Source organism: Myotis daubentonii, chromosome 8 (assembly GCF_963259705.1).
Source record: "Myotis daubentonii chromosome 8, mMyoDau2.1, whole genome shotgun sequence".
Taxonomy (NCBI): Eukaryota; Metazoa; Chordata; class Mammalia; order Chiroptera; family Vespertilionidae; genus Myotis; species Myotis daubentonii.
In genome coordinates this window covers 40,919,244-41,063,422 of record NC_081847.1, presented here as the reverse complement: position 1 = coordinate 41,063,422, position 144,179 = coordinate 40,919,244, and positions in this window count along the sequence as shown.

The following is a 144,179-nucleotide window of genomic DNA, read 5'->3' as shown; positions in this document are numbered from 1 at the left end:
TTTTCAGTTCAATTCACGCTATCAACTAGTGCCAGATACACATCTGAGTGTACCATGCTCCTGCTCTGAAATCTGCAGTTACTCCCTTTGCCTAAGAAATGAGACGGCTAACTCCCCATTAGTGCTTTCACGGGTCTGTACACTACAGCTCCAGCTTACTTTGGAACCTCCCTCTACTCTAGACTCCCCAGTTCAATAATATTTTACACAGTTCCCTGGACCTAAAGTTTAATGCTTATAATTGTTCAATTTTATTCACTATCAAGATCCATTTCAAATATTCTTTCTGTCTTATACAATTCTTCCTATTCATCAGTTAGATGCATATCCCTTCTTTATTCTATTTTCTTTGTGGCAATTATGTTATGTTACTGGTCCTTAAAGCTATTTGACACTTACCTCATTGAACCTAAGTTTAAGCTCCTGGAGGGCAGGGAATCTCATGCATTTTTGGAATTCCCTCCGGCACTCTGAATAGTGACTTAGACACAATAGCTACTCTATAAAATGTACTGTTTTGCATAGAAAAAAATATAGAATTCAATAAGGAGAAAAATGAAATTTTATGTCATTTCAATTAAAAAAACAGGTAGATTTTGAAAGGCATTATATTTCACAATAGCTTATACAATTTATAGAATATGCAGTACAAAAAAGTAGGTAGAAAAACTCATTTTCAGGAAAATATACATCATTCACATTCTACAATGAGTAGCTCACCCTTCAGAAATGGAAAGTATTACCATTATTCCCAAACACAAATTCATAGACATTGTTCTTCACCCTGTCAACTCAAGATCTCTATTTACTTCATCTCAATCTTCACCATGGCTGGAAGGAAAACTCAATTTTAGTCTATTCTCCAGTTTTCTCACAAATGGATATTAATTGATTTTTCCAAAGGATGCTAGTTTCATCAACAAGTAATACTTGACTCTGCTTGTGAATAAAATCTTCCCGATATCTTAGAAGTCACTAGTTGCACAATGGAGGTTGTCACTTTAACTGTGCTTCCCTTCAATGAATTGGTCTGGTTTTCACCCTATCCTTTCTTTTCTAGAACCTATAGAATAAGAAATCTTAAAAAAAAACAAAACACCTTGAGATGTTCATCTTTGAGTGGTGAGTTTTATTTACCTCAAGATGTCATCTAGAGAAAAATGTTAAAAACATATTGCTTCATACCTACTGGAATTTTGTGCCAGTGGCAACTGAGAAGTTTTGTGCCAGGGCATAAGAAATTGGATGCATCAAGGAACCTGATAGGATGACAGACTTCTCGTTTGCTCAGGACATTTTAGTTTTAGTACTGAAAGTCCCATGTCCCAGAAAACCCCTCAGTCTGGGACAAATCCTATGGCATTGATCTTATTGTTAGCAGTAGTGCTTGGGGACAGTTCTTTTCATAGCATACCCTTCTGTAACTCTGAATATTGTATTGTTCATTGAGTACTTATTCAAAAAAGACTTACATATGCCAGATAATAAAAAAAAAATGTTGGTCGATTCCATCTTTGTCCCAAGAGAAAAGGCCTCCCTAGACCGGCACTACTAACCTGGGGATTCCAGGCCCTTCTGGAACTACAGAGTAACCAGAAGGATCCTGCAGATCCATATGTACACCAGACAGTATCTGCAGACAGAATATGACTCACACATATATGTATCATTGCTCTTCAAATATTTGTAAGAACTACTCTCATAAATAAAATAGGAATTCATTTACAATATTTAAAAATTCAGTGCATGCGTCTTAGAATTACAGACTTTCAGATCTGGATGGGACCTTGGAGACTGACTCATCCAACCCCAGTCTTTTACAAAAGTGGAAGCTGAATTGCACAGCTAGTTAATGGAATGTGTGCTCCATGGATGAATCTACCTCATGGTGCTAAGCTAATTACAGTAGGGTTTATATAGCTTTTATAGAATTGTGATTAAGTCCTGTGGGGATATGTGATCACTGATTTGCTATCTATCTTCAAGGGCATTAAGCAGTGACTCCCCCACCCTTGAGTTATACAGTGGCAGCATGGACTAAAGTGCAAAGGGACAAAGACCTGAGCCTTAGGCCAAATTCTGTCACCAACTAGTCTAGCGACCTTGAGCAAGTCATTTACCAGCTCTAGGTTTCCAAAGCCTCATGTAGGGGGAAAAAAAAAAAAGAGGACTGGTCAAGATGACACCTTAGGTCCCTTTTCTCACTAACATTTTATGAGCCTGTAAACTATTAAGAGAACTTCCTTGGTCAAAGCTTAAAGAAAATTGGCTCCTGGAGGTTTAGTGGGAGCCAAGATTACACAATTAGTCAATGGCAGAGTTACAATTAGAATCTAATTCTCTGGACTCCCTGCCTTTTTATCTATTTTGGTCCCCCCCCATAGTATACATAATTAAGCTCACAATGACTTCCATCTGCCCCAAGGAAGTGTGGAATCACAGATCAACACAACTATGGAAAAGAGAAGAGTAGGAGATAATGATAAAGTCCAAGCTTAGTAAATTGAGACTTTCTACTTTGTGGGTTATGTCCAAGCAATGACCATTATTGGTATCATTCTTGCTGTTGTTATTATTGTTATAATTAATAACTTATACTTGATGGATGCCTTAGAGCTTATAAATCACTTTATAAGGATGATGCTATTTAAGTCCACAGCTATACTCTAAAACATTTAGAGGTCGTTTTTATCATCCTATCTAATAAAAGAGAAACATGGTAATTGGCGTACGACCGCTACCCTTCCCATTGGTTAATCAGGGCAATATGCAAATTAACTGCCAGCCAAGATGGCGGCCAGCAGCCAGGCAGCTTGAAACTAACATGAGGCTTGCTTGCTTCAGTGACGGAGGACTCCAACGTTCCCTGCCTGCTGCTGCAGGCCTCTGAGCTGCAACTCTAAGCCATTATGTAACAAATATAGAAGCTAAACAAAACCCCAGAAACCTGCTTTAGTCCGCCGGGCTTCAGCCAGCAGGATCGCAACACTGTAAGCAAAGGCCAGAAACCTACTTTCAGCAGCGGAGGCCTAAGAGCTGGAGCCAAGCCTCAAAGCTAAAGCTGGCCCAGAATAAAAAAGAAAAAAGAAAAAAAGGAGCAGTTGGGAGCTTCAGTCACCCGCCAGCCTGAAAACAGCCCTCAGCCCCTCACCCAGACTAGCCAGGCACCCCAGTGGGGATCCCCACCCTGAAGGGTGTGTGGCCAGCTGCAAACAGCCATCATCCCCTCACCCAGGCTGGCCAAGCACCCCAGTGGGGACCCCCACCCTGATCCAGGACACCCTTCAGGGCAAACCAGCCGGCACCCACCCGTGCACCAGGCCTCTACCCTATATAGTAAAAGGGTAGTATGCCTCCCAGCACCAGGATCAGTGTGACAGGGGGCAGCGCCCAAACCCCCTGATTGCCCTGCGGCTCTGTGTGTGACAGGGGGCGGGGCCACAACCTCCCTATTGGCCCTGCTCTGTTCGTGACAGGGGAAGGTGCCCCAACCCCCTGATCAGCCCTGCTCTGTGCCTGATAGGGGGGAGCTCCCCAAACCCCTGATCACCCTGCGGCTCTGTGTGTGACAGGGTGTGGCGCCCCAACCCCCTGATTGGCCCTGCTCTGTGTGTGACGGGGTAGAGCCATAACCTCCCCATCAGCCCTGCCCTGAGTGTGAGAGTGGTGGTGCCCCAACCCCCTGATCGGCCCTGCTCTGTGCGTGACAGGGGGTAGCGCCCCAACCCCCTGATTGGCCCTGCTCTGTGCGTGACAGGGTACGGAGCTCCAACCCCCCTGATGGGCCCTGCTCTGTGAGTGACAGGGGGCAGTGCCCCAACCCCAATTGGCCCTGCTCTGTGCGTGACAGGGGGTGGCGCCGCAACCTCCCCATCAACCCTGCCTTGAGTGTGACAGGGGACGGTGCCCCAACCCCCCATTCGGCCCTACCCTGAGCGTGACTGAGGGTGGCATCACAACCTCCTGAACGCCCTGCTCTGTGCATGACAGGGGGCAGCGCCCCAACTCCCCAATTGGCCCTGCTCTGAGCCCGACCAGGGGCTGCACCTAGGGATTGGGCCTGCCCTCTGCCACCCGGGAGCAGGCCTAAGCCAGCAGGTCGTTATCTCCCGAGGGGTCCCAGAGTGCGAGAGGGCACAGGCCGGGCTGAGGGACCCCTCTCCCCCCCCCCGAGTGCACAAATTTTTGTGCACCGGGCCTCTAGTTATTTTATAAGCATGATGGTTGATGGTCTAAGACTGACTCTCTAAAAGTTAGCTATTAGCCACATGTGGCTATTTAAATTTAAATGTATTAAAATTAATGAAATTTAAAATTTTGGTATTTGATAGCACAGATATGTAGCATTTCTATTATTGCAGAGCATTCCAGTGAACCCTAAGAAGTTGTGACTTGCCTGATTCCACATAGCTAGTAAGTGGCAGAGCCAGGGCCTTAGTTTCCTGGCCTCAGGTCTAGTGGCCTCATCTGATTACAGCTTCTTCTTGCCTTCTAGTCTACATATGGTTCATTTGCCCTTTAATTAGTTGTGTCCACTAAAAAAGTCCAACCCTTATGGGATGCATAACGAGGAAGAAACATTCTAGTTTACAGAATGCACTGCACTCTCAGGTAAAAGAACAGACAAACAAAGTCTGAGCAGAGAGCTAACAAGCACGTCCATTAATATTTATTGCTCTGTGCCTTTTAAACACCAAAGAATTTACAAATATTATCAGTGTTAAGCCTCTGCTTTTCAAAGACCAATTCTGATTCTTGAATCAGCCAAAAAGAGACAAAAGCAGGACTGAAATTCATATTACTTGGAATTCCAGACAGAGTGATTTTACCCACTTTTTCTTAAAAAAAAGAAAAGAAAAATCTATTAATAAACATATATTAAGGAAGAAATCTGAACATTACCATACTTTTGCTTATGTTGGTTCTCACATTTGTCATAGAAAGACTAATAATTACCTAGTTCCACATCTAAACTTAATTCAAAACTGGGAGAATATATTGGAGCTATTACCAAAAGGGCAATGAAACCTAGGGCCTTGTTTTCAAACCCACTTTTTAATAGATCAAAGGTGTATAGCCTACAAAGGAAACAGCACGGTATCTGCAAAGTCTGAGTGCTGAGGCCACGCTAGGACTTGGTTATATTCTTTGCTGACTCTTTCCTAATTTGTGGCCTCTAGTGAATCCCTGAAGTGCTCTGAGATTCAGTTATCCATCTGGAAATGGATAAAATATTGCCCTCCTTGCTCTGAGGACTGATAATAATGCATGCATAATATCTGGCATAGCTCCTGGTGAAATGCGGGTATTTAATAAGGAAGAGGTATTATTAATTTCCCTCAGGAAGACACATGAACATACTGCTTGGTATAGCCACTTTCATCATTACTTCAGTTGAAAACAAAAGATCAAACTATTAATAAGTGAAAATTTTCACCTAAGAAAATTCTAGGTTACCAATCTAAATTGTTACCTAATTGCTATCACTATCCCATCTCACCCTAACTATATTTATTTATAATAAACCTCTCATTGAATGGTTAACAAAGCAGTGAATCTAGAAAAGCATGGTTTGGGATATCTATTACATATGTACATGTTCATAGATTTCACTCCGGGGGAAAAAATACAAATACTCATCTTGTACCTATGTTTTATAAGAACAAGTTCTATGGTAACTTCTAAATTCATTATTAGCAAAGGTTGTATTTAAGATTCCTATGTCTACTGCTTAGTAACACCCAAATTAGTCTCGATGGAATTAGCTGTAATTAAGGACATTGTGAAATATGGTGGGGCAAACAGAATTACACTGTATTACTTTATTAATAATATTCTTTAACTACACTGTAAATTGCTATTAGGCCTGCATATTACTGCCTGGATATGGAAATAGTCTTTTGCTATGCTAATCTAACACAATTTTCTTTTAAATGTAAACAAATTATACTCTATTAATATGCTGTTCTACTTGCATAGATAATTATTGTAACAGTAAGGAATAAAATTGTTCTGCTTTCTCTGTTTCTGATGGAAAAGGGGCTACATAAATAGTTTAATAGGGAACTAATTATGCAAAAAATTTAGATGCCTAAAATGTGTTTGTAATTACATTAAAATGGTCTTCTGTTCAAATATTGGAAAGCCTGCTAATTGGAGGCTAGCTGAAAATTTAAATATTGTGAATCAATGATTTAATACAGTACATGTTTAGTTGTGTTTCTGTTCATATTTGTCTTGAAAATGAAGAGAATGTTTAACAGTGTTTAATAAGAAGGGGTCTGAATTTCATACCAATGAAGTTAGTCTGCGGCAGACTGGAATTTTAAACATGTACTTTACAGCATTATCTTTAATTTACTCAAGGGTATGGGCAACTTTTGGCTCAGTAACAAGAACAACAAAAGTTTACTGCTTGGAGGATAAGTTGATATGAAAAGAAAATCTGATATAGACCAAATCAAAGAGTTCTGGAAAATGCCCCACGACAGGCGAACCAGAATTGATACGGTGTAAATTGCTAAATTGTTTTAGATAAATAAACACATGTAGCAGATCACCTGCCTACTCTCCAAGGATTTCCAAGTGCGTCCCCTTATCCAGTGGTAATTAAGGAGTGTTAAAGACGGAGCACCTTGTTCTAAATGATTCTTCCTGGCATCCAAGCTTTTATTTTGATGTGGAACGGAGGTTCTAAATCTGAGACAAATGCAATGCTAAAATAAGCCCACTCTTTTGGAGAGAATTTCAACAACCTGTCCTGAATTTTAAACTATTTTGGAAAAAAATTAAAAGAAGGGCAAACTGTTCATTATAATTTTTAAGACAATACAAATGAGAGTACTGCATATGTAACCAGGATTAATTGCACAGATAATTGGGAGCCTTGAAATAATCTTATAATTTAAAATTCTTGCTTACTTAACAGAGCAGTTGTAAGGATCAAGAGAAATAATGTATTTGAAAGCGTGTTGAAGGGTTTCAAACTAGAAAGCCCATAAGGAAGGTAGCAAGACAATCGCCATGGTTATTAATAATGATGAAAATAGAATGTAACTTGTCCTATAATATAATCCCCCCTGGATAGTTCCTTCCACTCAGACTCTTTGTGGTACAAGGCGGTGGTCAAGATCCGGCAATGGAAGTAAGAGACCACAGTGCGGCTCCTTGGCTCCACCTACTAGGGCCTGATGAACTGAGAGATGATGTTTCGTGGACCTGTTTCAAACTCTACTCTAGGAAACAGTCACAACCAGTCAACTCATTTCTCATAAACCACTGCCATGTTCTTTGACCTAAGTGATATCTTTACTGCTTTTGAAAGATTTTTTTCAAAAAAGACTCCAAAATCAGTTGTAAACACTTTTGAAGACACTCACTGTTTATGAGGCAAAGTCCAAAATCTTAGCCTGGTTCAAGACCGTCTGCCCTTTCAGCACTACCTACCTATCACCTCTGTGAGCTCTCTACTCGGCCCTGGGGACCCTTCCCCTCCCCAATGCCATGCCCCTTTCCACATCTGGGCACCTATGCCTGCCACTCTCCTTTCTGGAAAGCTTCCTCCTCTTTCCCATTAGTCTTCCTTTCAGGCCAAACTCAAATTCTCTCTCTTCCTCTAACAACCTTTGTTGAACACTCTAGTACTCAGTGACATCTCCTTCCTTTACAATTCCACTAGCACATGATGTCTGTGCCTTTCCCTCGGTACTTGGCTTGTTACTTATTTTTCTTAGTATTTTCCTCTAATTTGATAATATGTTCTTCCAAGTAGTTTATACACCTGCATGTTTCTAAGAGTACACATATTAGGCTTTGTACAGAACCTTGCATTTACATGAGGGCAGAAGCAAAAGGCACTCAAAGAATTTGTGGGAATGTTCTCCAATCAGCTTGGCCAGTTCATCACAAGTCATCCATTCGAAAGTACAAGGTGAGGCTGGTAGTCTGAACATATTGACAGTTCTATCTGCCACATGATCGGCTGCTGGGTTTGCCTGAAAAGGCTTCTTGGATTATGGTAAAACAGAAGAGTTCACAACAAGTACTTTAGTGAGAGGCTACCTGGTCTAATTCTAGCCTACCATTAACCACAGTTACCCACCCCTGTCTATGCATAGTACTGACACTGGCGCTAGACAGATGACATACCTGAAAGCTCTCAATTCTGTTTCTGCTCTACTAAAACTATTTTGCATGTCTATTTTCAAAATAAAAATGTCAAAGATATAAGATTTCTATTTTCTATAAATGTTTAGTTGGGGTATTAATTATGCCTCATAAAAACCACATGACCATCACATTCTCTGCTAATGGGCAAGAATAATCACAAACACAGTCCCCATCTCCCGTTGGTAGTTCTGCCATCAGTATCTACCTTTTAAAAAATAACACCAGGACTTTTATACTAGTGGAAAATCATATATTGATTGAGGCAGTCATCGAGTAATGTATTCCCTTTTTCTTCCCATAATTATTAATGAGCAGTGAAATGCCAACATGGTAGAGACAGAAGGGAGAAGAAAGAACAGCAAAGACACTGATCATTCAAAACTAAAGAAGCAGCTCATGAATAATGGAAAACTATGTGCATGCAAATTGCCAGGGGAAATAATTTCTAATTTTCAATGATATTGCCCTTAGTCTTCTCTACTTCATTCAGAAAGGTTCTATTCCAAAGGCCAAGAGGATACAATGTGTGTATTCTACACAAATACTCATGAGAATGAAAAATGGCTATATTCTCTTTGATAAGTGGAACAGTCAACCTAATAAAGTACTTTCCCTAAATTAAAATTCTCATTACAGAGAGGAGACCATTCTTGTCCACACTTAGCCTTTATTCTTTGCCATCTGCTATGTTCCTAGCTGCAGAAACCTGGAAGAACCTCATTCAATGTATTGCCACAGAGAGAACCCAAAGGTAGGTCCGATGGAAAGTGGGTCATTGGGAAAGCTGGGCTCACTAATTTCTCTTTCCTTTTTCAATCGAGATATATATTATGCTTCCTTGATTTTTGCAATTTTTTCCACTGGTTGTATTATACATACCATTAAAGATGACCAGTAAAAATATAATCTGTGCCAGACTAGTTCATTGTCACATCTTCTGATCTCCCAGGATATGATTTACAGCCAGAATATTAAAATCCAAGGATTTAGCTCATGCACGTGTTGTCACTGGTAACCCGCGATAATAAGGTAACCTTGTATATTCACAGTGCCATATGTCACATGCATAAATACTTATGTAGACAGAGAAACTGATTTTCAGAAAACCCATACCTTCCAATAAAAAAAAATGTATTCCCTGGAGTACTTTGCCAGAGCTTTAGGTTATTGATTCAATTTACTGTCTAACTTTCAGAGCTTTATTTCTGGTTTTACAGGAATTACCGGAAAATCAGATTATAAAAGTTTTCAGGAAACAAAGAGTGAGTATTTACTAAAAAGTCCAAGTGAAATGAAATCTATCAGTAGAAGCCCAAATGTAAGCCACTTAAAGATTTAGATTCAAGACAGATAAAGGTGTGTGTTTTTTTAAAAAAGGACATTCATTTTCTAGTGTGTGTGTGTGTGTGTGTTTGTGTGTGTGTGTCTGCATGCGCACACAATCTCTAACATACATTTTTCTATAAAATAAGGTATTATAACCACTAAAAATGACTATGTAGTTCTGTATTTATTGCCTTGGAAACAATGTCCATGATATTTTGAGTTAAAAAAACATATTTACAAAGCTGTATGTAAACTATGATCCTCATTTTTTTATTAAAAATTTGCATATGTAAAGGAAATAAAAGGCATGAAAAATATTTGCCTACATGTGATTATCACTAGAGTGAGATTATGGCTAATTTTATGTTAATTTTTATATGTCTTTCATCCTTTCTCCATAAATGGGGAAGTAGACATTAAGGTCAATATTAACCATTGGATGAAATGCATAAAAATCAGAAACAACTTAACTACATGCCATGAGCATGGTAGGTGCCAAAACCTATCAATTAATTATTTGTTTGATTGATTGAAAAGGTGTCACTAAAAGGAAGTGAGAATAAAGCTTAAGGGATTACAGAGGAAGAGTGGTGTGGCTAAAGGCTACAGTTGGTTTTATTTTGTTGGCAGCTGTAGAATAATTCCTATTCTGCTTTCTATAATTTAAGTTGTGGAGCTCTAAGTGGCTGCCCTCAATTTGCTACAGAGATAGTAATAACAGCACCTTACAGTTTACAAAGCACCTTTTTTTTTCTACATCTCATTGGAGACCTGCATTTCTCCTGTAGGAATCCAGAAGCTATTATCCTCTTTTCAGATAAGGAAACTAAGCACTGAAGAGTGAACGATATATTAAAAGTCTCCGAGTTTGTACACTAGTTAGGGTTATACTAGCGACTATAACAAAGTCTACTTAGTACAATAAATCGTTTTTATTTTCTTTGACACCCATCCGGGTGTTCCTGATTGGTGGAGAGTCATCCATGAGATGCTATTTATTCACAGATCTAGTCACCTTGCATCTGTGACTTCACCTTCCTGTAGTCTTTGAATCGTCTATATCCAGTAAGCAGATGGGGAAGGAAGGAGTGGAATTAAACATGTGCATTTAAGCTCCTTGGTTGAGAAGTGACATCCATAATTTCTGCTGGTAATCTATAACTAGAACAAGAGACATGGACCCCACTAGGACACAAGAAGATGATGCTGAGAAATAATCCCAGCCTGGGCAGATGCTTTGCAGTGCAACTCTCTTCCATGGAAGATGAGGACACTACTACAAGCCTGTAAGTACAGCCTCTATGACTATAAAACAGATATGACTATAAAACAGATATATAACTTTGAATCCAGTGTTCTGGCTACCCCCACACATGGCGTCTGCATCCACAGTTGACTCAGCCTGCATCAGAGCTTCTGAGGGAGTCAGAGGCTGACACCAACACTAGGCAGCACTGGAGAAGGGATTGTCACCGATGGGAGAATGCTTGAACCATCCATAAGGAGAACCAGGCTGGAGCCCTGGCCCTGCCATATCTGACTGAATGGGCCTGAATAAATCATGAAATATCTCTACATTTCTTCATTCAGATGCAAACCTGTATTTCCCAAACTGTCCCACTCAAGCTTCTGGACTCTTCTATTCTTTTTCCCAAAGATGTTCAAACACTTCTATCAACACTAATAAAAGAGAAAAATGGTAATTGGCGTACGAGCTACCCTTTTCATTGGGTAATCAGGGCTATATGCAAATTAACTGCCAACTAAGATTGGCAGTTAACTGCCAACTAAGATTGGCAGTTAACTGCCAACAAGATGGCCGTTAATTTGCATATGTAGGCACAATGCAGGGAGGCGAAAGGGAAAGCAGGAAGAAGCCCCCTGCCACTGACAGTGATCGGAAACCCAGGGGGGAGCTAAGAGCTGGGGGGCAGGGCAAAGGCAGCCCTGGGGCCGCCTTTGCCCTGCCCCCCAGCCATGATCGGAGAATCAGGTGCCTTTTCCGCCCTGGCCAGTGATAGCAGGAAGTAGGGGTGGAGCCAGCGATGGGAGCTGGGCACGGTCGAAGCTGGCAGTCCCGGGAGCTAGGGGTCCCTTGCCTGGGCCTAAAGCGAAGCCCATGATCGCGGGGCCACTGCCACTGCGGGTCCCCGCTGCCCGGGCCGGACGCCTCAGCCAGAGGCGTCAGGCCTGGGCAAGGGGCCGATCCTGTGATTGGAGGGTGATGGGGGTCAATGCCTGAGGGCTCCCAGTATGTGAGAGGGGGCAGGCTGGGCTGAGGGACACTCCCCCCCCGCCCCACACCCAGTGCATGAATTTCGTGCACTGGGCCCCTAGTAATGTCATAAGAGTCCATGAGAACCCCTTAAGAATGAGAGGCAGCCAGGAAAACCACGTCATTGACATGTTCCAGGCAAATGTTTTAAAAAAGGCAACCTTACTTAGCCTTGGTAGGACTAGTTTGAATAACTGTTTCATTTCTATTAGGCTATTAGAAAAACATTTTTTTAATTGCCCACTCCTATTAACTACCTCTGTGGATCAATTGGGAAACGCAGAACTCCATCTCCTAAAGCCCCACACAGTTAATCTGAAAATGTCTTTTGTTTCTGTAATCTTGACAAATGAATTCCAGTCACACACACCTTTCCTATAAAGAGCGTGTGCCTGGAAAGACTGTTTTTTTCCTTCTTCACTTGTCTGGTTCCAGAAGTGTATATTGAGCTGGAAGTGGCTGGAGGTGATGGACAGGGAGCGACATTGAAAAGCACACTTGGTGAAGCAGAGCAACAAGTCAATCAGGAGCCTTGATGTCTGTCATACTGTTTCTCAACTCTATTGCTTTCTTCATCGTAAATAAATGCATAATCGGCACTCCATCTTGAACAGCTCACTCTTACCCTCTTCTCCATCATCTCCATGAAATATATCAGAGAGAAAAAATATAGAGAATTAACATAAGGAACTCCCATGTGCCCCTTCCTTCTACCAACTTTGTTAAATCTTAATACTTTTGTACACTTGTTTCTGGTTCTTTAGGAAATAATTTAAATAATCTTTTAAATGGTAAAACCTGACTAAATACTGTTTCTCTATTCCACTACCCTCTTTTCTTAGCCAAAGGTAACCATTATCTGAATGTCACTAACCTCAATATTCCCAATCTAGTGTTTATCATTTCCATGCATAAATTTTCAAAAACTATAGCACTTTCTTTGCATAATGGCAAACTTCATAAACTTTATATATAAATTAGGGGCCCAGTGCACGAATTCCTGCACCTTGAAAGGAACTGTGGGTCGCAAGGCTGCGGTGGGCACAAAAGTGGGTCTCAGCCCACCCTCCGCACCCCCGCCCGGCCCCTCTCTCAATGGCCCCTGGTCCCCTGTCTGCCAACAGCCCCGCTCCCACTGCTGCCACTCCCATGCACTGACAGTGCTGGCCCTGCTTTCACCCGCTGCTGGCGCCAGCCCCAATCGCTCCACTCCGTCAGTGCGTGCAAGCGGCAACTGCTGCCCTGATGGCCCCTCAGGAGCAGAGGGAGGTACAGAAGCCCTCAGGGGCAATTGGGGCTGGTAGCCGCTGCTCACACCCACTGACAGCGCCAAGTAATTGGCGCCAGCAGCAGATGCAAGTGCTGAGCAGGACTGTGGCACGTGGGAGCAAAGAATTTTCAGTAATTACCAGAGGCTCCTCCGATGACATGAACCAGCACCCTACCTTGGTCTGGCGCCCCTGCTCATCTGCTCTACCAAACCACCACAGCCGATGCCCACTATGTTCAGCACTCTACCAACTGCTGCTGATGCCCACCATGTTCCACACACACCCCCTGGTGGTCAGCGCACATCATAGCGACCAGTTGTTCCCTTGTTCCACCATTCAGTCTATTTGCATATTAGGGTTTTATATATATAGATGGTATCTTACAGTATATATTATTCTATACTTATTTCTTTTGTTGTTAAAAGTGTTTTTGAAATTTAATTATTAAGTGTACTGTACTCTAGGACATTCATTTTGAGAGCTAGAAAGCCACCTTTATGTATAAATACACCAAATTTTAAAGCCCATTCTCCCTGTTAAAGATGTAGGTGACAGATAATGTTACATTAACATTCTTGTATGTGTTTTATTGTGGAAAAGTATGAGTGTATTTGTGGTTATATATATGTAGAAATGGGTCAGCTATGGCATTCTGGTTTTAAAGAGTCATAAAAATACCTGTTATTTCACTTAACTTGCCAAGTGCCATTTTAGCTATCTGATTGGTTTTTATTTGTATATCAATAATTCTTGGTGTGATTAGTATGTTCCCATGGCCATTTGGGTTACTTATTCTGTTAATTTATCATTTATGTCTATTTTTATATTATATTGTATCATTTTAATGATTCATAGGACCTCATTATATGTCCTGAGTAATAATTCCTTATTAGTTTGGATTGCAAATATGTTCACCCAAGGCTTGCTTGGTTGTTTGTTGTTGTTGCTGTTTTTACTTTTGGGGGAGGGGGTTCTTTGTTTATAATAATTTTAATTTTTAGTATAGCGAAAGTCATAAATATTTTTCTTTATGATTTATGCTTGTTGCATTTTGTTTAATGATAATATCTGTACTCACAAAGATATTTTCCTATTTTTTTTTCTCAAAGTATTTCTTTTCCTTAATCCCCTGGAATATGCTCTTAAGCATTAGTATGATTAGGCATCTAATATCCTGGAAAACCAATTATTCCAGAATTATTTATTGAACTAGTAGAGCTAGTTCCACTCTTATTATTCTTCCGAGTTACGTTAATTTTCTTGTCTCCTTGTATTTTAGTAATAACTTTAGAATCACATGATGAGATTTTTTTATTGAATTTGCATTGAATTCATAGATTAATTGTGGAGATAGAGATTAATATCTTTATAATGATAACTTTTCTCACCCAGGATCTTGGTTTATCTTTTTAGTCTGGCATTCTTTTTGTCTTCCAGTAATGTTTGTAACGTTCTCCACAAAAATCTTGCTCATTTTTAGTTAAATTTGTTTCTAGTATCCATGTAAGAATGTCAAACCTGTAGAGAATTTTTATGAGTTATTTGAGCCAAACTGATGACATGCTGGGAAGTAAGATCTCTTCCAGAAAATGACAGCTTTGCACATCCTTTTATGTATTTGGAATTAAGGAGGGAACTAATGAAGGTGGAGGAAAGCAAGGCAGGTATATCTCTATGATTTGATTACAGGATCCTTAACAAAATTATGTGCTCACTTGAAGGTGCTGATGCCTCCAGGGGTCTGAAAAAGTGGATTACTCTTGACATTTCAAAGCTGTTTTATGCTAGATGCACAAGAACAAAGGGCTTGCTTTAGGCAGAGACAAACCTATAGGCCTGGGGCATTACTACCATGGCCTGCCCAGTTAGGGATTTAGGATGTGATCACCGTGTGAAGTCACTAAACTTGTTGGATTATGGAACCCCTTTTTTTGTTCACAATAGGTGTCTTACAGAATTTAATATTTGGAACATCTCACTTTTAATATTTTAATTGGTTATTTCATGTGAGGAAAAACACTATTTAATTTTGTATGTTGATGCTTTATCCAACAACCTTTCTTAATTTTCCTGTTAGTTCTAATGATTTGTCTATGGAGTTTCTTAATTTGTCTATGCAAACAATAATAATATCTAAAATAAAAACAGGTTTTTCTCTTTATTTCAAATGTGTTTACTTATATTTCTTTTTCTTGTCTTATTGCACTTGCTAGGACTACCAATAAAGAGTACAGAGGAATACACTGATAGTGGGCATCGACTCCTGTTTTTTTCCTAATCAAAATGGGATGTGTCTAATTAATGATGTTTGCTCCACGTTTTTCATGGTTCACTTTTCAGGTTTAGAAAATTTTTTCTATTTCTAACTTGCTCTGAGTTTAATATTTGTTCTTATTTTTTAATTATCAAGTTTTGCCCAAGTTTGTCTGCATATATTAAGATAATCATATTCTTTTCCTCTGTTCATCAGCTAATGCAAATCATATTAGCATATTTCCTGATGTTAAATTATTCTTACATTCCTGAAATAAACCCATATTTGTTCATGTTTTTAAAAATACACTGGTAGAGATAATTTGATATTTTATTTAGGCTGATGCAACTATGTTTGTAAGTATGAGTAATCTATATTTCTTTCTTTAACTATCTTTTAAAATTTTTACCTAGGTTACAGTTTTTCTTCCTTCTCTATGCTCTGAAATAGAGAAAGAAAGATATGATGCAACTGTTTTCTAAAGCTTTGGTTGGTACTAAGATATGGGATATTACTTAGTATTATAACCTAAAATATTTCTAAATATTATCACATTTTATTAAGCTCTTAATAGCTATATTTTTATTTCTAAGATCCCTATTTTTATAACTTTCTATCCCTGCTTCAAGTCTACCTGCCTGTTTCATAAACTTTTTCTTTTCAATTAATATAATATTTTCATTTATCTCTTTAAACATTCTAAATATTGTCACTTTAGTCTTTTCTGACTACACCATTTTGTTTAGAATTAGATTTTTTTCTCTTGTCTTAGATTTTTTCCTGCAAAATTTTTCTATTCTCTCTACTCCTATCTCCTTTTCTCTTTTTATCTATCCTCCTAGGTTTTCCTTTCTCAACCTGTGACATTCGGTCAACCGGCAGATCATATAAAAACATCAGTTTTCCTTCTCCATCATAATTTGAGAGATATCACAAATCCAATCATCAGATGGTTGGCTCAGTTCCTTGTTTTGAGGCAGTGTTTTTGTCTGCTTGTCTGCCTGGGCCCACAGAGTCCTATAAAGCTCTGACTTCAGGCAGTGAGTCAGCAATAACTTTTTTTCAAACTCATTTCAGGAGGTGGTGGGCCTACCTCAGTTCCTGGCTTCAAGCTGTAAACTTGGCTTGATCTGCCCTCTGTCTTGATAGAGCAGACTCCAAGCTGCCACTGCCTGCTTCCGGGGTTGGAATATGCACTTTCATCTCGGCTCACACTTTATGTTCCTGTTTTAATTGTGATCCACAGATAGTTTACTCATTTCTGTACCTAGCTACATCATTTTTGTTATCTCTTTTTAAAAAATCCCATCTGTAGCTGCCAAGTATTTAAAATAGAGGATTTTGTGAAAGCATAAATTCACTTTGCAATTTTACCAAAAATTGCTGAAAATTCACTTCAAATTTATTTTTTACCTTTCCTAATGTTTGGTAAAAATTTATGCACACTATTGACACTCATGTAATCATATTAGGTGAACAAATGAATAAGTAAATGAATGAGGAAGGAGGTCATAAAATAAATAGTGGAAATAATTAAAGGAAAATGAATACATGTAATGCTGATGCAAAGATCCTGAAATGATTAAAACAACTGATTCAAAGTTCACGGAGAGAGTGGGCTTTAGGCAAGGTCCTACCAGGACTGCAGTTTTATTTCTGTTTGTTTTCCTATTTCAACCTTTCTCTGACCCCAGAGTTCCAGGATACCTACTAACAGTAACCAAGACAGTTTACTTCTCCATTCATATTTAGTAAAATGGTTTTCCACAACTCTCTCAGGAGTAGAAAAACATTGCTGGAGGCTTCCAATAACTTTTAGTTAGGTCTCATTATATAAAACCACCTTACACATTCATTCCCAAAAGACTAACAAAAAAGATGGGATTATTTTATTCCAACCTGGCCCATTCTTTAAGCAGTGGTCAATTTCTCTAGCTACACTGCTGCCTCTTACTAAGAAGGTATAGAATGAGCCCTGAAGAATCAACAATATCCACTGTTAGATAATTAACTTGTCCCCTTTAATGCCAGTGGTAAATTACTTGATTGAGTACAGAAGAAAACAGAGGTTTAATTTCATTATCCAGAGTAGGATAAGGAAATGTGTTTCTCACAGTTTGGCCTCCTCATAAAGTAGTAAGTACAGATGTGGAATATTCCTTAAAATAATTAAAATCATTTTACCCATTTGGTATATTTTATTTTTTTTAAACAGCCCCCTTTTTTAAGATCTGATACAATCCTAAAGTAATCCTTTGAAGCAGGCATTATTGCCATTATTCTCATTTTACAAGGGAACATTGAGCATATCAAGTAGGAGATGACAACTATTGTGAGAAGATGGTTAATAGAGAGTGTGGCTAAACAATTATATGATTGTTTGGCAAACATTCACTCTTTCCTTGCACCTCCATGGGAGGAGCATAATATCCTATTCCAATGATGCTGGGTGTGGTCATGGGACTTGACTTACCCAGTGAAATATCAGCCGACATGAAATTAACAGAGGCTGGAAGGGTACTTGTGCAGATTGACTTGCTCCTTTGCACTTCTGCCATCACCATGAAAACAACATGCCCACGCTGGCCCACAGGGGCCAGCAGCATGAAAGGCACAAGGAGCAAATGTGGACTAACTTCCAGCTTGGTGCCAACGCCAGTTAAGCTCAGCCTTGATCTACTAAACACCTGCAATTTGGACAAAGTCAGGTGCGTGGACAAGAAGTAATGATATAGTGTCACTGAGTTTTGTGGAGGTTTTTATGCAGCACTCATGAGTTGGTAGCTAGCAAATACAGAGAGAAAGAGAAAACAAAAGGCAAGCTGGCAATATAAAAGAAGAAAATAACAAACTCAAACAATATTTTTAAATGTCCAAGGTCACTCAGTAAATGGTAGAGCCAAACGCGAATCTAAGTCCTCTGCCCCTAGATGCTTTGGTTCTCTGAGACATGCCTTGGCTCTATACAATAATAGAAATGTGGCAAAGGGGTTTTATGATTTGACTGCAGCCCTGTAGTTGCAATGAGTAATTCAGCCTTGTTATAACACATGGATCATTATTACTCACCTCATTACATAGATTTATTAATGAGGACATATCAGACAGTTATTAAATATAAGAAAAATGGGAAATAACTATCAACCATTTAGAAAGCTTTTGTTCCTATAACATTTCAAACACATATTTATCAGAAAGCTGCTCTGTCCAGTAAGGCAGTCACTAATCTCATGTGACTATTTAAATTAAATAAAATTTAAACTTCAGTTCCTCAGTCACACTAGCTACATTTCAAGTGCTCGATAGCCACAGGTTGCTAATGGTTACCATATTGGACAGCACTAACATAGGATGCTCCCATCAGAAATTTCTATTGGAAAACACTGTTACAGAGAATATGCAAAGTAGCACCTCCTTTTCAATTAAGTCCCGTTGACTCATGGATGGAGCTTTGTGATACTTTCAACATGCTGCACTTCACCGGGAATCCCTGGTTAAATAAGTCTCTCTGGAATTAGGACATGTGGAGTCATACAATCCTGTCAGCAGGGCTGGCTGCAGAAGTTAAAGAAAATGTGTACAGGTAGTCCTGACCTCTGGCCCCTGATCCAGCTGGAGTTACAGGATAAAAGAGCTTCAGTCTCCATATGACAGCATCTGGTAGCCTGCTCAGCAGTCATGCAGCTGTGCTTACCTCCAACTTGCTGCCAAGCTCAGAAGGGAACAAAATCAATTAAAGGGATAGATCACAGTGTTTACCAAGGAGGAAACCCACCCCCCTCAAATCTATAATAGTGAGAAGAATGAGCTGGTAATAAAAAAAACTGGGCATTCAGAACATTATAGCTCTTGGCCCAAATGGGCCTCTGTCTAGAGAAGTTATTGTCATTCTCTGGATTTTGTATTCCTATCTGTAAGATAAACTGAGCATGAGTTCATACTGCCAAGTGCCATAATGCAGAATTTCCAGGACGGTAAGGCTAAAATAATCCTCCATTTTTACCTCCAATGTCATCAGAGAGCTCTTTTCCATTTACAGGCCAACCGACAATGTCCACCTGCCTTTTGTAGAAACCTGACATCAGACATGTGCTAGAATAACTCCTTGGGGCACTATAACATTTTACATACAGAGTGAGACTCTATATGTAAAGTGCTTGGGGCTTTTGCATCTTGGGATGGAGCCACCAGGCTATATTCAGAATCTCAGCCTTAGTCACACACACACACACACACACACACACACACACACACACACACACACACAAAATAAGTATTTAAAATATTATAGTTGCAATAGCAACTCTTAAAGTGCATGAAATATAAAAAAAATGAATAAATGCCTGGTGTGAACAGTGTTTTACAATTTCTCTTCCAAATGAAAGAGACCCCCTGTTTCTTTTCATTTGGTAGCTTGGCTTAAGCTTTCATTTTTACAGTCTAGACAACCAGCAAAGTTAAATTCAAGCCTAATTTTGTTCTTTACAAAAGGAGCTTGTTTCAAAATAAAAAGGTTAATAAAAAATAAAGAAAGAAACTTGTTTGACCTTTTCTGAAAAGTAGATTATTGCCATGGGGAATGAGGTCATCACTTATCTGCAGGTATTATACTCCACCTGAGTTCCCAAACTTAAATAAAAGCCCCAACACTAAAGGTATTATTATACTTACCCATACAGAGACTGTTCAATTCTAAACTGTCTTTGATTCCAAAAAAGAATCTAAAGTTTAAATATCAAACTTTTCCCCTCATTAGTCAATCTATTGTATGCAGAAAAAATTGACAGAGATAATTCATTCAAATCTGCCAACCATTCAATGCTTCATCAATTAAACACATTAACTTATGATTCCTAATCAGAATTTTCTGAAGTTATTTATTTATACTATGAATACAATTCTCATTAAAGTATATTATACATACAAAGGTGTGATTAAACTTATCATAAGGCAATTAACTGCTGTGTGAAAAGCAATATGAGAGGACACGATGCAAAGAGATATAAACATAATGGTGACATGGTTTCCATTTTCAAGAAGTACACAGGCAATCTGGTAGGACCAAAAATACAAGCTACTCATCATAGGTCTAGGCACAGTAAGTAAAGGGGTACCACAAAGATACAAAGAAATGCAATACATTCTAACTGAAAGGATCAGAGAAGGCTTAGTAGAGAACTGAACAAGGGAGCTGAGCCTAGAACAATAGAAAGAATTTGACAGGCAAAAAAGGGAGGAAGAATACCACTGTCTGTAGCCTTTTCCCGATGGGGTGAAATTTGTCATGAGACTAAGCACAGGGCATGCGGTGGGAGGTGAGAGAAAAGGGAGCTGAGCCAGTACATTGAGAACAGATGATTAAGAGCATTGAATGACAGACTAAGGCATTTGAATTTTATGTGTAAACCATCAGGGGTTCACTTTGTGAGTCATCAAAGATTTCTAAGCAGGCAGTTGACATACTCCTATCTACATATTAGGGAGATCAGAGGTCATTGTGACAGCCTATGAAATATGGGATAAAGTTGGAATCAAAGAGAACAGATACAAAAAATTTTTGCTGTTAAGAGATGGTGCAGGCCTAACATGGGGCAGAAAGGGCAGGGGCAGATATGTATGACATTTCAGATACATTCCTATGAAGGGGACAAGGTTGGCATTTCTAGCCTTGATGACTATGAAGCCTGACCCACTAAAGCAAATCAATTTTGCTTTCATTATACTTTTTCCCCCAAAATGTTATCTACTTTTGAATTGGCTAAAATTTCTAAGGATATAGTGTTAAATATATGTTATGTATCTACATTACCAGTTTTCTGTGGCATTGTTTGTTATCTCTTGCTGACCCAAATAGAAAGCATAAATCCCAGTACAGATGTCTTCAGTAGTAGATATTTCTTCATTCATATATTTCTGTGATCCATACACCTTCATTGAGTACCTTCTTAGTATACAGGGCATGGATAATAGAAAAAAAAATATTTTCAACGTTCATGGGAAATAACTTGTTTCTATAGGGAGGATCATTTTTTGGAGGTGGTGGTATTTGAACTGAGCTTGGGAAAATGGGAAGGATTTGTTTAAAGATAGTTTATGAGAAAACACAAGAGTGCAGGAAAGTCAGGTGTGTGTGAGAAATGGCTGGGAGTCTCAGTTTGCAGTAGAATTCATAAAGAGCAGCCGTGAAAGCTGCAGTAGGAGAGGTAAGCTGGGAACAGATTTTGGAGCACCTTGAAAATTAGGACTTTATCTAGAAGACAAAAGTCACGACTGAGGATTTTAATCAGGGATTTGACATCTTTAAAATATTATTTGAAATAATGCTGGAATCAAATTCTCACATATGCTAGAAAGTTTGTCTTCATTTTCTGTTTTAAAGCTATCATAAAATATAAGGAAATTTTTCTCTCTCTAATTTGAGTAACTAATTAGCATATGGAGGATTAAAATGTTTGGGGTGTCATCAATCCTAGCTTCCATGTCTGCCACAGAAACATCATCATGCTGTTATGGATAAAGGGCAAATGAAAATAGATTACCAAGGTATTAACTACAGTCTCTACTGCTTCTGTGAAATGGCCAAACTTTATTTAACAAAGGAAACTCTCACAATTATCACTATTAATTTGCTTTCATTCATCCAGAACATTTAAATTCTGTTTATTAATTTAAAAGAAGTAAATACAAATATCTGGTTTGGGAACCAGTCCTAGAATTTCATAAATGATCCTGTCTAAAAATTGTTATGGCTGAGCAATAAATCCCTGGAAAATGATGCTTATATTTGTAATAGAAATGTCACCAGAGCCTTAAATATAGCAGTGCAACCTGTCTCTATGACTGTGCAGCAAAGTCAAATTTGTAATGGATTTTGACTTGCACCTCCTACAATGTGTGTGTGCTGAGTTTTGTGGCACTGGACAGGACTGTTTTAAAAAGTAAAATCCTAATTATAGTCCAATTAGATTAATCTGCTTACCAGCTTCCCCCATTTATAATTTTTACATTCCCACCTTTCTCTTTTGAGAGCAGGTGAATGTCTTCTTAGCTCATTTTATTAGTAAATAATGGATGCAGTCGTTGTTACAATAGCTATTGGCACTCTTAAGATCTTCCAGCTACATTTCCATGATGAGAGGTAAAAATGAAGAAACCTCCAAGTCAAATTTTCATTTATACAGAACTGTATGTCTGCTTGTAAGGGCACTGATGGACATTGTACAGCTGTTGTGAAACCATGTGTCAACATTACTTCTCAAAGTGATGTGATGGTAATTGTGGTCTTCATGTTGGTATAGAAGCAAGCAAGCCAAACAGACACACATACTTGATGACTTTAGCATCCAGCATTTAAAATCTAGTTATTTGTTGATGGAGACATGTGGAAACAGCAGTGCAGACTGCCTGTGCAGAGTACCATAATAGCTGTCTTTGGCAGTATGGATTCAAAGTTTAAAAAATTAATTTATAAGTGGTTTCAGAGATTCTACCAGCAGAGAGAACAACAGAGCTATGCTTAACCCTTGATCTGGCAGACTATGGTAGGAACATTGCCAGCTATAAAAAATAATAATCAGAGGCCCATGAACTGCTCTTTTAAAATGGTTACATTAAAACCCAGACACCTGTAGTTTTACTGGTTGCTAAAATGGCTTGTAAGCGCACATGCGTGAAACAGATGTGTAACCAGAGCTGCAGTAACTGGTATCCATTTGACGAACACAGGTGAATGGTAGACGGAAGGAGGGATGGAAAACTAAGATGTGTACACATTAAACTCTAATATTTGTATACATTAAAATCTAACATTGGAGACTGCATGTAAACCACTGTCAGCATTTTTTATTAAATATATAGTGGGCTATCTCTTTGCCATTTTAAATCATGGATAATATATGTTTCCCAAAATGATCTGTTTAAATTTGGGGAAGATAATGACTGATATCCATTCCCTAAGACCTGTTCTTCAAAACATTAGTCTTACTGAAATGATTACCAATGCTATGAGGGAAACTTAACAGACTTGAAATTTTTAGAATTTTTTTCTGGGGTATATTTTTAAGCAACAATGCTTAAAGATCTTATAAAAATCAACATTAAGGTATGCTTTCAGAATTTTAGTGTCTCAACTCCCCCCCCCCGACCCCCCACCAAAAAACCCCCACAACAACAACAAAACCATGAAGCAGGGCTTCATTTCTCGCATCCTGATGTTTGGTTGTTATAAAATTTACAATATGGTGGGTCAGTGCATTGGGGACTGAGTCACACAGGCCAGGATGCAGTGCTCCGAAAAAGTCCTGTGAACCGTTGCACAAATACATTTTTGTCCGAGTTTGGTTTGAGAGCTGGGACTCAGCTAAACCATAGGGGATTGAATTTTAGTTCAAATGTTCCAAAATTCTGGTTTACAACAACATCTGGGATGTGGAGAGTGGATCACTCGCTTTGGAATTCCTTAGAAAGGAAAAATGAAATGCAGACAATAGTAACATTCAACAAGAACTGTCCTTCCAGAAATCCTCATCACACCTGGGATGGAAACTGTGAGCCAGTGTTTCCTCTCAGATGTCTTAGGGAAAGAAGAGCAAATGGAATGAACGAGTTGGAGCAAACAGGCATCTATGTAAAAACCTCTCTGAATTGAGAAGGAAAACAGGATATGTGTTCATGCTCCCATAACTCATCGGGAAAACTCATTCCAAGTCATTCCCAGGGATGATCTACTCCCCCAGAAGACCTTATCTTTCCACATTTTTTTTCCATTCTGAAAACATATTATAAAAAAAAAAAAAAGTCGTTCTTGGACTGGGAATGCAGCCTCTTGCAAAATGTGAATGAAAGACATTTTGACCTGAAGGTTGGTACAGTGTTTTTAAAGGGCTATATAGCTGTTCATTCTGCAGCCCCAGCACTTCCTGGGACTCAAATGTTTCTTCAGGGACTTAAGTGCCATTGATGGTGAGGAAAGTGAGGTGTAGAAAGCACCTGCTAAGTCTTCAAAGCAGAGAGTCAACGGGGCAAAGCTGTTTGGACAGATTGCAAGGTCATTTTGGATATTTACACTCTATCTGTTAAATATTCATTTATATTCTGACAACTATGTTCTTGTTTCAGGGGCTTGCAATTACTGGGCACTCCTAGGAGTGTTATTAATTCTTTGTGACAAATGGTATAGCATTTACTGCATGAGTCTTCCATGGTCGATTGGTGCATCAGAGCACCAAAACAGTTAGCCCTCCCATATTTCAAGGTTGCGCATATAGCTGGTTCTGGAAGCATAGAGGGGAGTAGTTCGGACGTCTGGCTGTGCATTGGAATGACCAGTAGGGCTTTATGAAAATGCAGACATATGGGCTTTATCCCCAGATCATTTTCATTCAGTTGGTTTGAGGCCTCTACATCTGAGTATTTTCTAAGATGTGAATTCACAGATAATTTTCAATATGTAACCAGGAATAAAACGTACTGATGAAGAAGACCTAAGTGTTTAACAAAAGTCAGTTCATGGACATTTGCAAAATTAAACTTATGGAGCCATGCAAATGCAAAATTACTGAGTTCACTGTAGCTCTGTAGGTCCTTACTGGCTGGTATGTTAAAAATGTGCAGGAATTGAGAGCAGAGGACATAGTAGGCAATGTAGGGGTGGCTTCCAAAATTCGTTGTACCGGTGACTCTCTTCCTGTCTCACAGATATTATGGTGATGGCTGGCAGTCACAAAGATATGATGGCAACCGGGCTCAGGAATGTTCCTGAGAAGGTTTTCCTTTGACTAACCCCGAAGCTATATTTCTCATAGCAATGACTGGGAGATAGCATTCAACAAAATCAGAGAACATGGGTGCATCCAAAATGGATATAACTATTGCCAAAATAGGTGAATAAGGCTTCAAAAATAATCACAAAGTCAAGGTCATCCTAGTTAAAATCATTATTTACTTCTGTCAACAAATGTCCATTTTTAAGTCTATACCAAAGGCCAAAAAAACCCATGAAGTATCCTACTGACTTCAAGAGTAAAGGTTTCACTTATCCTTATCATGCTCTTGCTGCATAAGGTATATGCACTAACTGTTTCATGGAGGATTTTGTTTTGCTTGTGTTACTAGTAATCGATCATGAAGCATTTGTCCCCCCTTTCACAGCTCCTTGGTAGAAATGAAAGAAATCCAGGTTAGATCTATACCAAGATCCAACTTTTCACAGAGTAAGGAAAGCATTCAGCCAGGCTTTGGATATCTGGTTTGCAGGCTTTTCTTTCTTTTTTCATTTATTCATCAGATACTCTGACAATTCATAAAAACGTCAATTTTATAACCAGCAAAATCACTTAATCAGGACTTTTTAACCCACATAAAAAGGATTAATGGATTAACAATTATTTATAGAAATAATAGAAAACATCTTGAAAATCAAAGATTCCAATGTTACCCAATTTCAAATTATTTTTTTTCCTTTTCGGCCATTAAAGGATGGAAAAGCCCCTCATTTCTACTTTATAATTTTTTATGAATACAAAATGTTTACATCAAAGTCAGATTGTCTCAAAATCTTTTGCTTGTGTGGAAAAAAAAAGTTCCATTTCAAAACTGGAGCTTAATAATATTTAATTATTGTTAATTTGGAGGCATAGACTATTAAATTGAAAGCTCTTGTTATAAATTTATTTGCTTATTTTTATGGTATTGAATACTTCTTTTATCTTCTGGTAAAAACAATCTTCTTTAAGCTCTTTCTTTGTTGAGGCGCTATGGTGAAGACCATCTTTCTATAAACTTTAGAAATGTAAGAGGAGAAAAAGAATCTCTGATCACAACCTTTGAGAGTTATCTGGCCTTGCAACTCAACCCATCCCCATTCCATACGCAGCAGCTCTCTCGTTATTGTCTCACCTTGAATTCATTTTAAAACACCAATTTCTATAATAATTTAAGGCAGCTGTTAAGACATCCTCTTTCCTTTGATCATTGTTATTAATGATGTGCCATAACATGTGCAAGGCTGGCAATCCTAACTACTCTTCCTCCTACAGCCCTCGAGCACCCTCTTTCCAGACCCTGCTCCTCTGCCCCATTCTCCGGGCCACTGCTGGCCTCAGCCCTCACAGCTGAGAGGGCTCATCTCCTGCAGGAAGTTCATTCCAGAGTTCTTCGTCCCGGACGTAGGAGCTCCGTGGGCAGTTCTGCTGTGGTGGACACAGTCGGAAAAGAACTTGTTCATCATTGTCCCCAGAGAAGCAGCTGGGCCTCACTGCAGCCTTCCATTTGCTGTTGAATGGTTTATGGCAGAATCTCAATGCTATTTTTTTTTTTTTTTGGTAACTGTTATTCTCCTCAATGTTTTGAAATCGCTACTCCATAAGTGGGTTTTCCTTCCCCAAATCTAAATATATCCCCAAATCTAAATGTGTCCAAATTGGTGAAATCCTTAAGGTTTTAAAAGGAAAAATACATTAACCATAAGTAATGTAAGATAATTAAGGGTCAGAGATAAATTGCTTGTTCTAAGCAACTTTGTAAGAACAAAAAAGTATATAATACCAGAAAATCAGACTTTTACCCTACGGCACAGCCTCCAATAGCTTATTCCTCCCCATATTTTTTGAGTAGATAAAAAGCTTTACAATTCATTATCACTTTTGTGTTATGAATACCTCCTCCAGCAGATAGACGCTCAATCCGGAGGACTTTATTACCTTTAAAATTTTAGGGATTTTTTTGCTCTTTTTGATTCCAAAAAAAAAATCTGTTATTTAAACAGATCAGATCATTAATAGGTTAGTGTAGAAAATATTTTATCTTTGGGAAGACAGCTGATGACATTGCAGTTAACACAAAAGTTCACAAACAGGTTTATATGGTTTTCATTTGAAGGCGTCTTCCTGACTTTTAGTAAATTATTTAGTTTAGTGCACACAAGTGATCGTTGGAAAGATTTACTATTTGGGAAGTCTTTTTCAATGAAGTGAAAGACTGTATGCTCCACAGTGAATTCTGGTGAGAAATATACTAAAAAATTTCAGGCTCTGAAATAAGAAAGTTCTTGGAATTGTTTTTTCCGGTTAAAGCCAGTCCAAAAATTATGTCATGTTTGAATCGAAAAGCATTTAGATAAACGACATAAGGTAAACGTCTCTGCAGCAGCCAAAACATTATCTTAGTTCTTGATTTACGAAATATTAATGTCATTTTTGTGGCAAGAAACCTTTTTTTTTTCTTTTTTTTTTTTTTTGCTTTAAGCATCTCTTTAGAAAAAGAATGTCAGAAAACAGAAGACGTTAACAGTGTTGTAAAAGTGTTTTTTAAAGGAGCATGCCAGCCATGTCTTTGAACTTCTGTTTCTGTAATAAGTCAGCCTGGGCCACGGAGGTGGGTTGGCGAGGTTTCAGAGTCTGTGCAGAAGGTCACTGCTGATCTTGCTACTCATTGGCATTCTTTATTGACAATGACATTAACAACAAACATGCTGCATGAAAATAAACAAGTCCAAGAAGGAAACTAGGGGGAAAGGAAAAGGAAGAAATGAAGCTCCGCTTTTCAGGAGACGGATCATTAGAGGGAGATGGTAATGGCATCGGAACAGAGACCTGCAGTCAGGAAACCTTCTCTTCATTCTTCTTGCTTTAATTGACCATTTCAACGGGACTCGTTTCCTCAACATGGAGGAGAGGTGTAATGATCAGAGAAAAGAGTGGATGGCATTGGAGGTGTTTTCTGGCCTTGACTTTCACATTTTTTTCTGGTAGGAAATAAGGAAAGGAAACCAATGGGTTGTCTCGGAGTACTTTTTGCCAAAGAATAACTTGCCTTATGAATTGCTGATATACACTTACTAGTGAATAAGAGTTATTCTAAAAGATTTTCCCGAATGGAAAATTATCCTCAGGTGAGAATTAACAAACAAACAAAAACAAAAGATTTTCCCACTAGCAATGAAACAGGAATGAGAAACTTTTCAATACCTTCTAATTCCTTAAAAAGAAGTCGCCGCGCTGCATATGCACGGGGCGGGCACCAACAATGCTTTTCTCTGGGACTGACAACCCAGATGAAGCCAATCGCCCATCCAACACTGAAGACGGGAAAGCATGAACAGGAGCGTTTTCCAGTTAGGTTTACGAGGGGCTTCCCAAAATAGAAATAAGCCGCCAGCCCCAAATACATGGCGGCAGGCCACGGCAGAACTCCAGGCCTGCGGTATCCAGATTAATTCTGATATTCCCCAACTTGCCATCCCACTCCTGAGGTTAAATCATGTTTCAAGTCTTGAAAAACACACACACACACACACACACACACACACACAGGTGTATGTGCATAGAAATCCGTAGGTATATGTGCATATATATGTCTATGAACACAAACACATGGTGTGCTTAAGGGAGTGTTTTAATGTTACATACACTTCATTTAAATAATAATGCCCCTGGCATAGGGAATTTCCTGGGGTTTGATGGCTGGCTAGTAGCAGATGATGGTTTTTGCACCATTAATTCCAAAATTTTGTTAATCTCTAGGACATGCCCTTCCCTGAGATTTTCCCTACCATTATGTTTTTGTAAAGTTTAAAATACAATATCTTCAAGCCCCAAGGGCACAGATTAGTTTTATGGGAGGTGCAGTTTCAAATGGGACCTCTCCACCCTCCTGATGGCTTTTCCCCCCATTGAAATGGCATGAATTCCCTCTCAGGAGATGAATCAATTTGTAATTATTGTTACTATATATTTCGCTTAAACTGCAATGAATCAATCTAGTCAGCAGGGCCTTATATACAAAAGTTTCCTCTTCGCCATTTTCTTCCCAGGTTTCAAAAGCAAAGGAATGGGACATGAATGAAAAAAAATTCCATGCTGCAATTTTTTTAAATTGCTATACAGGCAAAACAGGTGCTGAAATGCGAAACCCTTTGGAGGAATTTTCTTTGTATAACAAATCAGAGCTCACGCTAACCTAAAGTGGAGCTGGCTTTAGCGTGGAATGTTCTACAAAAGCAGTGCCTATTGACATAAGATTCATAGACAACTGTCCCAAAAAGACCAAAAAAAAAAAAAAAAGTATACTGTCACTTTAAGAAAAAATAAACTAAAATATGAACTACCCAAAACCCTGCCATTTCCAGCCTGGGCTTGATTAATGATTTTTCTATCTAATAAAAGGTTCACAAACCATCTGTTTTTCTCCCTAATGCCTTGCCCAAAGGTTTTTCGTTCCTATTTCAGGCTCGGGGCCAACTGACATTCCACTCTTTTTTTTTTCCCCAGCCTTGTAAACAAACCCTTCTCTCTTTTTAATCTTCCAGTGCTGTTTCCTACCCATCGTTATGCATATTCATTGCGAGTAAACATTTTTAGTGTCTACACTTAATCTCTTCCACTGGCAATTACTGTTCTATGCTGTTTTGTAATGCAGAAGGGCCAACGCTTTCCGTTCTAATAACAGCTGGGCCGCAGATGGGGCCTGCAGTCATTGTAGAAAATAAAAATTTACAAGATGCCAGTGGAATTTATTTCAGTTTTATGGAGTCACAGGAGGAACCTTTCTGTTATCCGCCTTCAGTGAAATCTGTAGGCACAAGGCAAGCTTTTGACATTTAATCAAAGGGGGGTTCAGGTAGGGTCTGGAACAACGCAAGGAAGAAAGCAGGTGGATCGTATTAGGCAGTGCCATGGTTAATTTATTTAGAAGTGATTGGCTTAGATGTGTGCAGCCAATATTTGACATCATGTATATATCTTGTTTAGCATCATGCCTCTAAATTGTTACCACTGGAGAGACAGTGAGCTGTCACCGTGGACCGAACCAGGTGTTCGGTCGGGTTGCTACTTAGAGGTGCTGATGGAGATGGCATGGTGCTCACCAAAGATGAAGCATTTGGTGTGGTTTCTAAAAATTGATTCATTTTTACTTTGTATCACCATTCTCTGAACTACTTCTTCCGCAGGACCCGGGAGTGTGCGAATGGGCTTTTGAGTACAGGGCTGTGACCTTTAATTTAACAATGTGGCTTACCTGGAATTTTCTGCGCTATGGCTCGAGTATGGGGGAGTGGATTTATTTGAAAGGCCTGAATGCCGCATGTGCGCTGAGAAGCTGATGCGGAGTGGGATTCAAAATGAGCCGGGACACACTGAGCAGCCAGTGCTGTGAGTGAGTGGTTAAGCGCTAACTGCGACTCCAGCAATGAAAAGTACACTGTCACACGCACACTAGAAAACTGCAGCCCAATTCAAACACAGTGCCTTCTCTGTCGTATGGACTACAGTTCTTGAACCCATCCTCCTCGGTCCCCCATTCTGTGTCCCTTCCTTACTCCCAGCTCTCCCCCCCAAAATGTGAAAAGGGAATCCATAAAAGTCACCCAAAGATATCCCGCATTTAATTAAATAAATGAACATGGGTTTCTACACTCAGTGAAACCTATGCCAAAGGTGCTTATGTTTTTACATTTGGGGCCCTCCTTTGCCACACACCTTCAGCTGGTTGCCTAGCAACCATGAGAGACCCACTGAGCATGCTCACTGAGAAGCCTAATTGCTATCACAATTTACTTTTGTTGTTTTTTTTTAAAGCACATTAACCAAAATAGGATGTTTTCTTTTTTGAAGGACAAGTAAGGCCCGCATGAATTTGAAAGGCAAGATAGTAGATTTCGATACCAAAACAATTCATTAAATGCTGATGCCAGGCGTATATGCAAGGACACATAACAAACATAAAAATTGGAGCAGATTGACATTAAATAAAGTATAAATTCCCATTTATTCAGATTTTATAGACTCATTTCTTTTATTCTCTTTATCTTTTTTGGTTGTGGCTTTTTTTTTTCTAAGAAAATCATTGCATCAGAGAGGAGGGAAGAGTGAAATTTTATGCCATATAATCAAGCATAATAAACTTTATTAAAGAATTTAAATTTATTTATATACGAGATAACATGTTTCTCCTCCATGCCCTTCCTTCCTTCCTCTCATCCTTTTTTAAAAATCTCCTAATGGTTTCAAGTCTACAGCCAAAATTTAGCTCCTGTAATATTTTCACAAAGGGCAAGAAATCATTTTGTGCACCTCAGAGAGAAAGGCAGTTTTTTCTAACTTCAAGACAAAAAACACATCTCATGTTAGGTTAACCTAATCTGCCCACTTATTGAAATCGCTCCACAGTTGCTTAATTTTTTTTCTAACATCTCGATTTGTAGATAAACTATGCTCAGAACTTTAAGTACCTATCGAACTAGTTTTATTACCCAACAGAATGCCTTCTTAAATAAAATTTTATAGTATATAGATTTCTAGGATTATTTTTTTTTCCTTCAAATTTTGTGACTCATTTTGAAAATTTAGCGCACCCTTTTTAACTTTACATCTTTTGTATAAACAACCTCCTACTTGCATGAAACTAGGGATTCTAATGAAGGCCATGCTTGACCTATGAGCCTGTCTCAGGCCCAGTTAGTCCTGTGGAGCCGCGTGTGACACATTTATTTGTATAACACTGCTTTCGAGCTGGGGAACACTTGCAGAATAAAGCTTTCCTGCTCCCCTTTAGGGATGGACATCATCAAGCAAAAAAAAAGATGAAATAAGCTCATGAGGTGGGAACTGTCTGCTTATGTAAGCCTTAGCTATACCACAACTGCCTTCTCCTCCTCACTTCCCACCCCGAGCCCCTACTCTGGGCTGTTTTCCTTCAGTGATCATGGAATGCTGGGTAGAAAGGGTTGCCCTGGTGATGCTTCTGTCAATCCTGGAAGAGTACAGAGCTAACACCCAAAGCAGTAGTACCGTTTCCTTACAGATAAACGTGTTTGTGTATTTTCCCAAACAATGAGTCCTTGTTTCTGCAAAAGCCAGGAGTTTCAGCATTTACCATTCCCTCAGAGACAGCCAGCAGAGGGAGCAACATTTAGCACAGCATTATTCTCTGATGTCCTAGCATTGGTAAGGATTCTGGAAGACATACAGTATAAGAAACTAATAAAGTCAAACGATTTCATTTTGTTATGATTAACCCCCTTACGCAGAGAAGCAGGTGGAGCAGTGTGGGTAATGAAGAGCTAAGCAAGCTAATTGGTGGAGTCAGGTGACTTGGGAGCCAGTGATTATGAATACAATGATATAAGTGGTAAAATGGCACTTATTTGGTTCCTTTTTCTTTCCAAAAAACTACCAACAAAAAAAACAACATAAAATATGTACACACATACACATGTATATGCAGCATGTGTGAGTGTTTAATTCTGTGGCTGGAAATACTTAGGTTCCATTTATATAGTTTCACATATGTTCTTTAATGCGAATATATATATATATGCTCCTTAGGGAAATCTTTCTTCAATTTCATTCATGTTGACAACTTCCTTCTCTCTCTTCTCTCTCCCAGTTTTCTGTTTCATTGATATCTCTCTCTTTCTCTCTCTCTCTCTCTCTCTCTCTCTCTCTCTCTCTCTCTCTCTCTCTCACACACACACACACACACACACACACACACACACATACACACACAAGGACATACATAGACACATACACACAAACTGAAACAGTTTTAATCCACACTGCTTTGGAGTTACTAAAATGTTGGGAGAAGAGAGTAATTTTTCAATTTCTCTTGTATCCCAAACATAACAGGTGACTGGCCCACAGAGAACCTGTCCCCATCCCCTGTTTCATGTGGCTGGCTTGCCACAGCTCTAGCTGCTCAGAATTTAAATTGAATATGAACATTTGGGTGTAAAGTAATGAGTGATGAGAGCTTCTATGAACGTAAAGATTTGGAGCAATTGTTTGGTCTTTTTCCCCCTCTCTCTCAAAGTAGAATCAGAATGGATTGTTTCCTCTCGCCTGTAGTCATTATTCTATTTTAGTGCATCAATGCTATCTGGACCCCATGTTGTTTTTTAAGTTTTCTCAACCTTAATCTCTAGAAATCCTGTAGAGTGTGTCAAATTAGGACTCCATTCCAGCAAATACATCTTCACATTTTTGTGCTGTTAATTCAATGTACTCTTTAGAATTTAAGGCTCTTAAGGATTTTTGCTGAAGTATATAGATTTTCTCCTTGCCCCCTGCTTTCACGTTTTGCTGTATTTTTTTCTTCCCACCCCACTCTCCTGACATACTTCAAAAACTTGTATTTTACATCCCCCCAAATATCCTATTGATTTCAACTTATAAAAATCTCTATAATATAGCTATCTCCTCTTTTTTATAAAACATGACATTTTAGCTTTGGATGCAGCAAAACTTGTACACCAAACTCATCTGTAGAAATCCCAAATGTAAGAAAACAGTTATTAGAACCTAATGTATAGTATACTCTTTCCTTGGTTAGGAAAGGAAACCCTTTTCTTTTCCAGTCCTATACAAAAATGGCACAAAGAGAGCAAATAACATTAAATTATCAAATTTCTATGTATGTCCATATGTATCTGACTGCATAACGGCCAACAAAAAAATGGAAATTTCCAACTAGATGCTTTCAAAGTCTTCAAGAATTGTAAAGTAGCTTTCTTTAGCAAAGTGCCTTTGAGCCAGTCCTAACACTGTCTAGAACCCGTATTCGGAGAAACCAAAAAACCTCCAAATAATTGGCAAACATTTTTTTTATTAAAAAGGGGGAAGTGCATGCATGCCTACTGGTTTATTACAATTGATACTCCTTTCGGATATGGAGTGCATGTAACTAATGTGCTTATACAATCGTCAAAAGCCCCAGATAGAAAAATCTCCTACTGACTTGGTAGATAACACAAATTTTCATAGATTTGGGTAAAAATTGTACATATTTTCCTTCTACAAGAGCAAACATTTATATGCAAATTTCATTAAAATAGACAAAAGAGTGCTTACACTGGGAGAGATGAAGTCAGATGTTTTTTATTATGGGTTTGCATGCTATAGAATTGGTTACTGGATAGGTTTTTATGGGGGGCGGTTAGTAGGGAAAAAATCAGGAAAATATTTTAATAATGCATACCTAATGTTTATTTTCTTATTAGCAATTGTTATGAAACCAGAGCGCTTTGCCAGCCTATCTGACTGCACCTGTTCCTAGATATTTCCAAGAGACTCACACACCAATTTTGCCCGCGTGCACTGGGTGTATTTCCCGTTGTTTTGACTATACAGTCAGGGCACAAGCAGTTTGCATTCAGAAAAGAAGGCACATTTTATTCAAAGAGAGGAAGTTTATGTCCTTGGAACTTCAACCTTAATGAAACACTTTTTAAAAGGACACACTGATTGGAATGGGAAGGGATCCAAAGAGAGGCATCCAGAGAGAAAAGGGTGAGTGCGTGTTAGAGAAGAAAGGAAAATGGATTAGATCAGCAAACCAAAACGATAGTTTCCCAAGAGACTTCTAAAAAATCTGTATGAAGTCATTACAGGCACACAGCATAATCTTGTGGGGTGGATGCAGGCTCCAGAGTGCCAAAAAAGTTTGCCCTCAAAACCGGGTTTCTGCAGAATTAATTCTAAATATTCCCCATGGTCGCAGGAGTTTTTAGACCCAAATTGCTTAAATGATGATTAGTTGAAGTTCCTCTGACTAATTCTGGCAGAAGCAACATTTCTAGCTGGTTGATTTGGGCATCCAAACAAACCTATGTCTTCGGACATCTGTACTATAGAGACACCCTTCTGCTAAAACCTGACTCCAGCACTCCCCTTACAAAAATAGCACGTTTCCGCTCATGCAGAACGGTGATTAGACTTTCCCACCACAACTCAGACTTTTTAAAAGGCACGTCAGAATTTTAAAGTGCATTAAATAAAGGGCATTGGCACATTATTGCAGCTCTCCTTGAGGAAAGATGCCGCATAATTTCCGCTGAACCGTTGCACAAACCTTCAATAAAGAAAGTTCTCAACAACAGAAAAGACATACACACATGCACACATTCTTGATGTGGAGGACAGTGTCCTTGGGAATTAAATAACTTGTATGTATATAAAACTAAGCCTTTAAGGTGCTTTGTTTCACATACTGAAGGCAGAGCGTGAGTCCTCAGGGGACTGTTGTTTTGCTAACTTATTTTAAATATCCTCGGTCCCCCACAGCTGTTGCCAGCATGGTAGGAGTACACAGGATATTTTGCTCGGTGATTTTTAGAATAGGGATGTTACTTTCTCCTACATCTAAACTTGCATTTATAAGAAACAAATGGGTCTCTGTATTAAGGGCTTCCAGGGTGATGGTGGTGTTGTAAATAGGCTGGAAGAGTTACAGGAACAGTGTGACAGGTGGATTAGCCCCTCTTAGCTTTGGCTCCTGCATTCTCCTCTCTGGCAGAGGTGAAGATGTCGTTCATGCCACAGACGATAAGAGCTCTGTGCCTACAGAGCGCTGGCATTTTGTGGAGGACCCCGTCTGCAATTTTATGTCATGATCTTCTTGTCTGTTGAAAGTGACATTGAAAATGCTAAGTGGGTGGCACCTGAAACCCAACCCCAAATTCCGCAGTTTTTCCAGGCTGGAAGAGACTCCACTGGAAGGCTGCAAAATCAGCCATAGCAGCCGGAGAGATGTGTTCAGTGCATTTTAATCCGTGGCCAAGCATATTTCAAAGTTTAAATTCTTAACAAAAGGAAATTGAGACAAGAGGGGGGTAATTTTTCTTCTGAGGAAAAATAGTGACAACCAAACACCTTAAGAGTTTTTATAGCCCATTTGGGTTAGAAAAAAAAATCTGTTTCAGTTCTACATCTTTTTTTCTACTTCCTAAGTAATGTCAGTTATCCTTATTGTCATTTTGGAACACGTAGAAAACAAACAAAAAAACTTTACTATGAGCAACGCTAATAACAGCTTTGGCCTTCTGGACTGTGGACCCGCTCCCAGCAAGAGGATCTGGTAGCTAAGCCTGCCCAGATGATTAAGCTGGAAAAGTTACTGAAGTTCATACTTTGAGTAATGGCTTTCACCTGTAGGCATCCAGCCACAATCAATAATTTTGCCAAGAAAAACCCACAAAGTGCTCAAGGGGATGCAAGGAAGCCCCCTTTCTAAATCACAGGTGGTACCGTCCTGCCCGGTCCTTCACTGACGTTCTTTTATGCCAGATAATTTCACTGGCTTCTTTCTCTTAAGAGCTGCCATCTCTTGATTCTTCTCTTCTTTTTTCCATGTCATTTGCCTACTTATAACTGATCCAGATTTCCTACTAAAATTGTAAACTGCCCAAACCTGAACCAACCAAGATAGGGTGAGAGCAGATGAGGTCACCAGAAATATTTACTGGGCACTAATGGTTTCCAGTCCTGGTTGAAGATTTAAAAAAAAAGAAAGCTCAAAAATTCTTTTCTAGTCCAAATTCAGGCATCAAAGACCAAAATGGTTATATCCGTAGGAGAACAGGTATCTTCCCCATCAGTGAGGCACATAACTAAGGCAACATGGAAGAGCTTTTCTTGTCATGAAAACATGGCAATTTATAAGTAAACTGAGGGCTTTCATTCCTCATGTGTTGAAGTGATGTATAGAATTTAGTCAACACTGAATTCACAACATTACAAAAGAAAGTGCTACGGGTATTTTTTTCAGCCTGTTCTAGTGAAATGGAGATATTTAAAAAATAAAACGAAACATAAGCCTCAAACACCACCAGAAAGAGATCCTTTTGAGCCAGCCCTTTGAGATGTCAGAGACCAAGGCTCAATTTCCCTTCCCTGAGAAAATGAATTGCACATTTATCTCAAGGGACAGATTACAGATTTTATAATTCTGATAGAACAACTGTAGCACAGCCTTAGCTTCCCACATGTGTATACGTTACCATGGGGGGAGGGAGGGAGGGATGCACCAATCCCATTAATAACAGCAGTTGCATGCTTAATTTCATGTGCACTGCACTGAAGAATTACTTCTTACCATCTGAAATAAGATTCAGGAAAAGCCTGAGAAATCAGGAGCTCTACCTTCTCAGTCCCTATGTGAACAAGGAGCTGGAGACTAAATCATTCAGCAGACAATGACTGAAGGCAAATTCCTAGGTCAGTGGATACTTTCAGGGTGACTTTGATAAGAACAACTCTGAGATCAAGGTTCTGCTCACAACAAAGGGAGAAGGGTATCAAAACATTATAAGTCTTTTCACTCCCAAACAAGAGGAACACTGGTTTTATCAAAACTTCTAATTGTGAAATACGCAAGGATGGGGCCTACCAATATGCTGATCTTCAAAATGAACTGTTTTGTTGTCCCTTTCACCATTCATTGACACTGCAAATAGGAATGGTTAAGGTCATCTTGGCTGTATTCATAGATTCATAGAATTTTAGAACTGAAAGGTATTTTTGAAATAATTGTCCTACTTTTAGGTGATTTAAATTTAATAATTAATCTAGGAGTATATTTAAATAAAATGAAAATTATTTCAATTTTATAAAAATAAAAGGCAAAACTTGTTTCTTCCCTGGAGTGAACAACTCACCCAGGATTTTCTGTTTGTTTGCTTATTGTTTGTTTTTGTTAATCCTCACCTGATGATATTTTTCCATTTATTTTTTTTTAGAGAGAGTGGAAGGGAGGAGGAGAGACAGAGAGAGAGCAACATCAATGTGAGAGAGACACATCGACTGGTTGCCTTCCGCACAGGCCCCAGCCAGGGCCAGGGATCCAGCCTGCAACTGAGGTATGTGCCTTGGACTGGAATCAAAGCCTTTAGTCCACAGGCTGACACTCTATCCACTGAGACAAACTGGCTAGGGTTCACCCAAGGACTTTTGACTGGGACCTTCCTGGTTTTAGCAGTGAAAGTCCTGCCTTCTAGGAAACCCCTGGTTTGTCCGAGGCAAACCAGGACGGTTGATTACCCTACATTGTCCCCTGGGTTCCCTATATCTACTCATGGCACTGCATTATTTCTGACTCCAAATCTCAAAGTCCTCTTGGCCTCTAGTCTTCCACATCCAAACACTCACAAGTTTCTATCCATTTTGTGTTTGAACTAGAGGCCCGGTGCACAAAAATTTGTGCACTCAGGTGGCAGAGGGGGGGGGGGGTGTGTCCCTCAGCCGGGCCTGTGCCCTCTCGCAGTCTGGGACCCCTCAGGGGTGACCACTTGCTGGCTTAGGCCTGCTCCCCAGGAAATTGGGCCTAAGATGGCAATCAGACATCCCTCTGGCAGCCCGGAAGCCCTCGGGGGATGTCCACTTGCCAGCGGGGAGCAGGCCTAAACTGCAGTCGGACATCCTTAGCGCTGCTGAGGAGGCAGGAGAGGCTCCCACCACCACCGCTGTACTGGCAGCCATCAGCCTGGCTTGTGGCTGAGCAGAGCTCCTCCCATGTGAGAGCGCCCTGACCACCAGAGGGCAGCTCCTGCATTGAGCATCTGCCCCCTGGTGGCCAGTGTGTGTCATAGTGACCAGTCATTCCCAGTCTTTCTGCTGTTAGGGTCAGTTTGCATATTACCCTTTTACTATATAGGATAGAGGCGTGGTACACAGGTGGGGGCCGGCTGGTTTGCCATGAAGGGTGTCCCAGATCAGGGTGGGGGTCCTGCTTGGGTGCCTGGCCAGCCTGGATGAGGAGCTGATGGCTGTTTGCATCTGGTCGCACCCCCTTCAGGGTGGGGGTCCTCACTGGGGTGCCTGGCCAGTCTGGGTGAGGGGCTGAGGGCCATTTTCAGGCTGGTGGCAACTGAAGCTCCCAACCTCTCCTTTTTTTCTTTTTTTTCTGGGATTTATTTACCTCCTATGTCTGTCACTGGAGCTGAGAGCTGGCTCCAGCTTGAGGTCTCGGCTGCTGAAAGCAGGTATCTGGGGTTTGTTTAGCTTCTATAATTGAAACACTGTTGCAACTCCAGCTCTGAGACCTCAGCTGGCTGAAAGTAGGTATCTGGGGTTTGTTTAGCTCCTATAATTAAAACATAGTTGCTTTCGGAGCTGTTGTTTTCAGGCTCAGAGCTGAGCCGCGGCAGGCAGGGAACCTTGGCTTCCTCCATCGCCGGGGCAACCAAGCCTCATGTTCCCTTCAGCTGCATGGCTGCCGGCAGCCATCTTGGTTGGCAGTTAATTTGCATATCGCCCTGATTAGCCAATGGGAAGCGTATTGGAGGTATGGTTAATTACCCTATTTGTCTTTTATTAAATAGGATATGCTCTTTTCTCCACCTTCTCCTTTTCAATCCCACTGTCTGATACCAGTTCAAGCCCCCTGATCTTCATCCAGAATTTCTGGGAGTCCCCTCCCTCTTCTTGCTGGTCCCCTTTGTCATTCAGCACCTGCTCTACCCACAAACATTTGGAGATGACTTCACTGTACTGAAATCTTGTCATTCTGGAACTCAGTTTAATGGCTCTTATCCTGGCACTCAACACCTCATGGGCCCTCCCCAATCTATTTTCTAGCTTTATTATATAGGAAAAATAGGTAGCTGCAGGCAGAAGATAGAAAAAGAGTGTCCCATTCATCACTCTTTATCACTAACTATGCTAACAAGGCCAAGCCACTCCACCTCTCTTGGCTCTAGTAACCCCAGTTGTTCAATAGTGTTACTTTCTTAAAGGAGACAGCTAGTCTAGTTGATTTCTTGAAGTTCTGATTTTGAAAACCTTTGATTTTATGACCCCCACTATCAGTGCTTGTAGATTATGTACTATTGGGTAGCTTTCTGTTCTAGGAATAAGCCCTGAGTGTTCTCAGCTACATGCATGTGGATTTGATGCCAAGTCCGAATGCTGGTTCTACTGCTTCTTGGATGTGTGACCTTGTGTAAGTTTACTTGGCTACTATCATGCTCAGTTCCTTCAACTTTAAAATGGGGGAATCCTAGAGATATAGTGAAGATCAAGTAAAAATGCCTAAGAAGCTTGACTTCCATAAATATTAGCTACTGCTACCTTTTCGTTTTTACTTATTTTAAAATATTTTCCTTTTAATCTTTTCCCAAGTTTTAAATCAATAATTATAAATGATTTGTATGTTTCAAACTTGCTCATAGAGCAGCACCAGAGAAATCTGACTCTAGCTCGCTGGGTCTCAAATTATTTTTTTTAATCTCTAAAATAGTGCTTTCAAATGGGAACAAATTTGTCCTCCCACCCCTCCCCAGGGGACATTTGGCAATGTCTTGAGATGCTTTTGATTGTCAGGATTGCCCTCTATCCTATGGATAGAGGCTGGGGTTGCTGCTAATTATCTTAGCATGCACAGGACAACCCCCCACCATGAAGAATTATCCAGCCCCAAATATCAATAGTGCCAAGACTGAGAAACTCAGCTCTAAAGTAAGGTGATTGGGCCAGGTGTAAGGACGAGGTGATTTTCCTCTTCCTTCCAGCTCCACATTTCATAAGTTTCTTATTTCCATCATGTATTGTAAATGCCATGCTCTCAGGCTATTCATTTAATTACTTTGACCACTTTCTGTTTTTTTAAGCTATGTGTTCTCCCCCCTGCATGTCAAGACAGTAATTATTTATGATCATCTAAGTTCTCTTAGACTTCAGCCCAGTTCTCACGGTTGTACCTCTGGATTGCTTGACCCAAATGTTCCTATGAAAGCTTTTGCTTCACTTTATTAGTTAGGTTACAGGCTTAGTGCATGTGATAGAGACCCAAAATACCAGTGGCTTGAGTAAAATAAATGATTGTTTTTATTTCACATTTCTTTGTCTCTGTTACCTCTGTGAAGAGGCAGCTACACTCTGGGAGGTCATCAGGACCAGCAGTTGCTCTGGGGCAACATGGAGTTAGAGTCCCAGCCTCCTTCTCTGCTGTGGTTTGGTCATCCTGAAAGCTTTGCCCTCATCTGCATCACTCAAGGTGGAGCATTCCTGGGTTGAGAGTTCAGCCTTCGGAATAGAGAGAAGGGAATGGGAGAGCATGCCTTGTCCCTAAGGGCATGACCCAAAAGGTACCCAGAGAGCAAAATTTAAAATGGTCACATCTAAGTTTCAAGAAGACTGGAAAATATAGTCTCTATTTTTGTATGACAAGCAAAAAACAAAAACTCCTACTGAGTAAAAAGAGTAGAATATAGCTTCTACTATAGTCTCCAAGGTTGAAATGTCAAAATATTGAGATCATGTTCTAGGATAGCAACCTACCATCATTTCAAAATGTAAGGAAGAATGGGATAGGGTATCGGGATGGTGACTGTCTAGAAAAAAAGCCACCTGATTTTCCCACTTCAATGGGTGAATCAAAGCATTTGAAGAAAATAAGATTATTTAGGACTCACATTCAATATGCAAAAATCAGGCTGCCAACCATATGTGCAGGTGCTAGAGAGATTATAATAATGCGTAGGTCAGCTTCTACCCTTTCAGTGGACCTCTTTTGACAAGGATGCCCAACACCCACCCCTCCTCATGGAAACAGGCACTTCCTTGCCACTTTCTTGCTCTGTATGATTTCTTGTGTCTTAAGGATAAGCTTGTGCTCTTTATAACAAGGACGTTGGAAATGACCCAGGAGTATGAGGGTATCTGTATTTAAAAAAATATGAGAGAGGGAGAAGGGCAAGGGGGTTAAGACTGTTGAAAAGGGAATGGTTTTAATGGTAGATCATGGAACCGAAGTTTGATGTCAGTCCTAGAATGAGCTCAGATAGGCTTTCTTGAGGCAAATCTCCCCCTCCCATCCCTGCCTCTGCCCTGGGCACCCAAACTGCATCCAGGTCTGATCATTTCTCCCCTTTTCCTCAGCCTGAGCATAGTAACTAAGCAGTAGGAGTGACAGAGGCCTGCAGCACCTGGAAGCCATCCTTGCCAAAATGTGAAGGGAAACCATCTAAGAAAAATCCAACACAGAATTGTCCAACAGGGGGTGGGGGAGGGAGGGAAAGAGAGAGAGAGAGAGAGAGAGAGAGAGAGAGAGAGAGAGAGAGAGAGAGAGAGAGAGAGAGAGAGAGAGACTAAGTCTGACAGCATTGTTTGCACCCCCTAACCCAGAAAAGCTCAGGGATTGCCAGTTCCCTCCTTTATTTGCTCAAGCTGGTTTAAAAATGTGTTTCTGTCACTTCCACCCAGAGCACACCTCACTAATATATCCTTCAAGAAACTCTCATTCTGATGGAGGCAGACAATGCCCAAATTATTAAACTTCAACCAGTTCCACATAGGCTAAGGCCCTCTTTTCCATTACTGAGCTAGAATAAGTAGGTTTTTAGTTGTTTGTATGGAAAATAACACAATAGTTAATAGATAATAACACAAGAATAAACTCTGTGTTTTGAGTACTCAACTGTAAACCTACTCTTGTCCCACCCTGTATACAATTCTAGGAAAACGGTAGAATTTATGTTCTTTTAGGAAAGCTAAGCATTCAACTTTGCTTCTCCCAGTTCAGATAGACACTAATATTGGTATAGTGAACACTAATATTGGAATTCATCAGTGCATATGCTAACCTAAATATTTTCAAAATGTCTTTATGAAATACCTATTTTTTAATGAAATGTTCAAGGTGACTTTCCTTTTGTTTAAAACACTGATTCAATTTTTACACTGATTCAATTTTTAAAAGAAAATATTTTTCTTGCAGCTAATATTCATGAGAGAAACTTGTCCATTGCAGTCTTGGGTGGCCTTGAATCAGAGGTGGCTACTGAGGGCAGAATTAATGCATCTACAGTTGTTCCGATGCCTCACTGAAGGCTTCTGCTCCAGTGCCAAGGGCAGAATTCCATAGCCTTGGGCCTTTGCTCAAGAATGTCTTCCTTTCAGCGGGAGCCAAGACTAGATTAGGTGTCTGAAGGAGAATCAACTAAAAACAGACAAGATACTTCAGGCTTAGGGTCTGGGACTACTCAAGGCCTAGTTCACACTTAAAAGTGCATTTGGTGCTAAGACTTCAGTTGGTTTGAAAGGGCTTATTAGAGCCAATGAGAGGAGTTTTGGAACTAGCACAAATGCTAAATTTTGGGTCCATGAGCATGGAAGATTGAGTTGGCTGGTGGAAGTCACCAGCCTGCTCTTGCCAATTTGAAAACACTCAAAGGGCGGCACCAGAACCTCTGGGCTGGCGGGAATGTCCCTGGCCGTTCCCTCCGGTTGGCCGCTCCAGAGAAGACAGTGCCATGATGGTAATGTTCAGCTGTAAACCTGCAGGCAGCCTGCTGGGCCGGGCACAAGCTGGAGCCTATGTAAACATTTGCCCTTTCTAAGCCTCCGTGTTGTCCTCCCCAGCAGTTGAATGCCCACGCCTCCAAGCTGGGGCCGTGGGGTCTTCTCCAGAGTTCCCCTCCCCTTTTCCCTCTCTGGCCAAGTTACCATCACGCACAGGACCCTCCCTGCCCTAGCAAAGCTCCTCAGGTTTCATCTCCTTCCCTCTTTCCTCTATCAATTCTCTAGCCACCTGCTGGGACCAAGTGGCAGGTTTCTTTTGTTGTGTTCATTGCCAGGACCAGTTTTATGCATAGATGAAATTGAGAGCTACTCATGAAGCCTGATTTCAAGGATGCACGAACATTTGCAGGAACCCAGTACACTGTCATTCCCGCTCAACCATGTCTGACATTTTTGCATCTCTATATAGATAAAAGGCTAATATGCTAAGTGTTTCTCCTACCATCTGACCGGTCGCTATGATGTACACGGACCACCTGGGGGCAGGCGCTCAATGTAGGAGCTGCCAAGCTGCAGTGACTTGGCAGCAGAGGTTCTTGGGTGACGTACCCCGAAACCAGAGAGGAGGGAGCCTGATTCCTCACTGGGCCGTGCGATTCCACCTTAGGCTGTGGGTTATGTTGTTGCTGGGGCACTGTCGGCCCCAAATCTGGTTTACTGCATACTTGCATTTGTGTTCCACACCCTGTACAACAGTAACTTTGCAGAGTGCCCTCTCGTACTCGGGGACCCCTTGGGGGATGTCAGAGAGCCGGTTTCAGCCCACTCCCCGCAGACCAGCCCCACCTGCCGGAGGGACCCTGCTCACTCCACAGACACCAGGGAGGGTCTGCCCTGTCTAGCCCAGTCCTGCTCCACCGGTCACCTTCTAATTAATTTCCTTTCAATGTGCGCGAATCCATGCACTGGGTCACTAGTAATAATAATAATGACTTGCATAGCCATTAGCGAAGTGCTTGGTGCTATGCTAAGAGCTTGTATGCATATTAATGAGATGAGGTTTAAAGTGTTGAAATGTTTGGCAGAGGTTATCCCATCTTAAGTTTATACTAAGGTGTCAATGGCTGACTGCAGAATAATTCCTGTTAGAATCTTCCCTACACGTGCAGAAGATATGAGTTGAGAAAGATGAATGCAAAAGTTTCTCAAGGAGAAGTTGTGTGGGTAAGCGGGGAGAAGAGGCTGAGAAGTGGGACACAGCACAGAAACAATAATAAATTGACAGTATCACCTATTTCATTCAAACCTTTTCTCCCTCATTTACCTCCACTCATTCAAATAAGCCAGACATACTGGTTTTCAGGGTTGTTAGCATTCTCTTTCCACATCCTCTTCTCATACTCCTAAAATGGCTCCCCCATGAACCTGAGAGATAAAGGAAACCTTCACAAACTCTCAGCAGCCTCTACTGAATCCCCCTTCACTCGCCAGGACATACCTTCCTGAATATTACAGTATATGTTGTTCATCCCTCCTGCTTGTCAGACCATTCGATACAATAATCAGAACATGGTTTTGGACAGCAAACTCCATACCTGATATAGAGTTCACAGAGCACAATATAAATATAATATGTAAGTATAAAATGTATAACCTTATATGCAAGACAGATACTAATGTAATATTATCCTGCTGTCTTCAGGATGCTTTAAAGGGATTAATTACATGATGTCTGCAAAGCAGTTTGAGAACCTCCGGAAAAGGTGCTATATAAATACAAGGTATGATTATTTTTAGGAGCTTCTACTGCTGACATTCAGCATAGCATGAAAGAATGAAAAATTATCTCTATGTTCCCCGTCGAGGTAACAACTTCAGCTTAGGGTTTAGAAAAACCCATTTATAGAAAGTGCTAAAATTAAAAAATGCACTCCTTACATGAGCTCATCTATGTAGCTTGATCTATGCAAGAAGAGATCTTTCTAAACAGAAATTTAAACTTTTTTTAAACATGAGACTCTCTCTAGGCCAAAGTAAGAACTTTAGAAATTAAAAATCTTTTCATTGAGCAACTCAGGCCCATGGCTGCAGTCCAACCCCCTGTCTCCAAGAGAGACTATATGTTTGGATGAGTGTTGACCACCCCATTCCTGGAGTTTCCCAGTGGGGAGAGAGTCCTCAATCAACTTCAACCACCTGTTTCTGCTTAACAACCACGCTACTGGGAAGTTCTTCCTGGTACCGTACTTAAATCGCTATCCTGGAAATGTACCAGCTTTCCTCCTATTTATCTTCAGTGAGTGACTCAGCACAGCCACTGAGTGACTTTTCTACGTAGTTCATATTTAGTTTCCCTGTTATAATCCTTCATGTTTGTTGAAAATGGCCACCTATTTCAACTTTGGACATAAATCATTCTGCCCCTGGAATCATTTTCTTTAATTCTATTTCCTCCACATGTATCACTGAGATCTATTGATCTCATAGAATAAAAACTTCATGAGGATAATTTTTTCTGTCTTGTTTACTGCTAGATGCCCCGTATATAGAACAGAGTGCATGCTCATCTATACTAATAAAAGGTTAATATGCTAATTAGACCGGATAGACCAGACGTCCTTCTGGACAAAGCCATGGTGGCAGGGGCCGAGGCAGAGGCAGTTAGGGGTGATCAGGCAGGCAGGAAGAGCAGTTAGGGGTAATAAGGCAGGCTGGCAGAGTGATTAGGGGCAGTAGGCAGGCAGGCAGAGGAGTTGCGGTGATCAGGCAGGCAGAGGCAGTTAGGGATGAGCAGGCAGGCAGGCAGAGGGGTTAGGGATGAGCAGGCAGGCAGGCAGAGGGGTTAGGGGCCATCAGGCAGGCATGCAGGTGAGTGGTTAGGAGCCAGTGGTCCCAGATTGCAAGAGGGATGTCTGACTGCCGGTTTAGGCCCAATCCTAAACCAGCAGTCAGACATCCACCAAGGCCTCCCAGATTGGAGAGAATGCAGGCCAGACTGAGGAACCCATCCACTCCCATGCATGAATTTTGTGCACCAAGCCTCTAGTTAGTATATATTAACCAAGTGAATTGAGTTGTTATCATGATTAAATGAAGTATTAGAGTGCTTAGCACATTGGCATGGAATAAAAGAAACCTGATGTTAGCCATTTCCATGTCCTTGAACTGTACCACTTATTTCTTGCTATCTGGACTTGGGGATAGTGTAGCAATGATCACACAATGGTGTCTCTTGATCTGGTCCATATACTTGGTTTGCTTTTAGCCCTCACAATTTAAAAAATTTTTAAATAGCTTGTAAAAATTTAAACATTGGAAAATATATCATTTTTTTATATATTGTATTGATTCTTTTACAGAGAGGAAGGGAGAGGAATAGAGAGTTAGAAACATTGATGAGATAGAAACATCAATGAGAGAGAAACATCAATCAACTGCCTCCTGCACACCCCCTACTGGGGATGTGCCCACAACCAAAGTATACATGCCCTTAACCAGAATTGAACCTGGGACCCTTCAGTCCACAGGCCGATGCTCTATCCACCAAGCCAAACGGGTTAGAGCGGAAAATATATCTTAAAATGTGCATTTCTATCTTCTCCTGAAAACTCAAAAGACCTGGCAATAAGATGACCAACCCCATTCCCACATAACAGAGGCCGGCGTGAGTAGCAGCTACTCCTTAAACAGGACGTTTTCTGTCTGGTAGCTCCCATCTCCACCAGGTCTGCTGCCACAGAGGCTCCATCCATCTGCCCTTGTGGGTGGATCAGGTGAGAGCACAGATGAAGATAAAACACTCAAGTGATCAACTGGGGTGTCTGTCCACTTCTCAGTCAGATATGGTACCATTCAGATGCACCCATAATCAGGTCATCTCATCCTCATAATGCCCCAGTAAGATAGGCATCATCATCATCAACAACAACAACTACAACATGTGACAGATAATGCCATGCAGAGGTAAACGGACGTTCACACAAGCCCAGTAGGGCATCATCTGGTCTTCTAGTTCCCTCTTCAGTGAACAGTTTCCTAGTTCAGGAGTCAGCAAACTAGACTTACCTATTGCCTAAGGTTGCTGCCACAGCTTTTGAACTACAATTATAGAGTTGAGCAGTTGTGCTATAAACCATATGACCTGCAAAGTCTAAAGTATTTACTATCTGGGTCCTTACAGAAACAGTTTGCTGATCCCTGGCTTCTGCCTTCATATAACTTGAATACTTGAAAGGGGCCTTAAGAAGCCATTTAGCATCTATCTCCTCCATCCTAGGCAGGATAAAATATAAAATACTCATCATTATCCAACTAATTCAGAAGCATACTGTCATCAGAAACTTTACCTTGGTGTCAGTGTGACCATGTTGTAATTCTAGTGATTTATAAAAAAAATACTTAGAATAGTTTCATGAACTTCATCTAAATTGGGATACAGAAAAATAGTGACATAAACATAAATATATATACATAAATATAGTATATAGAAATCCCATGTTCAAAGGCTGTTAAATCGCATTGTTTACCCATATCTTCAGAAAAAAAATCATTTCTACTGTCCTGGTAAACAACCTGCTTTCCTATTTATAATGGTCTGGCCCTTTAGCAACTTCAGCGCGAAATTATAGCTAATTTGCCTACAATCGTCAGGTGGTCATAATAATCTGGCCACTCAGTTTATACATACATAGATAGCATGTATGTGTACATTATATGAATACGCAAATTAAACTGAATAAATCTAAATGAGCAGAAAATGATTGGCAGAGAAAGACTAGAATTGAGCAAATCCTGCTAAAGGATGGGATGCCTTTTGGCTGTGAGTGAGTGTGTGTGTTGTGTGTGTTGTGTGTGTGTGTGTGTGTGTGTGTGTGTAAATAAGTCTTTCTTGGAATAGATGTGGGACAGCAAATACATGGTAGATGGGTTGCCACAGACAACTTCCTGTTCACTCCTTATGACAATAACAGGCATTGTGAAACCATTTACTGCCCTTTTACCTGCTGAGCCTTAACATGACTTCAGAATCCTACTTAACACAGTGCTCCAGAGAGCTAAGTTATATCAACTGAGCAGAGTTGACACTCCAGAGACAAACTTTGACATCTCTTGAGAAAAGAAACTAGTTAACAATGGGAGGCAAGAGAGTTTGTTCTTATCTCAATCTTATTTTTAGAACTAAGTCATTTACACTATTTTTATCCCTTGACAAGGTGTGGGTAAAATGAGAACAAAGGAGTTAATGAGCTCCTGCTAAGTTACACATGCTGAACAATTGTAAAGTATTATTTTTATGGTGTAGGCACTTAATGAACATAAAAATATGAGAAATAAAATAGCAGGAGCTACAAAAGGAAGGCTATTCTGAAATAAATAAAGAGTTTAGCAAGACATTTCCCAGAGTGAATGCTTTTTATGGATTTGAACCATTAACATTTTAACATTAACATTTTCTACTTGAAAAAAATAAAAGTGACCACTTGGGTTCAATAAAACGAGCTATGTAAGGCACTGAAGGAAGACAATGTTACTGATGTCGAATTTAACCTCTTTAGAGTTCATTTAACAGACATTTATAGAATACCTACCACCAGAGAAGACACAGTGCTTGAGGCTTTTGTAAATACAATGATGTATAAAGAGAAATTAGCAGTCTCCTCAAATCCTTTTTTGTGAGTTTGGAATTGAGGTCAGGTGCTAGTGCAGATTACAATACAGTGGATTAAACACCCAAAAGTATATTTTTGTCATGCAATTTAAAGTCTGAGCCAACAATTTTGATGTTGGTTCCGCAAATGATTCAGAATGACAGGGCCAGAGACCCTCCGATTTTCTTGGCCTTTCTGTTATGGTCCCAAAACAGCTGCTGAAGCTCCAGCCAATACAGTCATATCTTAAGCAAGGGTGAGGGGAGGGGGGAAGGAAAGTGGGAATAAAAAAATAGATGCCTGCCACCTGAGTTGGGCCTTTTTAAGGAAGTTTCCCAGAAGCTCTACCCAATGATTTCTACTTTCTATTTAATGACCTCGCCATCCGCAAGGCATGCTGGGAAATATGGTATGTGTTTTTTGCCTTTTTTTTTTAAAACTGGGCTCATTGTCCCAAGAGTTTTCTTTATTGAGGAGGAAGAAAAGAATGGATATTCAGCAATAATTAGCAATCTCAACCACTTGTATAAATTAACTTAAATAACATACATTGTTAATTGTTGTAGGAGATTAACTTCTCTTTCAAAGAGCTTCATTCTAGCAGGGAAAATAAGATACGCTCACACAACAAAATAAATCAAATAGAAAGCAATTTATCATTTAGAGAAACTACAAAGTATCCGAAGGATACAAAACTGTATGATATAGACAACAAAATGTCGCCAAAGCTTTTAATTAGGTAAAGGGACAGTGGTTAATTTTTATTTCCAAATGTCCCACAATGAATATTTACAGAGGTAGAGAGAGAAGGCGTCATAAAGGAGGGATGGCATGATTTTGTTTCCACATCTATTATTTCATTTTATCGTTATAACTGCAGCATTTAGAAAAATAAGAGGGCATAATTAGGCATAATGAACATTTAAATAATGAATCCATATGAACTCAGGTTTTTGGAAAAAAGGAGAAAGAACTGAATGCCGAAACTGGGTGCAGGACTCAACCATAATGATAACTCTCTGCACTCAAAATATATAGAATCATAGAATGTTATGTGAGCTGTGAAAGTAATGACAATCTGGACTGTCATTTATGCCTGTGAGTGCAATTCATTTCCCATTTTCTAAAGAAAGTCATTAGTGGAAGGATGCCAGAAAATGGTTATCAGCAAAATAAGGTGGTGCTCTGGCACAGTGTGCCACCTGAGCTTTGTGGTTCCAAGGATCTGGGCACCGGCACTTTCCCAACACCCCTGGACATGCGTACAAAATAGCCCTTTTTGTGTAACTTTTAATACCATAGTCTACCCTGTCCAAATTGCTAATTTGCACTAACTCACACATTAGTCAATTAAGTTTCTCCTGGGCCTACTGGCACTTTAAAAATACATGAGGAGCCGTAAGAGCAGAGTGGGGGACAGAAGGAGGCTGGGAACCGTGTCCTAACGCACCCTAGCTTTCTCCAATTCTTTGATTATGGCACCAAGTAGCCAAGAAGGATTACTTTTGTGTGGAGATGTAACCCAAAAAGCATGTTCTGAGGAAATGTTCAAACATGAGCCATTTCTGTTTCTTTTCATGGTGAGGTCATCTTTCTCTTTTGGCATAATAGCTTTGTCCTATCCAGCTAGCAAAGCATGACCAGTGATCTTACGAGAAGAGGGAATTTGAACACAGACATACACGGAGGGAAGACCATGTGAAGATACGGCAAGAAGGCAGCCATCTGCAAGCCAAAGAGAGAGGGCTCAGAATAAACCAACCCTGACAACACACTGATCTCATATTTCTAACCTCCAGAATTGTAGGAAGGTAAATTTCCATTGGTTAAGCCACCCCATCTATAGTACTTTGTTATTGCAGTCTCCACAAAGTAATACATACAGTATATGCTTTTTTTTTTTTTGGTCTAGTTACTTTCACTCAATATGTGTTGTGGTATGTGTCCATAGTTTAATCTTTTCTGTTGCTGAATTCCACCATATGAATATACAGCTTCTTTGCCCATTCACTACTGATGAATATTTGGATTATAATATATATGCTTTCGTTTATTTTTAGCTACTACATAGGAATGGAATGGCTGGATCATATGGTAAATGTATGTTTAACATTATAAGAAGCTACCAAACACTTTTCCAAGGTGGTTACGCCATTTTACCTTCTTATTAGCAGGGTATAAGAGTTTCATTTCCTCCGCATCCTTGCCAGCACTTGATAGGGTGAATCTTTTTAATTTTACATTCTGATGGTTGTGGTTTTAATTTGAATTTCACAATGACTAATAACGCTGAGCAGCTTTTCATGTGCTTATTTGCCATCCATATATCTTCTCCAATGGTGTCTGTTCAAATACGTTATAATGGACTTTTTAGATCATGCTAAAGAGTTGGGGTTTTATTCTATTTGTAGCAGGAAACCATGGATAGATTTGGAGCCGTGGAGTAACATGGTCTCTGATCTAGAAAGATCACCTTCATGGCTGAGGGTAGCAGAGTGAGAATGGAGCACAATTTCAGATAGGAGGCTGGGACAAAAGGGGAAGTAGGGAAGATGAGAACTAAGAAAAGTGGAGATAAGAGAGCCTGGGCAGCAGGAGGGGCCAATTCCAAAGATGTTTGCAGGCAAAGTCAGGACTTGGCGAAGAATTGACTCGCCAGTTGCTGTGGAGTGAAGGAAAGGAGGGTTCATATGTCTCTGCGGTTGCTGGCTTGGGTAGTCTTATGGGAGTGGGTCATGTCTAGTGAATTTGAAACAGGGATCAATCACATAGTCAGTGCCAACTCCAAGATTCTGACTGAGTCAAAACAGAGGTATGAGAAGGAGACTAAAACGTTGGCATTGGTGGAATGAAGAGTTAAGTCACTTCTTTTTAGCAACAGCTGAACCTACCATCCTCTTCTCATCACTTGCCAATTTCATGAGTCACTGCCTCCCCACTGGCCTGGCTGGGTGGGCTAAAGGCCCCTCCTTTGAGTTGAGGGCTCCCCTGGCAGGCCTCTATCCTTGCGGTTAATACTTTATATCAAAATTATTTATTCCTCACACTAGGCAGTAACCTTCTCAAGGTCAAGAATCAAGTGCTATTTGTGTACTGTCAGTGTCTGGCAGGGTCCTCAACAATGGGCAGGCACTCAATAGCGTATATCCATGTACGCTTATAGAAGGGAAGTGTGGTAAGAGAGCCATGGGACTGCAACAAACCTTCTGCTATAACTCATGCTGTGTGGTCAGTGGAGGGCAAAGCGCCTTCTCCTTTGCCCATTGTAGGGGGACAGCTTTGAGGAAATGGGGAAAGTTGAGAGGATAATACACTGCTTTAGCTTTCCTCCAGACAGCCCTCTGTGTTTCCTCCACCGCCAGGAGAAACCAGAGGCCCACCATCACCTCTAGATCTGAGTCACAACCCTGCTCTCTGAGGTCTGGTGTTCCCACAGCCTGCACCCAGCCCTAGGTGGCAGGAGAGGTGTCCTGTGCTTCCCAACACCAACTGCAACGTAGTTCTGGGCTCCTCTTATCTCTCAGCAGAGTTCTTGGTCTTTTAGCTGTTCATTGAGAGGCAAAGAGGAGATACTGTGGGCCCTTGTATTCCTCCTTAACACGACTGCTTCGTTGGGCTGGCATCCTGTTCTTCGGGAGGTGATCTTTTGTTGGAGAGCTCCCCAGTGTCTGTTGTTATGTTTGAGCCTGATTTTTGTTCCAGACTAGTGGGCTGGGGAGACAAGACTGCACTAAGTGACACAACATGAACAGAATGCTTGGAACATTTTCCAAGCTTCCTCCCCGCCCGCCCCCCTCTTCTTCACAGAGCTTCCAGAAAACTCCCTCCTTTGTGTCTTCCCCCTGTCTTCTCATCCATCTATGTAATCTCAAATTCTGCCTTGCTTTTGGAATTGTGTTGTGTAGGGAAGTTTCAACAAAGTGACCACAATCTCCAAAGTTCTCAGCCTTCTTCAGCTACCTCCCCCACCTTCCATAGACTCTCCATTTCCTTCCAACCTTTCCTTCTGGGCATGACTTAAAAATCATCTCATGTTTTAAAACACATGTTCTATTGTATTCACCCATGTCAGTTTCCTCCCATAGATGTATGGCAGGAATTTTTCAGTTCAGGACACAGGTCTGTTTTTCCTGGAAGAGAAAGTAAAAAACTTACCAGTTTAAATAACATGGATGTTGTTGGTGCATGATTTTCAGTAACTATGGCACCACAGTCCCTAATCCCTAATGAGGCCAACAACTAGTACTCTATTTGGGGCCCTAATTTCTCTCCTTTCTCATGTTGTAAAAAAAAAAGTCCAACAACAGCTCCTTTTGAACCGAAAATTATTGTGCTTTAGTCTCAAGCCAATGAAAATTTTATTTTGGAAAGTTTGAATCAAATTTTCTGAGTTACTCATGAAGGAAAGGTCATGAAAATGCAATATTTCTGACTTAGGTTTTAAAAAAATTCAACCTTTGGAATTCCCTTCATTCAAAAATCACTTTAAAAAGAACAACCCAAACTTTTTATGCCCTTGGATTCCCATAACAAACTAGTCATAAGCTGTACTTGAAAGAATGTTAAAGTACATGAATATAAACTTGTTGGTTGAATACTGGTGAGTTCATAATACTAATTAGTCATCTCTTAGGTCTGCATATTATTAGCTAGGGATACGGATAATATAAATAGTGGGAAATTCCATAGTAATGTTTATTTACTATCTGAGTATCTTACATTCTGGAAATCTATAATTCTTCAAATAAATAACAGAGCCAATTATAAAATTGAATTCCATGATGCATTTCATCTTTTTTCAAATTTTCTGTTGAGAATAACTTAATAAATTTTATTTAAAAGTTGACTCAGTGATGTTGTTAAAGTGTCCCTTTGCTCTCCTGTTACCTTTATTAAACTATCCCATTGCATGATGGAAATAAGCAGAAGAGACAAATTCTGAACCAAACATGTGCTTTAGTAATCTAGCCATATTTGTAATTTCACATTCCCTTAGGTTACAGGAACTAATTAAGTGCTTTTGCTTAAAAGGTCACCTGAGGGCTGCATGGAGTTCAGCAGGAAATTGTGAATAGAGCCATCAAATAATATTATTGGACTGTTTAATTCTATCAAAAATAATTTAAAATATGAACCACTGTAGGTAACTCACAATTAGAAAGATCCACTCACAGAACACCAGGACGAGTTTTACATAGCTCTGCATCTATATAAATCTCCATGTATTAGTCACTTGAGTTTGGCTTTAAGAGCTGTCTCAGACACCAGGCATGATGTAGCCCAGGTGAAAGCCTCCAAATCAGAACTGTTCGTTCCCAGATCGAACACTGCATGAGTGCAGCTCAGAGGCTGCGGAGGAGGAAGGATCTCCTTTGGGGAGATAAGTTCTCCCTCCCCTGTGCACTTCCTCTCAGGATTTCTCGGCATAAGTGAGCTCTGAGGCTTACTTATTTTCCAGACCCAGTCCTCCAGATCAGGCCAACTAGTGGACACCAGCTAAATAGGATATTTCTAGAATTGCTGCATCTGTCCTGAAAGTCTTGGCCAATCACAGCAAACCAAAGTCAATTTGATTGATCCTGAAGTCAGAGCAGACAACAGTCACCAAGTACACCAAAGCACAGCAGGACATGGAGGATCACACCCTGAACTATCCCAAGCCAGTTCCAGTGCTATACTAATCTCACACTCACAGCCCTACATTTACAGGAATGCATAATCACATTATGGCAGGTGAGTGGATATACTACTCTCAGCAGAGCTGCAAGCTCAGAAGACCAATGAGCTGGCCAAGTAACAAAAATTAGAGAAACAAGCCTGTCCTACGGCAATAGGGAGTGGTGGGGACTGGGTAAACTGTAGAACACATGCTCCATCTAAAGAAAGCAGCTGGTCTCAGTTCCTACCAGCAGATACTTTGCAGAAATACAGGCCCAATACTGCCTGAGTCTTTTTTTTCAAGAGAACTAAAAAGGCTGGAATTTTATGTGAGTGCTCCAAATTTTTAAGTGTTGGTAGGTAATAAATTTTTTTTAAATATTGGGTTAACCAAATAAAACACAACTGGGTACCAGATGTGGCTCAAGGACCAACAGATCACAATGTCCAATTTATGTAATTCGTTGTAATTATATATAGCCTATGTTCCCAAATACATCAAATATTATTTTTAATGTGTTTTTATAAGACAGGACAATTTTTTCTGCCTCAGCTAAATGTTATTTCTGGTTTTGTCCGTGTTGCACTCTCAAGTAGAATTCAATGTCTTAATTGTGAATTTTGATCTTCCGTTCTTGGTTACATTCTCTTAGCAGTTTGGAAGAGTGCTTCTTACTGTTTTACAACACAATCTTCCACTTTTACAACAAAAAAAATGTGTTCTTCTCCTTCCCTCCGACCCCCAGGATTGAAGGGGGGAAAAATTCCTTCTCATTTCCTTTCCTAACAATGATTAGCATCATCACTGATGTCAATAGAAACATGAGGGAGGAATAGGGGTTACATTAAATTTCTTTTTATGCTTAGTTTTTTCATAAAAAGAGAAGTGAATATTCTGGAAAATGGTTAAACTCATTTAAAAAAAAAAGAAAGAAAGAATGTTGTTGTTGGTTCAACACCAGGCGTTTTGGTGAAGTGATAAGATTTTTAAAAAGCAAAGCTTTTCACCAGGTGTATGACACCATTTCACATAGCCATTTGGGTTTAAATGGAATGAAACTGGGAAAAGAATGCATTTTGCATTTGTAATTCAGTTAAATAGCTGCAACACATGAATTGGTCTGCTGGTAGTTCCCCATATGTTCCTTTAGTCATTTCAACATTTTCTGCAAAACCAGTAAAAATGATCATTTTCCTATGAGACTTAACCTCTTAACAGTTAGGCTTTTTTGTTTTTTGGATCTAACATTACTATTACTGGAGCAATTATAAACAACACTATGAATATTATTCAAGTGATCATCATCAAATAATATTTATGTGCAACTGGGGATGATATATTACTTTTTCATGACAGTGCCTAAAATCTTAAATACCATGCAAATTCTCATTTAAGAAAGGGAAATACAACTTTCCCTTTCTGAGATAAACTCTGGACTCTAAAATGATAATGTAGTCCCTTACTCACATCATCAAACCATGAAGGAAAAATGAGTACATATTATTCTTAGGTAAAATCACTTTTATTCTTTTTACCTCAATTACTTATGGCTTTATTTGAAAAAATTCAACTTTTTATGTTATAGATAAGATGTACAAATTGTTACTTGAATATTATATTTTCAACCCATATATATATATATATATATATATATATATATATATATATATATATACACACACTAGGGGCCCGGTGCACGAAATTCGTGCACTGGGTGTGTGTGGGGGGGGAGTGTCCCTCAGCCCAGCCTGCCCCCTCTCACATACTGGGAGACCTCAGGCGTTGACCCCCATCACCCTCCAATCGCAGGATCGGCCCCTTGCCCAGGCCTGACGCCTCTGGCTGAGGCGTCCGGCCCGGGCAGCGGGGACCCACAGCTGCAGCGGCCCCACGATCGTGGGCTTCACTTTAGGCCCAGGCAAGGGCCCCTTAGCTCCTGGGACTGCCAGCTTCGACCGTGCCCAGCTCCCATCGCTGGCTCCACCCCTACTTCCTGCTATCACTGGCCAGGGCGGAAAAGGCACCTGATTCTCCAATCATGGCTGGGGGGCAGGGCAAAGGCGGCCGCAGGGCCGCCTTTGCCCTGCCCCCCAGCTCTTGGCTCCCCCCTGGGTTTCCGATCACTGTCAGTGGTAGGGGGCTTCTTCCTGCTTTCCCTTTCGCCTCCCTGCATTGTGCCTACATATGCAAATTAACCGCCATCTTGTTGGCAGTTAACTGCCAATCTTAGTTTGGCAGTTAACTGCCAATCTTAGTTTGGCAGTTAACTGCCAATCTTAGTTGGCAGTTAATTTGCATATAGCCCTGATTAGCCAATGAAAAGGGTAGCTTGTACGCCAATTACCATTTTTCTCTTTTATTAGTGTTAAGAGAGAGAGAGAGAGAGAGAGAGAGAGAGAGAGAGAGAGAGAGAGTCTCACAAATGTGAACATTACTTTTACACATGATTGCCCTCATACCTGCCTTCTCAACACCTACAAAACAAAGCACTCCGTCAGTACATCATCAGCAAGGGGATGTTGCACAGCAAGTATCTGGGCTCCATGCTTCAGGAGCAGACCCAAAGTTCTTCTCCTTTTCCAATCACCAAGTTCAACACCTTGAAGTCAGATTTGAATCTTCACTTCCCTGCCTCCCACATCTAATCAGTGGCCAAGCCTACTACCTCTACTTTCACAGTATTTGATGCATTTATCTCTTGCTCTTCTTCACTGACATTTCCACTACACTAATACAGAATCCTAGGGGCCAATTAAGAATGGAATCCATGGGCATAAGGTCATTTGCGATGTCTAAATAGACATCCCCAAAGCCAGGCTCCAACCTCAAGTCATGACTAAGTGATGGCTAGTCGAGTCATTCTTAAGAAATCTGACCCAAAGGCTCCTCAAGGCACTTTGGAATGGCTGTCAGTTTTTAAGGAATGTCTGAATGAGAAATCTCACTTTTTCTAAGACCTGCCCTAGATGACCTCATCCTTTAAAAGAATCCATATGGGCTGAGATCGATTGACAGGGTAGGGTGGGGATAATTTCCATCTGAAATCACTGGAGGAAGGGGATGGTACATTAGATAAATTGAAGAGAGTACCAAGGGCAGGGGTTTTTGCCCTCCTTGCTGTTTTAGGTCTACTTATAGTATAGCCACCTCAAAATCAACCTGTGGATCCAGCATGAATGGAGCCCAGAAATTCCTGAAGCCCTTCTAACGGGGGTTGAAAGCTTAGTGGAGAAGGATGGCATCTCATCTGGCATGATGAGATGGAGAGAGACCTTGCAGTGAACATTGGGAGTAACCACCCAAATGGAAGCCAAAAGGAAGGCATGACAGTGATGCAATAGGTCTGCAACACCAGTGAGAACCAAGGAAAGACCATGTCAACCAGTAAGGTCTGTAGATCCCTAGTCGAGCTCAGACCCACAAAGCCACAAATCAAATCAACCATTAATCCCATTCCCAGAAGCCAGCAGAGACACAAGAGGACATTACCCCAAAGACCAGAAGATCTGGAGGACACTGGAGATCTCCAGGGGGCCGAGTGAGCCAAACCCTCCCCTAGTGGACTCCAGGGAAGTTGAGGACAGGGCAGAAACAACAATAATAATGAGAGGTAATACCTTTTGAGACCTTACAATGCCAGGTCATATTCTGAGTATTTATGTTAACTCATTTGATTCTCACAACAACCTTTGAGGAATTTTATTATATTTTATTCTGATTTCACATATGTAGAAACTAAGACACAGAGAGAGTGAATAATTTGCCTAAGGTCACCCAGCTACTAAGTGGCAGAACTGGGATTCAAAGCAGGCTGTCTGGCTCTACAGCCCTCACTCATAGCCATTCTACAATGATGTCTCTATTTAAGAAATGAAGGGGGGAAAACCTCATATACACAGACAATAGCATGATGATTATCGGCGGGAAAGGGGGCATGGGGAAGTTGGAGAGGGTATAGGGAGGATAAATGGTGATAGAAGGAAACTTGACTTTGGGATGGGGGGAGGGGTGAACACACAACACAATATACAGATGGTGTATTCCAGCATTGTACAGCTGAAACCTATATAATTTTATTAACCAATGTCACCCCAATATAGTCAATAAAAAATAAATAAGAAGCAATCTTATCACATGGAATCTTACAAGATGGTACAGGAAATGAAGCATTTGTACGAAAGCCAGTAACCAGGAAATGAAGGAACCATCCCCTTCCCCAGTAGATCCAGCCACCATTTTGAAGAGCACTTGGAAAGGGAGAGAGGGAGAGAGGTGATGATAAATATACTCGAATTTTCTACATTCCAGGCATTGTTCTAAGCACTTTACATGCATTCACCCATTTACTCCTCAGTATCAGCCTGTGATGTAGACTAGTGCTGCCCGCAGAACCTAATGACAGACATTCTATTCAGGGCTCTCCAATGTGTAGCCACAAGCTGCACGTGACGACTGAACCCTGAAAATGTGGCTAGTGCAACCGAGGCAATGAACTGTTACCCTCATTTCACTTCAGTTACTTTACGTTTCAGTTTAAATAGGCATATGCGGGCCATGGCTATTGAATGGGACAGCTCAGAGGTGGACTTCTTCCCCAGTTAACCTATAAGGACACTGAAGCACAGAGTGGCTGAGTCATTTTGCCAGAGGGCAGAGAGCTAATCGCTGGCAAAATTGTGGTTTAAACCCAGACAGTCTCTGGAGCATACACTTTTCACGATAACGTTCTTTCTTCCCTTAGTAGTTGGGGCCAGATCAGTAACTGACAAAATAAATACATTAATTTTCCCTTTAGAGCAGCGGTTCTCAACCTGTGGGTCACGACTCTTTTGGGGGTCAAATGACCCTTTCACAGGGGTCGCCTAAGACCATTGGAAAACACATATATAATTACATATTGTTTTTGTGATCAATCACTATGCCTTAATTATGTTCAATTTGTAACAATGAAAATACATCCTGCATATCAGATATTTACATGACGATTCATAACAGTAGCAAAATTACAGTTATGAAGTAGCAACGAAAATAATTTTATGGTTGGGGGTCACCACAACATGAGGAACTGTATTAAAGGGTCGCGGCATTGGGAAGGCTGAGAACCACTGCTTTAGAGTGTCTCACCTGCAGTGTCCACTCTCCATTAAATGTGATGTGTTCTTAACACGGTGGGTGAGGCTGCCCTGTTTGGCCTGGCTACTCTTGCATGCCGTGAATGGAGGGGGATGACCAGTTACTGTTACCCCAAAAGGTCTAAACCGAGAAGCGTACAGCTAGTCCATTCAAGGATGCCAGGATGAGCTCATAGCTCACAGGGGCAAGGACCCTGCAGTTAAACTGAAGGAATGAGGTGGGGGGAGGTCACTACCAAAAATAATGTCTCAGAAAGTAGAGTGGCCCGAAACTACAAAGCACAGCTCAAAGCCCAGAGAAAGATACAAATGGGGGAGTCAAATTGGAAACATTTTCTTAAACCAGAGGCAAAGCCTGAAATTGGCAGAATGCTCAGAACAGATACACAGACCACAAAATTAAAGGCTGCCTGGCTCCCACTGACAGCTTGGATGACTAAGCAAAAGCTTACCTCTCCACGGTTTAATGTCACCTGTGACCCAGTGACAATAAATATCTGGCCCCTTGGTTCTCAAAGTTAAAGACTTGTTTGTAACCTGCTCTTAGCTAACCATGAAGGAAAAGAACCAAAATATTCCAAGGAGTGTTTTACTGGGATTAAGTATTCTTGTTATAGTTTCTGTGATTCTATTTCATGCATGAAACAGAATTTAATAGTGCCCAGTTTTTCTCTGATGTCAATTCCCTGTGTCTCACTCTGGGTTCTGGACAGTGAAGCTGAGAGGTCAGTTTCTATGGATCCCATCTTGAAAAATAGTTTTCCCTGAAAATTAAATCAGGGCTTTTTTTTTTTTTTTTTTTGAAATTTGGGTTGAAATAAAGCTGCTTTCTTTTTGGAATAAAAGATCGTATTACATTTTTGAGAAAGGGAATCCAATAAGAACACCCTGGAAAATAAGGACTTTTTAAGTGCAAGTTTTATCAAAGCAAAAGCAAGTCAGCCCACTACTAACGTGCTCCTGCAGGAATAAATAAAGATGGTTAAAGATTTATAATGAGGAACAAAAACCTGGGGAAAACTGTGTGCCAAGGGGGAGAAATTTGTGATTTAAAATGTGTGTGTGTGCGGGTGTGTGTGACATTTGTGAAATTTCAAAAAATGTTTCCGTTTTGCCAGGCAGTGCTCACAAAGCCAAACCTTGGAGCTCTGCACAGCACCTAGGCCAAAAGCAATCAACAGCCCGAGCCCACACAACAGCACATTAGCAAATATGCCAGCTTCCCTCACATCACGCAGTCAAAGAAATGAAAATTATAATGCTGAATTGCACAACTCCCAGAACACAGGAAAGAAACAAAAATGAAAGAAAAAATAATTTAAAGGGCAAGTTATTCTTAACAGTTGTGCATGATTGAGAGATAAGCTTCAATTTCTTTCAATATAAAATATAAGTGAACTGAGTTTCCAAATTTATATCAATATAGTCACCAGCTACCCTAAGGAAGCCAATATTTGCTCTTGTTACCTTCCTTTGCCTGTAGAATCACCGACGTGAACCCTGGTCTTCGTAGAGTAGCAGTCAGCAAACATTTTCTGTAAAGAGCCAGATAATAAATATTTTAGACTGTGTGAGCCATGAAGTCTCTGTTGTAACTACTCAACTCACTGCTGTAGCATGAAAGAAGCCATAGACAACCTGTAAATGAATGAGCAGAGCTGTTCCAATAAAACTTTATTTACAAAAACAGATGGCAGACTTTAGTCCTAGTAAATCTGATAAGGGAAAGAATACATATTTTAGATACTAGAGCAAGAATAAGATTGATTTATATTTGGGGGAAGATATATTTATTCCTAAATCTATGCACTGCTAATCTACTCTTGATTTCTCTGATCTAATTGTATCTAACATCTATAATAATAAAAGCATAATATGCTAATTAGACCAGGCAACTGAACATCCTTCTGGTTGTCCTTCCAAACAACCTTCCGGACAAAGCCGGGGCTGCAAGGGCTGAGCCCCTTGCACAAATTTTGTGCATCGGGCATCTAGTTTTAGTATAAGAACTAGAATATGGTGTAGATAAAATTGCAAAATTTCTAGCAAATTTCAGCTTTTGTTTCACTCTCCAGTTTAAATGTTTCCTCTTCAAAGGAGACTACCCTAAGCAAATTTAGTTACTCAATTCCTCTTCCTGCCACAAACATTAATTTGTAGATCAGTTACCTTTTCTGAATTCCTATAACATAATATTGTGCCTAAAATATAAGTAGACAACTAAATAAGTGACTGCACTGTCTTTCACTTGAAAAATAATCAAAATTGGAATCCTAAAATATAGTGGAGAAATACTATCAAAGTTTAGAAGGAAAAAGATTTGGGGTCTCAATTCCTAGGCCCAATTGCTCAATAAAGCAAATTACAGATATTCATGGACTCAGAAAATGTACTGCCTTTTAAAAAAAACATATCCAAGAGTTTGTACCAAAAAAATTAAAAATATATCCAACAAGGAGAAAGACATGAGCTTCAAGAAATGATAAGGATAGCACAAAACTTATGATGAGATCTAAATAATGACAGTGCTTTTAAACTTAATCCAATTATTGAGCAATAATTCTTTATAAAATAGGGACAAAACAAAATAAATCAAACACAAGGTTGAAATGAAATTTCTATCAACACAGAGGAGGAAGTAGAGTGCAAAGTGGGGAGAGGCGGCCTTTCACTGTCTTGTCTTCTTTGAGGAGGTGAGAGACACTATGTTAGAAATTGATAAATGGGAACATATTCAACTATGCTATTAAAAAATGAGCCCTAGATGAATAGTAAAAGTGTATATAACCTTCAAACAAGTAGACAAAATAAGTAACAGTAAAGAAAACTCAGTTACTCCAGGAAAGGGTAAAAGCTAATTTACATAAAAATAGGAAACCAACCAGGATGTCAGAGTGAGACCAAATGTTTCCATTTCCTAGGAAATGAAAACAGATAAATTTCCCAATTCAAAGACTGAGAATTTCAGATTAGGTTTTTTTGTTAAGCCAAATCTAGGTATATCTGTTTCCAAGAGATACGCCTAGAACAACATGTTTCAGAAAGATCAAATATAAAGAGATGGACAAAGATATAGTAGGCAAATGCTATACCATAAAGCAGAGTGGCAACATTACAGTTAGTCAGGGCAGGAAGCAATAAATAAGACAAAGACAGTATCATCCATAAAGAAGATATAAACTCAGTATATCTAACACTCAACTATAAAACTACATTTTTTAAAAAATGTTTGAAATCCAAAAGCAACTGACAAATTTAATATCATAATGGGAAATGTTAATACTTTTCTCTCAGAAATTGATAGAAGAAGCACAACAAAAAAAATAGAAGATTTGAATAGAACAATTAACATGCTTGATTTAATAAAATATGGAGAACTTTGTAACAAAAGAATAAACATCCTTTTTAAATACCCATGGAACATTTATAACGCTAATGATATAGTAGGCAACAAAAAGTATTCTCAAAAAAATTTTAATAGTGGAAATCTGCAAACCATACTCTACAACTAGAATGTACTAAAATAAACATTAACCAAAACATGGTCAAATTAAAATTTATCCACTAGAGAGTTAAAAACATTTTGTAATTAGTCCTAGATTAAAAAGAAATACATAATTTATATTACAGACTACTTATAAAGTAATAATGCTGGGAGCACTATGCATCAGAATTCAGGGGCACTTTAAATTTCGTGGAAAGCAGTAAAGATTGAAAATAAGTGAACTGAGCCCACATTCTAAAAGTTTGATAACAAACTAGTGTGTCTTCCCACACACCCCCCAAAAAAGACGAATAAAAGCCAGATGCGGGTATATAGAGATAAAGATACAGAAGAGAAAAGAAAATAGTTTACCTGGTCGGTAAATGCTAGATTGTTATTTGAAGAGCAGTACAGCAAATAAGATCAGGAAAAAAAAAATGAAAACAACTTTGGAAATGAAGAGGGGCTTAGCTATATGTGTAATAAATTTTAAAGCCTTAAGAGAAAACTATGTAAGATTTACATAAATATGCTTGAAAATGTGGATGAAATGAATAATATTCCATGACCATGCAAACACCTTGAGCTTGCATGAGTCAAGAAAGATTTTAAAAAGGTACACACACACACACACACACACACACACACACACACAAATAACTGACCAAATAACAGTAAGAGAAATTAAAAATTCAAAGATTAATTCCCTTCCTGTTGTGTTTTATTGGTCCTTAATAATTTATAATATTTAACATGTTTCACAGCAAAAATAAATGAAAGTATTAAAACATATTATAAGGTTAGCAAAACACCAATATCAACATCAAGAGTATGGGGAAAAAAACTATGTGTCAGTCTAACTCATGCTTTTTAATGCAAAAAGTCCTAAATTGTATATTATTAAGCTGGATCTACTCAGATATTAAAATACAAAACAAAGTAAATCAGAAGGTCTATACCAAAATCATGAGATTTATACCAGAATCACAAGAATGATTCAAAATGAAGACAGTAAGAATGCAATTTAGCATCTTAATAAAGAAAAATAGCAATGATTATCTTAATCTATGCTGATACATTATATGATGTTTTGTTGAAAAAAAAATCTTCCTTAACTTGATAAAGACTATCAGTTAGCAATCTATAAGCTACCATTAAACTTGAAGTTGAACATTAGATACACTCCCACTCAGGAATCAGACAAAGATGCCTGCCGAGACTTACTATCATGGAATGCTTTGTTGGCAAAAAACTCCCCTAAAAGACCAACAGAGCTGGGCTATTCACTGGAGCTGAGCCCCTAAGCCTCCCACTGTGTAAGACTCTACCATGGTGCCTCGAAGGAGAAGCTCTCTCTTGCCTGATGATGGGCCAGCAGCTGGCATTTGAAGATGGCGATCTTCAAGCTGATCTCTTGGGCCCTTTAACACTTGGTCCTCAACCCTATGTTCACTTCATTGTCACTTTTCCCCCCATAACTTCTCAACCTCAGCACTACAGCAGTGCCACCTTATCCATGGGGGATAAGTTCCAAGATCCCCAGTGGATGCCTCAAACCTCAGATAGTACTGAACCCTATGCATACTATGTTTTTCCTATCCATACATACCTGTGATAAAGTTTAATTTATAAGTTAAGCACAGTAAGAGATTAGCAATAACTAATAATAAAATCAAACAAATATAATATACTGTGATAAAAGTTATGTGACTGTTCTCTCTCTCAAAATATATTATTGTACTGTATTCACCTTTTCATTAGAAGGAAGCACTTTACTGGTTCTCTGTGGCATATTTGAATAGGCAGCATCACTACTTGACACTTTGACGTCACTGTGAAGTAAAATAAGGCTAACTTGAACACAAGCATTATGATGCTGAAACAGTCAATGTGATAACCAAGGTGGCTACTAAGAAGGGGGGAGGGGGAGCATCTACAGAGTGGAGACAGCGGACAAAGGGATGAGCCATGTCCCTGAGCCCTTGAGATTTCACCATGCTAATCAGAACAGCAAGCAAATTAGAACTTAATTATTAAATGGAATTTTCCATTTAATATTTTCAGTCCACAGTTGACCTCAGGTAACTGAAACAGTGGAAAGGGAAACTACTAACACAGGAGGACTACTGCTCTCACATTTTAATGAGATAATTCTCTGTTGCAAAAGGCTACCCTATGCATTGCAGGATAATTTGCAGCCTCCTTTGCCTCTACCCACTAGATGCCGGTAGCACCTTCTTCCCAAGTTTTAACAACCAAGCCATAGTGCCAAGTGTCCCCTGGGGGGGCAAAACTGCCGCAGGTGAGAACCATTGGGCCCAATCACTAAGACCAGAGACCTTGACCAGGTACACTAGAGCTCTGAGTAAATGAGCTTTCACTCAACTACTCAATCTGGCATCTATTGAGTCATAACATACAAAAGTGCTCTAGGTTATTTTTGTTCCATCATTTCACATATTTTTTTAAATATATTTTTATTGATTTCAGAAAAGAGGGGAGAGGGAGACAGAAATAGAAACGTCAATGATGAGAGAGAATCATCAATTGGCTGCCTCCTGCATGCCCCCCACTGGGGATCAAGCCCTCAACCCAAGCATGTGCCCTGACTGGTTCATAGGTTGACACTCAACCACTGAGCCACACCAGCGGGGCCACATCTTATCTTTAGAAATAAAATCTTTTGAAAAGAGGCATATCACATTCTTTGTATTATAAGTGAGAATAGAACCCCCTTGTCTCTTGCATGCTATCAATCAGCTCCCAGAACACAAGAGCCTGCTGAAAGGAAAACCTTTCTCAGCCTTTGAATCTATTGGAATTGAAGAAGCAAAATCCTGTGTAGCTAAGAAAGAAAATATATACAAACTGGAGGTCCAATGCATGAAATTCATGCAAGGGGCTTGGCCCCCACAACCGCAGTGGCCACCTCTGCCTCGGCCCTTGCAGCCCCGGCTTCATCCAGAAGGTCGTCCAGAAAGACATCTGGTCTAATTAGCATATTACGCTTTTATTATTATAGACGACTCAAAACCCAAAGCTGGTATTTGTTACGTGCACAGGTTTTATAGATTGCTTCCTTGCCCGAGGACTAACCTTCAGGAATCACAGAAAAATTTAGAAGATGAAGTCCTAGCTATTGTGGCTTGCAACATACACAAACAACATAGAAAAGAGAAACAGTCACACACATTTTTAGAAGGCCCTGAGTACCAGAGTTTCAAAAAGTTTTGTTTTCTTAATCACAAAGCAGAAGGTGGTTTTACCAAGACAGTGGCACATGCTCCAGCTTCAGCACCACTTCCCTGGATCTAGGACAAATGGTTTATTTAGTTCTTAAAGCCATCACCATGTATTTGTGAAAAACAGAGTCAAGGGCTATGAACTTTATAGGATTACAGACCAAAGGTGAGGGTGGGAGGGGGGGTAACATTTTAAAATGGAGAATGGTGATAAGGTTGCTCAGACTTACAGGAAGTCACAAGTTGTTTTTAAGCCCCAAATGGCAGCTGTTTTGGTTTTAAAGGTTTATTGAAAGTGGACATTATTTACACCATGTTCATACAAAAATACAAGCAGTGTTTCCCCAGCACCTGTGGCAGATGTTTAAGGGGGAAAAACTGAGCTCACAGAGTCTCAAGAATCATAAACACGCCAACCTCTCCCAAAATAAGACCTCCCTTTATGGCAAGTCCAACCTCTCGTTTCATGCCGGATCTCTTATCATGATTTGAACTTCGATGAACTGCCTCCTAACCCACCTTTGGCTATGAAACTGTCAGGTTTTAAAAGCTAAATAGGCTCCGCCCTGGTCAGTGCCCGAATGGACAAGCTCCAAGGAAAATCCGAGTGTTGTCTTAGAAAGCAGTGACTCAGAAAGAGGTGTGTGAGAGCCTCCGAACTGGTCCAGGACCCCAGTTCCTGGCTACTGGGGGCTGGAAAAGTAAATAAACAAAAAGGGACAGATTTGCAGATGACCCTGTCTAGACAGATAACTTACCTCAACGTGAGACTGTTCTCAAAGTGCCTTCCCAAGGCTCCTGAACATTACATGTGAGCTCTTGAAATCTTAGTGTTTATAAAATGCCAGTACCTATATTTTGGCTCCTGGCCTAAAATGATTGATGCCACATTTTTCTTTGTTTTCTCATTTAAAACAGACTTTTCTTCCCATTTAGTTAAATGCATTTTGTCTTGGTCTGATTGGTAGGTTTAGTTTACTTTGTTCTGGTGATTAGGAGTCCAGACTGGGAGAGGGAGTTCCATGAGTTTGTCACTTAGGGTTTGGAGGACAGAAGGGGGTGCAAGGGTGACTTGGCCAAGCAGAAGTGGTCTGCAGAACAATACATTTCTCCAGGGCAATGTAACTTGTGGTTTATGAAACCTCTAGTATTATGTAATGTGACACGGCATCATATCGCCATGATAATGTCATGATGCATACATTGACTTTTTACAGAATCTTTGGTAGTGCCCAGCCAGTGTATCTCAGTGGTTGAGCACTGACCTGTGAAGCAGGAGGTCATGGTTTGATTCTTGGTCAGGGCACATACCCGGGTTGTGGGCTCGATCCCCAGGGTGGTGTGTGCAGGAGGCAGCCGATCAATGATTCTCTCTCCCATCATTGATGTTTCTATCTCTCTCTCCCTCTCCCTTCCTCTCTCTGAAGTCAATAAAAATATATTTTTAAAAAATATCTTTAGTACTAACTGAAATAGGGCAGGCACTGCAAGGTGCATCAAAACACTCTGAAGAGCCCCTATGTTCCCTGAAGTCCTCAGTTTACCAGTGTGTCATGTTAGCATCAAAGATGGCATATGAGTTGAATGTGGAGGATCCACAGTTAATAACTATTCCTCTTTCTAGTCTCTGTTCTTAGGTAAAATCCCTTCCCTGGACTTCTCTTCTCAGAATCCTTCCTTCCCGACAGGCTCACTCCTAGGTGAGGAGAAATTTTCCTTTGTTCACATTCAAAGAAGCTGATTTCCTTCTACTGGAAACTGGTAGTTCAGGTCTGGCCCATTTCTGATATGTCTCAGACAGCAATCCAGAAGACACTCGACTTGAACAAGAGGAGATTAACAGGTGTAGCAGTTAATAATACAGATTTTGTAATCAAAGAAAACATGATAATTTCAAGAGAAACATCAAAAGTGCTTTATTCAAAGTAATGTCCATCTCTAGCTACACATTTCCCCCATCTTTCAGGTAATTTGTGGATACCGTCCCAATAGAACTTTTCTTGTTTTGAGGCAGACCATTCAGAGACCCAATTTTCCACCTCTTCGTATGCTTTGAAGTGCTGCTCAGATAGTGTGTGTGCCATCGATCAGAACAAGTGGTAATCTGAAGGAGCAAGGTCTGGTGAGTACAACAGGTGGGTTAATACTTCCCAGGCAAGATCTTTTAAGGTGTCATTAACTGGTTTTGAAGTGTGTGATGGTGTGTCATCATGAAGCAAAATTACTTTGCCGTGCCTTCTGGTCCATTCTGGTCATTTCACGATCAAAGCGTGGTTCAAATTGATTATTCGTTGTTGGTAGCAATCAGTATTAACAGTTTTACCTGGTTTTAGAAGCTCCTACTACACCACACCTTCCTGATCCCACCAAACGCAGAGCATTGTCTTCTTTCCGAAGCGATTTGGCCTTGCAGTTGATGTTGATGGTTGACCTGGATCAACCCATGATTTGTGTGTTTGGGATTCTCAGAATAAATCCACTTTTCATTGCCAGTCACAATTCGATGCAAAAAAAGACTTTCTTTCATGCCGTTGAAGCAACATTTTACTGATGACTTTTCGGTTTTCCATTTATCTTTCGTTCAGTTGATGTGGCACCTATTTTCTTTCCTTTAAAATCTTTCCCATTGCTTGTAAACGACCGGAAATTGTTTGCTGAGCAATGTTTAATCTTTCTGCAAGTTGTTTTTGAGTTTGACATGCATCTTCATCCAATAATACTTGTAATTGTTGGTCTTCAAACTTTTCCAGTTGACCTGGACATTCTTTGTCTTTCACATTGAAATCATTACTTTTAAAGTATTTAAACCAGCATTCACAAGTATCTTGAGAAGGAGCATGTTCACCATAAGCTTCCCGAAGTATACGATAACTTTTTCTTCAAAATAAATGACTTAAAACTTCCCGCAAATGCTTTTTTTGGCACGAAATTCAACATTTTTAAGCGTAAAAATATCTATGATGTTCACACCTTCAGCAAATTTGACATATGAAGTTTTGAAGCTTGCTGTCAATACAACAAAATAGCATACATATCAAATCGCATATATATCAACATATATGTAACTCCACCTGTTGAAAAAAATCCGCATTATTAACCAGTATACCTACTAAAGCTGGAAAGGGTTTTAGAATCACTCCTAACCAGCTTTTGCATAAGGAAACTGAAGGGGAAAGGGGCCAAGTTCACTTGTGCATTGGTGTTGGAGCCAAGACTGGAATTCACATCTCCTGGCTCCCAGAGCTTTTGATAACTGCATCTTATCTAGAGGTTGCTCATTGAGGAAACACACTTTTGAGTACCTTTCTTCACCTCAGACACATGAGGCAAACAAGGAAGGGTTTTAGTGCTCTGGGTATAGACGTCTTTCTTCAAAACTATTTCTCCTTCTCTGATTTAAGGAGATTTGTCACACAGTTGAGGCTAATTCCTTCTTGCACTTAGTGAATCGGTTAACTCTAGACAATTGTAAAATAATATTTGCTTTGCTGCATTACAAAGAAACCAATAACAAATTAAAGAAAGAAAAAAGATCCAAGAACCTCCTTATCATTTGATAATCACTAAAGATGGAAATATGTGTTAGATCCCTAATAACTTAAGTAAAAGTGGGCAAGGAAATTAGCCAAGAATTGTTTGCAAAGGAAGTTGGTAGGTGATAAAAAGGGGACTTTTGGCAACTATCATGCTCTATAAAGCCCTCAATATCACTGAGGAAACGTTGGATTTTCCCCACATGTTTTTCTCCATGTTTCTTTCCAAGGCCGCCCTAATATTCTTTGGAACATGTTTTTGCTCTAACATAATTTCTAGAAGAGGAGGCACCCTAGAGATGGCCCTGAGCATTAGTTAGTAATGTACAACTAATCCTATACCACAGTATAATGGCCCAAAGTCACCATATTTTTGCCTTTTGTGTGTATGTGTGTCTTGCTTTAACTTCTCACCTAACTACATTTGGTTTGCTGGAGGGAGAAGTCAGAGGCAGGGACTTTTGCCATTGGAGAAAAGGAACCAATGGGAGCCATTTCAGTTCAGCCCTGCTACCGCTCTTCTCTTTCACTGTCTTTGTCAAAAGAGGTGGCAGGTGGCACTGGTGAAGGCCTTTGAGACCATGTAGAGAAGAAGGCACAAGAGTCCTTCAGCTCTATCACATACCTTTCCTTCAGATGAGCTTCTGAGTTAATTCTCCAGTTCATCCTAGAGTTGAATTGCAAACCATATGGAACTGTTACCTGAAGAAAAGGGCAAAACTATATGGGGAGGAAAAAGTTGGTCTGTACACCACACAGGCCAGGAAAAATATTGAGTCCAATTACACCCCGTGAATTATTTACAGTATTTCTCTTTGCTAAATCTAAGCAAACATTCCACTTGCATCAAATCCACTTCCGGAGTTTTAACTGTTTATTGTAAAATCAAGTGCACAATAGCTCTTTCATGAAACATTTAGCTATATCTTTAGCACTAACAAATCGCACATTTGTTATGAATGCTTCCTTATTATAAAGCGAAATACTAAGTGCATGAAACTTTAAGCTCTGTATTCCAAATCATTCTGAACAAGATGTTTCCTCTCAGGCAATTTATTCTGGTGATGTGGAATCTTTGAATAAATAGTGACGCTAGTATTTTTAATAGCTGTTTCCCACCACATATTGCAAAGGAAACATTAACAAGGGCTGAATTCATAACTCAGCATTGTACAAGTCCCAGATTTAACAGCGTTTATGGTGAACTATAAATTATTTTACACGCAAATGTTCTGCCACTTGGGTAATTTCACTTGACTATATGTTCTCCACCTTATCATTTTGGACAGAAAAGATATTCTGTCCCTGAAAAAATCCTCTATCACTGTGAGAAATTCTAACTGAACCACGTCAGAAGGTATGATGGTGCATGTCTGTCATAATTTAAGCAAGCCTTTTCGTTTTCTTTGATAAATGTGTTTCTGAGATAACAATTAGGCACTAGTAAATACTTATTTCCCCGCCTCTTCCCCTTCCAATCCCTTTGATCTGTCTGGCTTCCAATCAGGCGACAACCCATTCTTGTTGCGTGCTCTTCTCCAAATGTTTATTAATATTATACAGGAGTATTTGTTCTTCTACCTAAAAGAGTGGCTATCCTCTCCCTTTTCTGATTTCAACGAAGTCCTCCAACAAGGGAGATTATTATATTCTACCATTTTCTCTAAATGATGGTAATAAAACTATGTTTTATAAATCTCTATGAAGTCCAGAATTGGAAACATAACTGTTTTTTTTTTATTAATGCCTGTGGTTCATTATTATCCTAAAAAAATGTTTGTTACTTTGCTCTTTGTGAGGTATCACTTACACTCATTGCGTGTCATATTAGGAAGACGTGGGACAGGCTATCAAGATGCACTGAGTCTTAGGTGGGGAAAGCTTTTCAAACACACGTGCTAAGCCCATGAATTCAGGCTTAGTATGTTTTTCTGTATAGGATGTGTGTGAGGGAGGGAGGAATGGGGAATGTTAGGAATCTATCTTTTCAGCTCCAGTAATTTTTATTTTTTAATCTAGGGCTGAAGAAGGCCTTTATCTGCAAGTCACAAAAGTAAGAAATATAAAGAAAATGTAACATTTGGCTCCACAAAAGTTAACAAACAGAAACATCACAAAGCCAAAAATGATAAACTGGGGGAAATATTTGCAAAAGGTATTTCCCATCAGAGATAAAGAGCTCTGACAAGTCAATAAGAAAACGAGTTTTCACCCAAACTTATTCATAAGAGCTGTACATTAAAACAATAACATTGCCACATATCTAACTGTGAAAGATTGAAAGTTTGGTAGTTTGGGTTTACCCAGTCTCCTTTGGTGAAGTGTATGTTGATGCTCTCATTTTGGAGGATAATTCCCAACATTTGTAATGGAGAGTATTTCTGTGTAAAAGGCAATCACAGACTGAAACATTTCCCTACTCATATCTATATGAGTTATAATAACTCTCAAAACTAAGTTTTAAGAAATGTATCAGCAGTGAACAGTCAGAAAGGAGTAACACCTTCATTCCACAATCTCCAAAATGTTGTCACCAATGAAATAAATAAGAGATATTGATGCTACTCTTCATCACTCATCACCATACTTTTACTGCCCAGAAATAAAACTGAGGGCAAAATACAAAAAGACAAAATTCATAGAAATCTCATGAATATTCCCCAATTTAGAGAGCAGCATATTGAAGGGGTGGGTAAACAGCTAGCGAAACGGTAGAAATAAACACCCATGATACATTCACTCCCCTGCAGTAATGGAAAACGACGGGCACTATCTCTAGTAACAGAGTGAATGGGGCATTTAAATTTAATAAAAGACATTTAAAATTCCATGTGGAAAAAAACACAATGAAAAAAGAAGAGAACCTAATAATAACATGAATTAATTTCAATAAGAGCTAGGGGTGGGGGGTAATAAAGCATACAAAATAAAAGGTAAGGGAAACTTATGGAACTGAGGGAAAAGTTGAGAACCAAAAAACAGGATTACAGATTTAATAGAAATATTAGAAACAACAGGAGAAAAATCTCCATGCTTGAAAATCAAATTGCTGCTAGGAAAAACTGCAGGTAAACTGCAGATGAAACAGATTAAAGCATTAGGGAGAAAAAAGTAAACATGAAGGATCAAAAAAAAAAGATTCAATTAGAAAATTTCTACAAATCAAAGAGAAAAGCATTATAAAATATAAGAAAAACATCCTTTGGAATGAAGGAAGAAGTAAATATGCAGATTATAAATGTAAACTGTATTCCAAGAGAATATGATGGGAAGAAAAATTTCACTGAGACAGATTCAAATTAAAATTTTAAGTTCTAATATGAAAAAATAAATCTTCAGGCATCTATACAGCAAAAGCAAGTCATTTTAATGGTGGGAAATGTAAGGGAATCAGAAAATTTCATTGTAACTCTCTATTCTAAAAGACAGTGATGTCTTGCCTGGCTGGCATGGCTCTGTGGTTGAGCATTAAGTTTTGAACCAGGAGGTCACAGTTCGATTCCTGCAGGCACATGCACAGGTTGTGTTCTCATCCCCAGTACAGGGCGTGCAGGAGGCAGCCAATCAGTGATTCTCTCTTATCACTGATGTTTCTATCTCTCTTTCTCTCTCCCTTCCTCTCAAATCAATAAAAATATAAAAAATAAAAACAGTAATGTCTAAAATATTCTGAAGGAAAATGGGACACGGGAATATTATATTCGGCCAATGTGTTCCTCGTCTATAAAACAGCTGAATCATGTTCTCACAAGTATTCAAGCACCTACAAAAATAGTAATTTGATTCCTTTTTAAAAAAATAATGTTAATTAAATCCAGGTAATTAAGAAATTAATCAAAATAAAGAACTCAAAAATACAAAAAAACATGGCTTTAAAAAGATATAACAAGCCTTGAAACCATTAAATATAGAAACATGACAAAAATCGAGGCAATGATTATTACAGACTAGACTGTAAAATTTATAGATGTTAACAACTTTTTTTATAATTAATAAATTCTGAAGTTGGGTGCCTCTGGAGTGGCAAAGTGGAATATTGTGTAAGAGTGGGCCTTTTCATCCTCAATATTTTTGGAATCTACCTTTTCATTTTAGAGAGAACTTTTAGAAACTAGTAGCTCTTGTGACAATAAAAGATTTATCTAAAATTTAGGAATATATTCAGTTTTACCTCAGTTTCTTTTTATTCTGTTAGGTCCAAATAAAAATTAATGGTAATATAGTTTTTAAACAGCATATATATAATAGTCCTTTTTAATGAAATGTTATCTATCCAGTTTTCTAATAGGTCTTTTATTCTATTCTCCTAATGTAAAAAATAGTGAGAATAGAAATGGCTGTGAGTGAGGATATTTTTGCTTTTTTTTTTTATTCGTGCTTATTCCTTGAATTTTTACAAATTTGTATATTTTTCCCCAAAGATGTTATTACATTTTTAAAAATAAATTGTGTATTGCCGAAACCAGTTTGGCTCAGTGGATAGAGCGTCGGCCTGCGGACTGAAAGGTCCCAGGTTCGATTCCGGTCAAGGGCATGTACCTGGGTTGCGGGCACATCCCCAGTAGGAGATGTGCAGGAGGCGGCTGACCAATGTTTCTCTCTCATCGATGTTTCTAACTCTCTATCTCTCTCCCTTCCTCTCTTTAAAAAATCAATAAAATGTATTTAAAAATAAATAAATAAATAAATTGTGTATTATCCTAAACTTATTTTAAAAATTAATTTGGATTAGTCATTTCTTTCTAAGAATCTATTCTACATATCTTTCTGCCTGCATATACTTGCACTATTATATATACAAGTATGTTCATTGTGACAACCTTAAATGTCCATCAATAGAAAATTGATTAAATTAATTATGGTATACTTATACAAAAATTTATGTAACTATTAAAAATAATGAGGTCGCTCTAAACATGGAAAAATCTCCAAGATGTATGCCATTTAATAAAATTCAACTGAACAGTGAGTACAATATATTCCCATTGGAGTTAAAAAGAAAACAAAAGTTGTATATCACACAAATATACCTCCCAACTGGTTGTAGAAGCAAAGAAAATGTTTGCCAACACACACAAAATCTGTTACTAGCATTTGCATCTAAAAAGGACTAGGAGACTGGAATGAGAGAATATTTTTTATTGAGTTCTTTTTATATCATTTTTTTTTTCATTACATGCATATATCACTTTTCCCATTTTGGAGAAAAATGGTCCAAAAAAGGAAACTTCAGTGGTGATTTTGTTGTTCAACCACTTTATTTTATGGAGGAGAAAACTGAGACTAGGGGCCAGTTAAGTGGCATGATCAAGTTCACATAGCTAACTGAAGATTTTAATTTATATATACTGCCTCACATTTAGAACAGCATTGTCACTAAGATAACAACAACCATAAGTATCATCATAATACACAATTTACAGTCTCTCATTGGGATGCTTAGAGTTTTAATAATTCCAAAAGGGGCAAGTTATAACTCAATTAAACAAGACTCCTGGGGCAACCTGGGGCATGTTAGATGAGACTAAATTGCTAGGAGCGGAAATGAATGTGATCTCGTTCTCCATTATTGTCACCCAGAACCCAACACACTGGTAGGTGATATAGTAAAGGCACAGATGGTTTGTACCTAGTTTAATCTCAACAGGCTTTTAAGATCAATTCATCACTGTCTTTAAAAAGAAAGGACTTGAGAGCCCATATAGAAAGAAGCAATTCCAATGTGGTTTTGGAATGTTTCCTTTTAAAGTCTATCCTCAAACTTCAGCAAATTCAGAGACATCACAAATTCTAGCATGGAGCATTTTCAAAAAGTGTCATATTCTGATAAGCATTTTAACACATGGACTTCACACACACATACACCACAGATAAAACAATCTGATTTTTAAAAAATTATTAGCTTGGTAGCCTCCTGTGAGGTATTTGCAAAAACTTTTGCCTGGAAAAAACAACAACAACAGCAACAACAACGTAGTATCATTTACAAAAGGAAAAAAAAGGAGGATGGTTTTGTTTGAATTCTGGCTCTGCCATTTCCTAATTAAATGATCTTGGGCATGTTGGTTTCTAGCCATCAGTTTTTCATCTTTAAAATGAGAAAAATCCCAACATCTCCAGACTGTGGAGAGAATTGAATGAGATAATGTGTGTCCAGTGCCAAAAACAGGCTGTGTCAAAAGGAGATACAAAATAAATGTTAATTTCCTTTCCCCCTTCCCTAGATTAAAAACAAGTTTAAAGGAATGCAGACATGTATGCTTCAAGAAAAAAATCTGTATATTGAGTCAAATTGGAAAGAAATCAGCCTGAAATGGAAATGAACTCAACTTATGAATGTGGTCATTCAGAGAATTGAAATGAAATACACTTTTCAATGAAGCCAGTGCTATCAACAGAAAGAAAGGGAAAATGCATGACTATAGTGCTCATGTATTTCTTGTTCTTATATTTGCTTCTTTGCTTACAATTATCAAATACTAATGAGGAAAAGTGATTTGGAGTTGTATAATTAAATTGAAGAAAAGGTAATTTTAGATAAATTATGCAGAAAGTATTTTGATAATGAATTTGAGAGAAGCAAGTATTTTCTATAGATAATAATTGAATCCTCATAATCTGAAATACTATAACTGAAGTATCTCTGACTGTCAGACATAGGCAATCATATTAGAGCTAATATTCTATTACTTTCTAACATCAAGCAATAGTCAATAAAATCTCAGTACTGTTTACATAAAATATTTGCTATATTGTGCACACATATTGAGCATTACCTAAAGGCATATATTTTATATATGTAAGTACATATGCATATATTATTTGTCTATTACATCATCAATATGTGCTCAGTAAACCAAAGTGTGTGTGTGTGTGTGTGTGTGTGTGTGTGTGTGTGTGTGTGTGTCTCAGAAAATAGAGTTCTTATCATTATATTACACTAGAGGCCCGGTGCACAAAAATTTGTGCACTCAGGGGGGTCCCTCAGCCCGCCCTATGCCCTCTTGCAGTCTGGGACCCCTCGGACGATGTCCACCTGCTGGCTTAGGCCTGCTCCCTGGGGGATCAGGCCCAAGCTGGCAGTCAGACATCCCTCTGGCAGCCTGGCAGCCCTCGGGGGATGTCCACTTACCAGCAGGGAGCAGACCTAAGCTGCAGTCTGACATCCTTAGTGCTGCTGAAGAGGCAGGAGAGGCTGGCAGCCATCAGCCTAGTTTGAGGCTGAGCAGAACTCCCCCTGCGGGAGCGCAATGACCACCAGGGGGCAGCTCCTGCATTGAGCGTCTGCCCCCTGGTGGTCAGTGTGTGTCATAGTGACCAGTCACTCCCAGCCGTTCTGCTGTTAGGGTCAATTTGCATATTACCCTTTTATTACATAGGATAGAGGCCTGGTGCATGGGTGGGGGCCAGCTGGTTTGCCCTGAAGGGTGTCCCGGATCAGGGTGGGGGTCCCGCTGGGGTGTCTGGCCAGCCTGGGTGAGGGGCTGATGGTTGTCTGCAGCTGGTCACACCCCCTTCAGGGTGGGGGTCCCCACTGGGGTGCCTGGCCAGTCTGGGTGAGGGGCTGAGGGCTGTTTGCAGGCTGGTCACACTCCCTTCAGGGTGGTGGTCCCCACTGGGGTGCCTGGCCAGCCTGGATAAAGGGCTGATGGCTGTTTACAGGCTGGTCAAGCCCTCCCCAATGGGGACCCTCATCCTATGGAGGTTTGGCCAGCCTGGGTGAGGAGCTGATGGCTGTTTCAGGCTGGCCACACCCCCTTTAAGATGGGGGTGGTCCCCACTGGGGTGCCCGGCCAGTCTGGATGAGGGGCTGAGGGCTGTTTTCAGGCTTTCCAAGCCACCCCGGCGATGGAAGCTCCCAGCCTCTCCTTTTTTTTCTTTTTAATTCTGGGATTTACTTACCTTCTATAATTGAAACTTTGTAGCCTTGAGAGGAGCTCAGAGCCAGCCAGGGCAGGCAGGAGGGAAGCTTGGCTTCCTCCATCGCCAGGGGCAACCCAAGCCTCCTGCTCGCTCCAGCTCCGTGGCCATGGCCAGCTGAAAGCAGGTATCTGGGGTTTATTTACCTTCTATAATTGAAACTTTGTTGCTTTGAGTGGAGCTCAGAGCTGGCTGCCACAGGCAGGAAGGTTGGCTTCCTCCATCATTGGGGCAACCAAGCCTCCTGCTTGCTCCAGCTCTGTGGCTGCCAGCCGCCATCTTGGTTGGGCTAATTTGCATATAGTTGCTCTGATTGGCTGGTGGGCGTGGCTTAAGGCATAGCAAAGGTATGGTCAATTTGCATGTTTGTCTTTTATTAGTGTTGATTACCTCTAGTTGCATTGAGAAAGTACTATACTAATGGGCTGAATAAAGCCTTATTTGTGTAGAGTTAACAATCTATCAAGAAAGAAACATGCATCTAAAAATAAAAATATGGGCAGAAATAAAAGAAGGAAAAAGAGAGGCACTAAGTATAAATTGAAAATATAATTATTTGTCTTTAATATATCAAATTAGTAATATGATATATGACATGTGATATCAAATGGTAATAATGGTATAACACATATTATGATACAGAAGAGTTGCTTTTAAATTTTATCCCAGTTCAGGGGTCAACCTTAGACTCTTGGGGAGTCAAGGCTGCAGACCTGAAGGAAAGACAACTTTACAATAATTTCTTCAGCAACACTTTTTTAGGCAGTGAAAGTCACTGCCCTTATTTGTTATGGGAGATAAAACAGAAAAAGAAATCACAGTGGTTAACGTGGAAATATGTCACTGAATACATATTTTTGTAGAGACGCCAGAAAGACCAGGCTTTAGAAATGAACCTAAATTAGACTTAGAGCACAGTCTAATCTGAACTTAATCTAGAAAGAATTTTACATTCTTGAAATGACCTACAAGAAGCTTAACTTCCCATTAGAATAAGGTCTAACTATCTTTCAAGGAAAACAGCAAAATCCAGTAACCTAAAGTATAAATTAACGATGTCTCTCATCAATCAAATATAAGTGAAGAAACAGAAAAATGTGACTCATACCAGAGGAAAAACTATCCAATAGAAACAAACCCAGAAATAATAGATGATAGAACTTACAGATAAGGATATTAAAACAGCTATTATAAATATGTAAATATGCTCAAGGATCTAAAGAAAAACATGTACATAATAATAAATGGAAGATACAAAAAAGAACAAGTATAATTTCTAGAAATAAAAAGCACAAAATCTGAAGTGAACAATTCACTGAATGAGATTGACAGATTAGACACTATAAAACAAAACAAAAAATGATTGGACTGGATGATATAACAATATAAACTATTCTATGGGAAGGACTAAGAAAAAAAACATACCCCCTCCCGGAAAAAAACAACAACTCATTAACCTGAGAGAAAATATCAATTTGTGTAACAAGTGTAATTGGAGTTCCAGAAAGCAAGTAGAAAGAGATATCAGAAAAATCTATATTTAAAGAAAAAAATGGCTAAAATGTTTCCAAATCTGTCTAAAACTATAAACCCACAGCTCCAAGAAGTTCAAAAATTCTAAGCAGCATAGGCAAGGAAGGGTGAGGAAGCCAAGGCATATGACAATCAAATTACTAAAACACAGTGAAAAAGAGAAACATCTTAAAGGCAATGACAGAAGAAAACTTACATGAAAAAAAGAACAAAAGAGAACTGTCAGATTTCTTATCAGAAAATATGTAAAGCAGAAACCAGATTATGTGCTGAAAGAAAATACTGTCAACTTAGAATGTCATACACAGCACAATATATTTTACAAATAATGATGAAATAAAGCTTTTAAGAAAAACAAAACTAAGAGAATATTTTACCAGGAGACTTTCACTACAAAAATATTAAAGAAAGTTATTCAGGCAGAAGGTAAATGATACCAGATGGAAAATGACTTTACTAAAAAAAAAAAAAAAGAACAGTGAAAAGTGATAACTTTGTGAAGAAATATAAGGGACTGTTTTTTCTTGTATTATCTATCTATTTATTTATTTAAAAGATAATTGACTGTTTAAAGCAGAAATAACAAATACTCACTATGGGGATTATAAACACACAAACCAATAATATGTATGTAGCAATAGCACAAAATATATGCAGGATAGAAGTATACTGTTGTAGGGCAGTTGCATTACATGTGAAGTAGTATAATAAGATTTGGAGGTAGACTGTGATAAGTGAAAGATGTATATTGTAAGTCCTATAGTACCACTAACTATAGCTAATAAACCAGTCGGGGGAATAAAATAGAACTTTAAAAAAATAAGCCAAAAAAGGTAAAAAAGGAAAAAGAAAAACCCGATGGAAAAAATAGAAACAAATAGCATCATGGTAGATTTTAACTTGACCATATTAATAACATTAAAAAATAAATGTTCTAAAATCTCCAATTAAAAAACATATTTTACGGAAATGAATGAAAAATCAAGACTTAACTATGTATTGTCTATAATAAACTAACTTTCAGTAAAAATACAGATAATTAAAAGTAACAGGATAAAAAAATATACTATGAAAATACTAATCATAAGAAAGCTGAAATAGCTATATTAATATCAGGTAAAATGTACTTCATAATAGTTCTATGGATCAAAGGAGATATTACATAATGATCAGTAAAATGGGAAATTAACAAGTAGTAGGGAAAAAAATCAATGAAACCAAAGCTTATAATATGAAAAAATTAATAAAAATGATAAACTAATAACCAGATTATTAGGGGAAAAAAGAATAAATAAATTACTAATATGAGGAATGACAAAGAAAGCATTACTACAGTTATTACAAATAATAAAAAGATAATAATATATTAATAGCTATATGCCAATACATTTGACAACCTAGATGAAAGAGCCAAATTCTCCCTTGAGAAAAAATGGAATAGCTGAAAATTTTATATCAGACGAGATCGGGCGCGTTCAGGGTGGTATGGCCGTAGACTGAAAATTTTATATCAAATAAGAAACTGATTTCATAATTTAAAATCTTCAATAATAAAAATAAAACTCCATCCAGATAGTATTATGGTGAATTATTTAAAGCATTAAATGAAGAAATAACAGCAACATCCCACAACCTCTTTCAGGATATACAAGAGAAGGAAATACTTCCCTACGTATTTTATGAGATGAACATTACCCTGATAACAAATCAAGACATAGACCTTACAGAAAAGAAAACTCAAGAAAAAAAAAATCCCTCATGAACACAGGTACAAACATTCTTAGCAAAATATTAGCAAATAGAAGCAGCATGACCTAAAAAGTATATTTCACTAGTAGCCCAGTGCACAAAATTCATGCACATTAAAAGGGAATTAATTGCCCTAACTGGTTTGGCTCAGTGGATAGAGCATCGGCCTGCGGACTCAAGGGTCCCGGGTTCGATTCCGGTCAAGGGCATGTACCTTGGTTGCAGGCACATCCCCAGTGGGGAGTGTGCAGGAGGCAGCTGATCAATGTTTCTCTCTCATCGATGTTTCTAACTCTCTATCCCTCTCCCTTCCTCTCTGTAAAAAATCAATAAGATATATTTCTTTGGAGAAACCAAGATGGAGGCATAGGTTAACGCCAGAGATTGCTGCCTCGAACAACCACTTCAAAAGAAAACAACTAAAAGGCGGAACGGACATCATCCAGAACCACAGGAAGGCTGGCTGAGTGGAAATTCTACAACTAGGAGGAAAGAGAATATCATACCCAGACTCAGAGGAGGCGAAGTGCTGAAGTGAAATATTCAGGTGCGGAGTGCGCGCGAGCGGGCTGGCGGCGGAGGGCGCGGTTGTTGTTTTCAATCGGGAGGGAGTTTCAGACTCTGAGCTCCAGATCCGGGTGAGTCTCTAGGGACCCAGACTCAAACGGGAGAAGCGGGACTGTCTGGCTTCGGTTGGAACTCGAAGGCAGCTTTCTCTCCGAGGTTTGCAGCAGTTGCTGGGACTCTGTGAGTCAGAGCCCCTAGGGACGGAACTGAGAGCAGCCATAACTGCTCGCTCCTGCCATCCCCGGGGACTCACTCCGCCCAAGCCCTGCACAGAGCCATTTTCCGGATAGCCTCAGGCAAACGCTAGATTAGCACCGCCCTAGAGATCCAGCACAGAAGCTCTCCCACTGCAGACACAGCGGACTCTCATAGCCAGTTAGCCTGGAGGTCAAATCACCCCCGGTATTGCCGACATCAATCAAGGCTTAACTACAACAAGACTGCGCACAAAGACCACTAGGGGGTGTACCAAGAAAGCATAAAAAATGCGGAGACAAAGAAACAGGACAAAACTGTCAATGGAGGATATTGAGTTCAGAACCACACTTTTAAGGTCTCTTAAGAACTGTCTAGAAGCCACCGATAAATGTAGTGAGATCCTCAAGAAAACTAATGAGAACCTCGATGTTATGATAAAGAACCAACTAGAAATTAAGCACACACAGACTGAAATAATGAATACTATACAGACTCCCAACAGCAGACCAGAGGAGCGCAAGAATCAAGGCAAAGATTTGAAATGCGAAGAAGTAAAAAACACCCAACCAGAAAAGCAAAATGAAAAAAGAATCCGAAAATACGAAGATAATGTAAGGAGCCTCTGGGACAGCTTCAAGCGTACCAACATCAGAATTATAGGGGTGCCAGAAGATGAGAGAGACCAAGATATTGAAAACCTATTTGAAGAAATAATGACAGAAAACTTCCCCCACCTGGTGAAAGAAATAGACTTACAGGTCCAGGAAGCGCAGAGAACCCCAAACAAAAGGAATCCAAAGAGGACCACACCAAGACACATCATAATCAAAATGCCAAGAGCAAAAGACAAAGAGAGACTCTTAAGAGCAGCAAGAGAAAGAAACTCAGTTACCTCCAAGGGAGTACCCATACGACTGTCAGCTGATTTCTCAACAGAAACTTTGCAGGCCAGAAGGGAGTGGCAAGAAATATTCAAAGTGATGAATACCAAGAACCTACAACCAAGATTACTTTATCCAGCAAAGCTATCATTCAGAATTGAAGGTCAGATAAAGAGCTTCACAGATAAGGAAAAGCTAAAGGAGTTCATCACCACCAAACCAGGATTATATGAAATGCTGAAAGGTATCCTTTAAGAAGAGGAAGAAGAAGAAAAAGGTAAAGATACAAATTATGAACAACAAACATGCATCTATCAACAAGTGAATCTAAGAATCAAGTGAATAATCTGGTGATCATAATAGAATCAGGGACATAGAAAGGGAATGGACTGACTATTCTTGGGGGAGAAAGGGGTGTGGGAGATGCGGGAAGAGACTGGACAAAAATCGTGCACCTATGGATGAGGACAGTGGGTGGGGAGTGAGGGCGGAGGGTGGGGCGGGAACTGGGAGGAGGGGAGTTATGGGGGGGAAAAAAGAGGAACAAATGTAATAATCTGAACAATAAAGATTTAATTAAAAAAAGATATATTTCTTTAAAAAAAGGGGAATTAATTAGCAGAGATATTTTAATATTGCCATTTGCCCTTTCTCTATAATAGAAGTGAGATGAAAGGAAATTAGTAAAATATATATGAAAATAATATATAAATTTATTAATAAATAAACAATAACAAAAGGATATAACAACAACAGAGGCATGATATAAAAACGACAAAAACATGAAATGAAAACAACAAAAACATGATATAAAAACAACAGTGATGCAAACAATGACTGATAAAGTGATTAAATTTATTCTAATATCTCCCTATACACCACATTAAGAGTGAAAACACTTTCAGAGTGCTTGACTAATTTCCCTTGTGATGAAATATTTAGAACTTTAACTGTAACGTCACATGCTCTTCAAACTCAAGAGAAAGCAACATATAACTGACCATGTGCGAAAACGGGTTCCGATAGGAACATGCCTACTCTGTCTAGAGTTTGTCCTTATGATTTATTAATAGTCATCACAAATGCTGGCATCACGGGAAACTGTTGTCAAATCAATTTCAATAGGAGGCCAGTGTCAGATGGGGACAAATTAATTCTTGGAATCAGAACAACCTCTCCCTCTGCAGATCCTGTTAATACCTCAGCTTTGATAATGTTAGGTCGTAATATTTTGATAATAAATCTGGTACCATTACAAAGACCCCATTTACTATTGAGATTTCTCAATAGCATGATGATTGCACCCACTTTCAATTTTAATTTATGACATGGCATTCCCGAAGGAGTAATACTATTAAGAAATTTGATGGGAAAATTTTCCTTTTCAGCATCATCTGTGGAATCAATGGAATCATCACTCAAATATGTGTGAAAATCTCCATTGAGTATATCCAAAATTTCTTCATTTAATTTTTGAACATGCTCATTTTTTTGGACAAAGAATTGCACGTTTATATATATTTTTAATATTATCTATAGATACAGTATTTCCAAAGGTAGTTTCAATAATAGATCCATTACAAATCATTTCACAGGGATTTCAATAATATCCATTCCTAAATGAAAACTGCTATCAAGTTTGCCATCTCCAAGCTTTGCTAACCATCCACTATAAGCAGAATCCTCTGATCTCATATTTGTTGTAAGAGACAACTTTCTGAAACATCCCCAAACATTGCAGTACTTTAAACTCGTTTGTACTATGGCCGATCACATAGCATGTGGTACAATACTGAGATTTGTCGAAAATCCCCTCCAAGAAGGAGAACTTTCCCACCAAATACAACATTCAGACTCATAATTTCTCTTAGTAATCTGTCTATGGTGTTTATAGCATGACTGGATGCCATGGTGCATTCATCAATAATGAGAAGTTGGGCCTTTTTAATAGTTTTAGCAACTTCACTCTTTATATGGAGTCTAGAAATTGAAGCTTCATTTAATGGAATTGATAATTTATATTGGGAATGAAAGGTGCTTCCACTGAAAAGTAAATTTGCAGCAATTCCTGTAGATGCTGTGGGTAAAACAGTACCACCATGACCTCTAATATAATGTATTAAAACTTTATACAGATATGCAGGTGAATAGGATTCCTAGCTGGCAGGCCCCTGACAGCAAGCTGGCCACCTGTGCGTTCCGTGAGGAATGGGGCTCCTTCCTCCTTCCTGTCAGGGTCCGGGGTGCAGGTGAATGGGATTCCTGACTGGCAGGCCACTGACAGCAAGCTACCCAACAGCAGATTCTGTGAGGAATGGCGCTGCCTCCTCCCTACTGTCAGGGTCTGGTTTGAAGGCCAGACTCAGTACTTCCACGCTCCGTCCGCTCCGAAGGCGGGTTCCTGCCTGAAACCTCGCCCTCCGGGAAACAGCTGGGGAAGGGCGCAGCTGTTTCCAAGACGACCCCTGCAGGACTGACTTCCTTCTGGTTGGTCGAGCTTTTGGACGTGATGTTACACCCAGGGTTTTTATATAAGTAGATGAACAAATGTAGTTTATCTCAAGAATGCAAAGTAAGTTTAACATTTAAAATCAATTAACATAATGCACTTTTTAATGGGATAAAAGTGAAAACATGATTATCTCAACAGATGCAGTAGTTTTGTTTTTCTTAAATCCTCACCCAAGGATTTTTTCCACTGATTTTTAGAGAGTGGAAGAGACAGGGAAAGGCAGAGAGAAACATCGATGTGAGAGAGACACATCGAACAGAACCCAGGCCAGGGAGAAGCCTGTAACCAAGTTACATGCCCTTGACCAAAACTGAACCTGGGACCCTTTGGTCCACAGGCCAATGCTCTATCTACTAAGCCAAACCAACTAGGGCTGCAGTAAAGTATTTGACAAAATTTAACAGAAATTCATGATGAAAGCTCTCAAAAACTATGTACAGAAAAAAAAAAAAAAAACTTTATCTGATAAAGGACATCTACAAAAAACCTACAGCCCTGGCCAGTTTGGCTCAATGGATGGAGACTGAAGGGTCCCAGGTTCGATTCCGGTCAAGGGCATGTACCTTGGTTATGGGCACAGCCCCAGTGGGGGGTGTGCAGGAGGCAGCTGATGGATGTTTCTCTCTCATCGATGTTTCTAACTCTCTGTCCCTCTCCTTTCTCTCTGTAAGGAATCAATAAAATATATTTTTTAAAAAAAACACCGCCCTGACCGATTTGGCTCAGTGGATAGAGCGTTGGCCTGCCGACTCAAGGGTCCCAGGTTCGATTCTGGTCAAGGGCATGTACCTTGGTTGCGGGCACATCCCCAGTAGGGAGTGTGCAAGAGGCAGCTGATCGATGTTTCTCTCTCATTGATGTTTCTAATTCTCTATCCCTCTCCCTTCCTCTTTATAAGAAATCAATAAAATACATTTAAAAAAAAAACCTACAGCTATCATCCTAATATAATTAATGCTAAAAGATTAAAGCCTGTCACTGCTTCTAAGTTGGGTTTAACCGAGGGGAGGCACTGGCAGGAAACTAGACAAGAGGGAGAGAGTAAGGTCAGTGCATTCATTTTCCTGATTTCCTTCCTTCTAGAGCATCTTCTCCCAAACACCACAGCTACTACAGGGAAGCTCTCTCCTGAGATAAAATGAACTGGTGACTGTTCCCTCCCTTCACACCTTCAGGACTTGGCCCCTCCTACCCACTTTTGTCCCCAATTAGGTTTCATGTAATTCTGCCCACATCTTTGTAAAGTGTCTTTTTGGAAACGCAGCTCAGTTCCCCTGGTGAAGTGTGCCATCAATCCCCAGTACGACCCTGAATACTAATTTAATAGCCACCATCATACATTTACAAAATATATGAACAAACTCTTCCTGAACAGAAAGTTTGTTATTTTCTCCATGATCTTTATTTCCATGTTACTTTTCTCATGGAATTTTATCTTAATGATATACATTTAATCATAGTTCTCTGCAACAAAATTTAGTATATAAATGGAAAGGTTTAATTAGTTTTTATTTCATGAAATAAAAATGAATTATAGACTACTACCAAAAATTTTCTGGATTGGCCCAGCCAGCATGACTCAGTGGTAGAGCATCGACCGACCTATTAACCAAGGGGTCACAGTTCAATTCTCCGTCAGGGCACATGCCCGGGTTGCAGGCTCAAGCCCAGTGAGGGGCATGCAGGAGGCAGCTGATCAATGATTCTCTCTCATCATTGATGTTTCTTATCTCTCTGTCCCTCTCCCTTCCTCTCAGAAAACAATAAAGAGATATATATATATATATATATATATATATATATATATATATATACTGTATATACATATATATCTTTATTTAAAATTTATATATATATTTAAAATTTCTGGATTGAATGAATTATCAGTGCAGTTATTCACCATTGATCAAATAATGTAAATATATCATAAAGTTTATTTTAAAATTATTGAATATAACAAATTTCTTATTAGAAATGCACCTTTTAATGAGAATAGGATTTATTCTCTTAATTGTTTTATATTTCCATATATGAATATAACTTATGGGTAGAATGATATGGAGTTCAGACTAAATCAACAGGAGAAAGGAAGGACAGGGTCACAGGAAGTTCAGAGCTTACAAAGGTGCATAAATTCTTGTTGTTAAGTCGATTTCTTTTAAGAGTAGAACCTACAAGACATTTCTGTAATAAGTACTCAGCAAAAATAAATAAATTAGCAAAAAAGAGGTTAGTAGGGGGCAAGACATTTGTGCTTATGCTAAAAATAAAACAGAAGTTTGTAGTATATAATCATTTGGCAAAAATTAATGAAAATTTTTTCCTGCAACCCTGAATAAATAGTCAAGAAAGTATAAACATTAACAACACTAATATATGGTTTGTCTTCTGGAAAACATATTATTGCTATTTTGGAAGTAAACATGGAATTTTCACCTTCTCCTTGAAATTGGGGGAAAGAGGCAGCTCAGACACAGGCTCGGTCTCAGCTTTTGTGAGCTTCACAGACCCCACAGTCTCTTTGTCTGGTGTGCTGGGGGGTCGTTAGGCCCTGTAGCAGTGAGATCCAGGATAAATAAGAGGTTGGGGTTGAGAAGTGGAAGGAGGGGTTGAGAAAGGGGAGAAGTGAAAGGAGAACTTAGACTCATTCTTAGCACAGTCTAGTTTATTAAAGAGAGTGAATGAGGATCTGACATGCCCCTTAACACTATGCAGCCCCATTCTGGCACCTCATGCCCAGTGAGAAGCCTTTGCAAGCCCCCAGGGGGAGATCTAAAAGTGTGGCAAGTACTAGCTGGTTTGCTCAGTGGATAGAGCATCAGCCTGTGGACTGAAGGGTCCCGGGTTCGATTCCAGTCAAGGGCACGTACCTTGGTTGCAGGCTCCTCTCTGGCCTGGGGCCCTGGTGGGGCATGTGCAGGAGGCAACCAGTCGATGTATTTCTTTCACATCAATGTTTCTCTCTGTCTTTCCCTCTCTCTTCTACTCTCCTTAAAAATCCCTGGAAAAATAGCCTTGGGTGAGGATTAATAAGAAATAAAAAAAATAAAATGAAAGTATGGCAAAATACAGTCTAGTATCACCTAGAGAAAGGACAGGAAAGTCACTACTTGAACAAATCATTCAGATTTACGTGATTCTACTTTCCTTAAGACACGTTTTCTCTTACAGAGCTGCTAACACCGAACAGCCAAAGTAGGAGACATGGCTGAGAACGTGAAACCGGATCTTTTGTATATTCTAAGGTTGAGTCTACACAATAGCAAAGTGTCAGATGTTTTGTCTCCACAGTGCCAGACATCTGGATTGAATGAATACTCAACTAAATGGATTTGATGTTCATCTTGTTTCCCTCCTTAAGGCTATCTTTTACCCCTGGCTGTGAAACGCCCTTTGATATCAGTAGCAAATCTGAGCATGAAATCAACTGTCTGCACAGAAGAAAAGAAAGGAAGCCTCATTCATTCTTCCCATGAATGTGCTTTCTCTCCTTCCCTTTCTCTAAGCCCTCTCGGGGACTTTCAGGTACAGACCCCCTGCATCCATCAGAAAAGGGCAAATAAGGTGCCCCCCCCCTCCCCCCCCCCCCCCCCCCCCGCTGTCTGCCACCACAACAGTGGTCTCCAGCCTCCGATTTAGGCCTACACCCCTTTCCTGCTCTCTCTCTTAGGTCAAGGTAGGGAGCCCTGCTTGGGGCAATTTCTCCAACCCCCTGATCTCTCCCAAAGAAAGAGGGAAGCAGCCCCAGTCTATGTGTGAGCCACACATTCAACAAAGCAACATAATGAGCTGCATTTTGTTGAGGGCTCTCTAGGTCCCCCAAATCTTTCTCAAATGTGATTGTTTATAAAATGTTTGATAAAAATAAATGATGCTTTCAATTTAAACAAAATTTCACACTGTTACTGGTTTTAATAACAGTTTTGACAGATGAGATTTTCATCATCTGTTTTTTCTTTGTGAAGGCTTCTTCAATAAACTAAAAATGCTTTAAACTAACAGATGTGACTATAAAGTAAGGCTTGAGTGTGAGACATCAGGAACTAAGGCTTGTCAAATGCTTCAACATAGAAATTTATTCCTAGCGCAAGCATCTCCTGGGGATCAGGAAAGTCAGCAACCTAATGATTGCTGGCTAACGTGTGAAGCTTGTTTTAGCAGCAAGGTGTCATTTATCCCAAACTGGGGGTGTATCTATGCCTGCTCCTCCCATTCGCTCTCTGGATCTAGTGATTTCCGCTTCTCCCGTCATCAGAAACCTTTTACAAAGTCAATCCAAATTTGTTTGAGCTGATGTTGACATTTGACAAACTGATGATTCACAATTTTTTCCCCATCACCTAAAAAATTTGAATTTTCAATGATATTCTGTTTATCATAAAGAAGTTTATTTTTGCCTACATATGTGTGTGTGTGTGTGTGTGTGTGTGTGTGTATTTTAACAGACTTGAGGCTGGGAATTGAGAATGTAGTACTCTAATTTCAAAATAGCTCACTTGCCTTCAAAAATATAACACTTTGAAGGGTTTCCCCCCCCCCTTTTTTTGTGGTGTCTTTATATATTTTAAACAGTTATTCTGGCACAGAGAAATATAACATTGTGAGGCAAATTGAAAAATTAGTTTAACAACAAAAATAATCCTAAAGTTTAGTTAAATTAAGGGGTGATATTATATAAAGAATATTTTTCTTAAACTGTGTCTATTCCAAACGAAATATTCTCGCACACCAAAAGTATGTCAAAATTTATTAACATGATCTGAGAATTAAAGTAAGAGATTGAGAAATACTAACTTCCATTTCTATCTCTTCCACTAATACTTTATGTATTAGATCATCTCATTTAATCACCAATTTATACTTTTCCTTGAAATGAGCAGAGAGCATTTGGCTTCTGTGTGGTAGGTTAATGAATGAGTTAATATGTCACTTCTTATCTCACTCGTCTTCCTCTGGCCAGCAGGGTGAAATCTGCTAATGGCCCCCATTGTAGGTACAGGCTGCCCTGGGCGTTATATGAAGGAAGAGAGAGTTTCAATGAGGAGAGAGGGGAAGATTGGACACAGATACCAAGAACAGGCCTCAATGAGAGTAGTCAGGTAGTTCAAAGCCATTGTGCAAATATCATGACAAGATCAAACTTGGATTAGGCAATAATTGGAACAAAGTGGTATTGGGGTAGAGGCCGGTTGAGAAGACAGGGTTTAGCTATGTTTGCTGGGGAGGGGGCAAGATTCTAAGCTCCTGGGAAGAGCCAAGCAGAGCTCCAACCCTTGCTAGAGTCTGGGGTTCTATATAGAGGGCCCAGGCTGAGAGGATCCAGTCTAGATGAAGCAGAAGGTCATTTCTATGTTTTGGGTTGAGACGTATCTAGGTGGTTCTCAACCTCTGGCCCTTTAAATACAGTTCCTCATGTTGTGACCCAACCATAAAATTATTTTCATTGCTACTTCATAACTGTAATATTGCTACTGTTATGAATCGTAATGTAAATATCTTATATGCAGGATGGTCTTAGGCGACCCCTATGAAAGGGTCGTTCGACTGCCAAAGGGGTTGTGACCCACAGGTTGAGAACCGCTGTATCAGGTTATGGTAGAAAAGCATCAGAAAAACGCTGGCTCAGGCTTTGGTGCTGGTGTAGCACATTGACTAATAAATATGCATTTAGGCGTGTGTCTTCCCTGCTACACTGCTAACCCACATAGCATCTCCACGTAACATAGGGCATGCCTCTAAATAAGTGAATAAATGAACCAGAGTAAAACACTGGGAAATAAACAAATGTGAAACCACTTGAACGTTTAAGAACACACAATTATATCTGGCTTTTTAAACATACTCTCATAGCAGAATTCTGCTTCCAGGTCATAAAGAGGATAATCTGATGATGACAGAGAATGATTTTCTAAATATGAATACTGAAAGAAGAAAACTATTACTCTATGACTTTATCTTTTATAGATTTTCATAGCATCTTGATGATTTCCTTCCTGTTGACTCTACTGGACAAGTATTACAATCAGCAATGGAACTATGAAGAAGATAAATTTAGAGCTAACTATGACTATTAAAGAACAAGTTTGTTTTTTTCAGCCCAACATATCGAAGACTCATCATCTATCATCTCATCCTTTTTTCCAGGCTACAGAGAACTTAGATTTATCCTTCACCCTTTCATTCTCCAGTCACCTCTCAGCTAGGCTCAAATAATCATTCTTTCCTCTTTAAATATCTTTCATGTATTCTTTGTTCTTCTCGTTGGCTTCTTCCGACTTCTACTCCCAAACATTTTCACTTTTATTTATTCATTGATCAGCCATCCACTCACTTGTTCATTCAACAAACATTAATTAAACTCTGTACCAAGCACTATCCCAGGTGTTGAGTATGTAAAAGGAAAAAGAGATGATCCTTTTCCTCAAGGATATCCAAGTAGTGGGGAAGACAGACTCATAAACAGGTACTTAATGGGATAGCCTACTCCACACTTTCCTTTTCCAGTGGAAGATTTCGACCTAGTTCCATGTATGCCACCTTGGAACTACTTCCTTTTCTTATTATCACCACTTTGGGCCCCACCACCTAGAGTTACTGTAAATTAGATGGGCAGGGTCTTGTAGAATACTAGCTCTACGGCAACATACTGAATGCTGCCCAAAGATGGCCTTCACCGGTTGGCTACAGGACAACTGGTTACTAAGTGGATTTTCATGTACCTCCCTGGAGTGGGAGACAGAGAGCCTTCCCTGGTAGAGACCTATGGCTTCTTCCTCTCCTGCTCTCCATTTCTCTGGTAGCTTTTCCCATCCCTCTACCCTGCCCTTGGCAATCTATAATCAAATCTCTGAATTAGATTAGTCTCTGAAGGTAGAAAAACTTGCTCAACAAGTATGCATCCAAATCTTTCTGACTTACCCTAAAACCAGGGATTTTTCAAATATGTTCAGCCTTTGTTTTGGGTGACTCACTGTCTAGGTGTCTAGTCCTGTGGGAGGGTGGGGATAAGGAGGAGTGATAGTTGTAGACAGCAAGGGGTGTCCTCAGAATACAACTAAAGAAATGTATTTACCCCAGGGCCAGAAAAACATCTATTAATATAATAAATATACTAATATCTACACTAATAAAAGAGAAACATGGTAATTGGCGTACAACCGCTACCCTTTTCATTGGCTAATCAGCGAGATATGCAAATTAACTGTCAGCCAAGATGGCGACTGGCAGCCAGGCAGCTTGAAACTAACATGAGGCTTGCTTGCCTCAGTGACGGAGGAAACCAACGTTCCCCGCCTGCGGCTGCAGGCCTCTGAGCCTGCAGTTTCAAACATTGTAACAAATACCGCTGGACTTCAGCCAGCAGGATCGCAACATTGTAAGCAAAGGCCAGAAACCTACTTTCAGCAGTGGAGGCCTAAGAGCTGGAGCCAAGCCTCAAGCTAAAGCAGGCCCAGAATAAATTTTAAAAAAGGAAAAAAGGAGCGGTTGGGAGCTTCAGTCACCCCCAGCCTGAAAACAGCCCTCAGCCCCTCACCCAGACTGGCCAGGCACCCCAGTGGGGACCCCCACCCTGAAGGGTGTGTGACCAGCTGCAAACAGCCATCATCCCCTCACCCAGGCTGGCCAGGCACCCCAGTGGGGACCCCCACCCTGATCCAGGACACCCTTCAGGGCAAACCAGCTGGCCCCCACCCGTGCACCAGTCCTCTATTCTATATAGTAAAAGGGTAATATGCTCCCAGCACCGGGATGAGCGGAGCCGTGAGGCCTCCCGGCACTGGGATCAGCATGACGGGGGCAGTGCCCAAACCCCCTGATCGCCCTGTGGCTCTGTGTGTGACAGGGTGCGGCACCCCAACCCCCCCCCCATGGGCCCTGCTCTATGTGTGACGGGGTAGAGCCATAACCTCCCCATCGGCCCTGCCCTGAGTGTGAGAGTGGCAGTGTCCCAACCCCCTGATCGGCCCTGCTCTGTGGGTGATAGAGGGCGGTGCCCCAACGCCCCACGCCCGCCCCCGCACGGGCCCTGCTCTGTGTGTGACAGGGTAGAGCCATAACTTCCCCATCACCCCTGCCCTGAGTGTGACAGTGGCAGCGCCCCAACTCCCTGATTGGCCCTGCTCTGTGGGTGATAGAGGGTGGCGCCCCAACCTGCTGATCCGCCCTGCTCTGTGTGTGACAGGGGATGGTGCCCCAACTCCCCTATCAGCCCTACTCTCTGAGTGACGGGGGGAGCTCCTCAACCCCCTGATGGGCCCTGCTCTGTGCATGACAGGGTACGGAGCCCCAACCCCCCGATGGGCCCTGCTGTGTGCGTGACAGGGGGCAGCGCCCCAACCTCCTGATTGGCCCTGCTCTGTGGGTGACAGGGGGCAGCGCCCCAACCCCCCTGATGGGCCCTGCTGTGTGTGTGACAGGGGGCAGTGCCCCAACCCCCCTGATGGGCCCTGCTGTGTGCATGACAGGGGGCAGCCCCCAAACCCCCTGATTGGCCCTGCTCTGAGCCCGACCAGGGGCTGCACCTAGGAATTGGACCTGCCCTCTGCCACCCAGGAGCAGGCCTAAGCCAGCAGGTCGTTATCTCCTGAGGGGTCCCAGACTGTGAGAGGGCACAGGCCGGGCTGAGGGACCCCCCCCCCCCGAGTGCACAAATTTTTGTGCACCGGGCCTCTAGTCTATATATATAAAAGGCTAAGTATCCATCCAACCGGTAGCTATGACACACACTGACCACCAGGGGGCAGACACTCAACGCAGGAGCTACCATGACACGCACTGGCCATTTAAAAATAATGGCGCCACAGACCCAGCGCCAACAAACCAATATTCAGCTTCCCCCAAGTGGGACATAGGCCCTGCCACCACCCCAGAGTGACACCCCACCAAATAGCAGCCAATGCTGCCGAGACCCCATGGTGCATAATGCAGCCCATAGCCCAGCCCAGCCCTGAAACGGTCTCTGTGGGCACCAGGTAATGATGTCACATAGCAATGCCCAGCTTTCTCTCCCTAGCAACTAGCCTCCTTGGAGTTTCTTCAGCCCAGGAACCCAACTGGCTTCATAGCCAGATGCAACCTTTTTTTTTTCAGTGTTTGGATTTTTTTAAAAAAATTTCTTTATTGATTAGGGTATTACATATGCGTCCTTATCTCCCCATTGAACCCCCACCCCCCCACTCATGCCCTCACCCCCCCCATTGGTTAGGCTTATATGCATGCATACAAATCCTTTTGTTGATCTCTCCCCCTTACCCCCACCCTCCCCTACCTTCCCTCTGAGGTTTGACTGTCTGAAAATGCTTCTCTGTCTCTGGTTCTCAGATGAAAACATTTTACAGTTTAACTAAATGTTTGTGAAGCAATTTTCACATGCCTCATCTCATTTGAAACTCACAGAAGTCCTGTAGTAGGTAGATAGGAGACTCGGTAGAATCTTATTTTCTTTTCATTAGCCAGAAAACAGAGATTTAGAAAGTTTAAAAACTTGACTCGACTGAAAAGAAGAAATGGTGGAAATTGAAAATGACTTCAGGTTTTCTCACTGTGCAGAATATAGTCAAACACTGCTACAGTTAAATATTTTATCCTTTTTTCTCCCTGCATGATCTACAATAATAATCTGCTTCATGTTGATATTTACTGCTGTGTTGCTGACAATTACCTGAAAGAGAAGTTGGGGTGCTTCACTGGGCTAGAAAAAGTTTAGCTAAATCAGAAAGCAGGTCTAATTAAGCAAGTTTATTTTACATATATATAAAAAGCTAAGTTGACTTACCCATGTGTGATACATATAAAGCTCATAGCTGGTGCCAATCACATGCGTGTGTTTTGATCTGTCATTGTCAATCATGAATTTGGTTGACACTTCTATTATAGAGAAAGGGTGAATAGCGATATTAAAATATTTCTTCTTAATTTCCTTTCAATGTGCACAAATCCATGCACCAGGACACTAGTATTAAAATATAACCCCTCCAAATTGCAAAGTAACATATTGTGTTAAATGAGAGAGACAAAAGAATTGGGGCTGGGAGATACAGAAGCTGGGCCCCTGATCTAGTCTTCCAGGAGACAGAGCCTTGATCCTGCCCAAGGCTCTACTTCAATTTCCTTCTATACCTTCCCTTCCATATCTCATGCATAGCCAACACTTTCTCCTTATCCATTTTTTAAAAATCCCTGACACCTGCAGAACTGAAGCTGGGCTTTTAAAGGTCACCATTTGCTTTCTACTTGGCAAATCCAGGGGACATTTCTGAGTCCTCACCTTCCTTCATGTTTCCAAAGCTCCAGTCACTGTGTCACCTACAACATTTTATCTCCTACAACATCGGCTTACCTACTAATCAGGAAGATTCCAGGCCACATTACCGTGGGTGCTTTAGTTATGAAAACAACAGGTACTTAGAATGATTTCAATATGTTTTTTCAAACTATTCTAGCTTCTTCTAGAATCTAGATCATAGTATACTATCCTGGTGGGGACAAAAAGAACAGGGAAGTTGTCTCCCCTGATGGTCACTGGTCTACTGAAAAAACTCTTGCAGCTGAAGACCTGCATCCTAATCCTACCTCTGTTACGTGTTGTCCCTGCAGCCTTGACACATCACCCTGTGGCTTCATTTTTAAGACAGTGACTGTAGTGGTGATGCCCCACTGCCCCACACTGGAGTGTATGGGCTATGAGGAGCCTACAGTGCTGTTTCCAGGACGAGGCCACACCAGCCATAGGTGAACCAATGCGCAGTACACATGAGGGCCTTAGGAGCTGCTGCAACAAAAAAGCCCATGGCAAGGGCTGGGAAAGAGAAGAGAAATAATCCAGAAGTGAAAAGGTGGGCTCTGCATTGCAACAGCCTCGACCTAAACTTCAGTCAATTGTTGCATCTCCTGTTGCCTCTGAGAGCAGCCTGGTAGCCACTGAGTGGAAGCTCTTAGCTGAGATACACAACCTATGGAAACCCCTGCTTACCATACAGAGGCATTCACCTTCAATTCCTTGGTAAACTTGCTCCCACCACTGCAGTAGTAAAAACACACCCAAATTTTCCCAACACTTCTCTCCTTAATTAAACATACCCACTCCTCTTACGTGAGGAAAAAAGAACTCCTTTTTAGCTGAAGACAGCTGGCTCACTTAAAGTTTCATTAAGATTCATTTTTATTAGTTAACACATCAGCTCACATACAACAGAATAACTTCACAAAAATCAAAAGCACATACATATTATTATTCAGCAACAATAGTGACCTCTTTTGCCTTTTGTTGCTCACAAACTGATATTTTTTTATTACTGTCCTCTTTCCTTTTGCCTCTTGAGCCATAAATAACAATGGATATTCCACCTTAGGTAACTCTGTGCTGAGAGCTTTCCTGTCTGCTCTCACCAGCAGAGCCCCTGCATGATCAGGACTAGGCTTCTGACCTCACACTGATAGCATCCAGTGCTGGTGCTTACTACCAGGTGGTGCTCCAGTCTCGTAGCCCAGGACCTGCAGGATACCGTAGCTTCACCAGCGTCTAGGCTCTTATTCAGTTCAATCATGAAGGAGAAAGGAAAGTGAAAGGAGTACCTTTGAATGATCTATCCTGAACTAGAGTCTGTGCTGCTTTATAAATGCTAATCCTTACCACAATCCTTTTAGATACACATTATTATCTGAAGTTACAGAACAATGCCATTATCAAAGATCCCCACTTAATAATGCACAAACAACTGGGGTGGCCAAGTACTTACTGTGATGCAGGGGTCCTCAAACTTTTTAAACAGGGGGCCAGTTCACTGTCCCTCAGACCGTTGGAGGGCCGGACTATAGTTTAAAAAAAGACTATGAACAAATTCCTATGCACACTGCACATATCTTATATTGAAGTAAAAAAACAAAACGGGAACAAATACAATATTTGTATTTGCATGTGGCCCGCGGGCCGTAGTTTGAGGACCCCTGCGATGTGCCTAACTCTCATGGTCATGAGTTTTTCTACTAAGATACTTCCTTTGGAAGTTGAGCTTACAATCATTTCTTGGTTTCTTTGCATTAAATTCAGTGTTCATGTTTTTTGTGTGTGTGTTTTCTTTGAGTAATAAAAAGGTTTGAAAATTTAATGATTAATGTCCAAGAGTAATTTGTTAAATTTAGTGACTATGTTTTAAGGACTTACTCAGTACTGGTAGTTATTATATGCCCTGGGTGGCAGAAACAATCAAGCATATATCTGATCATCAAGATTATCAGGTTTCTTTTCCTGATTCCAATCTCTCCAACTCATATTTTGTACCACTTAAATTCCATATTCATACTAAATAAACTTTTCTTAGGTACCTACTGGATGCCATGATGTGTGTCCTATATTTGAGCTAACAAAGATATTAGGACACCTCTAACCTCAAGGAACCCTTAGCCAAGACTTTCCCTTGTATAAAACATCCCTTATATCAACTATCTCAAGCCCAACCTTCTCTGAAAAGCACTTACTCCAGTGCTCAATTGTCCTTTTTCCACTCTAAACTCATAGACTATGAGAGCTATACCGTTTAGTCATTCTAATTATCTCTTATGTCTTAATTTTATCTCTGCAATGACACTATAATCTACTTAAGAGCAGAATCACTGCTTACAATCATTCTTTTCAGTCGCACACAAGACAAGGGATTATTTCTTTGGCTTTAAACCCAAAGAACATTTTCATTTTGTGATGATTTAAAGGACTTTAAAAGACTTTTTGATTGATTTCAAGGATTAAATCCAACACTAGAGAATTTTCCTCGTAGTTAACAATTCTACTTAGTTCTTTAATACAAAAATCACCACTGGGATTTATGATAAAAATTGAGTTTTATAAAAGATGTTTGCGTAGAATAAGGAGAGAAAACATTGTTAGTCATATAGCATCTGAAGTTTCATCTTGGTTCTTCTTAATTATCAACTATTATTTTGTTTTTTCTTTCACTCAGTTACATCTGTAATTCTGCCATCAGGCCAAGACTGTGTTCCCATTATTTTGCTATTTCAGAGAAATGTAAGGCCAAATTCTTGTGCAACTTTCTTATAATAACTATACCCTTTCGTCATAGTACTTGACTTTTAAGGATGAAAAAAATAAAACATCTCACTTTAGGCAAAGCTGGAGAGTAGAGGAGTAGCTATCCCTGCCCCATGGCCAACCATGAGCCAATAACCTGCCATTGGACAGAGCCAGCTGAGAAGATCGAGAACTAGAACTTCATCTATCCACTGGGGCAGGTAGCAGCCACTGATAAGTTTCAGTGGCTAAGAAGTTCAATCTGTCCTACAGAATATAGCATCTGATGGGGAGGACAATGGACCTAGCATGGGTAAGAAGAGGTAGTATCTACTTTCTAGCATATGGTCATAGATGAACTGTAGTAATGGAGGATCTAGGAAGAGGTAAAAATAGAATTCCAGAGAGGTAGCTGGCACTGCAGAAGTTGGCCAATTGGTTGATAGGACCTAGTATTTGGACGATTTTGTATAGACTTGGAAGTAAATGGCACATCCTCCAACCTAAGTGGACCAGTGAGTCACCAGCTTGGCCACCAGATTAGCACAGCCTGATCAAGGGAAAGAGGTTATAAATTCAATTAAAACAGGGTCTGCACACTGATAGCATCCAGTGCTGGTGCTTAGAAAGAGTAACTTGGGGCTCCAATAATCCCTGGAGAATAAAGTAAGGTTGTCATATCGGTGAGATTAAGTGGCCTTCAGGGCACCAGAAATTCAGGCACATGTGGACTCCAGCTTCACTCTTGTAATTCTAATTCACCATGCAATAATAATGAGAATGTGTGTATTAATTCAAGACCCCACTCCTATAAGTACATTATATTCTAAGTGGAGCCCTTCAAAGTCTGCAACAAAGATGTTTAGAGTCAAGTACCAAGGTTGGAGGTCATTTCTGAAGCTCTCAGTTCACTCTGCTTTTACCTATTCAGAATACTGACAGGGTATGTAGAACTGCCAGTTTCAAAGTCATGTGCATTTGGTGGGTTTTCTTCACCCTCAGGAGGCAGGCAGAATAGGCTAGTGCAGGGGTCAATCAGCAAATTATCACCCACAAGGCAAATCTGGCTTACCACCTGTATTTTATTAAATAAAGGTTTACTGGAACAGAGCCACACAATTCATTTACATATTACCTATCACACTATTATAGCAGGGTGGAGTCGCTGTGACAGAGACTCTATGGCCTGCAGAGCTTAAAATATTTACTACCTGGCCTTTTACAAGAAGTGAACAGTGCGGTCGGACTCTTATAGTTCAGTCCATACCTTCACTATTTACTAAGCAGGTGCTATGCTCTGAAAATTTTGTCCCCCCATAATTCACATAGTGAAACCTACCCCCAATGTGATGGTATTAGGAGGTGAGGTGTTTAGAAGGTAATTAGGTGATGAGGGTGGAGTGCTCATGAACGGGATTAGGGACCTTAGAAAAAGTAGCTGAGAAAGCTGCTTGCCCACTTCACCATGTGAGGTTACAACTAGAAGGTTCTCTCTGTTAATCAGAAGGTGGGCTCACCAGACAATGAATCTGTTGGCATCTTGACCTTGGACTTCCTAGCCTCCAGAACTGTGAGGAATAAATTTCTGTTGTTTATAAGCCACCCAGTTTGTGGTATTTTTTTCTAGCCACCCAACTAAGATAGCAGATACTTTGGGCAAGTCACTAAGTCTGTATGCCCCAAATTTCTCATCCTTAAAAGAGTGATAATAACGTATTTTCCTTCACAAAGTAGCTATGAAAACCAAGTGCAACAATACATGGGATGTGCCTGGTGTAGTTTCTGGTACGGAGTAAGCACTCAGTAAATATTACCCATTCTACTGTCCATCAGGTAAGGGCAGCTTCAGAACTGTATTCAAGTAGAATGATTCTAATACACAGCCTGTGAAGTAAATGTGCACCCTTGAGAAAGATACCAATACAGAAACTAGCCCAAACCAGTTCAATCTGAATAAGGCACTTGGTTTGATGCTGTCAATATGAAAATTTTTAAGAAGATCACTAATCACTCTCTATTGCTGTGAATTTCTACAATATCTTGTAAATTGCTTTAAAGGGGTACTTAAAGTTTTCCATAGGACCCTGTCAAATGCAAATAAGGATCATGAAGGAGAAAATTTACACTTCAATTTATTGAAACTCATAAAAATGTATACTATTGTGCTTTTTTGATGTTTTATATTACCATCCCTGGGACATACTTTGAAAAAAAATTGTTTTGTAGCTTTAATCTTAAAATATCTCAAAATCTCCTTTCAACTCAGAATGCCATCCATTAAATTCCTTCTTCTAAGGAACCATAAATGCAGTAATCTAGACCCTGATAAAGGTTTTAAAGTTGTCCCATAGGACACTTGGGGTGGAGAAAGATGGAACATTAGTGTCAAAGAAGCATATTATTTGATTCTCAATATAATTAATAAACTCTTTCTCTTCCCCACAGGAATCTGCTAAATCTCCAATTCTTAGTTGTATTGAGAGAAAAGATTTAGTTACCTACCTAATAGAAAAGGGAGAGAGAAAAAAGATCTGAAAACGGCTTTAAGTATTTAGTGGTTTAAACCCTGAATAAATTGAAGATTTGAATTAAAAAATCAGCCCTGGTATTTTTCTATGAAAATGGTGAACAGAAGGAATATATGTGCTCAGAGGAATAGCGTTTTATGCCAAACATCAATCAACCCAGCTTTAGAAGCCTATTTATAATACTGTGGGGGTCCTGGACAGTTGCACTTCACACTGTGAGGACCAATTCATGACATTAGCTAGTGAACAATTGAAGTCTTTGCAAATAATTAAAACTCTGTTTGAAAATGGAGATGTTTTCTACAGCTTTCCTGTGTATGCACGATATCATCGATATTCAAGAGTGTAAATATTGACTAGTTATTGCTGGTAGCCAGAAGGAGCAAAATCCCCTTTGAAATAATAATGTGGAGTGTGTGTATATAACATATACATATGTATGCACACACATTTGCATAGAGATGTTAAATATATAGTCATATAGGGAGAGAAAATATAGATTTCACTTTATATGACAGTTGAATAGCTATACTTTAAACAACCCATGTTCACTGCCAGTGCAGTTCTAGTGTGAGTGTGTATGTATGTGTGTGTGATATGCAATAAAGACGCAAAAATATTTCTGAAAATTTTTTATCTGTGATTTTTTTCTTAACATGATAATGAAAGATATTAGAAAGCATGCCTTTTATCTTAAAAAAAAAACCCAAAAACACTCTCTCCATTGTTTAAATTGGGATCTGAAATACTACGATTTTAGAGTTTGCAGGGACAGAATTAATAATCTTACCTAGTTTTCATTACATTTTAAGCCTATCTTAAATCCTTTTGAGGTGAAGGCAAAGCACAACTAATACATAAATTAAAATCCTGGAAATGGCCCCTAAATTTGATAATTTTTCATTTAAGAGACATAGGACTGAAAATTTTTTGAGATTAAAAAAATCCTTCAGGATTATTATTTCAATTTACTCCTTTATCAGAGAACTCCTAAAGATCTTAGCACACTCAGATAGTGTGAAGATACAGAAGAAACAAGAGCCATTAGCCTTTTTCCAAAAGGCTTTCAATTCAGAGCCAGGCAATAACATACACATGTTCTTTCTAAATCAGAGTATGGGCTCTCTATAAAAAGAGCTTATTGTGGGGTGCAAATCGTAAGTGCAAAGAGTTAGAAAAGGAAGCACTTTGATGAGCCTCGCCCTAGACAGAATAAATCGTAGATATTGTATGGCTGGGGTGGAGAGAACAGAATAGTGCAGACTGAAGGAGCAGCATAGCAAAGAGGTAAAAGGGGGAAGAGCACAGTATTGGGAGAAATAAAAAACAGAGAGCAAAATGAATCAGAGATTATGAGCTGGATTAATTAAAACTTGCTGTCGTCTTCTGAGTGGGCTTCCATATTTTGTGAGTCAGCTCCGAGTGAGGGAGTTCATCAGAGACCAGCAGAAGAACTGGGATCTTCAGATCCATTTCTGGTTTTACAACATTCCACTTAGGCAAAATCATACTTACAAAACTCAGTGACACAAAAGCTCTGTGTTCACTTATGAAATGAAAGAATCATGATAATATTGACCCATCTATTTTAGTAAACACTGAGGTTTGTCCCCTAGCTGATTTGACCAGGTCTCAGCAGGGATTATGTTTCATACATCTGTATACTCCCCACAGTGTGAATCAAGAGCAGGGCTAGGGACATACACACTGGTAAGTTATTGAAGGCCAGTGGAATGAACTTGGTATCTGGTAGACTGCATGGAATGTCTCCCGTAGCCCTTACAGGTGACCAGAGTCCACAGGGGTCTCTGACTCTGTTAAAGAGGCCATTAAGAATATACGATATTATTGGGATAGGAGAAATGGTCTAGAAGTAAAGGCCCCACTGGTTGAGCTGGCTCATACTAGAGCCCTATGACATCTTTGTGATAGCTACATGAACAAAGAGATATGGGTGAAAATGTCCAGCCAAATGAATAACTGCAGACTGGAAAGAGAACAATTCTGGACAAAAAGTAATCCAATTTGATTCCAAGACTAATGCCATCCGAATCTCCGAATCTTACTTTGTAAACACGTCCTCTGACAAGGCAGGGATTCCTCTCCAACTCTCGACAGCAGTGACATTGGCTAATAAAGCCAGATCCGCACTCACAAGGTGACTTACAGAATCCAGGCCCAAATGCAGGAGATCCTGACCTGAAACGTTCCACCCATCTGCATAGAAATGGACCTTTGAAAAGGAAATTATTCTGATTATTTCCGTTTCCAAAGCTTGTATAGCCAGGTTTCCTTGCAATTCCTCTCAGTCAGCCTGAATACAGGAGAGCACCAGGGGGAGCTCACACATCTTCCTTCTTTTCCTCCCCCTCTCATGGAAGGTTGCCTCTCCTATCCCACAGAAAGGATGGGTCACAACAACACATATGAAATGATTCACTCATGCATGCACAGGGAATTCATTCTGTAAAAATATTCGGGATTCATTTTGAAGACTCTGCAAAGCATTCCTCCTACCTGGCACACCTAACGTCAGCAACGGCCAATTCATCTGGCTTTAAGATGTGGCCTCTTAAAACTCCTGGATCAAAAAGACACTATAAGGGCATGTCCCTTCGATTCCCCAGTGTCTCCCCAATGTAAAAATGGGGGCGGGGTGGGGGGCATCTGCTTCCTTGCCATTGAAATGGCATGCTTCGGCACGCTCCAGTTTCAAGCAGAGGGAAGGTAAATAGAAGGGAACGGGGTCTTTCCATATTGATTAATGGGACTGATTTTGTTTTTTCTTTTTTGTATTTTAAAGATGAGAACTGGTCGCTTTTCTCTCTCTGGGATTGAAAACGCAAGGCAAGGAGAAAAACTCAAAATACATAATTCACTTTGTGTTATCATTAGTGCAGAGCGTCAGTGGCCCAAGGGTCCTGAAGGACTAGATAACCCACATATATAAACTCCTGATTATGTGCTTGTGACTAGCATTCGGAGTGTGGGGACCTCAAGACTACCCCAGTTGCTGACAGGGAGAGAAAAAAGGCCCCCTGCGTCTGATACTTGATTCACAGATAATGCCCTTCACTCCTTGCTTTAAAGAAACACTGTATTTCTAACCCTACAGGTCAGATCAGGGGATCACAAAATCATAGAGATCCTAACCCAGGAAGATACATCATGAGGTCCTCTGACCAACTCTCTACGTTAAGGCAGGGGAGAGATAATTGTTTCAAATTTTCTTTTAGAGATGAAATAGTTGAGGTTCAGAGAGGAAAATGAAGAGCCTGGGTCACGCAGTGAAATGATTTTTGTTGATAAATTAAAAACCCACTCAGTATCCAGTTCCCCATCCCCAACCGCCCCTCCTTACAAGACTGTAAATAACCTTTTTTAATATTCCGAGTCTCAACTTTGAACCACCCGCAACCCTAAAGAGGAAAGAGATTTATCATAAGGGAATGTAGAATAATTAAAAACCGAGGTAGCTGAACAGCTGGGGAAATGCTGGGATTGATCAAATAACCCATCAAATGCCGATGTCTCTGGAGTGGGAGGCCGGGAACCTCAGGGAAGCGCGGGCCCGCCAAGGAAGACAGCGCCTGTTGGGTCCCCCGTGTTGCGCTGCAGCACGATCAGCGAGGAGGCCGGATGAAGCAGCTGCTGATCCGCGCTCCTCGGAGAAACCGCGTGGCGAGGCCCGCGGGACGGCGCCTTGTGGCTGGATCCGGTGGGGCTGCCGGGGACGCCCGGTTCCCTCGGACCCACTGGAGGGCTCTGGGGCGGCGAGTTACGCGCTCGCAGAGTCCCACTTGCAGGAAGATTGTGCCGCACTTGGCAGGAGACAGAGGCAGCTGCGCTCCAGGAGGACTTGCGTGGCATGGAGAGGGGGGCACCGCGGGCCCAGGGGCTGCGGTCACCACCCTCCCCCCCCCCCCCCACCACCACCACCTCCGCCTGCGCCGGGACAGGCGGAGACCAGGCCGCCACCGCTGCCGTCAGAGTCCAGACCGTGCGAAATGTTAGCAAAGATGTAACAAGCGGAGGCTTCTGCAGCGAGGTGCAAATCCAAGCCATCTCGCTGGAGTGAATGCAGGGCCGGCCACAAAGGGACAGAAGAGGGGCTTTAGTCCTGACAATAAATAGCCTATGCATGGTTCAGACTTCCTTTGCCCACAGCGTTTGATCGCCTCGCCGAGGTTCAAATGCCTGGGACTCAGAGTTTCCCTGCGACTTCGGCGGCTGGGGACCCAGCACCTGTGTGTCGTGCCTCCGATAGGGACAGCTGTGCACATCACTCTGGCGCAGCCAACCGCACCATCTGACCTGCGGGGAACCCAATCTGCGCGACGGAATTTGAACCGCCCCGCGGACGTCCATTCTCAGATAAAACTCCTAGGAGAAGTGTCATTCTCCACTCAGAGATTATTTAAGGAGATGTCCTGGACGACATAGGTAGACATATGACAGCCCAAGGAAGATATGTGAAACTTTAAATTGTAGACACTTAACTTGCCAGAAGTTGCAGTAAGCACCAACTGGCTGGGGCCCATGGCAAATTTAAAAAAAAGAAGAAAAAAAAAAGTTCATGAGAAACATCACACTTCCAGGGCCCCTGGCGTTTTCTAAATCAGTGGGTGTACTCACAGGAGAGTGTGGGGAAGTTTCCTGAACACAGAATTCATATTCCTTCAGCTCTAAGTCATAAGCACTGCTCCAGCTGTAGGATTTTAGTCCCTAATTCTTTAACCACCGCGAAGAATTCCTTATAATCAAGTGAGCAAAAGCATTTCCATTAACTATCACGGGATGGGAAGTAGTCCATTCCCTCATTTCATTGTATCACATTCACCGTAAACATTCCTGTGATCCTCTTAGGGATTGGCCAGGCTTTCCTGGGGCCCGGCCAGGTGTTAAAGGGCCAAATAGCACCTTGCCCTTGAGCAGAGAAAGCCCCCAAGGCTGCTGCTGCAGGACAATGAAGAAGGGGAGTCGTTAGGAAAAGCCTCTTTCATTTCTCCTTACTCTTAAACTACTCTCTTAACAAACATCCTTTCCTTGACCAGTGAAGGAAGATTCTTTAATTGATAACTTTTGGGGGCATTGTTTCTCTGTCACTCGGGGTTTGTTGTTGTCATTTGGGGGAGGGTTTGGGGTGTGTGTGTAGAGGGTGGGGGGAGAGAGTGAGTGAAAAGGGAGATGGAAAACAGATTGGATACTGGCTTTACCCAAACCCTGTTAGGTCTTGTTTTTAACACTGTGGGAAGAAGTTGCAGTAAGTACATAATTGAAAAACAAGGTCTCTTTAGGAAAGAGTTAAGAAATAAGAATTTAGTGTCCTGGAGGAAACAAACAAAAAAAAAGGTCAAGCAAACCCTTAGGAGGACACAGCGACCTTCACATAGAGAAAACGCCAATATGCAAAGACAAGGGAGGAGTGGAGTGAAGAAGTACACTTTCCTGAGCCCCAGTATCAAGAACTTCACTTGCATTATCTCATTTAATTCTCCCACAACCGTAGGAGAAGGGTACAATTTTTAATCAACTCCTCCTTTCACAGATGAGAAATCTGTAATTTAACTGCCTGAAGTAAACTGCCTGGAGGCATATAGCTAGTTAAAAGCGGGATCAGAATTGGTTAAGGGGTAAAGCAGAATTCCTTGAGAATTAGTATTTTAAAATCTGTTACAGAGGGAAGCTGGGAAATTAATTACCTTCTGAAGGATCTTTAGATTCGTGGGGAAATGATGTTAAGCTCACAGAAAGACATGCCTGTGAATTTTCTTGTTATCTATTACGTGGTTTCAGAAAAGGTGTGACAATTTGAGAAAACGGAATGGTGCCCAAATTCATTTAGTAATAACATTCTTTTTCAGCTGATAGACCCAGTAGATATAATTAGGCACATGTCCTTATTCTTCAGGAAATTCTTTGAGGAGAAAACAGAAAAGCTTTAGACTCTTTCAAATTTAAGAATAGTTTGACATTTTAGTTGGGAAACAGACAATCTGTATGATTGCGTTGACAAGGCACGGAAAGGGTCCTAATGGTCCAACGCCCGACCCCACCCACTGGGAAGAAGTAAGAAATGCTTTGGAATCAGACAGCTCTGGCTGTGAATTTGAACCGTGCCAGCAGCGGCTCGCTGTGTGACCACAGGCAACTTTCCTAACCTCTCCGGGCTTCAGCAGCCCATCTATAAAATGAGGCAGATAAACCTGTGCACGGTTATTGTGAGGATAAAATGGAATCGTAAGGGTGAAAGTCCTTAACTGAGTGCCTGCTGTACAGTAGATGCTCAAAAGTGTTATGTCGCCTTGGCCTAGTGTGAGCAGAGCCTGGGAGAGCAGATTTTGAGAGGGTGGGAATGCACCAGACGCAGGGGCTGGAGGAAGGAAGCCATTAGCTTCAGCTCTTCCACAGTTTTGCCTGGGGCTGGCTCTGGGGGGAAAGACAAGGGTTCTCACTAGTGTGTGGATCTACGTGAGAGGACAGACAGCTATAAATGCAAGGCATGGAGGTCCCTGAAGGTGAAGGAGAATGATCATGGGAAGCCTGGAACAGGTGATCCCATCATAAATCTTCTGGATCTTGAGATCGAACGACGATAATACTTTCAGAAACTGCAAGAAATGGGGCTGAAGCGAAACACCCCTCTGCCTGAAGTAGTTTTTAAACTAGTTAGTGATAACATAAGACAAAAATGTTTCTGTTCTTCCTTACACCTTGAGCTAAAGGAATTTTATTCTTCGGTGTTTTTCAATTGAGACACTTTAATCATTGTTTATAAAAAAAAAAAAAACTAAATATACACAATTTTTGCCTCATTATTTACCACTGCTCTGCCAAAAAGAAAAAAAAATAGTTATTACTTTGAGATTTGTGTTTGAATAGAACTGTGAAATTTCTGTTATAGGAAGTATTGCAAAACAATTCATCAAAATGTTTTCCTCTGGTGTTTTCTGTCATGGAAAAGCTAGATTAATTCTAGAGATTTGCTTTTAAGTTAATGTGTTTTTTCTGATTATGAAAGTAATACATATTCATTGTTGACAACTCAGTATAAGTAATACGAAGAATAAACTATAAAGAAAACAAGAAACCCTTTATTCCTACCAGATTACAGATAATATATTTCCTTTCAACCCCTCCCCCCCCCCATTTTTAACCTTTGTTGGAACTATTTTTCCCTATGTCACTAAAAATTATTTGTTACTTCATTTTTAATGACTATCTGATTTTACATATTAACAATATAATGTAATTCTCTCTTGTTGAATGTTTGTGGATTTGGGTTTTCACTATTGTAAATTATGCTAAAATGAAAATCTGTGTACATAAATCTTTCAGTTTAAGATTCTTTTATAAAATAGACTTCTATGATTTTGTAGGATAGATAACTAGATCCATATACATAAATCTTTTTTAAGGCTCTTGAAATATAGGGTCAAATTGGTTTTCAGGAGTAGCCGTAGCAATTTTCAGTTTTAGCAGCAATGTATAAAGACTGCTGTTCTCTCTTAATGTCCCTAGTAATGATTAATATCATTGCCAAAAAAAAAAAATCTTTTCTAATTTGATAGGTTAAAAAAAGGTTTTGTTGTCTTATTTGGATTTATTAGGGACCACTGTCATCAAACAGCTTTTTCAGATGTTCATTAGCCCTTTCCTCTTTTGTGAATTACCTATTAATGTCTTTCGACTATTTTTCTATTGAGGCCTTAATGCTTTTTTAATCTATTTATATAACCCTTTATATGGGGCCTTCTTTGTAATTGTGGCAAATGTTTTTCTCCCATTTTCCTTTTAGTTTTGTTCATGATTTTATGTATATACAGTTTTACATTTTTTACTGAAATAAATGTATCAAGCATTTCTTGCTAGTTGTTTCCTTTCACTCCAGAAAACCAGATCTTTACCTACATTTTCTACTTGTATTTTTATAGTGGATTTTTTTTTTTTTTTTTTTACATATACCTTTGTATTACTTCTGTAATTTATTTGGCTTCAAGGTGAGTATCTGATATTTTCCTCAAATAGCTAGACGGGTTTTTCAATACCAGCAATTCAACATCCATCCCTTCCCCACTGAGTCACTGTGCCTCCACCTCAGTGACCTTTTTGTGATAACAGATGCAGTTATCAAAAAAATATATCCCGGCCAAGGACCAGCTTTGCAAATAAGACCTAAGAAGTTCTTACAGGGGGAAAAAAAAAGGTTCTCTTTCAAAGAAAGTTCTGTTTAATTAAATTTAACATATTTAAGAGGGGACTTTCCTGTAAATTCCATTTGGAGCATTTGGAATTTAAAGTAACCCCACTGTGATCATTTGACAAATATTTGTTAAACCTCTACTATGAGAAGGAACTATTTTAGGATCTCTCTCTAATATTGTCAACAAGTGCTACTGAGTAAGTAGTAGTATCAATTGCCTATTTTTTTGTGCCAGACTTTTCTCCCTCCATTGAACTAACTGTCACTGTTCTCTGAGATCCGCTCCTGGTCAGCTCTCCTCTTCTAATATGACACAAATCACATCTGCCAGCAATTCAGTTAGCTTATCTGAAAAGTTGATAAACTTGTAAGTCTTCGGTTTGCCCATCTGTTCCTGTAGTTTGTCTGTTCCTAAGAACTTGTTATTTGCCACTTTCGAGGTGGCTTCATTTTGCATGTATTTCTGGATTTTCTTTTCCATGATAACCACACCAGAAAGATGCCCCAGTTGTACATTCTACCTTTCTTTTTGCTTTAAAGTTATTTAAATGACTTCAAGAGAGATTAATGATGAAATGTTTATTTCTATCAAACTCTTTCCACAATTATGTTACTACTAGGGGCCCAGTGCACGAATTTATGCACCTTGAAAGGAACTGTGGGCTTCAAGGCTGTGGTGGGCACAGGGGCGGGTCTCAGCCCATCCTCCACACCCCCACCCAACCCTTCCCACCACAGCCCCCAGTCCTGTCTGCCTGCAGCCCCGCTCCTGCCACCCCCGCATCGGTCCTGCTTGCACCTGCTGATGGCGCAGAGTGATTGGGGCCGGTGCCAGCAGCGGGTGCAAGTGGGGCTGGTGCTGGCAGCGGGTGCGAGCAGTGGCTCCAGCGTCTGCAGCGGGTGCAAGTGGGGCCATTGCCAGCAGTGGGTGTGAGAGGCGGCTGCCGGCCCCAATCGCCCCTCAGGAGCAGGGGGAGGTGGAGAAGCCCTGTGGGGCGATCAGGGCTGGCAGTGGGTGCGAGTGCCAGGTGGGACCATGGTGCATGGGAGCAAAGAATTTTCAGTAGCCACCAGAGGCTGACCCTGATGACAGTGACCGGCTCCCCGTGTTGGTCTGGCAACCCCATTTACTTGCTCCACCATCCCGCCGCGGCCAATGCCCACCATGTTCCACACTCTGCCACCTGCTGCCAATGCCCACCATATTCCATGTGCACCCCCTGGTGGTCAGCGCACATCATAGCAACTGGTTGTTCAGTTGTTCGATTGTTCAGATGTTCGGTCTATTTGCATGTTAGGGTTTTATATATATAGACTAGAGGCCCAGTGCACGAAATTTGTGCACGGTGGGAGGGGGGGTCCCTCAGCCCAGCCTACACCCTCTCCAATCCAGGACCCCTCGGGGGATGTCCGACTGCCAGTTTATCCCCCATCCTGCAATCCGGGACCACTGGCCCCTAACTGCTTGCCTGCCTGCTGGCCTGATTATTGCCTAACTGGTCCCCTGCCAGCCTGATAGACTCCAACTGCCCTCCCCTGCCAGCCTGATCTCCCCTAACTGCCTCTGTCTCAGCCCCCACCACCGTGGCTTTGTCCGGAAGGAAGTCAGATGTATGGAAGATGTCTGGTCACCAGTCTAATTAGTATATTACCCTTTTATTAGTATAGATCAGGGGTGGGCAAACTTTTTTACTCGAGGGCCACAATGGGTTCTTAAACTGGACCGGAGGGCCGGAACAAAAGCATGGATGGAGTGTTTGTGTGAACTAATACATGTTAACACTGAGTGGAGAACCAAGATGGCGGCATAGGTTAACGCCGGAGTTTGCTGCTTTGAACAACTACTTCAAAAGTGAAACCAAAAAACGGAAGGGACATCACCCAGAACCACAGGAATGCTGGCTGAGTGGAAGTCCTACAACTAGGAGGAAAGAGAAACGCATACGGACACTCAGAGGAGGCGCAGTGCTGAAGTCAAATTCTGAGGTGCGGAGTGCGCGGAGCGGGCTGGCGGCGGAGGGCGCGGTTGTTGTTTTCAATCGGGAGGGAGTCGCAGACTCTGGGCACCAGATCCGGGCGAGTCTTTGGGGACCCAGACTCAAACGGGAGAAGCGGGACTGTCTGGCTTTGGTCAGAGCGAGTGCAGCTTTCTCTCTGAGCTTTGCAGCGGGTGCTGGGACTCAGAGAGGCAGAGCCCCTTGGGACAGGACTGAGAGTCGCCATAACTGCTCTCTCCGGCCCACCCTGTTGATCCTGTGCGACCCGCCCCGCCCAAGCCCTGCACAGAGGCCTTTGCCGGATAGCCTCAGGCAAAAGCTAGATTAGCACCTCCCTAGAGGACAGAAGTTCTCTCACTGCTGACACAGCTGATTCTCATAGCCACTTGGCCTGGAGGTCAAACCCTCCCTGGAATTAGCTACAACAATCAAGATTTATCTATAAGACTGCGAACAAAGACCACTAGGGGGTGCACCAAGGAAGCATAACAAAATGCGGAAACAAAGAAACAGGACAAAATTGTCAATGGAAGAAATAGAGTTCAGAACCACACTTTTAAGGTCTCTCAAGAACTGTTTAGAAGCTGCTGATAAACTTAATGAGATCTACACGAAAACTAATAAGACCCTCGATCTTATATTGGGGAACCAACTAGAAATTAAGCACACACAGACTGAAATAACGAATATTATACAGACGCCCGACAGCAGACCAGAGGAGCGCAAGAATCAAGTCAATGATTTGAAATGCGAGGAAGCAAAAAACATCCAACCGGAAAAGCAAAATGAAAAAAAAAATCCAAAAATGCGAGGATAGTGTAAGGAGCCTCTGGGACAGCTTCAAGCATACCAACATCAGAATTATAGGGGTGCCAGAAGATGAGAGAGAGCAAGATATTGAAAACCTATTTGAAGAAATAATGACAGAAAACTTCCCCCACCTGGTGAAAGAAATGGACTTACAGGTCCAAGAAGCGCAGAGAACCCCAAACAAAAGGAATCCAAAGAGGACCACACCAAGACACATCATAATTAAAATGCCAAGAGCAAAAGATAAAGAGAGAATCTTAAAAACAGCAAGAGAAAGAAACTCAGTTACCTACAAGGGAATACCCATACGACTGTCAGCTGATTTCTCAACAGAAACTTTGCAGGCCAGAAGGGAGTGGCAAGAAATATTCAAAGTGATGAATACCAAGAACCTACAACCAAGATTACTTTATCCAGCAAAGCTATCATTCAGAATTGAAGGTCAGATAAAGAGCTTCACAGATAAGGAAAAGCTAAAGGAGTTCATCACCACCAAACCAGGATTATATGAAATGCTGAAAGGTATCCTTTAAGAAGAGGAAGAGGAAGAAAAAGGTAAAGATACAAATTATGAACAACAAATATGCATCTATCAACAAGTGAATCTAAGAATCAAGTGAATAAATAATCTGATGAACAGAATGAACTGTTGATTATAATAGAATCAGGGACATAGAAAGGGAATGGACTGACTATTCTTGGGGGGGGGAAAGGGGTGTGGGAGATGTGGGAAGAGACTGGACAAAAATCGTGCACCTATGGATGAGGACAGTGGGTGGGGAGTGAGGGCGGAGGGTGGGGCGGGAACTGGGAGGAGGGGAGTTATGGGGGGGGAAAAAAAGGAACAAATGTAATAATCTGAACAATAAAGATTTAATTAAAAAAAAATACATGTTAACACTGCTGCTGGTGAAGGAGCAGAGGGGAGAGTAAGAGAACCCTCTGCTCTTTCGGCTCCACGGGCCAGATAGAACAGCCGAACGGGCCGGATCTGGCCCGTGGCCTGTAGTTTGCCCACGGCTGGTATAGATACTTTCTGAAATCAAGGGAGGGAATCAGATTTTGTGTTGTTTCCCAGTCTAACATCAGCACTGTTCTTATATAAGAATAAGACAGCAATTGGATATGTGTTTCTGTAAAGGAGGCCTTGAGGACTTAGGAGAGCCCACCCAGGGCAGACAGGGAAGTGAGGGAATCAGGACTCAGGATCTGATATATGGTATGACGTGCTTTCTCAAGGATTTTCCCAAGGGTTTGACTTTGGGTGGATGGCTAGAGCAGAGTGTCTGCTTGGGTGGAACAAGGGGTGAGGAATTCAGGGGGCAATTATGACTCCTGATCCTGGCAAATGAGTGCCAACCACAAGGCCGCTAACAGGGCAAGACTCTATCCCAGAGAGAAGGCCTGGACAACCAGCTAGGTTCTCACCATGGGGCCTAGAGGAGAAACAGAGCCCCAACGTGTCTGAGAATAGACCTGGAGTGGGTAAAAAATAATTAATCAGTGAGCAAGTAAACAAAGGTGGAACAGATTAAATTTTCTGCCACTAGGTAGAATAGAAAGTCTAGATAAAATTTTAGTTTAGTAGAAAAATACAGACATTTCACACTTCTTGCTATCCTAGTGGTGACAATGACACTAGGATGGGTCCTGGGCATGGGCATTTTTGTGGCATGTAAACCTTGCCGTGTTCCATGTTGTGACTCCTGCCATTCCCCCAAAACTTAACCTGCTCTTGCCTGGGATTGAGCCCTCTCCCAATGCTCGTTCTAAAAGAGCATGTCAGCAACAATCACAGAGCCATCGCTTGCCCCTGAAAGTCTAGATACCCCATTTCCCAGATTGCATCCCATTGGAATTCAATGCTGGCCTTGAGTGTACCATTCCTCCTTCAACACTGTGGCTCAGACTTCTAGGTACTTCCCCCCTCAACTGAGGAAAAATGCCACGAAGGGCGTTAGAACCCTACTGTTGTTTTCAGGCACCCCCAGCAACAGTAGCTTTGTATTAATATGCAATACTAGAGGCCCGGTGCATGAATTCATGCATGGGTGGGGTCCCTCAGGGTGGCCTGCGGGGATCGGGCCCCAGCTCATGCCCCCAGCCTCACAGTCCTGCAGCCCCACCTGGTACCCTGCCTTGGCCTGGTGCCGCCCCCTCACCTGCCCCAGCATCCCATCTGCGGGGTGATTTATTGGGGCTGGGCCCCTAGATTGGGGCTGGGCCCCCCACTGCCACTGCTGGTTGTCATCTGCAGGGCAATCGGGCCCCCGCTTGCACCCGCCATGGCTTGGCACCACCCACTCACCTACTCTACCATACTGCCGTGGTCCCACTCTCGTCAAGGCCCATCGGGACCGACCGCGCCTCCACTGCTGCCCTGTGCCAGCTTCACATCGCCAATGCCCGTCATGTTCTGTGCCGCCCCCGGTAGTCAGCGTACATCAGAGCAAGCGGTCAAACTCCCGGTCGAACTCCCAGTCAAACAATTTGCATATTAGGCTCTTATTATATAGGATAATCAGCCCCTGGTGCCTTTCTGGATGGCTGGGCCTAGTAATTTGTTTCCGACCCCTCTTAACAACCAAATTATAAGTGCCACTTACTGAACACACCATATCATCGCTGCAGATTACCGTGTGACATTTGTAGTCCCGCAGCCTCAGACTGTGGGAGGTCTATTATTCAGCTTTGTTTTAGACAATGTAATATGTCTTTGAGCTTGTGCTTCACTATCTTTCTCACACGGATAGTTATGAAGCTACTGTTCCCCAGACCTTGTACTTACTCGGTTTTTCAATATTTATCCAGTTATTTTAAAAATTATCGTTTTGTTTCTGATCAATTAGGCAATATATGTTCAGTGTAGAAAAACTGGACAACACAGAAGCATAAAGAAGCAAATAAAAACAACTTACTATCCACCTGCCCAGAGATACCTTGTGAACATTTTGCTATATTTCCGTTCAGACTCTTCACCTTGCATACATCTTTTAACATTTGTAAACATACTGCATGTATTATGTTGTAATCCACTTTTTTACTTAGCAATATATCATGTCACTTAACAGTCTCCTGAAGAATGATTATTTTTGTTTTGTATTTGTTTTGTTTTGTTTTGTTAATCCTCACCTGAGGCTATTTTCTCCATTGATTTTCAGAGACAATGGAGGGAGGGGAGAGACAGAGAGAAACATTGATTTGAGAGAGACACATGAATGACTGCCTCCTGCACCAACCCAGGCACGTGCCCCCAGCTGTAATCGAACCATAACCCTTCACTGTGGGCTGACACTCTAACCACTGAGAAACCAGCCAGGGCTTTGTTTAGTATTTTAAACAAAACAAAAAAAAACCAAACAAACAAAAAAAATCCACTTCTGGGACTTCATCTATAAATAACTGTAGCTATATAGCAGCGGTTCTCAACCTGTGGGTCGCGATCCCTTTGGCGGTGGAACGACCCTTTCACAGGGGTCGCCTAAGACCATCAGAAAACACATATATAATTACATATCGTTTTTGTGATTAATCACTATGCTTTAATTATGTTCAATTTGTAACAATGAAAATACATCCTGCATATCAGATATTTACATTACCATTCATAACAGTAGCAAAATTACAGTTATGAAGTAGCAACGAAAATAATTTTATGGTTGGGGGTCACCACAACATGAGGAACTGTATTAAAGGGTCACGGCATTAGGAAAGTTGAGAGCCACTGCTATATAGCAAAGATTTAGCAACAAATAAATTTATTACAGTATAATTTATGAGGAAAAATTGGAATACAAAAATATCAAAAAACCAAATAAACGTTCACCTACACAATGAAATACCACACAGCTGTTAAATTATATTTAAAAGAATATTTTGTAGTCCTAGCTGGTTTGGCTCAGTGGATAGAGCATCGGCCTGCAGACTGAAGGGTCCCAGGTTTGATTCCAGTAAAGGGCACATGCCCGGGTTGCGGGCTCGATCCCCAGTTGGGGGCATGTAGGAGGCAGCTGATCAATGATTCCTTCTCATCATTAATGTTTCTATCTCTCTCCCTCCCATCTCTCTTCCTCTCTGAAATCAATAAAAACATTTTTTAAAAAAGAATATTTTGTAAAATGAAAAAAATTTATTGAGGATTTAGCTCAGAGGAAAAGCAAATTATAAGACTGCTTGTATGGTGTGATTTAACTTTTAATATGTAACTATTTTAAAAGATTAGGTGATACAACAGACACCGCAACAAGCATAATGGTTACATTTGGTTGGTGGAATTATGGGTGATTTTCAAGTTTTGTTTCACTTTGAGACTATTTTTCTAATTGTCCAATAATGTGTTTATATTATAATAACAAAAATATATTTTAATTCATTATGTTCATAAATAATATTTTGCCACTTCAAGGTGGGTTTTTTCCTCACTGATACCTTCTAGCCAGCACCCACCCCCCCACCAGGCCTTCACCACACTATTGTCTATGTTCATGGGTCATGCATTAAAGGAAACTAAAGCAGCTGGAAGGTGTACCTATATTTCCTTTTTCCTTCTGCCTGAAATATGAATGTTATGGTTCAAGCTCCAACAGTCATCTTGGACCATGAGGCTACCTTGATCATGGAAAGCAAAGATGGTGGGGCAGAACAATAGAAGGAGCCTGCGTCCTCGATGACTATGGAGATACATGTCCTTGTTCTTTTATGTGTGAAGTGCTTTTGAAATTTTATTTGTTTTTCTACAATATGAGCTACACCCCACCATGATATGTCATCTAGAAATTTGGTAGGCATACCTTCTTTAGCCCAATTTAATTTTTATTCCACCAAATTAACCCATGATGTAATTCTCTTTGAATATAATTATTTAACTAACTATGAATTCCACTGATTATACTATTAACTAGCCAATATGTCTATATATTTGCCACCAAGATGGAAAAATATTCTGTTAGCTGTCTTGCTAAAGTAAAGATAGTTTAGATTTGTTCAATTCTCTCTGTCTACGAGGGTACATATATGGATGGTATAATAAAGAATTTGTCTGGTCTTTGTCCCAGGTTTCTGACAGGGAGCTTCAAAGGCCCTTGGAATTTCCTGAGTGATAGGAGTGTCTTTGTTAGTTCATAGACTCCTAGATAGCTTCAGGACAAGGGCTGGGCACCAGGAAGACTAACCCCATGATTAGAAAGTTGAGACTTTCAGCCTCTTCAACCTCCAGGGAAGGGAGGACGACTGGAGATCAAAGTCTAATCAGATGGCCAATAATTTAATCAATCATGCCTGGACCCCAACTAAAACCAAAGTTCCGTGGAGCTTCCTGGCTGGTGAACACATTTATGTGCTGGCAGAGTGATGGTCCTGCCTCCAAAGAGAGAGGGCATGAAGGTTCTGTGCGCCTTCCCAGACCTGCCCTGTGTGTGTTCTTTATAATAAAACTGTAATTGTTACTGCATTTTTCCTGAGTTCTATGAGTAGGTCTAGTGGATTATCAAACCCGCAGGGAGTCATGGGAATCTCCTGTATTGGTAGTCAGTTTGCCAGAAGTGTGGTGACCTGAGGACTCCACTTGGACAGGCCAGGGGAAGACTCAGCCCTTAACTTATGGGAACTGATGCTAACTACGGGTGGTTAGCATTCACTGCATTGCAGTACGCCCAGCTGGTGTCTAAGTACTACCCAAGCTAGAAATGTATCCAAAAGAAAAAAAAAAAATTAAGTTGCTTGCTTGCTTAGTTCTCATAGACCCACTGTAGTTCCTATGATTACTCTTTCTTTTCTAAATTAAACTACCTGTTTATGATAGGCTATAAATTATTACCCGATATGGAGATGTCATGTGAAATTCCTTTAATTTGTAGGACATTTGAAAAGATTTAAAGTGTCCTAAACTCTTAGTCCCCTGACAGCAATGTTTGCTCAAGTTGGGAGCATGGTTATCGTAGAATAGTTCTGTATTTTAAAATATATGTATATTTTACCAACTTGCCTAATGTGGTGATTCTCAACTAGGTGATTTTGCTCCCCAAGAGGCATTTGGTAATGTTTGTCATAGCTAGGAGGAGGGTGCTAATGGCCTGTTGTGGGTAGAAGTCAAGGATGCTGCTAACCATCCTGCCGACAGTAAAGGATTTGCTGGCCCCAAATGTCAAACTGCCAATGCTGAGAAACCTTGCACTGAGGTTACCTCAGGAGCAGGAGACAAAGCAAGGATGCCCCCCAGGCCTTTGTAACTCAAAGGCTGATCTTGGACTAACGCACATTCTGTCTTTAGTGTATGGGATGACACTCCAACCAATTGAGCCACCCAGCCAGGGCTACATTCTGTCTTTAAATGATCTATGTTTTTTCATTTGAAGCACTTTTTATTTTAGAATCAAGTTATCCCTTTTCAGATCCACTCCCCTGTTAATAGTCCTTATCTTAGAAACTTTGTTGAAGGCATAGTATTTATTGCTTCTTCAACTTTTTGAAATGTATTATCCTAAAGTCTAGGATACCCAGGCTTTTTATGATTTAGCTCCAATATGTTATAACTTTTTTTTTTGAGGTTTTTAGTACTTCCACATCACCCAAACTTTTTCAGTAATGAGAACGGAGTCTACTTTTTCATGAGATGGTCATGCCAATGATATTGAACATAAAGAATAATGTTCAATATACTTTATAGGTAATGCAAAGTATAAACCACTATATACATGAGACATCATTGCCCTTCATTGAGACTTTTGTGTTTTTCCTCTTTAGAAAGTAAATTGCTTTCCAAACAGACAGACTCTCCTATTAAATGTTATCCCTATTTAATTAAGAAGTGAAGCCCTAGCTGGTTTGGCTCAGTGGATAGAGCATCAGCCTGCGGACTAAAGGGTCCAGGGTTTGATTCTGGTCAAGGGCACATGCCTGGGTTGTGGGCTTGATCCCTAGTAGAGGGTGTGCAAGAGGCAGCCAATCAATGATTCTCTCTTATCATTGATGATTTTTATCTCTCTCTCTCCCTTCCTCTCTGAAATCAATAAAAACATATTTAAAAAAAATAAGTGAAGAACAGTTGGTGTGTGGACAGTAGAGTATGTTGCATCTATTTTTAAGAAGAACTAAGATATCACTTAGGCAAGTTTATCTTCCTAAAGAAAGAATGGATTCATACTATATTGGTCCAAAGACTAATGACTGTTGTGTGATGGGAAGAGCTATTTCAAAATAATTGATGGTATTAACCTTTGGTTCCACCATTCCCACCAAGGATTTATGTCAGACTGCTAAGGAATAAAGATGGTAACCCAAAATCTAAAACAGCTTTGTAGAAAGCTGGTATCTGTTGGTCCTCCATGGGAGCACAGAGCCTGACACAGGAAGGAGCAGAGAACATCCTCATAGCAGGAGATGCTGACCCATGAAGGCTGGTCATGACCATCAGGTCAGTCTATTTCTGAGCCATACGTGGAAGACCAGGAACCACAAGACTAGCCCCAGGAGCCAGGGGAAAGGAAAAAGCAGGTGCCATATGGAAGCCAATGGTATCACATTTGTAAGCACAGGTGAACTCTCCTGAGAGTGTGGAATCTGAAATTATTGAAGGGTCCCTGGAATTCCTCCAATCACACTCAAGGAGGATTAGCTTATGAAACAATGAGATCCAGGGAAATAACTTATAGTCATTAAGAATATCTAAAACTACCCTAGCTGGTTTGGCTCAGTAGACAGAGCATCAGCCTGTGGATTGAAGGGTCCTAGGTTCAATACCAGTCAAGGGTACATGCCCAAGTTGCAGGCTTAATCCCTGGCCCCAGTCAGGGAGCTTGCAGGAGGCAACCAATCAATGTGTCTCTCTCACATTGATGTTTCTCTCTCTCTCTCTCTTTCTCCCCCTCTCTTCCACTCTCTAAAAATTAATGGGGAAAAAAATATCCTCAGGTGAGGATTAACAAAAGAACCAGAATTAATCCAACTAAAGGCCTATCAATAATTGGTCCAGTGGCTGATCCCCTTTCCCCCCTTTCCCCAGGCATGAAATTTTCTCATCCTATATAAGAAAAGGCTAATATGCAAATTGACCAAATGGTGGAACGATCGGTCGCTATGATGTGCACTGACCACCAGGGGGCAGACACTCGATGCAGCCTGGTGGTCAGTGTGCTCCCACAGGGGGAGCGCCGCTCAGCCAGAAGCCGGGCTCATGGCTGGCGAGTGCAGTGGCAGTGGCAGGAGCCTCTCCTGCTTCCACGGCAGCGCTGAGGATGTCCAACTGACAGCTTAGACCCGCTCCCTGTGGGCTCCCAGACTATGAGAGGGTGCAGGCCAGGCTGAGGGGACCCCCACCACACACACACACACCGCGCTGAGTGCACGAATTTTGTGCACTGAGCCTTTAGTTAGACTATAAGTTAGTAAGTCAAAGCTCTGTTGTCATCTGGAAACTTGTTGCAAGGCTGACAAGTGAAACCTACTGCCGAAGGACATGACCTTGAAGTCAAACTGGAGTCAAACCTGCACATTGGCTGCTGGCAGCTATAAGTCATCTCAGGCTCCTCTGAATTTCCACAGACACTGTCCTCTTAGCCCTATGTAGTATGATTTTTTTAATATTTTTATTTATTATTTATATATAATTATTTACTAGTATATATAATTCTCAGCTCCTCTCTCAGACCTTATTAAGGAAGCACCTTGAGGGCAGGTTCCAGAACTACATGTCCTTATGTCCCTTTTTATGCCAGGAGTCCAATTGTTTACAGCCAACATGATTTGGTATATTTTGGTTCACTTATAGTGTGTCGCGGTGTTGGCTACATTTAATAGTACATGAGATCTCTAACATAGTCAGGAAAAGGTAGTCAATTCACTTCATACAAACCAAATATCCAAAGCAAATGATTACTTGCTTTCTCTTATTTTTCAACCATTTTTACTGTGGTGCCTTTTGTTGGATTAAATATGAAAATGCACCTCAGAGACCTTTTCAGTGAAACTAAATCTATTTGAGAGCTTCTCTTGACAGCTATCATTATTATATTTATTTTTGTAGAGTGTGAAAGATCATGGCAAGGTGGTGCCTCTATTGAGATACTCACACAATTGATTCCTACTTAACTTTATTCCTATACTAGAGGCCTGATGCACGAAAATTCGTGCAAGAGTAGGCCTTCCTTCCCCCGGCTGCCAGCACTGGCTTCCCTCCAGCACCAGCTTCCCTCTGACACCTGGGACCCAGGCTTCCCTCCTCCAGCCACCTGCAGGCACCTGGGACCCCAGCCGGCTTCCTTCTGGCCACCCGCAGGCACCCAGGACCTGGGCCAGCTTCCCTCGAGCTGCCCACAGGCACCTGGAACCATGGCTGGCTCCCCTCCAGCCCTGGCATTGTCAGGAAGGATGTCCAGAATGACGTCCAGAAGACGTTTGGTCTAATTAGCATATTACCCTTTTATTATTATAGATTAGTCATTCCACAGACATAGCTCTTCAAGCTCTCCTAAGCTCATTTTGACCTGGACGTTAATTTGATTGGGTCAACAGGATTTCACAGAATGGTAATTCCTCCCTTCTTCCCCTCCCTCCTTTTTTTAAAAAAAATATATATTTTTATTGATTTCAGAGAGAAAGGGAGAGAGATAAAAACATCAGTGATGAGAGAGAATCATTGATTGGCTGCCTCCTGCATGCATCACACCAGGGATTGAGCCCCCAACCCAGGCATGTGCCCTGACTGGGAATGGAATCATGACCTCTGGTTCATAGATCAACACTCAACCACTGAGCCATGCCAGCTGGGCCCCCTCCCTCCTTTTTAAGCCCCACCTATCCTCCAAGGCCTATTTCAACTTCATCCACATGAGAAGGCTACCCCAAACTGCCCCTTCCCTGAACTCCTGTTCACACAGTGTATCCCTTAATAGTTCTCTAATTGTTCTATGTTCTATTGGTGTTTTCTCCCCAGGTGGATCATAAACTTTCTGGTATCTTTCCCTTACACATCCTAGCACAATGTCGCACTTTCTTTTGTGCCCAATAAACATTTGTCAACTGACTGGTTGGTTCAGAAACAGTACACAGTTGGGATGGGGGGGAAGGATTAAAAGCAAAAGGCAGATATCAGATATCATCAAATTCAGATTAATCTAAACCTATATGTTTCTTTTAAAATGCGCATCCCAGTCCGTGGCGCTGGTGCTGGCAGATTGGTCCACCGAGCCTCAGATTTCTGGGTGTTATTGTTTATTTGGCTTTCCTGGGATATAATGTTGAGAAAATGGGTTATCATGCGCTCCTACTCCGCTACACAGCCTATTGATTTTATATGTCATCAATGTATATTGTATGTCTACACTATTACCAGGAGAAGCAGGAGGTGCACGTAGTTCCGCCGCCGCCTCAGCCCCTCATCCCATGCTGTGCCCTATGGGAAGCCACTGATTCTTACACTTGGAGCTGGGACAATGCAACTTAATCAGACTGACAGGAAACAGGCAGCAATTACAGTGTGCTGCTACATCTGCTGGGTTCCACTTCACTGAAGGAAGAGTTATCTCAATTTTAATGTACATCCCTTTTTCATGTTTCATTTAACCTCTGCTGTATTATTAAACACATCAAAATATAATGACACTCGTTAAAGAAGAAAAAGAGGACAGTTGGGATATTTTGGACTGTATGCCTATCTTTGTCACTTAATTGTATCATTTTTGCTTCTCTTCAACATCTCCCCCTGGTGAATAACTAATTCAGTATATAGGTATTTAAATAGCGAGCTGGGAACTGGCTGTTTAAACACCTACATCAACACTGAGTTCAGCGACAATGAAATGGCCCTCAGTCATTTGTCTGTTTTCACTAGGAGTGTTTCTCTTTTCAAAAGCATTCTTTTGCAATGTGTCAAAATAGCTAGTTTACCCATTATGGCAGTGCACATAAACTGCTTTAAAAGCAGCTCAATGAAATTCCCCAAGAATGTAGTTATAATATGACTCAAGAGACCTCTGGAACTTAAACTAGCAGGTGTCTCACTCACCGGCCCCTCCTGACCTGAGATGCAGGACCCATTAAACCATTCATTCTGCAAGACAAATGTGATGTCGTACCAGACTGTCTCTCACCTGGAGGGACTTTTTTTTTTCTTTCCATTTTCTCTTATCCCCAACCTTTCTTTGAGCTCCAGGTTCATAGCTGCATCTGAAGTATTTAGTGAATATCCGTAAGAATTAAGTGTCCATCAGAGTATAATTGTGACCTCCAAAACCAGACTTTTCCCCTGCACAAGTTTCCAGAGAAGTAATAGATACATGACAGTCGGCTTCCACTTAAACTTTTAAAATATTATTTGATCAAGTAAAAATTGCAAGGTATTTACGGCAGTTTGTTTATATAGGGAAAATGGAGGAAAATGCTAATAAAGAAATGCTATATAAAAAGATATGAAAGTAAAAAGTTCCGGTGCCCAATTAAAAAAATTTATAGATTTTTCTTTTAAAAAAATCTAATAAACATATTACAGGCATGGCCTGGCCTGTGTGGCTCACTTGATTAAAGCATCCTCCCATACACCAAAAGGTGGCAGGTTCAATCTCTCTCTCTCTCTCTCTCTCTCTCCAATAAATAAATTTAAAAACATTTTTTTAAAAGAAGAACAAGTATTACAGGCATGTGGCTCTTTGGCCCCTTGAGTGTGGCTCTTCCACAAAATACCTACTTTTGCGCATGGGCCACGAAGTGTCAATCGCACTGTACGTGCGTGCCTGCACATGGTATTTTGTGGAAGAGCCACACTCAAGGGGCCAAAGAGGCGCATGTGGCTCGCGAGCCGCAGTCTGCAGACCATGGACCTAGAATGACAAAAAGTGGTACAAGAAAGATTCTGGATTTTCAAGGAGCTAACAATCTAGTTGTAGAATCAAAAACAAATACAGAAAAAGATAAGCCAGAGCCAAACAGGTTCCTGTCAGTACTGTGGAACTAATTACAGGGCAATACTCTAATGGCTTATGCTCCTAGTTATGTGAACAAGAAAGAGCTGAGGCCCCTGAGATCTCCTTTGGGATAAAAACCCTGATGTCCAGCCAGTGAGCATTTAAGCAGGCCTCCCGAATGTCTATCACAGCATCCATTCGGATGCTTCCTTCTCCTGCCACAAGGTTGCTAATAGGTTAAATATCTTCGGGATAAAAGAGTTGAATAAAAGCAACACTCCTTAACTCCTGCTTTCTGTATGTGCTCCCTACAGTATCATGAACATCAACCTTAAAAAAGACAATAAATAATCAGCAAGAGAGAAAAAGAACATAAGCTTGGAGCAATGATTGCAACTAGCCATGTTGACCATATTCAATTCTCTGAGCTCAAAAGAATAATATACCAAAGTACTTGCAAGTGTGATCACAAAACCAATGTCAAAAGTCTTTGAATGGAGAGGAGGAGAGATATCATAACCCGGGTTCGATTCCAGTCAAGGGCACATGCCCGGGTTGTGGGCTTGATCCCCAGTAGGGGGCGTGTAGGAGGCAGCTGATCAATGATTCTCTCTCATCATTGATGTTTCTATCTCTCTCTCCCTTTCCCTTCCTCTCTGAAATCAATAAAAATATATTAAAAAGAGAATTGACTTGAAGAGAATAACTTTGAAGAAGTGATCATTGGGAGCTAACATAGGTTCACTAAGAACAAGTGAATCTAACACTGAGATACCTCTACACCCTATTAGAATGACTGTAATATGAAGCACTAACAATAGCATTTGCTGGCAAAGATGTAGACTGACAGAACTCTCATTCATTGCTGGTGAGAATGCAAAATGGTACAGCCCATTTGGAAGACAGTCTGGGGGTTTCTCACAAACTTAAACATACTCTTACCATACGATCCATCAATCACATTTCTTGCCATTTACCCAAAAGAGTTGAAAATTATAACCACACAAAAACCTCCACATGTATATTTATGGCAACTTTATTTATAACTGCCCAAACTTGGAAGCAACCAAGATGTCTTTCAGTAGGTGAATGAATAAGTAATTTCTAGTACATCCAGACAATGGTATATTATTGACTATCTATTCTATTCTATTTATATATCATCCTTTAAAATAACTCTAAAGTATACAACTGTGCAATTCTACCACAATTACTTATCCATTTAGATTATTCCTAATGTTTTGTTATAGCAACAACACAGTGATGAATCCACACACACATACATCTGCTGAAGGAAAAACTCCTAGATAAATTTTGCAAGTGGGATTTCTGGATCACTGTGCACATTTTTAATGTTGATCCATATTGTTAAATTGCTTTATAGAAAAGTTATTTTTATCAGTTTAAGTCTACCCCTTCCCAGCTGTGCTGGAAACTGCCCTTCCCTCCATTCAGACCTTCATCATGCCAATACTGAATATCCTCAGAGTTTATTTTATTTTTACCGACCTGAAACTCACAAAGGATTTGTTACTGCTGCTTTTATGACATATATTTGATTACTATTGAACTGAAATATTTCACAATACTTTTTAGCCATTGGTATTTGTGTGTGTGTGTGTGTGTGTGTGTGTGTGTGTAAATTACCTATGTATATCCCTTGCCCATTTTTCCTTTTGGAGTGTTTGTCATTTTCTTAACATTTTTAAGTTCTTTTTGTAGAGTAGGGACATTGGTCCTTTTGTCAGATATATTGAAAATAGCTTTTCCAACCAAAAATGGCTTTAAAGTTTAATTCAAATAGATATTCAATATTAGCCTGAAAGAGTTAGCATTGGTGTCATTGTTGACAATGGACTCTAACAAGATGGGAAGAATGGAATTGGCTTTAGGAGCTACTGAATTTTTTGTCATTGGGAGTATTCAAATATAGGCTATTGGACCACCTCACTAGGACATTGTAAGATGTGATTCAACATTGAAAGGGTGATTGGAAGAGGTTACTTTTATGACCCCTCCCAGCCCTGAGAGTGTAGGAGTTTGTGAGTGAGACAAATATTTAACTTCATGAAAAACAAGCCAGTGCACCTGTGAAAACAAGTGAGGAATTGATTCCTATTACACACACACACACACACACACACAGACACACCCTTGAGAGGAGAATAGTCTGAACTGAGATGCCAACAAAAGGTGTGTGTGTCCATCTACGTGTAGACACGTGCCTTTATGTAAGCATATATAGGTACACATGAGGGAGGGAGATACAGAGGAAAAAAGAACATGACAACTAAATAATTCCATTTCAGAGTTGTAATATTTTTCAAATGTAATAAAGAAAATTTTAGGATGAAAAGCCAAAAGAAGGATAGACTTCCATTATTAAAGAAAAAGAGAAATAGATATATTTCCTGAAAAAGGAAGACCAGAAGAACAAACAAGACAACCAAACAAGCAAACATTGTTCTCCTATCTTCCACATGTTTAATTTGTGAATCATCTGGATAATTGCTTCAACTCTCCTTTGCTTTGTTTCAGAAAGGCAGCAGTTATACTGTAAATAAAATTATGAATAACTATTATTTACAGAGTAGAAATTGATCCAAGTGTACATGCACATGCATGAGCACACACGCAAACACATTTTATTTTCCCAATTCCACAAAGTAGATACTATTACGAATCCCATTTTACACATAAATAATTGAGGTAAAGAGAAGTTAAATAGCTTGCTCAAGTCACACATCTAGTAGGTAGTAGATTCCAGACTCAAACTCAGGCAACCAGATTACAGAATCCAGCACCCAACCGGTACTCAGTACTGCCTCTTACCCAGCGTGGTGGGCATGTCGTATGTTAGGCTTTGGAGTCCATAGTCGACCTGGCTTCAGCTTCATGCTCCACTACTTAAAAGCTGTGTGACTCTGGGAGAATTTTTTCCCTGACCTGAGCCTCGGCTTCCTCATTTATGCAACAGCACTAGTGTCTTGCTCACAGGGTACTTATGAAGATGAAATGAGGTCATGTTGGAATCAGAAACATAGGAAACACTTAATAAATCGCAGCTGTTATTATTACTTGCTTTAGACATAAAGGACATAAAAATTTGAGGCAAGAAATTTCCTAAAGACAATTAAACCATGTTACAATACCAGGCCTTTTAGAAATGTTGCAAGCATATCAGGAAAAATACCAGGGTGGAAATGAAAGCCTCCCCAACCCTTCAAGTGCTGTGAGGGTGATAAGACCACTTGCTACCAGAAGGCTCCTGTTATCCTCCACACAGATCCCTAAAGCTCTGGTAGGATTGGGTAATCTTGGGTGATAAGAGAGATGTAAGGAATTAGGGCTCCTGATAAAGCACTGTGGTTTTGTTTGCCCGTACTTTGAGGAGATATGGGTGGCACAGATAAAGTATTGGCAAAACCCCAGGTGGGCTTAAAATGACTCCTCATGCCCTGGAGAGTTGGAGTGCTGTGACATTGGGGCTGACCTGCTACTGTGTTTGTTTGGCTTATCTCGAAGCATGCTCAGAGCCACCAAGGGCAGGGGTAAGCAGGCAGACTGGAGTGAGGGCTTCAGGGCAAAGGGAGAAAGAGCTCCTGGGTCTCAGAATGCTATATTATGTCATCATTGGAAGACACATTCAAATGTGGGGGAATTACATCTGTAGATATGACATTCTTTCAACACACAAGGACCAGATGTTGTATGGAGGGGCAAGGTGGCTAAATCAGAGCAGAGAGGGTCACCGGAGGTATACTGGGGGAACATCGAGGAAGAGTGGCTAATTCTGACTGGATGAAATGGAGATAAGGGGAGAGAGGAAGTCTTCCTATGGAAAATGGTCCTGAACAGGTCCTTGAATGAAAAATGAGTAAGGTGTTGATAGGTAGAACAGAAATAATGAATTCTCTAGGTAGAGGGGACAGCCATCGAACCAATGTGGTAGCACTCAACACCCAGATCTGCACACTAGTTCATGAAGAATTCTGTATCAAGAAAGCTTATAATTTTACCAGACTTTTCTGTGCCCTCTTTTGCCCCTCCTCCCAAACTTCATATAACAGAAAACTAGCCATGCCATACTTAAAACAACTTGCTGAAGATTGAAAAGTATTTCTAAAAATTATGTTGGCTGCAATGAGAAGAACCAGGAATGTTAGCAGGGATGTCCGTTGGTATGATTTTGGCAAAGCAATCTGCTACTCTCTGGCAAAATAATTTAATGCATGGAGCCTTTGATTTGGCATTATTATTTATGACCCTCTCCTTCAGGGAAAAAGATGTTTGTGAGGTCTTACTTGTTTATTCAACAAATACATCCTGAGTTCCTGTGTTTGACAAAGCACGGGCATCCCACTAAGGATACGATAGTGAATAAGGCAGACAAAAACCTGGTCCTCATGTAACTTACATGAACAAATGAGTACATATTTCACTTAATTTCAGATAGTGAGAATAGCTATAAAATAAATTAAGAAGAAAAAGAATGACAGATGGAGGTTCACCCTGAGAAGGTGACATTTGAAAAAGAATCCAAATTATGGGGGAGGGGGAGAGGGACCATGCAAAGATTTAGAGGGACAGCATCTTGGGCAAAGAACATATTTAACAGTAGGTACGTAAAATGGCAAAATAAACCAACAAAAAAAAAATAATGGAAACAATGTGATGTTTATACTTTCAGATTTGGTTAACCTAATTTATGTATCTATAAAATGGAATACTATGCAGTAAAGAGGTTAAGATAATTGTCATGTATTGATAATCGAAAGCTCTCACATTGGCTTGTGGACCCAAGTGTCCCACATTCGATTCCAGTGAAGGGCATGTACCTTGGTTGCAGGCTCCTCCCCAGCTGGGCCCTGTGATTCTCTCACATGGATGTGTTTCTCTCACATGGTTGTTTCTCTCTGTCTTTCCCTCTTTCTTCCACGCTCTCTAAAAATCAATGGAAAAATATCCTTGGGTGAGTATTAACAATAACAACAACAAAATGTAATAGATTGCTCTCTAAATTATGTTAAAAACTTATTTTTAAGTTCAGTTGTTCAATATGGTATGATCCCATTTGTGTTAAACGAATGAACATAGCATATTGCTAGAAGGATATGTAAAAACCCGTCTGTAGCAAGGACAGGTAAGAAACAACTTGGATGTGAATCCGAAGCTCTGAGGGAGAAGGAAGACTTTAGATTTTCATTTCTATGTTTTATACTACTAAATTTTTATTAATATATGTACACCTTTTATAGATAAAATGTTTAATTTTTAATAAGATTAATTTTTTAAACTTTCTATAAACAAGCAAACAAAAAAATGTCTTTAAGGTATCTCTGTTCTTCTACTTTAATGTTCTGAGAATTTATTTGTTTACTAGAGGCCCAATGCACGAAGATTCGTGCAAGAATGGGCCTTCCTTCCCCTGGAAGCTGGCACCACCTTCGCTCTGGCTACAGTCGCCTTTCCACCTTCCCATGCTGCCCAGAGGCCGCTCAGCACCTGCATATGCAAATTAACCCACCATCTTTGTTGGGTTAATTTGCATACCCACTCCTGATTGGCTGGTGGGCATTGCAAAGGTACAGTCAATTTGCATCATTCTCTTTTATTAGTGTAGGTTGTAATCCCTCCTGGGATAATAAGTCTTTTCAGAATTGCTTTAGAATGACTTATCATTCAGAAAAACCACTCAACACATGATTTGTCAAAAGTGCAACAAATGGTAGCCCTTGGATCCACAACTATTCTTATGTCTCAGGCTGGCTTCATGCAGTCATACAGGGCCCAGGACTACAGGCCTCAAATTTGGTTCAATAAAATTCTTAATAATTTTTGGATAAGAGGCTCTGCACTGCATTTTGCACTGGGCCCACAAATTATGTAGCTGGTCTAGCTTAGTGTAGGGGGCCATCTGTGGAGACCTGAGATTTAGAATAAGCCACACTGATTGTCCCTGTCCCCCTCCCCTCCACCTGAGAGGTACTCTAAAGGATGGTGGGCTCAGGTATCACATCTTCTAATTTTTCAAGAAAAGTTAGAAATCCAATTTTTAATGGGAAAATCCTAACTTTTAAATGTTGCTAACTAATTTATAGGGAATATCTAAATAGAATATATCCATACATCAAATATTTTTTTATAACTTAAACTCTGTTGTCTTTCCTCAAAACACTTGTCAATAACAACTATAAACAAGATTTTGCTTTCCAAGGCTTGCATTTTCACACATGAACCAGACACAGACTTTGCCCCCAAAATGTGTGGGACTGAACTAGCATGAAGTAGAAGTCACATCAGCGCCATGTCCATTTGTCCCAAAGTCGGTGTGGTAGCCACGGTCTTACAGGATTTCAGTGTCTTTCACTTACTGTTATTTGTCTTTGTTTTGAATGTCCTAGCCTTATTATTACAGTGGAATCTGGAGAATTTAATACTTGCTTTATATTTTCAGGATGCTTCTCAATCATGATGTGAAAACCAAACAGAAATAAAAGAAATTCTGGAGTTTGTTTGGAAGGTTGTGTTTCTGAGCAGTGCCATGCGAGAATTTCACAAAATGAGAACCAGCCCCTAGACATTCTCTCTCACATAATGTACTTTGCAACTCCAAACACTCAAAGAGTCTTTTCAAATCAGAGGATTTGAAAAAGGGATGAAAGTAGTGCTAAAATTATAAATCGTGTAGCACAAATAACTTAATACATCTTCAATTCCTGGGTTTTAAACGAGCCATCCTTTAGAATCCTACATTTAAATAGTCTCTTAATGGATTTCCCCTCCAAATCCCAGGTTTTCTGTTTGAAATCGGATCTTTCCTGGATTTGAGATTATTTTTTTATGGTTAAAAAAAAAAAAAAAGAGCTTTAGTATCTTAAGAATGAAGACAATACTTTAAATGGCCAGGGAAATGCTCTTGGTCTATAAACTCCGCATCTCCCAACAGCATATTATAAGCACATACCTTCTAAAGTTCCCCTGGTCCCTTGCCAACCCCAACGTACCATGACCACCAGTACAGAGGTCTCGTAAAAATGGCCTGTGCCCTGGTAGTTGTCAATATTGCTATGGTGTCCTTACTCCCCTCTACCCACTCAGCAAGTCCTCAGTGATTGCTACAAACTTTAACTCTTTATGTCCAGCAGTTCAAGTCTATCAGTTTCTAATAATTACTGTACCAGGGATGCTAACTACTGGTGGTGAAAGGATTAAGCAATCTAAGGAAATTAGCTAGAGGACTCTTGAGTTTCCTTTGCATTTAAAGAGGAAAAGTTGGAGGGGTGGGGGCATTCTCTTCATTTGCTCCCTCATTATTGGCTAATGTTGCCTGTCTCATGGCTGGGAACAAGTTCAATGGACAGGCTTATTGCCTTTCCCCAAATGCTGTCAGTATATGAAAGAAGAAACTTGCTTTCCTCCCATTTTCTAGGGTTACATTTTACTGTTTGTAGTAAAAGTGAGCAGATCTATTTCTCTGCCTCCAGATCTGTTGATAGCTTTCATTGTAAGCAAGCCAGATTGCTTATGAGGTACCATACCTGAAATATTTGTAGTCTCCACAGACATAAGACTGCTATGACTTGATTGCAATAAACAACTTCGTTAGCTTCTTGTCAGCATTATATTAAGGCACAGAGTTGTTAGACAAGAATGTGTACTTTCATATTTTCCTTCTCTGCATATATATACACACGAGTAATCATTTTAGAGGCAACAACATTATCTTGATTTTCCAGAACAAAATAACCTTGCATGCAAAAAGCCAAATAACTGACTATAACACAAACTTAACTTTCCTGAAGCAATCATGGCTCTTTACACATTTGTTATTCTGTTTGACATACACAATAAATCGTAATAGTTACCAAATTACTGTTCGGTTTCAAATGATGTGCACACATCTATAATCTTAGTTAGCTGGCCTGCTTCAGGAATGTCATTGCATCCTCTGGGGTAATTCTATATCAATGACTTTTCCAAATAAATCTAGTTGCTGGTTTATATTAATGAACTGTCACAGTTTCTATTGTTTTCCCATGGCCTTGCAGCTGTATTCCTTCACAGGTGCTTGGCAAATTAAAATGATGCTGGTTCGGGGTTTCAGCCTGATACAAAATCACTCCTTCAGCAGATTGTTCAGAGGTTATTCATGCAAGAAACACATCTTTACTCTCCGCACTCAGCTTTCTTGCTTATCCAACACCCATGCCTTTATTGACGCTCTGCGTTTCTCTTTTCCTCACCAAATAAGTACAAAGGGAGATTGTCTTTCTTGCTTAGAACATTTCATTAAAGAATCACAAGCAGTGGGAGCATTATTTTTAAAGTAATGTGTTCTTTTCAGTCAATCCTAACACTGTGTTCACAGATTGCAAACATTAATTACTCATGTTTGCAGATTATATTTCTTTTTGGGTTGTTTTTGTTAACATCCTTTACCCAAGGGATCAACAGACAGGAAAAAATTATTATAAGCTAACTATTCAAAACCACATTAAGAATTCCCTTTTGGATCTATTATAGCCTTTATTTTAAAATACTTTGCTCATGACCAACTTCTACCAGTGAAAGTGGTTAACATGGAAGACCCTACTCAATTAAATTCTCTGGTTTCTTTTAGAAGAAGCACCCCCTCCCTGTGATGTGTCTCCCTAATTCTCCCTTGGCCGCTTAGATGCCATCACAGCATTTAACTCTGGGGTGTCCTGGGTTACCCCTCTAAGGAGTCAGCACATTGCTACTTCTCTCAGGTTCCCCAGCTTTGCATTTTCATAAACCTACTCACCTTCCAGTGGGATTCTCTTTATATATATACCTTTATTTTTAATGTAAGACCTGCTGCCAAATTGCTGTATACTAAAAATTATCTATGGCCTCTCAGTTTCCATATTCACAAGTTATTATGCTAGGGATGCAAATGTTAATGCTTTGGGGATAAGGCAGAAACATCTTTCCTTTCAACCTCCCTCAAAAACAAATGTGGTATAGACTGTTGGAGGACTACCTACTGTCCAACATTCATTCTATCCATTGTCCATCTTAGAGAGGAAGAAAGAACCACATTTCCCAGCCTCACTTTCAAATCTGTTAGTCAAGGAGTTGCAAATGGAAATGAGTACACACAAGCCTTCCCCTAACATGTGGAGGGATGGGCACAAGAGTAAAAGTTGGGATCTAATATTTTAAAATTATAAATTAAGTTACCAAAGTGCCAAGTGAAATTGCTCCTATATTGCTATCTTGACCAATGCACCCTCATAACATCTGGGAGGCCTGGAATAGTTGGCCTCGTTCAAATTTCTAGCCATGGGGAGAGTCTGTCCAGGTGACCTGTTTCCTTTCTCCTTCTACCCTCAGCTCCAACCTACACAGCAAGGGTACTTAAGCACATACATGTGAACACAGTCCAGCCTTGACATCCAAGCTCCATCCACATCCCTGCCTACCAATCTCCTGAATACAATGCTCCCTTAGCTAACTCTCAGGCCTATGAGTATGCACACCAGTGACACATTCTGCCGCCAGGAGGACAGACCTACAAAAGAGGCCCATATAGACCTAGAAGTGGGCGTGGGGCCATTTAGATTGAAATTTTAGGGTACTCAGAACATTGTCCAGAAGAAATGAGTAGGCTCTTAGTAGGTACTTTCCTTTGGCCTATTGGGGAGTAAATAGCTCTCAACGTGAAGAACACAGCTAAAGTAGGACCAGAGCAGGCCCTATAAAGCCTGGATTTGACCAATCCAGGAGCTTCTCAGACAGTTTTTCAAAAGGGGTTTGACTGAGCTGGTAGGCTCATTTGCTCTTTTGCTTTCCTTCTTTATATATGGGAAAGCAAACATCTTCTCAGCATGAGGATAAAGTCTTTCCTTTAAGACTACAGAAAAGAACTAGAATAAACTAGAATAAAACAAAGTTTCTGTTGACCATGTTAGCTGCACTCTGCCAACCTTTGGATTGAGTGACCATAAGAATAATGGTGGGGGGGATATGAAAATCAAGCATTGGGACTTGTTTCAGTGAGCAACAAATAAGTACTGGTTTAATCTCATTAAATAGTCATCGAGACATTGAAGTAATAATGTCTAACAGGAAATTGGAAATGTGATAATATTTTGGTGTTTTACATATATTTTTATTGATTGATTTTTGTAAAGAGAGAGGAAGGGGAAAAAGGAGGGAAGGAAAGAGAGACAGAGAGTAACATTGATTTGTTGTTCCAACTTATTTATGCATCTCTTGGCTGCCTCTTGTATGTGCCCCAACCAGGGATCAAACCCACAATCTTGGTGTATTAGGACGACACTCTAACCAACAGAGCTATCTGGCCAGTCATTTTACTGTTTTTGATATTAGTGAATTTGCATTCAATACTCTCACTTTGCTTTTTAAAAAATTCAATAATCAAAACTAAAAATGTTATTTTCTCCATTTTACAAATGAGGGAACTGAAGCACATTAAGATTTAATCAATTGCCCATGGACAGAGAGCCAGTAAGTGGCAGATCTGGGATTCAACTCTGGAAGCTCAGCTAAATGACCATCCAAGCCAATCAATTTGACGCTGTAGGGCTTCCTCGGTCTGCCCATTCTGGGGGATCCAGACTCTTGATCGCAGCAGTCAGTGGAGTCCACTCAGTCTGCATTCTCATACTTAGAAGTAAATTTCCCACTAGTGATTTCAAGTTCTACATGGCATTAATGTATATTACCCCTCCAAAAAAGTGGGGGGTGGAGAGTGCCAGAAAGGTTGAGAGGTTCTCAATTTGGTAAAATTCTGTATTGCAGAACTTCTCAGAAACTTTAATATGCTAATAAGCAATGTGAATCATCAAGGTTAAAGTAGAGAACAGAGCCTTCCCAGACTTCTTGACCAAAGAGTCCTTTATTTTCCAACATCTCAAAGGGCTGGTGTTCCATGGGACCCACTTTGGGAAGGGTTTCTCAAATCAGTACTTTATAAAAAATACAAAAGTTTTATTGAAGAAGCCTGAACCCACACTATAGAATAAAACAGAACACTCTTTACTCTAGAGTGGTGGCCCCCAATCTTTTTTGTAAGTCCTCACCCAAGGTTTGTTTTCATTGATTTGAGAGAGAGAGACAGAGAGTGAGAGAGAGAGAGAGAGAGACAGAGAGAGAGACAGAGATCGATCAATGTGAGAGAGAAACATTGATCTGTTGCCTTCCTGTACACACCTGGACTAGGGATTAGACCTGCAACCTAGGTATATGCCCTGACCGGGAATCTAACCCACAACCAACTGAGCCACCTGGCCAGGGCACCTTGAAAACTTCAAAAAAAAATATATGGAAGACCAGGCAACACTCTGATTTCATTGTTTTGAGGTAGGGCCTGGGCCTTAAGAGCATGTAAGCTATTTCTAAAGTGTAGCCAAGTTTGAGAAGATCTGCTTTAAAATAATCTTAAGCATAATTATATGCATAAAACTCAAGTGACCCACATTAAGATTGTAATATCAAGTTCTAATTTCCTATCATTAAGGAATCATCATTGTTCTGATCAGGACCTGGACTTCTCTTCTCCTGCCTCATCCAAATTCTTCTATGTACTCCTCTTTCTTTTCTGTCATGCACTGATTCATGATGCATGCCATTTCCAACAATCAGATTCCTTATTACATGTGTTGCATTGCATTGCATTCTCTGTCCATTCAATTGTCCAGTGTTGACCGAAGTACAGTTTTTATTAATAGCAATAAAAGAGTTGGCTTCTTCCAACACATATTCTGCCTGACATCAGTTACTTAAAGTTCTCCCACAATGCTGTAGTTCTGTTACATTTACTTCCCTCTATAATTGGAATGAACTATCTCACTGGTATCACCTGTTGCCTCTGTGTTCTGCCCGTGCCATGTGTCTGACAGCTAGAGAAGAGATAAGATGGGGATCTTACATTGTTTTTATTTTTAACTTTCAGACTGAGGTTGAGGTGGAAAAGGATTCCTCATTTCAGAAAGAAAACATGGACATATTCTAAATGTGTATATCAAACATTTTTCTTTTTTAAAACATATATTTTATTGATTTTTCACAGAGAATAAGGGAGAGGGATAGAGAGTTAGAAACATCAATGAGAGAGAAACATCCATCAGCTGCCTCCTGCACACCCCCCACTGGGGATGAGCCCGCAACCAAGGTACATGCCCTTGACCAGAATTGAACCTGGGACCTTTCAGTCCACTGGCTGACGCTCTATCCACTGAGCCAAACAGGTTAGGACAAACATTTTTCTTTTTAAAAAATATTTTTAATTGATTTCAGAGAGGAAGGGAGAGGGAAAGAGAGGTAGAAACATCAATGATGAGAGAGAAGCATTGATCACCTTCCACTGGGGATCAAGCCCGCAATCCAGGCATGTGCCCTGACCAGGAATTGAACCATGACCTCCCAGTTCATAGGTGAAGGCTCAACCACTGATCCACACTGGCTGGGCTACCAAAATTCTTCTTAATTTGATCAGATCAGCAGTTCACTCTTTCCATGTTTTCCTACCATTTCCAGGGGGGTTACTCTACAGTCTAGAATGGTTACTCCCATCCTTCCCTAGACCTTAGATGATCTGCCCTGCAGATAGTAGGGGAATTTTTGGTTCCAGAGGTAGGCAAATTGCTCTACATGAGAATATTCAGGACCATTAAAACCTCAGCCATAACTCTACCCTTAAGAGATGTCAGAGACACAAAGTGATGCCCATAGAAGCCAGGCAGTCAGAAATTAAGGAGGGTTAGCAGGGAAGGGAAGAGAAGGGTGTAGAAGACTGGATAAAATTGAGAGCAAAGTGGAAGGAGACAGGAAACAAAAGAAAAGGGACAGGAGGAAGCCAGGGAAGAAGACCCGGAATGGAAGAGAAGGAGAGTATGGGGAGAAGGGGGAAAGAGGAGGGCAGGGATGAGGTGGAGAAAGGAGAGGAGAACCAGGACAGAGCTGCAAGATATCATCTACCATGGCCTCAGGTGCCATTTAACTTTGTACTTTGACTAATCCTTCCCTAGACATCAACCAGTTCATACCACTCTAACTAATCCCTGTTCTTTGAAAGATTATGATCAATAGCAGTTTTCTGATGGTGGTGATATGTAGTTAAGTGACAGCCACCATCATTTGACTGGAATTTAGATAACAGTCACCCAGTTGCCCAATTATCTGCAGAAAAGCAAAGCTCAAGTTTTAATTCTAGTAATATAATATCTCATGGAATTATTAGGAGGGCTTTGAGGTTCCCCGTACAATTAAGATATACCCTTTTTAATTGGTCAAGTGGAAAGATATCTCCTGTCTACAATGTCTTTCATGATTTGGATTAAGCCTTTCCCATGGACTTAATTGCTGGGGCTCTTTCATCAAGCTTCTTGTTAATATTTCTTGTAATATTCCCACCTGTTCTGATATCAGTCTGGCTCATCCATCACCCCTGCAGGGATATTGTCACAAACAGGGCCACTGGCTCATTCTGCATCATGCCAAACACTCCAACACAGCTGGAGATTTACCAGCTACCTCTGATTCGATCATCTCAGGCCGGGCTGGTCCAGGCCTTTGACTCACTCACTGTACAACTTGATACTGTAATTGTGTTTAAAAGTTTCCCTTCACCACTGGCAGAGTAAAACTCCAAACAATGGAGGAGGAAACTATTTTCCATGAGACCTGGAACAGGCTCACCTACTATCGATCCCCCTAAGCAACTGGGACTCTAAGCAAATATGGAACAAATCTCAGGCACAGATGGAATGCACACGCACACGCACACACACGCCCACACCCTCCCTCTTTCTGTCCCGCCCTCCTCTCTGTCTCTTCCCTGTTTCCTCTTCTCTTACTTAGCCCAGCTATTGAAATGATTCCATTTTTCCTTACTTCTTCCATATAATGTGAAACCTCAGTTTCTATGAATTCATAATTCTCATTACCATTTCATAATTTTATAAAGTCACTTATGTTACTAGGAATGTGGATGTCTCATTAGGATTAATTCCTTAAAAAGTATGTCCACATAATTAATGCAATCTTCCTGCAAGTAAGGTTTGGCCCCCTCCAAAAATGCTACAAATTCTACGTTCTCAATGTAAAGAGATGGGCTGCTCTTCCAGCAAGACTGTGATATGGCTTTTTAGTGGCTCTTATCTAATCTGTGGGTGGCAGAGGAGTAAGACTCAATTATACCTTGGGAAAATAGATACCCTACTCCCATTCTGAGTTTGAACTCAGTTCAGTAGTCATTTCTTCACCAATGTAGCCAGCAATAGTTTACCAACTTTATATAGAACCCACATCCTTTATGTGTAAGCAGGCAGGGTAGAGAATTGTCCATGTATGTAGGCGGTCCATAGATTTTGTTTTAATGGAGCACCTCAAAGAACAAGTTCCATTGGGGTGGACATTCTGCTGGCTGTTGATTCAGTCTCAGCTTCCTCCAGTGACAGCCTGTCTCAACGCTGTCAATACCTCTTCAGTGTTGACAATGAGCAGACATGATGGCAGGCTGTTCTTGTCTGCTCACTTAATGACTTCACTGATGACATGCAGGTGTGCACTGCTGTCGTACCTAGTCTTGAAGCTTCGTGTTCTCCTGGGTATCTGGAGGGCTGGCTCCATTAGCTTCTAGCCTTGTGAGAATATACAAAACTGTTCTGGGCGCTTGCCAACTTGAGACGAGCAATGTGTGGCCATAATGAATCCCTGACTTATAATTTTCAAGACAGCATTAAGGAAATACTAGGTCACTTCATGTAACAGACTGAAAAGCATCAAGACCAGGCTTTCTGTTACCAGCATTTAAGGAAGTTATTCTTCACCTGACATGTTACAACTGTGACATTGTTCAGCCTTTAAATGCAAGGAATTTAAACATGATCTCAAACATTCAATAGCAAATTTGCTTCATTCATTTTGTGACATTTCACTCGTCCTTAGACGGGTGTTTATGCACATGAACTCTCTAACAAAGCTGTCCTGATTGGAATCACAGCTTTGAGGAAAGTGCTTAAATTCCCTGTAACTCAGTTCCTCAGACACACCCTTGGAAAAACCTATAGTACTTGCCTTCTGGGGTTATCATTAACATCAAACCATGCCTGGCACATAACAAGTGCTCAATAATGTTGGGCTGTTATTAATGGAACTGAAAACGAAAAGGAGGTGAAATGATTTTTCTTAAGTTTACAGAAAGGATCTGAGACAGTCTTGGGAATCCAAAGTGGGTCTTGAGCTCACCTTTCCACAGCTGCATCCACCAGATAATATCCCCTTAGACGGTGCAGCTATCAATGGTGATGGAGTGATTGATTCCTTTCTATGCGTTTGCTTGTTTACGCTGCTGCTCACCACTTTTAATGACACCTTTCCCCTGCAGTTGTTTGTTCTTTTTCCTAATTGTCGTCTTGGGTGTCTAGTGCTGACACTGCTGCTGAAGCTTATGCAGACTCTACCTGTCAACACAGAGCTTGACTTGGCCCCTGATGAGCCAGTTACCAGTTGCTCCAGAATGGAAGGTGATGAAGGGACACTTGTGAATATGTTGATTTGCTCGGTTTCCTTGATTGAGCCTACAGGACTATGTACATTTATGTAGGACTAGACTTAATTTAGCCAATCATCAAATATTAACAAGATATCTATTGTATGCAGATAGGTAGGGCAGAGGGATGACTAAAGAGAGGAAACAGATGTTAATTCAGGGTCTTGCATGTTCTGGGCTCAGTGCTGGGTCCTACATACGATTATTTTATTTAATTCTCATCACATTTTACAAATAAAGAAACTGAATCTCAAAGAGCTTGTGCCAGAAACAATTAAACCTCAGATGGCTGATTCCAGAATCGACCAGGAACAAGTTTATGAATGGACATTATTGGCACATGAGTGAAAGAAATAAACATCCCTTGGGTCCTTGAGTGTCAGCAAGACCCATCTGCATTCCCACTCAATGAATATCTTGTCCCTTCTCCTTGCTACATCTAATCTCTTCAGCTGTACCTTGGATCCCATCCTTTCTAGGACCATCCTATTTCTTCCAGTACCAGGTCACCCAACCCTGCCCTAATCCCACTCCAGATGTTCTATCTCTGTACATCATCATTTGTAGGTACTGCCAGCCTTCTTCAGCCCTGAGTCCACTCACGTGTGATCCTGAAAAGTGTGCATCAAAGCCACAAACAAGATGCAGCAGGGGAAGCAAAATAATATAGAACTCAAGCGTGGACACAGACTCCCAGAGTTTAGCTTCCATGTTCTGGCCCTCTAACTAATAGTGAGTATGCTCTGCTCAAGCTCAACTTCAACTCCCATCGAAATTTCCAGTTCCAGCATTAGCCACAGATCTGGTGAAAGATTTCTTTTTCTTAATTAATTTATTTTTGACAGCCTCTGGCCTTACTGGCACTGCTAGCCAGGCCTCAGCCCACATGGAGAATCATACTTGAGGCCTTAGGTCCTAGAGCCCTTCACACAATGGCCATACAACCAATGCTGTGGGATATAAACACAATGTTAGCAGTAAGGCTCACAACCCTCAGAGCCCAACCAGCAGAGCTAGCCAGTCTTTCAAATGTCCATACCTTCCTGTTTTTTCATAATCCATACCCCTTGGAGATGAGGGAAACCCATCAGACTGCCCAGCTTCTTGCTAATATGGCAGCTCTACATAGGAACAAATTGCTCATTGTTAACAGTGGAATCCTAACAGGTAAGAGGATTGTTGCGTGAGGATGGCCGGTTGTCCTAATTGGTATCAAGAACATATTTTCCACCCACATAACAAATTCTGTCCTATGAACACACTCATCAAACTTCCCCTCCCTCTGAAATATTCTGCTGGAGAAAAAAACCTAGCCCAAGCTTATACTTCATCCAAGGACAAGCCATATGGGTTGACTGATGGAGGTGGCATGGTGTGAAGGTGCGGCCCCCTCAGCCCAATGTGGGAAATTCTGAAAGGTCATCCCATCCTCCAAACTTCCCATCGGTCTGGCTGGAGCCTACACTGGGCCTGCATCAGAACCCAAATTCTTCTTCTTCCAAGTATGGCTTCTTTCCTTTTCTCACCCTAGGTGTTGATCACAAAAGCAGTCTAATGAACTCATACGAGTACATGCTAACCTCCATCTCAATGTCTGCTTCCTGGGAAAACCAGTCTGCAACACCCAGACTAATTCACAGTCATGCTTTGTGAAATGGGGCCCCCACAGCTAATGAAAATGACTATGCCTGATTTCCCAGATAGAAGGGCAATCATTAACCTAGTGAGTATGTGTATCTGTTTCCTGCGTGAGGATGCACAGGAACCCCGCATCAGAGTAGATCAGGACCAACTATAAAACCCTGGCTGTGGGCCACCCCAGCAGTGTCGACTTTCTCACATCCTCATTGTATCAGAAGCCCTGGAGTAGGAAGGTGTAGTCTATTCAAAAGATCTAGTAATTTCTAGGTTCCCAGGGCTCATCAAGAACAATCATCTCCCACTTCTGAGACACACTAACCCAATAACCAACTCTTCCAAGAAAGGGAAGAAGTTTATGTGACTCTTGGCCATGGTTGTATCTGTTCTCTCTCATATGCCAATCAACTTAACCAACCAACTTAATCAACCACTCTACCCAAACCTACTACTGAAACCGGAGCAACCATGTTCCTAGTGTGTAACTGCCAAACTTGGGAGAAGTAACATGTCCTGGGCTTGCTTTATAAGCTGATACAGTTGCTGCTTTTTACAGAACTGAAACTACCCTTCCAAAAATCCAATGGAATTCTCTCAGTACTCACATTTCAAGGCTTACTGTGGTTGGAATATATTCCTTTGAAATCTGGAGTGAAAGCTTTGTAATTGTTGGAGATGATACACTCACTCAATTGTTCCCCTCCTGATGTTAATCCATTCATGAAAAGAGGAGAGGGGAAAAGACAGAAGCCTTTCTGGAGAACACTGCACAGCTGCTCAGGAAATCTGCTCTTGGGACCCTCCCAGAATGCCCTGAAGGAAATTCACCATGGGAGTGAGGTCATATGCTCATGGCATTACCTTTGCTATTATTACATATTATTGTTCGCTACTGGGCTGTTGTTCCAACTATAAGAAACAGCTTTGTCTCTAAGATGTTGTGTTTTATTTGAGATGATCTGAGTCATCAAACTCCCACAGTCCTGTGGGAGTGGAGATAAGAGTTTGTGGTTGTTGGCAGCTGTTTATTTGAGGTGGAGGAGAGGACATGGAGGGCAGGTAATAGCTTTTTAAAATTTTGGTGCTGAATGAACAATAGCAATCTGCCAGGTCTGTGTGTGACATCTCTCCCTTTTATTCCTGCAGATTTACAGTAACAAACAAATCCTTAGCAATTCTGACTAAATATCCAGGAATTAAAATAGCATGTGAATGACACAAAAGGAGCACACGCGTTCTTGATACATGTGCTTTTTGGTCCAGGATCAACAGAAAAGCATCTGTGTGTGTTCCATAGAAAAGAATATACCTGGAAACTGTAGAGAAATTCTGATTTCTTAAAATTCCCCAGACAAGGCTTTTCATGTACAGATACCAGTATAGATGTATATCATGTCTTTGTCATCTGGCTGCAAGTGTAACTATTCAGATTTTGCACTATGAACAGTCAAAATTGCCTTGGATTCAAAACTAAGCTCTCAATTTGTATTTTACAACATGCACTATCTGTACCTAGGATAGTATTTGTCCTTATCAGGTCATAAATGGAAAGTCACCTAATCATTGGTGGCTTGCTTACCATTGGTGGGTGTGATTGACATCTCTCACTATTACCATCTGGCAATCTTCCACGAGTACTCCCTTATTCCACTGGAAAATAATCTGGGAAGGGCAAGGAAAAAAAGAATTGTGGATAAGGTTGCCTTTCTTAAAGAAAGCACCAGAGCTAGAACTTTTTATCACATACTAGAGGCCTGGTACACGAAATTCGTGTACAGGTGTGGTCCGTAGGCCTGGCCGGCAATTGAAGCATGAGCATCTGGTGTAGAAGGGCAGGTCCCAACTAACCTCTGGGCCCTGGGCAGCACATGGGCCCCTGGGCCCCCCCCCCCCACACTCCCCTCCATCTGAGTCACAGCACTCAAGTCCCCACATGAAGATGCAGTGAGCACAGCCAGATGCCACAGGCTGGGGCGCAGCATGGGCCTCTGGGCGGCCCAGCAGCACCACACGGAAACCAGTCAGGCAGCATGCTCTCTCCCGGCTGGCCTTGCAGACCGGCTCCTGTGTGAACCCATGTGGAGCCCTACCGGCCCCTGTGGTCCTGGCAGCTGTGGCCCAGCTCACCAAGAAGAGGCAGCACAGATGTGGGGCAGGCTCCTCACTGGCTCCCAGCACCTGAACACGGGGGCTTCCCCAGTGTGCGAGCCCTGGTGTCCCAGGGAAAGGTAGCAGAGGGAGTGAGAGCGAGCTCAGCAGACACCCCGCATTCTCACCGCACCTCCATCCTTGTCACTCCCGCCCCCAGGTAGTGGGTGAGAGGTTACAGTGCATCATTGATGCCTGCCATGTTCCACGCCACCCCCAGTGGTCAGCGCATGTCATAGCAAGCAGTTGAACTCCCAGTTGAGGGGACAATTTTCATACTAGGCTTTTATTATGTAGGATACATCTGATCTTAAAGGCAAGAAGACATTGAAAGCTAACTATGTCAAGCATTGTCTTACACATTCTATTTGTTATTGGATTTGATCCTGATTATGACAAGGTAAATATTAAAATTCTGTATTTTTAAGTGGAGAATAAAGAATTTATTAGGTGGAATTAGCGAATGTATAAAGCCTCATTAAGATAAAAATCTACCTCTACATTTTCTAAATAATTTAATAACAAAAGTCTTTTTAAAAAATCTAACAACTTCCTATTTAAAAAATGATGTGTTTTTAGTTTCAAAACCAGCTTACAATTTTTAGAATGAAAAGGACAAGAAAACTGAGACCCATATATCCAAGTAGAAAAGTAATTCTCTTCCTATCATTTCAAAACACTCCAAGCTGCCAATGAAAATAGTAATTTGTGCTTGAAAGTTTGTAATTTTTTATTGACCATTGTAATGGGCTGCTGGAAGTTCTCCTTTCGTGTGCTTAATGTATACACAGGAAGTAGTGTTGAATCCATCAGATTCACAGTCCTCAAAACATTTATACAGCAATTAAACACTTTAGGGCTGCTTCAAAGCAAAGAGAAGTACAAGTAGTTTAATGTCTTTCAGTAAAGTTGCCTTCTTCAGAAAGGGCCTAACATATTCTAGTTCCTAGCTTTATGTTCATTACCATCCAATAGGATTTATTTTTCATTGAGCTCGGTATCTGATTATTTTTACCATGTTTTC